A 141,593-nucleotide genomic window follows, 5' to 3' on the forward strand; every position below is an offset into this window, starting at 1 on the left:
GTGAGCAGGAGACATGGTCAAGAGAGCAGTGGGTGCAAAACCAGGTAAGCACTCAGTAACAACAGATAATCCAGTTGGGAGCAGGCCAAAGGTAAGTCCGGGCCAGGCAGAGGTTTGGGGAGCCAACAGGTAAGTGTTCACAGGATGCACGCACAGTGACGACTGTAGCGTCACAGTGAGAGTCTCTGAGCCACAGACAGATAAGATAAGAAAACAGGGAAACTCAAACAGCAGCGTCGTCGCAGATGAACTCTAAACAGCCAAAGGGGAGCAGCAGACAGAAACCAGCAACACTGAGGCAGAACTCGTGGTCAGAGGCAGGCTGAGTCGACAACGGGGAATCAGTCCAAAAAAGCGTGCTGGAAAGTCTTGCATGAGAAGATGATTTATCTGGCAGCAAGTCAGTGGGCATGATGAGTTTAAACCTGTGAATCTAAACAATTGGATTTACAAAACACAATTTCACTCTTACAATATCATTTCAAAACACTGTTAGTGAGGAATATATTTCCTGTGCTTGGCCACAGCTCAGAATTATGGATGTTTTTTCAAGTTAGCTCTGCAGACATTTGATCAGCACTTCTCTGAAGTTGTGGCTGTAGGATAAACTGAGCCAAATGCCAGGGCTTCAGAATGATGCCAAGAGTATCAGTGTCATGAGTTCTTATTGTTTAATTTTGTATTTAATATATTGTGTTCTTGTCTTGATTTAGTCTTGTTTAGTTATGTAATTCATTTGTGTTTCATTGTCTAGAGATTTTCTGTTTGAGTTCTGCTTTCACAGTCCTGAGTTTGGTTTTTAGTGTTTCCTGTTTTATTTTGTAGTTCTTGCCCTATGTATTTTTTGTCTTGTTTTACTTCCTGCCTTTGTGTGTTTTCCCGCCTGTTTGATTATGTGCCCTGCCCTTATTGTTTTCACCTGCTCCCTTGATGGTCTCACCTGTGTCCGATTAGTTTCACCTCCCCAGTGTATTTAGTCTTTGTCTTCCCTTGTCCCTGTGCTAGTTCGTTGTCATCGACCGTGCGTGAGTCTTTGTCGTCCATCCTGTGTCGTCCTTCTCTGGAGTTTTGTCGTTGGTCCATGTCCATGCATCTTGTCAGTACTCTCAGTCTTCCCTGGATTTTTTCACCTTCTGTATTATTTGGATGACTTATTGCCTGTTTTGTTTGGACCTTTTTACCATTGGATTTTGTTTGCCTGCCCCCTTTGGATTCCTCATAAGAGTAAGCCTTTTGTTTCGCCTTGTGCCTTTTTGTTTAAAATAAATTCTTATTTCAGTCTGCATCTGGGTCCTCAACCTTTTGTTTAAATTTGAAACCGTGACAATCAGTGATGAAACTCAAGATGAGACCAGGCTCTACTTGCTCATCAAGTGTGATCACTTCAGCTTCTCAACAGTCTATTGACTCTTTCTCTTCGGTTCCTTGTAGTAGAATGCCTCATTTCACAGTGCTGCAGTAACAGGTGATTGTGTCACTTGTGCAAAGACAGGCCTGGATCAGGGCTGATTCTGGTCTATTTTTATGGATAACCTTTAAGTCATTCTTTCCTGTATTCCTGTATTTTCTTCACCTCAGCCTGAAATTGTTCACCGTGCCTGCAGTGCTGCATTTTTTGTGTGTGTGTATATGTGTGTGTGTATATATATATATATATATATTATTGTTACGCCCCACCCTAAGGCGGCCCTATGGGACTAACAAATATCCACAATTGACCCAACAAACTCACAGGAAACACCTTAAAAAAGTCAAAACAAAGGGATTTATTAAAGACAACAATAACAACCGAATCATTAACTAAAGTCAACTAAAAAGCAACTAGAACACAGAATCCCAGTCTGACAGCAGCCCCCACTCCAGAAGCCTCTCTTGGTGTCAGTGCTGGTGTCTTAAATAGGCTACTGATTCAAGGCCAGGTGCACCTCATTTGCAATGAGGGTCACCTGCAGAGTTGAGAACAGAAGGGGAGAAGGGACAAACAGAACAGGGAACACATACAGCCGTAACAGTATACATATATATTTTTTTACAGTGGTGGACATGACCCAGTTTTATTGGGTGTACAATCCAGTGGGTCTCAGGAGGTTTTACTGGACACGGTTGTCCTCATCTTCACAATAGTAATTTGCATGCTGCTGGTCCTGAGTCAGGCAGGTTCAGCTCAGTTTACTAGAAAACCTCACCGGCTCCGGCGGTCAGGTCAGTAAGTGACAAATCAACGTACAACAACTGATCCAAACTTTACAGAAACTTTGTGTGGAGTTCTGGACACTCTGAGATGAAATTAAAATAAACATCATGGTCTGATTCTGGCTAAGGACTCAGATTGTAACAGGGTACTACCGTTTGCTTCTGTCAATATGCACTTTGTTTTACATTTGTCACCTGTGGACCTCCATGAGAAGGGTGCCTTTTTTTCGTCAGGTAATAATGCTTCCATAGAATAAACTGATTTAGATGTTGCTTACAGACCCAGCTACTCTCACTATTGACCATTTGTGTAATGTTTTCCACATTTATTTAGAAAGTCATCTCGCACAACCTAAGGAGGATTTCAGTGGAGAGGTTGACATGGACTGTTTTTGTGAGGCACTGTCAATGGAGAGGATTGGCCGAGGATTTGTCACAAGTAATGCAAATTGTGTGACAAACAGATTACCACATGAACATAGATATAAAGCAGGTCAATCAATATCTTACTTGATTTGAACTCTGAGATGTATTTACGTATTGTGTGTTTCTATATTTCCAAAGGTCACCAAAGCAATCTGTTTGCTGTTGCACCATCTTTTCACTTTTTGGCCCGGTGGATGGCAAAAACACACGCAGGTCAAACCACGTCCTGAACACGGAATTTGAAAAAGACCTGCTTCAGGTAAGCAAAATGTCACATAGGTGAATGTGACTATAACTTCTAAAGGTGGTACTATTGGACTATCTTAAATGGGATTTGATAATGGCTCTTTTAGAGGTTGTCCTTAACCAGTTTAATTTGTGTCTGTTTTTCCATCTCAGGTGGTTGGGCTGGGATTATGTGCCCGTGCAGCATTGTATATAGTATAAGTGTAACATTCGACCAGAAAGCCCACAGGACTTCACCGACCTTCTTGGAAACACATGCCAATTATTGTAATTTACAACTTTGCACATGGACTAGCGACACACATGAATCTCAGAGATCCAGAAAGGTTGCCCTTCAAACCCTTCGAAAGACGTTTAAGGGACCCAACTGAAGAAAACATAACACTAGCCAAAGATGCGGAGCTAACGGTGTCAATATCTTGGCTAAACTCAGAGAAACTGGTCCCAGACTGTGGTGGCCATCCAATAATAATTATGCAGAGCATTATGCTCTATATGACAGATTCCATGAGGATAACACAAAGGATGCCCAAGATGGCCTGCCGAAGCTTGTCCTGGTCCCGCAACTTGCCAGAAGAGACAACAGTCAAGTCCAGTAGCAGAAGAGCTGTTTGCAAGAATGAAAAAAAAAACAATTACTTCTTAAACATGTCTTTACCATCAACCCATCTGTTCCTCATGAGAAATATAATCCACAACCACAATGTTCATAAAAACAATGTCTGGGCAACGTTACCAGGGCTTTTGGAATAGAGGTAGCACTGAATAGCTATGGCCAGGCAGCGTTGGGTAACTTTTAAAAAAAGTTTTACCATGCAATTCTGCTAAAAACACAGCACATTATTTTTCATTTTATTTTATTGTTGATAAATGTGTTTATATTTTTAGGGACTCCTAACTCCTATCTTCAGAGACATCTACCACTGTTGAACCTGGTCCAAGGGACACTGATGTTCCCACTGGTGAGTATCAGTAATGTCTTTTACGGGGTGATTTACCTTTTTTAAACATGCAGCCGACTGCGGCCCTCAGCGTGACCCTGACGTATCTTTTGGCTACGTTCTGATAGCCTCCACTTACATGTTGTGGTTACATTCCTATTGTCTTAGGTCTCAGTGGTTGTCACGTCTATTTTTAAAAAAAATTTAAACTTTTTTGCACTTTTTTTGGATTGGTGATCTTTTCTCTGCTTTTGAATTGAAATGTTTCATCTGTTCATGTCTGTTTCCTTAAAGTCAACCCCACTAAGAAGATCTCTTCATCTGTAAAATATATTTAACAGAAACATGTGGCAGCCACTGTAGAGTTATGCACACCCATACCAAAGACATGTCACTTAATTAATGCTAAAATATCCTTTTATTAATGTTTGTATTTTTCTCTACAGAAATATTGCTCAGCAAATTGATCCCGGACTGAGAAGACTGGGAATGATATTGTGATAAATCATAAATGCATAGTTAACTTTACCAAAGAAATATAACAATTGCCCGTGCTTTGCACTTCATAGAGCAGTCATCATGTGATGAAATAGACATATATATATGTCATATATCTACTCTATCTACTAAGGTCTTAGTTTTTTGGGTAAGTGTATGCAGGCTTTTGTCAACATTGTAAATAAATGTGTTGTGACGGTTTTTGTATGCAACTCTTATTTTTTTAAATTATTTATTCTATAATGTGGTGCCAGCCAGGAAGTATCCAGGCAAAAGTAAATGTCGCACACTCAACTACACAAAGGACAGCGGTACTGATGCAACCTACAATATTAAAAATAAATAAAGTTTATTCCATAACACAAGACATTCAGTCCGCTCTGAAACATTGAATATGCTTCACAATTCTTTAATCCTTATTTTCCGCCTGCACTAATCCTGCTCACTTAACCAAAACAGTTTCAGTTCATAACAAAAACAGCTGCTGTATAAACAGTTCATTCACAAAAAACAGCGGACGTAATAACAGTCAATCAGAGCGGCCTTAATTCAGTTCATAAAAAAAAAACAACGGAGGTACCGACAGTCAATCAGAGCGGCCACTACTCAGTTAATTAAAAAAAAACACAGCGGATGCATCAACAGTCAGAGCGAGCAACCGTCAGTTCGTACACTCACCACCACACACAGTCAGTCAAGTCAGCCAGGCGGCGATCGCGGAGCTCTCCGGCCAGCGGCGGTGTTCACAGGAGTCCACCAAAGCTTGTGTCACTTTTCCCGAGGGGCTAAACTACCTCGACTTTCAGCTGTCTACCCGCACCTGCGGAGCTACTTCGCCGGCTAACTCTGCTGCTGCTGACTCTGGAAGGCGCTGTACATTTACGTTGTACCTGCCAGCGGCTGCAAGACCATAATAAGACAAGGGGAGGGCGAGCAAAATGAATGTGGGCGTTTCTCCTGCACTTCGGATCGTTACACCGTGTTTTCCATCTCCTCTGTTGCAGTACACCCTTTCCCATTGTTACAAGGGTGGGTTTTGAATTTCAGGAGGTTAGTGTAATTAAAAACATTTTAACAAAGAAGAAATTGTCTACTTCAAAAGTTGCTTATGTTGCAATATACTATTTAGCTTGAAGAGAATGGATTCATTATAGCCTAAAGATTCTCCCTGTAACATTTTTTTCAGATGGACATGCCTTTGATTCACAAGTGCTGGTGTCTTCTTCTAATGGAGCGCTGCAAAATAGAAGGGTATGACAACTGTCATGATTCAATGTTCACAAAAAGGTGAGGACCCTGATGCAGACTTGCATATATATATATATATATAATTTTTAATAAAACAAAAGTCCAACTGAACATCCAAGAAAAACAGGAGAAAACACAAGGAGCCGGGTAATCCAAAATAATACACAGGCAAACACCAGGATCAAAACAGAAGATGTACCTTGGGTTTAACAGACAAAGACAATGAACCAGCACAGAGACAAGGGAGCACAGAGACTAAATAAACTTAGGAGGTGAGGCTAATCAGACACAGGTGAGACAATCAAGGGCAGGTGAAAACAATCAGGGCAAGGCACACAATCAAACAAGCGGGAAACACACAAAGGCAGGAAGTGGACCAACACGGTATGTCATCACTGAGGATGTTCCAGTCCACATGCAGGCTGTCACTGACTGCACTGAGAAGGAAAAGAGAGGTGGACTTCATTGTACAGTCACAGGGAGCTCATAAGCATTTGGTGGTACTTTGCCAATGTATACATTTTGTCATCACTACAGACTACGTTGAAAATGATTCACACAACTCCTTTGTTAGGAATATCATCAACAGATGTACCATCAGGCGTACTATTTAACTGTGCAGCTCATGTGTATTTTCTTCTTTAATGTATGTATGGATTTAGTCTGTCAGTTGTTCATTCGCTGCTGCCACACAACACACTCAAAAATCCAATTACCAAAATATAAATGCCTTGATTTGCCTGTAGAGTGTACACAACGGGAAGCCATCAAAGTGGTTACATCAGAAGCCCTCTTCCCAGGTGCCTGTCTACCTCGACAGCGAGGAACAACAGGACGCCCTTTTTGCCTATCTCAAAGCAGAACTGCGTAGAACACCAACACATCTGAGCCTCACAGATGAAGTGCAGTTCATACTTGGTGTTCCCTTTCCAGAGGTATGAGGCTTTCTTGTGTGTGCTCCTGGTACTGCACTTTCTCTAGCAATGCCATAGCTACCATGGTGCTACTTGTGTAGGAACCTGAGAATAGTAGCTCTATGTTTTGTGTTAGTATAAGGGAATATTTGAGTACATTTTTTTAATGGACCTCCTTCTTTTTGTAGGATGGAATGTCTGTGCTGCAAAATGTGTCCTTGCAGGAGGCTGAGCAGGTCTTCCTCTCTGATCCGGTTTGCCAACAAAGGTAAGAGGACATTTTTTGCAATGTCATACAATGTTAATAAGCTATCTACCAATATAAGTTCAATTAAGAAGTAGTTATCCCAGCATTGATCATATTGTCTGTTTACTGTTTTAGTGAAGAGGAGGAATTATGCAGAGGCATTGATAGGCAACTAAGGTAGGAAGGGAAATAAAGAAAAAGGTAGTTATAGTGCCGTTACCTACTTCACAACTTGAATTTTGGATATTAATGGTTTCGGAAAAGTCAGACATCAATGACATGTTCTTTCTGTTCCTTCCTTTCGGTCTCTGCGTCTTTGTCTCTCTGCCTGTTTGTTGGGCCGACAGAGAAGAATGTTCATTGACCACCTGTCATGTTCAGTCTTTACAGTAGTTTGGTAGTAGTAGCCAATATAGTTTAACGTTTATTTTTTCTGTTCAGCATAATCAGCATCTTGATATGCCATACCTGTGAGGTGGATGGATTCTCTAGGCAAAGTAGAAGTGCTCACTAACACAGATTTAGACTAATTTGTGAACAATATTTGAGAGAAATAGGCCTTTTGTGTACGTAGAAAAAGTCTTTGATCTTTGAGTTCAGCTCATGAAAAATGGGAGCAAAAACAAAAGTTTTGCGTTTGTACTTTTGTAGAGTGCAGTTTGCCATATCATGCTAACGTTGTCATTCTAACATGCTAAACAAAGATCTCGTCAGGCGGAGCCTGAAAAGATACCTGTAAACCCAGAACAGATAAATTATTAAGTCTTTATCTATATATCTATTCACACCACAGGCTTTGTTGAGCCATGTTATCTGTGTCCTCTGAACCTGATGATCCCTCTGTTAACTATTCACAGTGGCCCCTGGACTTTCCAGGTCTCTTTAAATGGTTTCCCCGTCTCTGCTCCTTGCCCAGTCACGCCTTTCTTGCCTTTTTCCATTGGCTCAAACTGCCAAACTTTGGCTCTTTTTATTCTCCTTTGTAGGGGACCTTGTAGAGGTGCGCAATGTTAATTTGAAAGTTCCATAGGTTTTTATAATATATACTGTACCTCTACTGAGATGTATTGACTTAGTCCAAATGCCACTACTCTCCTGTGGAAGGTTTGTAAAAAACATTACTATCATGGCGCTCCTTCTTGTGAATAAAAACACTTTTAACTTCCAAATTATATTTGAGTAGATTCATAGGTACTGTAATTGGGAAAAGATAAATTGCACAGGAAATGGCACATTAACATGTAATAAGACTGAAGTAACTAATCTCTAATTGGGTTGCCCTTTTAGAAAGGGGAATGTGTCTGTGATCCTGTGGAACAAGACTGATTGTCTGAGAGGGTTAGAAGCTTTTCAGGGCTCTAGGGCACTTGACCCAGAACATTTTTAATAGCTGATAATGATAAAGGTACGGTGGCCGACAAGGGCAATCGTGCTGAAATGGCCCAAACAATTTCCATAAGAAGAAACAGGCTGAAAGTCGATAACTATGCAAATTCCTTCATTTCGGCTCTTTGCAGCATGTTTTCTCATCTGCAGCACGTTTCTGTCGTTTCAATTATTTTGGACTTTTATATGTGTTTCTGAATTTGCATCTTTTCTGAATTTGCAGCCTGTTTCTTCTAAGGAAACCGTTTGGGCCGTTGCAGCGCAATTGCCCTTGTTGGCCACTGTACAAAAGTATAAATGTTGCTTAATGTAGATGATGAGAAAGTTATTATGCTTACCTTTGACCGCTGTCTGTGTACTCGCATAACCCAGCCAGAGGAACAGCTCAACACTGACCAAGAGAAAAATACAACAGCTAGACCAATGAATCACACAGCAACATTATAGAGAAGTGTCACGGTTTTGATTTAAACAAAAAAGGTGAGGACCCAGATGCAGACTGAAATAATGGATTTAATAAACAAAAGGCAAAAATGCAAAAACAAAATCTAAAATCCAACAAAAGACAAAAAGGAAAATCAAAAGGCAGAGCAAAAAACTTACAACAAAACCAGGAACAGGTAATCCAAGAGACACGAGGGGTCAGGGGAAGCACAAAGAATATCCAGGGACATAGACTAACTCCAGAGAAGGACGACACAGGATAGACGACATAGACTCACGTACGATGGATCACAATGAACAGGCAACGAGACAAGGGAGCACAAAGACTAAATAAACTTAGGAGGTGAGGCTAATCAGACACAGGTGAGACAATCAAGGGAGCAGGTGAAAACAATAAGGGCAGGGCACATAATCCAACAGGCGGGAAAACACACAAAGGCAGGAAGTAAAACAAGACAAAACATACATAGGGCAAGAACTACAAAATAAAACAGGAAACACTAAAAACCAAACTCAGGGCTGTGATAGTAGAACTCATGCAGAAAATCTCAAGACAATAAAACACAAATGAATTACATAACTAAACAAGACTAAATCAAGACAAGAACACAATATATTAAATACAAAATTGAACAATGAAAACTCATGACAGGGAGACAAAGTGACATGGTTAAACAAGAAATAATAACTGAACACCAAAATACAAGAAAACCGGAACTAAACTAGAAACTCATGACAGAGAAGAGTCACTTTCAGTTTTAATTAGTCCAGCAGCCAATTTTAAAACAGAGATAGAAAAGGATGGACTTAACTAATACTGACATATGACTGAAGGAGTGAAGAGTTCAGACTTCGGGCTTTCACTTCACAGTTCATCTTTTGTTAATTCACTTTCATGATTTTCCCTGGGATGCTAAATGTCAAAAAGTTTGGAGAGTTTAGCGACTCATTCCTGGGATACCGCCCGCTACAGCTGCCCACACCAGTATTACCACGCTGTATACCTCCATTCAGTAGTTGACTGCCTTCCTCCAAGGTACCACCCAGCTCATCCTGCTGCTGTTGCTGCAGACAAAGCCCCTCCTCTTGGCCCAGTCGTGAGCATGGGGCATTGCCTCTGAGGCCTCCAAGGATATGTGCTAACTGCGGTACTTATATGCATAAGAAATGCAGTTAATGAGAAAAACCAGGATGGCCAGGCAGAATACTCCCAGCAGCACATGCATACGAATCTCTAGGTCGGTGAAGCCTCGTCTTGATGGTAAGAAGTCCTCATCAGTGCTGCGGCTACGAGGCAGCTCCGCCTGGTCTGGATATTCAGAGAATTCGCTTGGGACTCTTGCCCCAATGTCCACTGATTGACGGCCCCCATTAGGTCTCACTGAGACATGACCCCTAATGGTAGTGGCTCCACGGTTGATTATTCCAGTCTCCATATCAGAGATCGATCCACCATAATATGGAGGATCAGGACGTGTTCGCCGGTCTCCTGGCTGTCTGTATTGGTCCTCTGTTTGACCAAATCTTACCTGTATGTTTGCCATTCCAGTGGCTAAGATACTTTGTCGTTTTCCTTTCTGGCAAACCTCTGATTGGCTCATTTCAACACGCACAAGCAAGCCCTGACCTTCGCCTTTGGCAACAACAATGGGCCACTTCCACGCTGCACTGCCACCACCTTTTCATCCAAAGAGGTGGCTGACAGGGTAAAATGGGCCGGGCTGTAGTTGTCAAGTGGAGTCATAGATCCATCACTGAACTGGAGCCAAGCACTGATGAGGGACTCCTGAGAAAATACACATGCAAACAGCAATTGGTATCAGTACCAAAAATAATGCTGCTAATAATTCCGAAGAAGTAATTTCTAACTAATGCATGAGGAAGTCTTATTTAGAGTAGAAAGGCTCATAGAAACAATTATATATAAAATCATACTATTGCTCTGAAAGCCAAATATTCTTTACTCTCCAAGGGACGAGATAGTAGCCCTTTTCCATTTGATGTTATAATTACAGGAATAGCAGGACTATTCAGTGGCTGGATATGCAAATCAGAGACATAGCTTCACTATATCAAAAGGGAATTAATTTTAAAAGAAAAATTACTCCATAGACTCCATGGTAACAATGATACCGATGACCTACTTCTAAGCAAATTACAATGTACAGTAAGGGTCAGACACTTTCTCAATTAGTTTTTAAATGAGTTGTTATTAATACTGTGCTCAAGTCGTGAGCAAAACATAAAGTCAGTATTAAATTAGCTATTGACATGCATATATGCTGGCATTGTTAAAGGAAAGTCAACTTGCATTCAGAACTACAAAACAAATATTAAAACAAAAAACATTTCTTTCACAAAGATTATTTTTAAGTACACTGTGTCACGTCAGATATTAGCCCCTGGACTTAATGACAAAATATTTAGGACCACATATGAGACTTATCTTGTCTTGTGATCTTTAAAATGTATGATTAGGGGTTAAGTATATATGTAGGCAGTTGAACGACTGGTTAGGGGAATAACACAGTTGGGGTTTGATAAATACTTCAAGGCTAGAAAATCATCTTGACTTTTGGTTAAAATTTAGAAGTTTGGGAACATTCGTCTACATGGTTATGTAGCAAGGACTGGGTAAGAGGAAATCTCTACCTCAGGATGAGTTAGGTGTTTGACCACAATCCCTTCCCACAGAATGTTGATTATTAGTGTTATTTGTAATGCATGTGAACTTTGCCACAAGGTGAGATAGCATGCTGGACTTGGTATACACAAACATCCAGAAGGCATACAAAACATAGAGAAATTAATGGAGGATGCCACTGTGGTAAAGTTTATTTCAACACATGCCAACCACAAGCCATGGGCTGATGTCTGCGCTCTTCTGAGAGCATGAGATGCCGCCAAGGGCTCAGCCTTCTCGGCGCAGCCTTCTCCAGACCATCAGAGAAGCAAAATGCGCAGAAAGCACAGAGGATTCAAAACTGCTTCTATGATACTAGAGACATGAGACGCATGTGGCAGGGCATCCAGGCCCTAACAGCCTATAAAGTCACATCACAGGCCAATGACAGTGACACCCACCTCCCTGACATGCTTACTGACTTCTGTGCATGGTTTTAAGCTTAGCCTCAACATCTCCCTCTGTAATTGGATCTGAGACCTCCTGACAAAGAGACTACAGTCAGTGCAGAACAACATCAGGCACCATCACACTGAGCATGGGCAACCCCCAAGGCTGCATGATCAGCTCACTACTGTTCACTAGGGCTGGGTATCAATAAGGATTTCTCAATTCCATTCGATTTTTGGTAGGGGTATTTCAGTTACAATACCAATGCACCTCTAACCTGGTGCATTATTAATTTTTTTAATGTCAAAGAATTGACCCCAAAGAAGCGACATCGTGTACTTTTTATTTAACATGACAAACACACAGCAGTCAACACAATATTAACAATGTTATCAATTAGACAGCTTATGAACTTTTTCCCCCAGTTTCAGATCTTTAGTCTGTACATCTGGCTCATGGCTCTGATTAAACGAACTGGGCTTCAGCTTGCGCGAGATTTGGCCACGAGATCTCATAGCGTGAAGAACAAAACCACACGAGACTAAGATATATGGGGAAAGGCATATTGTATAACAACATGCAACACACAACACACTCGCAGCCAAAGCCGATGCCAACAGAGAGTAACATATACATCAGTGCAACACTAACTTACATATTCATGGACGCACACACGATAAAAAAAGAGTCTGTCGGCAATCACTGATGTCTCCGTAGTAGGTGCAGTAAACAAGTCCGGGCATGTCTCCCTCCCTGCCGTGTTTCGGGGGATGTGCTGAGTCGTGCTGCATTCTGGAGCGCTCAGAAATGTGAGCAATCAGACACGTTCCTACACATATTTTTAAAGATCGATCTCGGGATTTATTAATTGATATTGGGTCATTAAAATGAGAATTGATTAGAATCTGACTGTTCTGCCAAGTCTGATTCCAACCTCACGATTGTTCACTGATGACACAATGGTAGTTGGCCTCATCGGTAACAATGATGAAACATTGTACAGAGAGAAAGTGGAGCGATGGGTGAGATGGTGCATTCACAACAACTTGTCTCTTCATGTGGAGAAAACAAAAGAGATGGATGTGAACTTAAGGAGGATGGCAGCCGACCACCCTCAACTGCTCATCAGTGGCTCCACAGTAGAGATGGTCAGGAGCACCAAGTTTCTTGACATGCACCTCTCTGATGACCTCACCTGGTTTCTAATTACCACCTTTGAAGTCAAGAAGGCCCAACATCACCACTTCCTGCAGAGGCTAAAGATAACCAGCCTTCCAACATCCACCCTCACCACCTTCTGAAGAGGCACTGTGGAGAGTATCCTGGCCAGCTGCATCACTGTGTGGTCACATTTTGAGCAGTTATGGAATATAAACATTATGACTATAAATTCAGTACGCATTCACAGATCAAACTTCTTTCAAATAATATTCCAGAGTGGGAGAGACCACTGAATCTGATTCGTATTAAGAACTCTGCATCGAGAAATATAAATAACTTCATGCAAAGATCAAATCTACACCCTACTATTACATTCTCCACCCCCAGAGTTGCTAGAGGCAGAAGCATGTAAATACTTGTGATACTCTTATTAGATGAGAATCCCTCCCATCCGCTCCAATTAGGGCTCCAGTCTCTCCTCCAGCCGCCCCCACATGGTTGCATTTACCAACCATAATGAACTGTCAGCACCTATCACTGCCTTATTTGCACGGCCCCTTTACCCTATTTTCTTCTTTCATTTGTTTTTGCTTCCCACACAGTGAAACTGATGTCAGAAGTGTACAAATTGAAAATATGACTTCATCCTGAGATGAGATCTAATTAAACTTTTCTGGGATGATTGAGGCAGGTCTTTGAGCTCTCAAGTTTACATAATCCTTTCCAAAATGTCAATATCTGTTCATTTTTTATCCTCTAGGTTTTGACATTCTGACAACACAGCTCATGAAGGATGTGCTCATTGGCAACCAACTCTCATCTCAGATTTTGGAGCCCCAAACCACCAGTAGCAGAGTATTGTTGAAATTGGTCTTCTTTTACAAACTGCAAAGGCACCAAACTATTTATCATTAAAATAAAGGAAAGGTATCATTGTTGTTTATTGTCTATAATTTAACTACATAACTGAAAATCTTTGTTTGCTTGGAAAATAGAATGATAGTTATTGTTTGAAATACAGTTAGTCACACTGCCTTTAGAGCCATTCACCATTCATAGCACAACATCTGCACAGATAAGTAAGATGTAAATGTACCAGATGATAACTGTGAAGTTCTATGACTTATTACAAATGGCACATATATTAACTTTTCCCCCTCTTCATTAAAATCAAACTTATCACTAAACCAATCACACTTTTCAGTCACTTCTTTTTTTCCCTTCAGTACTTAAAAATATCCCGACCAGCAGTGAAGCAGCGCTCGATTTCACACACACAATATCACTGCGGTGTGCACACAGCTATTGAATGGATAAATGAAGAGAGGGAGATCATGAATCCAGCCGACTGCTTCAACAAGGTGTTGTTCCGTGTTGTACAATCTTGTAAATGCCCGATTGGCATTTCCTTCTCAGAACCTGGTTGTAGGATTAGATAAATAAGACAGAGTGTGTGTGAGTGTGTGTTTATCTGTGTGTAAGTGGCAGAGTAGGCTGAGCATGATGGGCTATCTGTCTTTGCTCTGTAGGGATCGCTTGTTTCCCATCACATTCTTTGTCTTTCCCCTTGTTTTACTGTCTGAGCACGCGAGCTACTTATTTAGGCTACATTGTTGTTTTCTTTGTGGCCACATGGGGGCAGCACAACTCTACAAGAGCCTAAAAACACATTCACATTTATTTTTAGCTTATGAATTTCCTTTTTCATGCATGTAGCAGACACATGGCAAAATGGGCTGCACAAAGAAAATCTAAATTAATGAATTCAATATTCAGGCATGTTTGTTTCCACCAGCTCCTGTGTTTTATCTCCTGGATGCTCCTCTACATTATCAGCTTGTTTATTGTCTGTCTGCTGTCTGGTGCTGGACAGATAGTGAACATGGGGGTGTATCAATACATTTGTCACCTGTCCACCTGCCAGTCACTACCCAGCAGGAAGTTCTGCTGGCCCAGCCCGTCCTCCTCCGCGGCTCCTCTAACTTCTCCAGTATCCACCACAAAGTGTGTGAGGACGCGCAGGGTGGTGCTCTGATACTGGGCCTCTCCTCAGCTGCATCTTCTTGTCAACAGTGACCCGCTCATACCTGCAGGAATGTAAAAGATGAGCAGTGGGAGTAAAGCATGGATCACTTACTCGGAAGTGAGAGAAGTTTAGAGGTAGATATTGTAAGATAGGCTTGGGCGGTATCCATCTTTTCATACCTTAATACCTTCTTGCCATAAAACCGGGGTATACGGTATATGACGGTATTTGAAAAAAAATAGCTGCATGGAGGGGGAAGTCACAGTCACACATGTATGACATGGTTGTGCAATTACTTATGAATTATAAGACTTGCAGATCTCATGGAAGCACACACACACTATCTTTTCTTTTTTATCCTAGAGTATCCCAATACGCCTTTGTAGTCATTTTCTTTTCCATCAATAAAAGGACACTTGCAACTTCTGTGTTTCAAATAACTTTATTGCAGAATTTTGCTCAAATGGAAATGTTTGAATTTTGGACATTTTTGAACACTGAATGGAGAACGAATAGAACAAAACAAATGGAAAGGACACACTGTTACATGCACACAGTTCAGTTAAAGGTGTGCTTAAATAGAAGTAGTGAATTGCTTAACTAGGTATATGCTGGCAAATTAATAAGAAAAAGCAATGGCACATTCTAATCTAGGATTTTGCCAAGAAGCTATGAATTGACTATGAATTGCGATGCTGCGTCCGTACACATCTCACATTTTTGGCTGCCCTTTCTGTACTTTGTTGATTCAGCAACATAATGAGCTATGGTTGGTTGACATAGGCTTGTGGGTTTGGTGGCTTCGGCTGAATCGCGTCATGACGATGACTTCCCTTTTGCAGCTGCTAATTGATGGTCACGTCCAATCCCCATGCACTTTGAGGTGCGCATGGGGATTGCACGTGTCACCCTCTTTAGCAACAATTTTCCGGAGGCACATAGTACACACTGCTTCCTCAGTGTTTGCTTGGCTCACCATTGTCATCATGTCTGAATCCAAAAAACTGTTTTTTTTACTAGTTAATCCTCCCTTTGGGTCGCCATCTTGCTCGTCTTGCCGTTTCCCGTTCTTCCAGCGGCAGCCTGGCCTCTGCTGGTGCACGCTGTGCATTACCATACATCACCTCTACATAAAATCTGCATCAGTTTCAAAAATGAGCATCTGGATTTTTGACGATATTTCTAAATACCGCGGTAATATCGTAATAGTGCCCTAGCCTGTAGAAAGATACTTTGAAGGTTATAACAAGTATAAATCTATTTTTTCTTCCATTACAATCTTATATAATTCATTCTTTTCTTTATTACCATGAATGCCCACAAAGTCCAAACCCTCTGATGTATTTACTGCAGTCAAAGCCTCTACTGTCTGTTGTGCTGCAGGTTTCCCCGACCTCCTGAAAGTCACAGACTCACAGTGTTTTCTAAATCCATTAAAAACAGCTTGCAGAGACAAACTGCTGCCTTGCTTTCTTTCTCATTTTCTTTAAAGGGCAACTGATATTTTGCTGTATGTCTGCCATTTATCTGGCCCGCGGCACATACTCTGCAGATACAGCCATCTCAGGAGATATGTTTTGTAGCAAATGAATATTTGCAAACCCACTAGTTTTGTGACACATTTGTTCTATTTGTTCTCTCCTATTTAAGTTCATATGGCCCTTTATCACTTTAAAGACCCACATTAGACTGGAGTTGGTAGAAAAGGAAGGAGGGAGAAAACAACCTTTTATTATTGAATATTGGAAAAATCCTGCAAAGAATTAAACCAAGTACTTTTTCTTTGCGTATGTTTAAGTTCCAATTCTTTTTAAAAATACTTTAAATGCTTGTAGACACAAACTGCTTCCTCTGCCACTATAATACATCATATCTATCAACAACATGTTGTGTTGTTGGCCTCCAGGCTGAGCTGTGGGAGCTGCAGTGATGGTAAATGTGGCCTTGGGACACGGAGTCGCTCCTTGGAGTCGACCGTGCTGATGATGGAGAGAAACATTGATACGGCTATTAGGCGTATACGTCACTCTGATCCATCCGCCCTTCACCTTCCATCACTCTCTATTACTGGTTATGGGTCTCTCCTGTTTTCCTGTGCGTTGTCATGGTGACATCTCTGGCTGACTCTCACTCTATATTTCTCACATAAACTTTTAACTGACTTTCCTGTAATCTATTTTTTAACTTCCTCTGCTTTTCTCTCTCTCACCTTTATTCCCTTTCACTTTCCAGCTCTGCCTGTGTCCCTCTCTAACAGTCAGGAGGCCGGGGGGAGAGACGGTGACAGTTTCCATTAGGTTTAATGAGGCATGGCCGGTCAGGCAGAAAAACGGGCTGACAGGTTAACATGCTGTGGCCCAATGGCACCATCCCCTCCCCTTCCCTTCTTCCACATCAGTGAAGGGACGGCAGTCTGAACCAAGGTGACGTTTGTGGCTGGTACCAGAAACATGAGGTCAGGTCATGTTTGGAGCAGTGAGTGACAGGTCAGCCACGGTGTCGGAGTGTAATGAGGTGGCCTTCACGCTTATGTGAATGAGAGTAGTCGAAGTTGGAGCACATTATTGACAAACCTATACCAAGTTTTTTTCTTACAATTATGCACATAAACCTCACATACTGTGTATTCTTTATGCAGAGATGCACTTGAAAGATATGACGGATTACTTTTTGTTTCACGCCGTCTTGTACGACTCATGCGTTCATTGTGCTCTGTGTAACTTCTGAGCCTCAGAGACTTTTGTCTACGCTCTGTACTGCTTAAAATTACCATTTCTTATTCAGCATAAGAACCTTTTGGGAGAACAGTCAAATGAATTATGAGTATCTCATTGTACCTGCTCTGCAGCTGCACATGCTTTTTATGTTTGAATCAACACTACAAAGAACATTTATTGTAGCCTCCTTTTGTTTTACCAAGTGAACACTGATCAGGAAAGTCATGCAGGGATTGTTAAATAACCCTCAGGTTAATGACTGAAATCTGGCCGAGCTCGGGGTCGGCTACGTCGATAAGTAAGGGCAGGCGAGGCAGCTGGGCTCTTAGAAAACTGTAGGTGAAGTTGAGCATCACTCAGCTCTTTCCTCTCGTCTCCTTCCCATTGACGTACACGTAGTCACATCGCTCCGACACCTGGAGAGAGAGAGAGACAAAAAATGACAGAGGCAGCAGGATGAGAGGCGAGACAAAGTGATACAGGAAGGAAAAACTCGGTCAATATGAGACTAAGAGGGTGGTCAGACTTGGCATTGCTTCAGTAGAACTCAAAGTGTCATGTGGGTTCATGATCATTTGTGTGTAAGTTGTGTGACTTTGGTCCAACTCAGCAGATGGAGCAGAGAACAGACACAAAAGAAACTGGCTCAAACTGAATGCAGAGTGGCTGGATGAAGTACAGCTCCAATCAGTTACAGAGGTTTCTCACATGCATCTCCAGATTAAACTAAATAAAGTGTCTTTAAATTGAAAGCATCATAATCATCTCATCAAATATTTTCTTCCCTTTGAGGACCAAAGAACAATCTGTCATTAAGTTTTGTTTGCAATCACATTTAAATCCATTTAAATCTCAAACACCATCATAAACTTGATTGTCACAAGTAGTCATTTGAGCACACGTCCTCAGTACTGACAGCTGCTTCTTTAAAACAAAGCAGCCACAAGAAGACTGTCATCTGTCTCCACGTCTTTGCATAGAACTTGGCAGCTTTCCTCCCAAATGATGTCAGACCAGCTCCTCTCTCTGAGGAACTAAACTGACAGCTCGGCGTGTCACTCCTCTCCTCCTCCTCCTCCCTTTTTACTTCCTGTTTCTCCCCCTCTCCTCACTCATTCACCTCCAGTCTAATGCATTATTGGCCTTTTTCACAGCGGACAGTTTTACATCCAACAGGAGGAGAAGCACAGGTGTTATAGTCGCATTAATGATGGCTTTGTTCCCTGTAGCTGCTTCAGTGTCATGGTCCTGGTCGTGTGCATGCTGACTGCCTATCATGGCGTTCTCAGACACCTGAATAGAACAGAACCATTGTTAGAGTCATTAACAAACACTGATCGATGGGTGATGGTGGCCTGATGGCGGCCCACTTTGATCCTTTGGGTGCTCGGTATGATAGATTAGCTTGGTCAAGAATATTTCTGTTTAATAAATACATGTTGTGCCACTGAAGAAGACCACCAGTCTTACTGCATCAACCTGTAATGCAATCAGTTAGGGCTGATAATAACTCCCAATTATTTCCATTTGTATCTGATTTTTTTATTTCTGTATTCGACCATAAAGACGTGATCTCTTTACAGACAGGGCCAGTGTCCAAACATTATTTTGTTGATTGTTGGGTCTGTAAAATATTTTTCTGACCATAAAGGGTTGTTGGCTAAGCACAAGATATACAAAATGTAGTTTTGAAGTAACCATGGTAACCAAACAGTGAGGGAAGATGGAGGTCCCTCCACATCTAAAAGGGTTTTATTTTGAGTTTCCTTTGGAAAATAGGGCGGAAGGAGGAGGGGTACCGCTTACTGTTCCCAAACCAGAGGGGGAGGTCAGCGTCACAATGAGTGGTACTGCTTCAGTGGATAATTAAACCCTTTGAGAGATCTGCCTCTTCTCTTTGCTCTGATATGCATGTTCATAACACGAAAACACACAACAGCTGCTCAACACACACACCCTCACACTCACACACACACACACACACACACACACACACACACACACACACACACACACACTTTTATAATTCTCCCACACATACTGACAATTAACCACAAATTGTTTATTTTAATCACTTCTCTCACTTCATTTTTTCCATGCTTCTTTCACAATATAAAATGAGGACATGTTGAAGGGCGGATATTTAATCTAATGTTGCCACGGTGACAATCTCAATCCCTACCTACCATCCTTACCTGGATTATACTTCAGGTTAAAGATTTTTTGGGTTAACCACAAATTGTGTGTAAAGTTTCCCAAAGCATTCAATAAGGTTTCAGCTTAATGACCACAGCTTTCAGAGAGCCAATGAAAATCACCTCACAGAAAGTTGGAGCTCGTTTAGGATTGGAAATCAATCACAGTGAAACACTTGTCCCCTTTATGGTTTGTCAAAGTGACTTTATTGGCAGGTAGTAATGAAGGTGACCAAATCCATCCTTTACATAACAAACTGTATATGTAAAGCAATAACTTTATTTGAACATTATCTGGAGGCAGCTGAAAGAAGCTGAGAAAGTTACAGTTGCTTTGGCATCATTTACACTTTAAGTAGCACAGAGGACAACTTCAGGGGAACATACTTTTTTCAATCAGCATGTTCAATGACGACAGCATCTCCTCGGATGAGCGCTCATTTCTGCCATTTTTCTTTCTTTTTCTTTTTTCATTTTTGAGGTATCGATTTGTGACCTGAGGAGAGTTTTCATTTCCTGGCGAACCATTTAACAAAAAATGAGTCATGCTCCATCTTGCTGCAGGAAATTTAGCACCTGCTTTCAAGAGTAATGATCGCAAACCACCTCTACACCGCATCTACCATTTGTTCATTGTCTTCATCCGCCCACGCAGCACTAAAAAGCTGACCATGAAGCAGACTACAATAAAGACCAGTTGTAAAAAGCTGAAATAAAAAGCAGATGCCTTAGAGACATCCTACTAACCTTGAGAAGCTGTTCATCTGTTGACTTGCACTCCACCGACTCAGTTACATCAGAGACTGCTCCGTCTGTTCCAACAGTCACGACCTTTACTGGCACAGTGACTGTTCGCCCAGTGAGGACGGCGTGTTGAGGATCTCTGTGTCCTGAAGAGAAAACAGAAAGAAACCATCAATATAAGCTCCAATAACACAATGACTGTTAAACAAACACATAGAAAATGAGCAATTCACACATGTTTGAGGTTGATAACCACAATGACCCAAACTCTAGTGAACTTGGGAAATCCATCAATACACTAAACTGCCTTGCATTCTTCTTGTCTTGGTCCACAACCAGCAGGACAGGAAAGGTGCCAGTATGTTTGACATCACAACTCTTCTCGGATCAACTCAGGTATTGCATGTAAGGGTTAACAGACTCAGCAACCAAGGTTATAGAATGGGACCCGATCCAGACCCAAATGACCCAAATAAATCCTGGAACACGACCGATACAATCATGAGGAGGATCTTGGGTCCGAGGAACCGGGTTGCCCGTGAAGACCTCTACCCACCTTCTCTACCGATGGAGGTGACAAAATACATTTATGATGTAAGTGTTGGTATGACCCATCCATTGACACTGACTGCTAACCTAAACTTATAGAGAACATTCTTGTACCACTTGACTCTCTCCTTCTGGTGTTAAACCATAAACTACAGTCACACTGTAGCCCGGGGGTCTCAAACTCAAGGCCAGCGGAACAATTATATCAGGCCTGCGAGATAATATCATATGTCTATCATGACTGGCCCGCCGGCATACAGCACGCACACTGCTGATACTACAAATCCCAGAATGCACTGCAACAGCGTGCGCACCAATCAAGACCTGTGAGCACCGGCTGTGTGAGTTGACGTGTTTCTGTGCGACGTAACGAAGCATCTCACTCAGCTAAACCTCGAGCTTCGGCGACGGGACCGTGTCATCACAGACATGTATGATGCAGTGAGAGTTTAACGAGCCGAGCTGTGACTCAGATGCAGCGAGGAAACTTGGGTCACTTTTCATGTTGGCAGACAAACCAGCTCTCCACCGCTGTGTTCCCAACTGCGTTTTGCTGATAAACTGAGCGGACCTGCAGAGTTCACACGACTATTTGTCGACTTTGGAGCTCAGAAATTTAAATTTGAACGGCTCAGTAATCTGTTTGTAGTTGACGTGGAAAGCACCTGTAAACATGATGCCCCAAGCTCCGCCTACAAGCTGCTCGAATGCTCTGCATGTTTGGAAGCACATACCTGTGTAAGCGACTGATGCACACCTTCACTCCATCCTTAGAGCATCCACAGCTCAGAACCTGACCACAAACATGAAGAAAAGATGCCAAGCGTCTGGCTGGGGCAAGTGGGCATGAGACCTTACAAACGAATGAATGATGCTGATGTGTCTTTTATTTTAAATTTGATCTAATTTCTTCTTTTTAATACCTTTGTTTTTTCTGAACTTTATAGGACATCTTGGTTAATTTAAATCTGTTCTAAAAATGTTGACCCCGCTCGGCCCTCGTCTTCTCTGACTGAGTTTGAGACCCCTGCTGGAGCCATTTTCCTGTGACATCACGCTCAGGGTGGGGAGCTCAGCTGGTGGAGTTCCCCTTTAATGAAGGTTTACGTAGGCCTTCTCAAGTAACAAAAAAATGCTTTGACAATAATACTTTATGTTCATGAGTTATCACAAGACACACTTGAGAACTGACGACCAGAGGAGCAGGAAGAAGATAATGAGATCAATTAAGACAACGTCTGTACAAGCAACTCTCCGAGAGCTCAAGGATTACCAGAGGATCTGCTGTATCAGTGGATCCTGCTCATCACAGCTTAGTTCAATAAAAGACGACTTTGAAAGGCAAAGGAAAACTGTCTCCTGACAGTTCATCAACACTGGTGCCTCCCTGTTTGCTTTGTTTCTTCACCCTCGTGTGTGAAAGAAATACATCAAAAGTACATCAAGAATTCAGAGTCGACGTACAAGAGGTCTCCTCTGCCTCGTCTCTTTCTCTCACACTCCATGTTTTTCTGTAATAGCTCTACTTGACATCTGTTGGAGGTTATTTTATACTATAGGTCAATAGTCTACATGAAGATGCTCTCTGAGAATGAAGATGTTTCTCTTCATCCCTCTGCACTGAAGGAAATCAAACACTAGTGACTCAACAGCAGCAGAGGGTCAGACTAGTCTAGACCCTCTTGTGGCAGTAAAGTCTCTTGTGGCAGATAAGCACCTTTACAAAGCGCTGTGTTCAGTGCTTCCACATGAGATTGTAAGTGTCTGTTTTCAGTAATGAGCATTAACACTGTAATAAAAGGATGAAAAGAGAGGTCTTAATGAGCGTCACCATGTATGAAGGAGACTGTTTGTGCCATAAAGAATAGAATATTACGTGAGCTCAGATATAATACACTCCATCACAAGCAAACCGCGTCTTTACTGGAATTTAGTGAGATTTAGCGAGACGCTGGAGTGACGCATGAGGCACAAAAGGCAGGATCCTTTTCCATGAAGTCCTCCTACCTCTCACCTAGCAGCACCTTGCTGCCTAATACCCTCCTGGGGTTGTGAAGGGCTGAAATGCATGTCCTATTCATGAGGCAATTTGTACACAACCAGATAAAGACTCACACACACACAAACACGCTGCAGAGACTCACACAGGAGCACAAACACACCTTCGCTGCCCGGCTCAGAAAAAGAGGCATGTCTCTCTGGTCACACAGCAGCTTATCTTCACAACCTCTCATTGCAGTGCAGAGTCCAGAGCAAGAGAAGAGAAGAGAGACGGCAAGAGAAGGAGGAATCGATAAAAGGCCATTATGCTTCTGTGCAGCCTGGGTGCAAGGGTGGAGTGTGTGCGGGCTGGTATGGCTGTGGACGAATGGTGTGTATGGTACAGCAGACGACCTATAGAAGCACTATTTATAAAATAGTAACTGTATTTGGATGTTTCAAAGATCAAGGACAGACACAGTAACCACACAAACCTGTCACTGTGCTTCAGCTGGTGTTTTATCTCTTGGTGCTTCTCTTTGGTCTTTAACAAGGTAAACACGACAATCCAAACTCCCCTTTTACATCTACAGGCAACTTTAAGTCGCCAGTGACTCTGACCTGCTTTACTCTGGACTGTTGGAAGAAGCTGAGGATGCTTTGACACCTAAACTGTTTGGTTTGGTTTCAGTGAACTGCCTGTTTAGTGCCGTTCATTTGGGCTGTTGTTGAGATGGACCGAGACCGTCTGAAGAGGCGGCTCTCTCTCTGCTGTGGTATGGATTGTTGTGCTCTGAGAGCTAAGCTGATAAACCACTGCAACTGTACACACAATAGAAAATGTGTACTGTGTAACTGTCCCATTTCTATGTATGATTCCACATTTAAAGGGTGACGCTCTGGGTGAGCCTTAAATGATGTTATAATGTACAAGAAAGGCCTCTTGCTACACTCTGTACCAGAGAAGGTGTACTGAGCTCAAGAGGTGAGAAAGACTAATGACTAATGACACATACAGAACCTATTCAAAGGAGGAGGGGAAGGAGACATGTGACATATGTTCAGCTTACATCAGAGCCCTCAACACTGCTGAACACTGACCTGTAATTTATAATTCATTGAGTGTACAGCTGCATCTGACCCGCAGAGAACCACAGCTCAACTCTTCACTAACCGGCTCAGACTGACAGCAAGCTCACAGTCCTGTGCTGTGCTGGCCTAGAGCTCCTGTGAGTGTGATTGATATGACACTGCAGCACACTGCAGCTTTTCACTTTATATCAATTATCAATAAAAAGCCTATTTTCTCAGTCTGGCAGTCTCCCCCTGCTACTGACAATCAGCAACATCTCACAGCCGATAGCAGGAGATAAAGTCAGAGCTAAGGCAGGGGGATCAACTCCAATATCTACTTTTTACCCCCATTGTTTTTAGAAATATTGATACAACAGGAGAGAAAAGCTACGATCGTGGATGTAATCTCTTTATGGTTATAGCTTGGGGAAAAAGGCACAGGAACTAAGTTGTTCTGCGCTGTGATGACGAAGCCAGAGAGAAGCTGGAGCAAAGTGCTGATACGTGAAATGACGAGGGAGGTGATGGAACATGCAGAACGTTTGGGAATTTAGATTCTGCTCAGTGAGCTTATGAACAAAACCCTTTACCTTATGTGGGACCCATGGTAATGTTAAACATATAAATGGACACTTGGCACCCCCCAACCTCAAACGTTTTGTTATTTTGTATTTAATTTGTTTAGTCAGAATGTGATTTATATTCATGTACAAAAGCATCAGTGATACTTTAGCAGGTTTATTTATGATTAAAATGAGTATGGCTCACACAGGCACTTGTGGGCAGCTCAGGGGTCTTAAGAATGCACAGGTGCACATTCAGGGTCATTCAGTAGACCGAGATGTCCGGTCACATGCAGCCACGATGAGCTGATGTGCTCGTGTTTCTGTATTTACAGCTCCTGAGATTGGAGTTAAGTCATTGTAAAAACTCATGCACGCCTGGAAGTCCCTTTTGTGTCCAAGTGTGCAACACTTATTAACAGGATCATTTCTTATCATGTCGTCTCTTTTGCACATACTAGATGCTTTACACTCAGTATTTACCAGTTGAATCTCGTGAGGATGAAACAAGCTGAATAATCAGCTCCTGTGTCTCCACTGATTTAACACAGTTTGCAAAGCAGCTATAATGTCAGTATTAGCTAATAAAGAGTTGGGGGCACTCTGCCATGACCAGTAGTAAGAAATACCATTATTGATTAATACATCAGGACCAGCAGTGATTTATACTTTACTCATTAATCACATATTGATTCATTACATAACCTGTTGGTCTGATGATCTGTTGGATTTTCTTTTTGTAGACTGTGATCTCTGAAACATTTTAGTGAGATTAAATATTAAGCCTCGGTTGTTTTTCCCTCCTCATACTTTCTCACTCTTTAACAGGAGGCGAGTAAATGCCAAAGTCAGCAGTGGTGAATGTGCTGCCCCTGATAAAGCCTGCTGTACTCTGAGGTCCTCCTCCTGTTCCTGGAGCCTATTTGATTAGAACAAGCAGCAGAGCCGCTCTGAGCTGGACCCCGGCCCTCACTGCTCGAATAAAAAACTCACAGAGTGGAGGAGGGTGAGGGGAGGAAAGCCAGCAAGAAATACACAAACAAACAACAACAATTTACAGAATGGACAGGCTTAGCGTCAAAGTAAAGCCTGACTGACATTTGTAGAAGAATCCCCAGCTGTGAGACAGCAGAGAGAGAGAAAGTGTGTAAAAGTGTGTCATGTTTATGTGTCTACAGTATAAAGGACATGCAGACAGTATGTGTGTTATTCATTCATACATGTTTCTCTTTCTTTACAAGTCTCTGAAAATCTATTAGAGGGATGAACACCATTCCCTTGTTTGGTATTTTGATGGTAATGCTGGAGAGCACTGATTAACACATCAGTCCCAATTCTCCGTCTCTGTAGGCCTGTTGCAGTTAGATCTTGTGACTGGCGAGGCCCTAGCATATGATTCACATCCTTTTCAAAGATCAAAACCTTCAGTGACCCCTTATGCCAAATGGATGAGGGTATTGTTATCCTGCAGATCCCCTCACTGTCGGGGTGAATCACTGTGTGTCACGCATGGACCTGCCCATTTGTAGATAATACGGTGAAGCATGACTCATTGACCATGTGTCTTTTTTCCACCTCTCTGAAACAGGTGGTTATAGTCTTTGCAACACTGAAACATCACAGGAGAAAGATAACACAGTAACTCAGAGGCCTGTATTTACACAGAGGCCTTCATCAAGCAGTAAGGGGCATTATGGCAGCATGCATATGGCTAATGCTTCCATGAGGACACTTAGCATGCCGGTGGATAGCCTCACTGCACAGCCTATCAGTGCTCTGCCAGGCCGTTTTCCAAATACAGTTCCTGACAGTGTGACAGTGTGACTGATGGCAGCCTGCTTGGATACAGCTAGCTGGACCTGATGCAGTGATAGCACTGCGTGTAAATTATAGATATGGGGAGCGCTCTCTTTCTGACATATCTGTTTCTGGTGCCTGCAGAGGACAAACGTCTCACTAATTCTGCTGTCCTTGTTGCCTCAGTCTGTCACTATCTGTCAGACGTGATTATTGGATTCAGAATGAGAAGAGCTGCATTTGACCAAACTTTAATTATTCCAGACAAAGGCGCTGAACTGTGACAAGAAAACACAAGCTAACGTTGAGCTTTCTGCTAATGGCTCTGATTATAATGTTACAGGGCTGTGAGAAGAAAGCAAATGTTACTGAGTTTGAAATGGAGAGACTTTCAGATGCGGTGAATAAAATGCTAATGATAGCATTTGGGATGTACTGTAAAGAGCTGTGGGGGCCACACTGGCTGTCTCTTCTAATGAGCGAACAGAGAGGCAGCGCGCGGCAAGAGAGCGACGAGAAATTCATGTGAGGACGACGAAAGCAGCGCGCTCTCAGTTGACGTGTCCTCTGCATGTTTCTCTTTCAAGCTCGCTAATGAAACACGTTCACTGCCTCTCTTCTCGTCTACGTGTTCGAGTCCTGGTAGCAGCTCTCTCTCTGATTCTCCCTTTAGAATCTGAATAAGCATTTTTATAGAAGGCAACAACAAGCGTTACACATGTGTTTGTCTTTGTGTCAATAATATCACACTATTGTAGAAGGCCTCTCTCACAGTAAGAGGAGAAGAGAACAGCAGGAGCAGTGTCTCTGTAAGTACAGACAACTTTCTCTGAGCTCCTCGTTTAGATGTTTGAGAGTTCAGGCTGTTACAGTCTGTCTGACTCACTTCTGTTGGAAGATAATGAAACATTAAGTATTCCTGAAACAAGGGAAATCGCTTTGAGAATAAGTGTTATTATCTCGTCCCAACGCCAGAACGCTGCTCTCAATATCCAGAAAATTAAAGTTTAAACTGAATGTTGAATTATTTATTAAAACAAATGTTATCTGCAGCGTGTTCAGCATTAAACTAGCATTCTGAAATATCCAGCCCAGACACAAAAGACTCAACACTGTGAGACATTGAACTATTATACATGTTGCTCTGTTTTATTCACCTTGAAAAGGAGCTGTTATGAAAAGGTGGTTTGTCCATTGCTGCAGGTTTAGATCTTTCTTGCTTGTATGCAGTGATTGTCGTCACGAGGAGCCCGTCTGTCTGAATGTTTGAGGTTCTGAATTAACTCTTTGGTAACAACTTATTTCAGCCTGGTCTCACTCACAACTTATCAAAAATGGCAGCTTGATTGAGTCAGAATATGAAGCTTTATGGAGCCTTCTTGCTGTCCTCTGGCCTCCTGTTTGAGTTGCTGTGGAGTCAGGTAATGTCAAACAAACATGACACTCGTCCCAAAGACTGAGGTTACATTCCAGGGTGAAATGACAAGTAATAGTTGTGTTCATTGGGAAGTCGTACTTTAATAAGTTTTGTAGCGTACTGTAGTTAAAGAAGGTCCTCATATTAGTACTTATATAAATGTATGTTTGATCTTTTGACCTCAGTCATTTCGGTGCCTAAACGTAACCAAACTGCAATGACTGATTAAATGATTCACAACTGAATTTTTGTTCCACGTCTGAAAACTTGCTTGCTTTGTTTTGAGAGTCTGACGGGGAGGTTGGTTTGTTATCGTTGCAAACATGACCACACAGACCTGCACATTCATAACGGACACTTCAGAACATGTTGAAGTGTAAGGTCACTGACCAAGCTACAAGTTGGGAGTGACGTTCTGCTTAATTGTTTGGTTATAACTCGACCGGCCAAACCTCATTTACTTTCTTTTGCTTTTAAAATGTATTGTTTTTATTCTTAACCTTTCACTACTTTTGCGATCAACAATAACTCAAAGACAGCAGCGAGTCGTGTATTTCCTGTTTGGCAGGCAGATACTGAGTGTGTGCTTCTCTGTAGGAGTGTCGGCCAGCAGCGATCACAGAGAGACGAGAGAAACAGAGGTTACTAACATCGTGCACACAGACAAACACTGGTGAGTGGCAGCAATGATCAATGTCTACCTGCAAGTTCTGCTGCAAAGGTGAAGATCAAAGTCAACAACTGACAGACTTTAATCAAAGTATTTGTTCACTCTGACTTTACTGCCTTTAAAGCAGGTTTCCTATTTAGGGGTACAGTGCACTCGATTAGTGACAAAACTATTGAGTATAAATGCTGAGCAACCAAAAAGCTGCAGTTACACATCCACAAACCCCAAAGATAAAGTTTCTTTACTTTGAATAATCTCTCTCTTGTGATTAGTAAGGCATGCTCGACTGAGCTTTTAGTATTCAGCCTCATTTATATCATTTAGTTAATGTTCTTCAGCATCAGAAAAGTGACCTGGTTGCTTCTTCTCTTTGTGATTATGAGTTAGTCAGTAAATGTCTCTGCAAGTTCACAGCTGTTTAACTGAGTGATGGGAAACATCATTGTCATGTGTACTGGAGCTCTGTTTGCAGCTGAGCTGTGTTGCTGTTTATTGTTCCTTCTGTTTATTATAATTATACATATTAACTGGTAACATTTAGCATAATGTGGACTCTCTATAAAGTCCTTAAATGTTTGTATCCAAGACACATGAAGGCCCCAAATGTCAAGAAAACATTAAATGTTTTAATGACTCAAATCAATAAGTGATGTTTTGTTGTTGTTGTTGTTGTTGTTGTTGTTGTTTTGTCTGATCTTATTAAGTTTGGCACTTTGAGCTTCATCTCAGCATGCAAGGTACAAACGTTTTTAATTATCATTTAAAGAAAAAGATACAAGTGAGCCTTTGCTGTAAGGTGATGTTATCCTGTCTTAAGATACATTTTAAAGACTCCATTAATATAGTTTTATTCTTATTTTATTAACACTTTATAAATAGTCAAAATGTCCAGATAACTCTACTGGCCAGAAACCATAAACCAGCAGCTAACTGCTGCCTCATCGAGTCGCCTAATAAAAGTTTGTGAAGCGCTTGAAGGCATTTGATTTCCATGTGGCCGATATCAGTGAGACAAATGAAAACTGTTCTTATCTCTCTGCAGCAAACAGACTGGCTTTGCTTTTATTTTGGAAGAACAATTTACATTGTCATTATCATAATACAATTAGCAACATGAAGCCTCTTGCCAATGTATCCATGTTTGGACTGTCTAAATCCAAACTCAATTAACTCCAGTCAGCAAGCTTTGAGCGTATTAACAGATTACTGACTATTAAAAGGGCAAACTGGGTGTTAAAAATACTTGGGCCTGACTTTTTATTGGACGAATGGCTAATGGTCATATTTGTCACATATATGATTTCCTAATGCTTAAATGTATTTGTTACAATCAGACAAAACGTGCTGTTGGATGGGATTCCTGTTGAACCATGCAGAGGTCAAAGACTTACAACAAAGGACAATCCGAGCTGAGCCGAGTGCTGATTAACAAATAACTCATAATGTAGAAGCTGTTCTGTCTGCACGCCCAAGTTTAAGTCATCGTGTTTGTTTGCCATCCTTGACTAAATCTCAAAGTATTTGTGCTCAAACAGGTGGAAGGAGCCATGGGCTATCCATCAGTACAGCACCTGCATTAGTGCTGGTGCTACACCAACCTGCCTGTCAATCTTACAGAGACTCACTCCCCACACAGGGGGAGCAATCCATCGTGTTCCTGCAGAGAATCATGTCCTCAGACTTGGAGCTGCTGACTCTCATCCCAACCCCCCTGATGGAGGCCAACACCCTGTGGAAACATATTTGACTTTGTGCCGAAGACAAGGACACAGCTCTTACTTTGGTCATCTCGGGACTGGATGGCTTGAAGCAATGACCCCGGCACCCCATATTCCTGCGGTACCCCCCACATGACCCCCTGGAGGACACAATGATAGTCCTTCTTCTAGTGCAAATAAACCCATGTAGACTGGATTGTTTGTTCCTCCTGTATCTGAGGTTGGAGCAACCTGTCCAGCACCCGGGAATAAACTTTCCCCGGGAGGCTGAGTAGTGTGATAGCCCGATAGTTAGCGAGCACTGCAGAACCACCACCCTGGTCTGCCATTACACAGGCACCACCCAAGACCTCCACACAACATTGAAAAGGTGCATCAGCCAAGACAGCCCAATAGTATCTGGAACCCACCTCTGCCAAGGATAGAGGCAAGGCTTCCTCAGGATCTTCAAACGCCTGAATCTTCCAACTTGTCATCGGAGTGCGTGTTGGTTGGAATTAAAAGTTTCTCAAAGTGTTCTTTCTAGTGCTCAACAACATCGCAGGTCTGGGTCATCAGTCTCTCCAATCCTGTTGAATACAGCCTGAGCCAAGCCCTGCTTTCCCTCCCTGAATCGTCTCATGGATTGCCAGAACTTCCTTGAGGCCAACGGAGAGTCCTTCTCTATAGCCCACAAACTCCTCCCACACAGCCGCAGACCTCCTAGCCACTGGCTGCTTCCGGAGAGCCCTGGGCTAACAAAGCCTGTAAGGCCTCCCTCTTTAGGCTGACGGCTCACTTCTCTGCTGGTGTCCAGGCTTTTCTTTTACTTGTTGAGCTCTTTCTGTTAAAATCTGACGTTTAATCGTTCCTCTTTTAGCGTTCTGTTGTTATGTTAGAAGTTTGAGGACAGTGACTCTTGTGTCTCAGAGGCTGTTTGTCTCCACATCATATGATGCAATGATGATAGACCTTTTCATACATAGTTCCTCAGCTTTTGGTGAGAGTAACTTCACATTCAATGAGTCTGTAGTCTATGAATGTTAGCCATCAGAAGACATTGGTACGTCTCATGGTGATGTTTTTGTGCTTTGTGCGTTCAGTCGTTTTCAGGAAGTGAAAAACATGCTCAATCAAATTAAGGACAGCTGCCAAAGTTTGACCGTCAGTAGAACAACATAATCACATTGCTTCTGCTGGATAGGACATTATGTCAGACCTCCACAATGACTGATTTCAACACCTCTACACGCACAAATCTGAACACACTCAAACCCCCACCTCCTCACCATGGCTAACGGCACGATGCCACCCAGGTCCTGCGGTGCCAGATGGATGAGGGTGGGCACCTCAGTGGTCAGGGTGCAGGTGAGCTGATACTCCACCTGCCACGTCACCTCCCGTCCCCCCTGATTCATCATCAGCCCGTTCACCTCTAGGTCCACCTGCAGCACTCGCTGGTATCCTGCTGCCTCCATCCTGCAAGGAGAGAGAGGGAGACGTGAGTCAGGAGAGGATTTAGATGCAAAAGGAGGCAGAGAAGAGGAAAGGGGAGGAAAGGAAGGACAAGGCAATGGGAAGGCATAAGAGAGAGGATAAGGAAGCGGTGTAGTCAAAAGGGGTGAGAAAGCAACAGGAAAATAACAGAGGGAAAAGAAGAGGAGGGGAAACGCTAAATCAGAAAATGGAATAATGTGAACATGAGCAGAAAGAACAAAGACAGACTGGATTAAAGACGTAGAGAGAATAGAAGAGAAACTGGTCTTTATTATATATAAACAGGAGTGTTTGGTGTTGTGAAAAAAGGACTGAAAACAGCAGCTGAGAATGAATTGTACGTTTCAGTCAGCTGAAGAGAAAAACAAATATTTATTAGCAGAGGATGTCTCTGCTGTATTACATGCAGATGTTTAATCACCACATCCCACATCTCACAGTCTGATATGAAACTAACCGCGGGCCGCGGCACCATTGAAATTCATTCTCACATCCACACAGAACCACCATGTTGGCAAAAAAAGCAATTTGTTTTTCCTGTTGCAATATGGAGCTTCTCTTGCAGAGACTGCCGGGCCTTGCAAATGATTTCCTCCCAGCTGATGGAGATGCAAACAAAGCAGGAAAAACAATGAATGCTAAATAAAATCTTCCAAATTATTTGATTTGCTGCAGCGCTGTGGTTTGAGCGAGCTGCTGCCTCTCCCTCAGGTGTTCTTTGTCACAGTCAGAACTGGATGCAACACCTTTTCCAGCCACCGCACACAGACGCACACGCTGTCCTGAAAGTACAATTCACACTCAGGGAATTAGAAGTGGCTCACATGTTGTGCAACATCTTTAGGTGACAGCAAATACACAAGTTTAACTCAAAGAGGAACTAGATGTAGCCTTTGTGTTCGAATTCAGTTTAAAGTTCTTTCTACTCTTTTATTTGCGTCCTCAGCAGGATGTTTGTTTTTTGGTCGTCAAAAAATTAAAAGAAGGCTGGAGAGAGCCCAAAGTGAGCATGAGGAGGGGGTGTTGGGGCTACGAGCCAAGGATTCCCTTCAACATATTTTGGTCAAGCTTGTATTTAAAACTGGCCCTTTATGTGTTCTCACTTCAGAGGCGAGCCTCACTTCAAAGCTCAGATTTAAGGATCCTCTCTGGTAGAAAAGTAGAAGAGAGAACAGTTTTAGAAGCTGAAAATCAGTGGATAAAAAAACAGCTTGAATAGTAATTCTGGCTCAGGAGGAAAAAGCTTTTCTGTTTCAGTGAGTAATGTTCTGAATTATACTTCATATGTTTCCAAATCCCAGTGAGAAGCTTTGGGTCGGAGTGATCACAGGTGAATATTGGTGTGAATCTGGCCGAGCAGTAGAAGCTGTTTACACAGGTATCACACAGGTGTACTGAGGTGTGATGCTGCATCACTTGATGTGGATGTAAAAATCCCTCGTTTCAGCTCCATTCATCAGTTTCACACAGTTGCTACAGAGCCGTAGTGTGGCATCATCCCCTCCTGACAGCATGCTGTGCGCAGGTTTAGTGACTGCACTGATGATGTGCTTTAAGCTTCTGGTGAACAATTACAGCCACATCAATGATCTGCAGCAGACACTTCAGCTGTGCTTTACAATGAAGCTGCAAACAGTCAGAGTTTTAGTGCTGAACACGACAATACAACTCTGCTTCACTCCTTTATTCAGTCTGTGTTTTTCTCTTCTGTCTTTATTTGTCTTTTTCATGTCTGCCCGCCCACCGGCCGTGTTCTGTTGCTCCAATAAGGGGCAGTTCTCCCTCTCTCACCCTCTCACCCCATCACCCAGTGTGTGTTTGAGATGATGAATGTCTTCAGCCCAACGGTCGGAGAGGTCAGCCTACTTCCTGCATGTCTCATTAGATTCATCACTGCACCGTGTGCCCTTTTCTCAGCCCCGTTTACATACACTTTAATACACTCACCGGCGACTGTCACAGCTCCTGCCCTGACTTGTTGAGAGGTGAGAGGAAGAGACGGACGCAGAGACAGAGACAAAACACAGAGCGGAAACAGGGTTAAAAGGCTGAAAGCAAAATGTCCTCTGGGATCTTAGAAGCCTCTAAAGTTAAAAGTGACAAAGCTCCTGTATCATAGTTTGAGGTGGAACATCGCTCATGTCATTTTGAGGAGGCTTCTGAGGTATCTCCATTTGTCAGTCGTATTGTTGTGTGTGAAAGCACAAACAGAACAAGGTGAAAGAATCCACTCAGAGGAAAACACACGCACTCTTTCAATCCTATAAGATACATTTCAAACACAGACATTGTCGTAACAAAGCAGCTCTGAGCGGAAAGAAGCGGCACAACAGCAAAAAAATGAAATTCCTTTTGTTGGAAAACAGGGAAATAAAAGTGTCGCTAAGGAGCACAAAAGCTCTGTCAAACACGCGGCCATGTTTTCTTCTTTCACTCGTAACACCTCGGTGGATATCTGGCTCTGAGAGAGGTACAGGAAGAAAAGTCTGCCGTCTCTTTTGGAGACCCGAGGGGTTTCCTTTCATGCACAGCAGTGATTTGGATAGCACCGACAACAATGATGCATCAAAGACCTGAATCTGTTTCTACACAGTGAAGTGACAGCGAGTCCAACAATAGAGGGAGAGGGAGGGAGACAGTTTGTGTTTGCGAGCACTCAGATTAACACCTCAAACAGCTCCATGCAGGTGAGAGTGGAGATATTTGTCTTTGTTATGGAGCAAGAAGACGATGGGATTTACTCCTTGGACGAGAAGTCCAACTTGTTTTGTCAGTCGGTGTTAAAACAAGCTGAAAATGAACCAGCAGTGATTCAACAAGGAAGCTGTGACAGAAACTCCTGCTGGCCATCTGGCTTCACAGAAACGTCTCCTGCTCTGACCTCTGACCTCTCCTGTGGAAACTTATTTGCCAAATATGAGACAAAAGTGTTCAATCAACTCTTACTCAGTCGTTATTACAGGGTCCAAACATGGAGAAGGAACCAGCAGTCCTGCATGCTGTCAGTCAGTTTATTTAGTATCAGGGAGTTTCAGGTTATCTGGAGGAACGTTTGGTCCAATATAGCCGCCATGTTGACTGACCCCGCAGTGTTTCCTGAAGAGGACAAACAAACGTTTACAGTCGCTGTTAAAAAGTTTTATTCCAAACTTCTTTCATAAAGAGCAACATGAAGAGAAACTAACAGACATGTGAGTGTGAGGTGAAAGAGTTTTAAAGGAGTCACTAGAAGGAACGATTATTGACGACCGCCTGAGGGTCGCAGTGACGTGTTGGAGACTCTGGTCTCCCCGGAAACCTCAGGGTGACGACAGAAGTCACTGCTGCAGGAGAGAAATGTTGTTTCTATTGTTTCTGTAGATAAAACATCAACATCAAATCTATAAAGCTGATTTATGATCGTATTTGTTTCGTCTATAAACAGCCTGAGGTCTGTTTTGTACAACTAAAGACTGTAAGGCTCAGATAGCATTAAAGCTCCTTCTTGCTCTCTGAGCTCTGTATGTGCTGTTGTGGGTTATTTGCTTCTGTTTGAATAATTTGTAGTCCACTTCCTGTCCAGCTGTGCGGCTCACGTCTCTCCAAACAGAAACATGTTTGATGCTAATCGGTTTGAGGAACAGGAGGGAAACTGGATAACATCTGTAATGAATGAAACCTGGTGTCAACAGGAGCTCAAAGTGCTGCTTCCTACAGTGTAGTTATAGAGGTCAGTGCACACTAATGGTGAGGATGACCTCTCACTACTGTAGGTCAGCAGAAACTAACCACAGTGTGTGTGATGAGGCCATTTAGCCTGCTGTAGTGAGGGAGCATTGGAATATTAGGATTTACAAATAAGGACCTGATGCAGGAGAAACTGTGTGTGTGTGTGTGTGTGTGTGTGTGTGTGTGTGTGTGTGTGTGTGTATCCATCTCCTCTCCCTGATGGCGCTGATGAGATCCTGTTGAAACAAGGAGAACTCGCCCCGACTCTGTTCCTCGTCACGCTGAGCAGCAGACCTGGAATCAGCTGAGATAGTTTGGAGACGGTTGTTACAGGCCAGCGGGGCCACTGGAGGCCCTGTGGGGCTCTGAGGGTTGATGAGCAGGAAACAGCGACAGAGGAAGACACAGAGGTTGTAAAACGGTAACAGAATTAAACAAAAGGTGTAAAAATAGCTCAAAGTATGTGTGAGTTATTGTAATTTATTAATCATGAAACAACTTAAACGGCTAAATTCTTCCCTGAAGACGTCTCAGTGAGCCACGTCACAGTTGTTAGTGATAAACGCACAGCGCTCATAAAACACTTTGCACTACAGTCCTAACCTTGTGCTGTCTGGGGGGCGGCTGGTTTTCCTTCCAGTGCCGCCTGCTTCATCTGTGTGGAATGGATGTGTTTATGGAGCGATAAACTTTGACGTGTGACAGACAGATAATGAAAGAGATCATAAAATGAAACCGTGTCAAGAAGCAGATGAAACGTAAAACAACCAGTTTATGTCTGCGGGAGATTTCCCCCAGGATCTATCAAAGCCACCACGACAGCCCTGTCCCTGTCAGTACACATTACTGTGTGGTAACAGGAGGCCTGCGCAGTGCAGACGGGGTTCAATGGGGGGTCTCTGCCCCCAAATAGCCTTTTTTTGGTCGGTATCTTCTACAGTATTTCCTGAAATAACCCCTCCCTCGTTGTTTTCTTTCTCAGAGCCATATTTATCTTAAATTCCTCTTAGACAGTGAAATGAGAGGATTCAGGCTTCCTGCATGAAACAGATGTGGCTCCCTGCATCAGCCAATCAAAAGGCAGTGTCACCACTCTGCAGCATCATCACAACAAAAGCCAATCAGAGCCTTAAAAGCAGCTCACAAAACACCAACAGCAAAAACAAACAGTCAACATGTTAACGTGCAGAAAAAGACTCTGCAGGAGCTCATCTTTGGAGCTGAATCTGAGTGAGATCAGGAGCAGGAAGAAGATGTTGTTTCACCCATTTGATCAACATCAGTTTAAATGTTATGTATTAAATTAGTTTTGCATGTCGTTGTATAAAAAGGTCTCAGAAACATAAATCAGGGAATGTTTCATGTTTCATGTGTCTCATAAAAAGCTCAGTCGAGTGCAAAATCCTGAGCCAGTCAACACTGATGCATTTCACTTACAATCCTGTCTCCTTTATAATGTGGACACATAAATCAGCCACATGTTATTCATCATTAATATCATGAGTTTATACTGAATGCATGTAAAGTGTTATAATGAATGTGTCTGCAGGAGTTTCACTACAAACACACGTCTTTGTTTTGCTTTCGATACATTAGCATTAGCCGTGCTTGCAGCGTGGCTCTGATAGTATCGTCATTTTGTCTGCAGTCGATGAGTCTGTTTAGTCCTGACTGAAATACCTCAAGAGCGATATGATCGATGGCAATAAATGATTAATAATTTGGATGAAACGGAAACACAATCATGGTGCCCAGAGGTTGAATCCTAAGTGTGTCGACGCCCTGATCAGGTCTGTTATCACGTATTCTGTGAAACATCTTTAATTCGACTCGACTGATTTGTGCCAAATGAGACGGAGACGTTCATGCTCCCCTCAGGATGAACCCTGATGACTTTATTGATCTCATCATTTTTACCTTCTAACCTCTGAAACCTGTAGAAACCCTTTGAAGTGTTTTTACTTCTGAGTCAGCTTCAAGTACGGGATTACATCGTTTGTCGAGGCGACAGAAGTCACAGTCAGATGTGATCTGAGGCGTGTTCCTCCAGTCTCTCTGGATATACAGAATCATTTCTCAGATGAGTAAATTCCTTAAAGATGAAGGTGTTGAGAGACGACCAAACATCTGCCCTACAGCCACCCCATGCCGCCACCACCACCTTTTAACTCCTGCTTGTTAAACTGCTGTTAATGAGCGGCTTTTAGTTGTGAGCTGTGTTTAAGCTCACAAAGCAACACGATCAGTGATTGTATGAAGGCCGTCTTCATCCCTGTATTGATTTGTGTGAGCTGTCGGAGAGTAAAATTCTCCAGAGGGCTCTGCTGCTCGTCCTCTTATCCTGGACAATAAGATCAACTCAGTGTGACTAATCTCCCCTTGGAGTGTAAACTCTCCACCAGAAATCACTCTTCTTCCTTTCCTTGTTACTCACACATGTTCACAATGATAACGAGGGATTAGATGAGGTTGTCCGTTTCATCATTCGCCTCTCTGTTGCTGCCTGCTGCTGTTGAACTTCATGATTCAGGCTTTGTGTTGTGCGGCCTGAGAGGTTTCTATTTGATCCAACATGCTGGGTTTTCTTTTATGTTTCTATCTCTTCATATTTCTTTTTCCTCTGGGCTCACTGCTCCTCCCCCATCATTCATGTCTCCATCTTTTTTCTTGGTTTGGGTCCATCTATCTCCAAATGTGCCACATCGTTGTGGGAACAGAGGACATTTTCCATGTAATCGCCCCGTCCCTCCTCATTTCACTTGTCTTCCTCTTCTGCTCTCAAAGGGACGTCAATGAATCTGTTCTTTTGTAAAGTCTCACAGAGAAGGCCACACAGAACGCCGCCCAGGAAGTCCATATAAGGTCGAACTCTGAAACAGCTTTCTGAATCTCTCTAAATCAGACACTAAAGTGTTTGCTTTTATTGAGGGTCTTGCCATTCTGCATTAATTCTACATTAGCACTGCAGAATTATTCAACATGTTCCTCAGGGGCTGTGATGGAGAAACACTGATTGAGACTGATGAAGGAGCCAAATATACAAACACACAGGCTGACGTGTGGCAACAACCATGACTGAGTGTGAGAGCCAGTGAGATGCAGATCCTCGGGCCGCGGGCAGCAAAGTGTGATCCTGTTAAAGCTGAAGTGAAATCTTGGCAGCAGTTTTGACAATGATTCCTTTAAACTGCATGTTTGTGGATCTGTTCAGATTTACAGAGAGATCTCTCACCAGGGGACGCAGTCCATGTGTGATTGTCTCAGCTCTACCACAGCTCTGATCCCAGGACAGGCCTTCTAGAAAACATGTCACATGTTACCTTCAGTGTAACTCTGTCTCACCGATATCTGAGGAGAGATTCAAGCTTCTGTCAAATTATATTTATCTTTCCTGGTTGCTGCAAAGTTATTGCACAGAATTATTGCTCAGAAAATCTACCCTGAATAAATTCAAGGTTAAAACCATCAATGACACATTTGTTCTTTGTTGCATTACTGTGAAATGTTACAAACAGGATCCTCTGACTGCACGTTAAAAAAATGATGTACAAGGAGATAAAACTGTGAAAAGTGCTGAATAGATAAATGAAAGAGCAGTAAGCGAGTTTGTGACACCACGTTGTATTTATGTCTGACAAGAGCTCTTTGTTTCTGAGAATCCAGCCAAGTATTTAGAAATGTCTGAAAGGAAAGTGTGATTCACTGTGTTCACATTAAAGTGTCTGTGGTGCCACTGCTGTGCTTCTCTGTGCCTGATACACTTTGAGCTTTTCCTTTTCTTTCTGTCCGCCGTCTTTTTGCCACCAGAGATCTAACCAGGTGTAAAAGTGGCCGAGGCGGTGTCGCTGTCATTGTGTTGTGGGTCAGTGTGACACTTTTAGATGTCACACTATCTTATTCTTTCTTCAGTTTCTGGCAGAGTAAACCGATATGACAGCAGCACTAATTCCCCTCAGTGGAAGATTTTGCAGTTTTTTGCTTCTTTTTGTTTCATTAAAATGTTGAAATAAGCCTCACAAGTTTCTCTAAGTGTCACTAAGTAGTGAGCAGACTTTGGTTTGGACGGCTGTACCTTTAAAATACTGCAGAGTCTTGGTTATATTTTGGGCTTTGATACGCATCTATGCAACGCACGCTTTTATATGCAGGCGCGACAACATCATGTCACCTTGAAGTAATCCAGTTTTCTTACTCATGATTTCAGGCAACAAATCTCCCTCTCTCACACACACACACACACACACACACACAATCAGGAAATAAACCTGCATGCATGTGCACGCCCTGACACACACCTAAACAAACACACACACTGCTCCCTGGTTCAGTTTATTAGATTGGTGTATGTTGACAGGGTTAATAAGAATGTGACCCCACCATGACCCCTCGCTGGCCTGAACCCTTACTTCTCTTACTTCTGCTCCCTCGCCTCATTAATCTGTCAAGTAAACAGAACACTCTTCCTCCTCCTCCTCACCCGCTGGATGTGATGAGAGGGAGAGAAGCACACACGCTCTTATTTTGAAATCACTTAGCACCTGCAGCACCTGAAGTATAAAGTTCACCTCACAGAGAGCTCTGAAGTGTTCACAGTGGCCGAGGATTCAGAGGATGATGTATTAGAAGATGAAGTGGATCAGAGGGTCTGAGCTCAGGGTCCTAAGGCCAGTAGGCTGCCTTATCAACACCAGCAGGCTCCATGGCCAATCTCCAACCAGTCTGTGGGCAACTCGCCACCAGCGCTGGCTTTGGTAGCTGATAGAAGTCTGATTAAGGAAATACAGAGCTTTGGTAGGAGGAGAGGAGAGTTCGCTTAATTTTACTTGGAATTATTAATATGACAAATTCCTGAATTGTATATTACATTAAAAAAGAAAAGCTCTTCACAAAGAAAAATAAATACTTAATCAAAAACAAGAATGACTTTGGCCTGCTGAGAAATGCAGTCCCTGAACACAACAGAGTGACGTGAAGAAGTGAACCTCCTGTTAGTTCACAGCTGATTTCATGTGTCAGCGTCTTCAGCTGCATTACCTGGATTCACCACAGAGCCCAGGCCGGATTCACAGTCCCAGAGGGATCAATCATCTTCAGACGCAGATTCACTAGTTCACTGATAAAATGCAGGTCAAGGATGTGTTACAATCCACAGTAAATATCTAATTCATTACTCAAGTTGTTGAGGAAGAAGGCAAGATGGAGGAGAACACAGAGCGCATCTCTGAGTAGGAGGATGTGCTATAAATCAATCCCCTGAGATTAAATTAATCACAGCTCATTAGTGGCATCACGTCCATTTTCATTTCCATTAATGACGACCGGATCGAGGGAATAAATAAGACTGTTTTATTTTGCTGGATTACTCTGTTAGACTCAGGAGGCTGTGTCCTCTATGGAGCATTTATGATTGCACAAAGCATGAGAACGCCCAGCAACACGTAGGACTCATGCCACTCATGCAAATTAAATTACATACGATCAATATCGCTGATTCATCAAACGATCACTGCCTGTGACAGACGGCTGTGGGAATATATTTTAATGTAAGAGAGGCAGCGAGAAGAGAGCATCTCACAAATGCATTAGTGACCCGGAGCTGTAAACAAAGGAGAAGATGTCTGGATGATTACTTCAAAGGATTTAACGCAAATATTTTTTAGACCAAATTTTTCACAAACACACAAACGAGACGTATCCCTCAATTACTCTGCTTTCTTTAAAATATTTTCTCACACACACACACACACACACACACACACAGTATTAATCTCTCTGTTTTGTGCTAGAGTGCCCGTTTTAAACCAGTTTTAATTAAAGAGATTACAACACAGAACAAATCAAACTGCCAGGTTCTGCAGGCCTCAAACTAATGCGAGTCTGTTCTTTCATTTCCCACTTAATCAAACACACATAAAAAGGTGCATATGTGCACACACACACACACACACACTCAGCAGGCAGGTGATTAACATCCCTGCATCGCGCTGATGCATGGAGAGTTCCTCCATTGGAATCAGATTGAACTGAAGGGACCTTTGATTTAACTCTGGTTGTAAATGCAGTCCCGCTAGTCGTGCGTGGTCTGCCCATTGATTGTATGTGTTCATTCGCCGTTTGAGTTAAGCTTGGTGCAATCAGAGAGAACAGCACGAGACCCTCTGACCTCTCCCTCCGTACTGAAGAGGACTGAATATCGAACTCCTTTCTCATTCAGTCTTCACTCACCATTGTTCTGTCAATGAATCCGGCTCCTAACGACTCCACAGCACGAAGTAAAGCTGCCTAACAGACACATATTCACCAACCCAAACAATGTACATGTGCATGGACTCACAGTTCATGGGGTGTAGTCACATGTCAGCACTGAATGAACAAACCATTCTGTATTCAGCCTCATGTATGCATGTCTGCCTGGATTTAACATGATGATTATATTCCATATGTTCGAATGTAATATGAGAATGTGTTCATATCTGCTGCAGGGCGACACTCATGCTCATAATAACTAATCATATGTGAATGAAAAATTATTTTCTAATGACAGGATTTCCATAAGGGAAGCCACATGTCGCACATTTCATGTGACGGGTGGAGAGAGAGACAGAAGCTGTCATGGAGACGGGTGGAGAGAGAGACAGAAGCTGTCATGGAGATGGGTGGAGAAGTGATGAGAGCAGGAGGAGATTGCTCCTCATACGAGGCCTCAGGCTGTTATTACCGTATCATGAGAACAATCAATCACATGGGGTTAAAATGTACACGCTGTTTCACGGCCACTTTAACATGCAGGATGAGATCATGAATAAGGCACAGACTGGGGTTTTCACACTGCTGGGACCTCAGGTTACCTGCACCTGATTGAACATAATATGTAATACACACCGATCAGCCATAACATTATGACCACGTGCCCAACACTTTGTAAGTCCCGCTTTTAACAGCCCTGACCCGTCGAGGCATGGACTCCACTGGACCTCTGAAGGTGTGGTATCTGGCACCAAGACGTTAGCAGCAGGTCCTTTAAGTCCTTTAATAGTGGGGTCTCCATGGATCGCACTAATTTGTCCAGCACATCCCACAGATGCTTGATTGGATTAAGATCTGGGAACTTTGGAGGCCAAGTCAACACCTTGAAGTCGTTGTCGTGTTCCTCAAACAATTTCCGAACCATTTCTGCAGAGTGGCAGTGTATTATCCTGCTGAAAGAAGCCACTGGCATTACGGATTACCATTTCCATGAAGGGGTTTACTTGGTCTACAACAATTGTTTCGGTAGGTGCAGGGTCCAAAATTAGCACCCGCCACTCGCCAAATGCGGGTAAAAATCTAATTTGGCGACTAAAATAAATGACGTCGGGCGCCAGGGACGGGTGCTCCCATTACTACAAAACATACTTTAAGTTGTTGACTAAGTTTTGTTTTGCAACGACTCTGCACGATGCTGGCGTGAGTCCGTGAATAATTGACCCTCGCTGACCACCATCGGCGCACTCACGCTTCTGTTATTTAGCTTGCGCAGGGCTTTAGTGCGTCAACAATCTGATAAGTACGAGTTTACACTTTCACTCGTCGCACCTGAAATGTAGCAGGTGTAACAGAGCAGCTGTTACAAACGTGAACTAGTTCTTGGTGGACTTTGAGCGTCCTTTGTTTACTGCTATGCGTCCTTTGGACAGTCACACAGTCACACAGGTGTCGGCTCTACAGGGGCTGCTACACGCTACAACGCTACATTAGCAGCCTACACCAGCTAATGGGGACTTGTTAGCTACAGCAGCTAATAATTCAGTTTCATGGTGTGGAGACGTATTTCCAATTCACTTCAATATTTCACAGCCATGTCGGTTGTCTGTGGCTGTACTTTGGCACAGTGATGTTGTGAGCTAAATGCTAGTGTCAACATGCTCACAAACATGCCTATATTTACAGTGTTAATATGTTTAAGGCAGTATTAAGTGTCATCGTGCTAGTTTAGCCTGTTAGCATGCTAACAGTTTCTCATTAGAACAAGATTAACATTAACCTTAAACAGGCTAAGGTACAAAGTGTACAACAGGAGTTCTGCAACAGGCGGTGTAAAGACCCAAATCGAGCATACGTAACCTCAGGAAACATTTGTAATGTCTTTTACTGTATTTACAAAGTTCAGTTCAAAAACTTGTCTAAATGGTGTTAGAGTCTCTGTAACAGTCGGGAGGCTTTGGCCCGAACCCTGCCAGCAGGGGACATGGTTGAGGGAGCAACAGGTTCAGAACCAGGTAAGTGGTCTGTAAGAACAGACAATCCAATTAGGGCGAAGCAGAAGGCAGGTCAGAACAAGGCGAAGGGTTGGTAAGCCAGCAGGAAGGGATATACACTCCGTAGCAAATGTGAGGTGAACTCACACGGTAGAGCTGACACTGGAAAAAGCCAAACAGCTCAGGGAAGAGGCAGACAGAAGCCAAGGACGCAGAGGCAAAACTTGTGGTCGGGGACAGAAGGCCGAGGCGTTTTCCGGGATAGCAGCGAGGTTTGGTGGTCAGAGGCAAGCAGGGTCGGCAACGGGTAATCTGTCCAAGGAAGAGTGCTGGAAAGTCTTACAAGAGTGTTAAAGAACAATCTGGCAAGTGTGAGATCAGGAGAGGATATATATTGGCTTGATTACTGATAAGAAGCAGCTATATGCCCAGGTAAACTGAGTGAGTTGATTTAACCACTTGATGCCATGAATTTACGTCCAAAATTTCTTGGCAGTCCCTTCAACAGTTCTGGAGATATTTCACTCTGAAACCAAAACTGACAACCTTCAGTATTTGAGGATTAATTCACTGAGAAACATGAAGGACTGCAAAACATTCCATGGCAATCCATCCATCCACAATGTTGAATTGTTGCTGAACTAACAAGCTACCTCTACATCTCAGCAGGACATATGGTGTGCTGGAGGGAAATCTTGCATGACGATACAACAGTGTTCAGCAGAGGGAATCTTATCTCATCAGAATCTTTATGGACTATTTACATGTGAAGTGTGTCTCTCTTCTCTCCCTGACACACTGCAGAGTTTGCTCATCATTTCAGTCTAACACAAGCTCGGGGTTTCCATTCCCCTCATTGATGCTTGCTTCCTCTGTGTCTCAGAAAGAGCCTCAGAGGCTCATGTCAGCTCCCTCAGCAGATGGCTGGGGCAAACTCACAATGACAAGCCTCCATTTCACTGATGCTTAAAACATGATTTCACCGACTGTTGGAAAACTGTTTAATCTTTAACCTATTTTCACACCGGAGCAGTGAGCACACGTTCCTCATCAAAGGATCAGCTCTCAGACTCTTCATGAAACTTTCTTTCTCTTTGTTTGAATCCCTAAAATACATTTCACTGCAGCTGCAATAAGTGCAAACATGATGAAACACACACTATAAAGCAAACACTGCTGGCTTAAATATAGCTGCATTCATCCTGGTGTCTTGTTGTGTTGTCACTCAGACGTAACACTACAGTGTTGTTTACAGAACTTGTGTTTCCAGGCTTGCATCATTGTGTAGGTGTTGTGAGGCTGTCTTGTCAGTCTTTTCGAGTGAGCCTGTCTCCCACTCTCTCACAGCAGGAGTCCTCTCAGCAGCAGCAGACACACTGAACGTGGTGACATGTTTCATGATCCTGTAGACGTTGAAGGGGAGAGAGATGCTGGAGGGTTTCATTTGTTTACCTGTTTGTTTGTGTGTGTGCGTGTTTCTGTCAGACACCTCGTGGCTGTGTGTACACACACAGACGAGACTCAGCTAATATTTACACTCTCTAAGAACCTAGTTTTCTATTTGTAGCTGCTCTCTTGTGTTAAGAGGCTGAATGAAACTCGATGGTTTGAGGTTCTGAGTTGAGTTTATTGTTCATAAAAGATGTATTTCATGAAAGCTTATTGCCCAAAACGTGCTCCTTCATTTCAATAAACTTGATTTTATAAATCTGCATTAAAAAGTGTATTTTATGTATGTGAGGCAAAAAAAGTGTCACTAAAGTCGATAAGAAATTTTCAGTCCAGTAAGGATCAGGTGTGACTCACTGTTGGATATTGTTACCTCATACAGTGTTTACTGTCTGCAGACAGATGCCCTCAGAGCTAACATGCTGACCTCAGCCTTCTGTCACACAGATCAGCATCTTACAGAAGAAAAAAGAGCTGCATCGGTTTCTAAAGTGCTTTTTTGAGCCACCTAAGCCTGATGCTCAAAGAGTCCAAAACATGTTGAAAACTTATGATGAGAGTAATTTTACATTCTGGCTTCAGTTTATCGACAAAGACAGTAAAAGTTAAGCTAGCAGACAAACTCACAGCCTGCTATTGAAACTCAAACAGCTAAAGATGTGACCCATGCAGGCTGCCGTACATACTGTTCAGCATGTGTCCAAATATTGAGTGTGCTTTCTGAGCTTTGCATAAAGAAGCTGCTGCTGTGAGTACAGCCTTAGGAAAGGGAGAAACTATGTCTACACAATAAGTACACACATACACAAACACACACTATTTTAAACTGAAAGGTGGATATTAGCTTTAAACGCTACCAAGACCAATCGGCTACTTTATCTCAAATAAAATTAGTTATGATAAGTTTGCTCGTGTTGGTCGTATCAAGGTGTTTATGGACTTCAGACGTCTGCCTGCTGCAGTTTCTGTGTTATTTTCCTCTTTAGAATGAACCAAGGACAGATATTCATGGAGATTAAAAGAGGACACCACAGACTGTGGCAGCGTGTACTTCTACTTCGAGACTGCAGTCAAATGAACTATATTATCACTTCCCATGCTCTCTCTAAAGTATATTTCTGAAGCGTCTCACACAACATAGACACACCTGGTACACATGAGTGTTTCTGAGCTCCTCTAAGTGCTCACTTTGTCTGTGCACATTTCCATCCAAGGTTACATCTATCTAAGTCTTCATGCCCGCAGTCTGGCTGAGCCAGCTGGATGCTTGACCAATCAGAGAGCTCCAAGAGATGATGACTTTGCACCTCAGCTCTCATAAATGAAGCAGCTTCTGCAGCTGCAAGGCCGAATTTCTTTTCTCAAAGTGATTCAAAAACTGATTTCAGGGGACAATTTAAGAGTCGGAGGTCTCACTCTGCTTTATATTTCTGAACTGGAACAAAGATAAAGTCCATCAAGCTGTGAATTTGTCCAATCAGGTGTTGTGAGAAGAGTTCACACAAGGCTTCATGAGGACAAAACTGCTGCTGATGAAACTGCAAAGAAAACATTGTCGTGTATTTTTTATGCACTTTTGACGAATTCAACAACTTAAAAAGACCTTGACTGCTGCTTTCTATGTTCCTGTTTAATATCATCAAAGACCTTCTCTAAATTAAAGTAATTTGGTGATGGCTAGATTTTGACTTCTAATGAAGCTTTTTATTCTCTGAAGTGCTGCAGTTCTTCCGTTTGGTATGTGAGCTACAGAAACCTAAAAGCACAGGGTCACTGCAGGTGTTTCATCATCATCTCAATACTTCAAGGTCATCTTTTGTGGAGCGCAGAATTACAGGACGTGATACCCAACCAACATGTGTGACCTTGATTTTGGTAGTCGCTGTATAAATCAATGTGCCTCCTCCTCAGCAGGCTGTGAAAGAGACGCATGTAAATAATGGACGACTTGTCATTCATCACTGTCGTCACCTTGACACCCAGCAGGAAATAACAGCCCAGCCAGCGTGTCACTTCCTGTGTGCAGATACTTTGTCTTTGCTTTAAACTGTTTAGCTGTTGAGCTGAATGTCCAATACTGTATAATGACAGGCACACACACACACACACACACACACACACACACACACACACACACACACACACACACACACACACACACACACACACACACACACACACACACACACACACACACACACACACACACACACGGACTATAACAGATATAGTAAAATATCATGAATGGAAACAGCTTCATTTCATCCTTTCAGGAGCAAACATCTGTTAGCACACAAACATACATAAGAAAGTTGCACATGTTGTTTCATGCTCTGTATTTAAATGAGTCATTATGCAACATTCGGGGCAAATTTGGCCGCAGCACTAATTCAAATTAATTAATTAATTAATTAATAATTAAAGCACCTAATTCACAAACACCAGCGCTAACAGCACCGCGCAGTTAGCGTGAAAATATTAGCGCCTGCAGAGAGCTGGTGGTAACTGCAGCGCAGTGTTATAGGGGCTGTCACGCTCCGAGTTTACACTGATCATGACGACAATTCTACCTTTTGTGTGACCAAAAAATGTATTTGTCTGTAAAAACAATGTCAATAAAATGTTGTCATTATTAATATTATCAGGAGACCAATCAGTCTGGGGCTGTGCGAGGCTCAACCCCGGCGCACGGGCACAGACGCTGGCAGACGTTCTGCAGCTGTTACACATGACGGGGATTATTTTATAGACGAGCTGCTGTTGTGCGCTCGTTTAAAACAATGAAGCTGCGTTACAGACAGTTAAACTAGTAAACACCTGTCGAGTCTGGACTTTACAACAAACTGTTCAAAGAGCTGCCCCCTCCGCTCCCTGCTCATCATCGATCTGTGCGTAGAGATGAGATCCGTCGGTGAGCGCTCAACTGATTCCTGAGAGCGCAGCAGAGAGAGGAGGTGCAGACAGCTCCTCTCCACAATCAGACACAAAACAACAGCAAACTATGTTCATTGATAGATATTTGTAAATATGATTTGTGCCAAAAATATTGTCTGTCATTTTTAAAGGACGGTCAAATCATTTCCTTTAACACTCTGTAGCAAACTTCCTCCAGCAGATGTTGCATTTTTAGGACTATTTTCCAATGTGCATTTGGTGTCCTGCTGAGTATAGTGTATGTGTGGGATTGACAACGTAAACTAATGTCCATCCTCATTGTAGTGAATGAACATGTCAGCCAGTGAAACAGTGACTGAATGGAGTGTTTATTAGTGTATGTGGGACAACAATGGCCGTCCAGTACAGAGTGCTGTATCAGGATTTGTCAAAGGGAAACACTGGTTAGAAGGATCTATCTATTGTTGACAATGTGAAAAATAAAGAACTTTTACAAACTCATCCTTTAAGTGCAAGCCAGAGCCATCACTGTGTTCCCTGAAGAATGTCAGAGCCAAGGAGGAGGATTATTCAGATGCTGAGTCAGGTCCTCGTTCATTCTCACTCTCTGCAATCGCTCTCTACTGACAGCTGTCAAAGAAATGAACAAGTACGCTGCTACTTTCTGTTGTTCAGCAGGTTGTTTACTTCATATTTCATTCACACACTGATTATAGAAGGAGGGAGTCAGACGCACCTTTGACTGAAAGTGTTCTCCTTCCTCCGACAGTGGAGGGTGACGACCCTGTGACCTTCACTTCTCACATCCTGGCTCACCGTCCACACAACAGGGTTACTGGCTCTGGCTCCCAGGAGCGCCACGCCGTCCTTCAGCTTCACCCTGGAACACAAAAACATTAAAACCAGATGACAGTGGAGCTGTCACCAGCTCACAACATCAGAAAACACACATGGTCTCTTTTACACTCTTTTTCTTTTTGAAACACAAACATGTCAGAAGAAAGACGTGAAGTGAGGCGTCGCTTTAAGGGTCTCTCAGAGGTCACACACAAACTCTTCAAACACTCATCGTCTCTCTCAGACACACAAAGGAAAATAGCTCCTGAATTAAAGATTATATTGTAATGGGTTATTGATGAAGCTCTTATGTACAGAGGTGTGGTTTAGGTAGGTAGGAGGCAGGGTCAGAACTGACGTCCCATGTGGTGGCTTTGACTCATTAACTGATTTCAGTCGCATCTGGATGGAGCAAGTTTTGCCGTGATTGCTGGACGGAGAGCAAAAAAGACGCAGAAGGCAAATCTCTGGAAACAAAGGCGGAGAAAGCGGACTGTGACACACACCCACCCCCACACACGGTTATATTACACACCTTTTAAAACTGAACTACAAAAAAGAAGAGGCTGGCCAACTGGACAGACAGAACCCGACGGGTGTTCAGAGGAGTCGCCCGGGCCGGGTGAGCAGGTCACGGGGAATACGAACGGGGGCCTGGTGGTGAGTCAAATGCAAATAACCCCCAGACAGGAACGTTTCCATTCACCCAGGGAAGTGTAGGTCACATGTCCCAGTCTAATGCAACACGCAGGGAGAGGCACTCGGTTACGGGCTTGCTAACCTTAGCTAACTATAAGAACCAACGAGTCTGGTTTAGTGTAGCCGCGTAACAACATGCTTTACTAATATAAAAGCACTAAAATGTGGCGGGTGGTCCCGGTCTGGAGAAAAGCTGACTTCCACTTCTCATTCTCATTAGTTTTGGACCTTCTTCATTTTGAACAGTAAATATTTTAGTCAACTGAAATGCTTTTAAATAAATAAATAATCAGGAGTCAGGGATAACAGGCTCAAGTTAACCTCTGTGAAAGTGTTTAACCACCGTGGGAGTTCATGTTGAATAAGCGAGTCACACCTTAATGTCCAAACATCAGGACTCTCTCTGGAGCAAGCTCCACTGCCAACAATTGTTGTCATTTCCCCACACCTGTGGTTTTAAAAGGTCTCCAATCTCTGCAGCCTCCATGCCCCCTCTGCTCCACCCTTTCTTCTCTCCTATCACTCCCATTACTGGTGGTCACAGTCTGTCGGAGGCTATACAGGCGCAGGAGAACCATGACCTCCTCTTCATCTTCCAGTAAACTGACACTGTTGCTCTCCTCCTCCTCTGTCACATGAAATTACCATAAAGTACATGAGCAGCTTTCAGCCCAGTTCTTTTCTCACATGACAAATTGCTCTGGTTCAAACCACTGGCACAGATGCAGCAGAATATTTCATGTTGGGAAAAAGAAGACGAGGATGGCAAGAACAGGCAGATCTGAAGTAAAACACCAGCAGCACAAAAAAGGTGGAGAAAGAAACATTGCTGTTCAGTGAAAGACCAACGCTGGGTAATTGGAGGCTGTTCTTGTTCTGGAGCTGTGAGAGACGTGTAAAGGATGAAGGAAAGAAAGTGAGCGTTAACAGGAGGATAATGACATGACAAACCATGCAGCAGTCCTTAGAAGAGCTCAGTCATGACATCGTCTTTGATCTGATCCGGCCTGCTGAGGCAGAAATAACTGGACTGGTGTTGGTGCTCCTGACGGGCAGAGATAAAGGCAGCCGGTGTGGAAGACACAGACAATAACAAGGAGAGCTCAAATCAGCATCTGCCCTCTTGTTTCCCCAGTCGTCACCTCAGCCACGGTGCAGTAATCACCTCAGACTCACAGGCAGACTCAGCTCTGACAGTGGACTGTGTTAGCAATGATTATCAATTAACACGGACTGAACTCTGACAGTGTGCGTGCTGTATTGATCTGATATTAAATATAGCTGCATTGCTTTGTTTCTATATCAATAAATGTATCACTAGTTGGATGATAGAATCACAGCCGTCTCATCCTTTCCTATTCTGTTTCCTCCTCCTGCATCATTCTCACTCTCTCTCTCACTCAGCCATAATCTGACAGAAAGTCCTGAGCATGTGCTCCAGCCATCGAGCAAGGGGGCGAAATAAATGAATGGCATGTTTCAAATGAGATTTGAGCTAATATGATTTCTGGTAAGGGGGGGGCGTCGGAGGGGGGTGGGTGCAATAAAGGAAAGCAATCTGACGGGAGGCCACTTTCACATGCATCAGCACATGAAGCCGCCTCATTAACTCAGTGAAAACCTGCATCAGTGGGACGAGAGTTTACAGATGAGATGAGGCTGGCAGAAGCTTAGACATGATTTCTACAGGATGAACACTGTCACAATAACATGTCAACACACCTGCACTCTGGTCCACCTGTCACATGTTGATAACGTGCATTTTAATTGATGCCCTTTAAACAATTGGAAAATCATGAATACAAGCAACGAGAAAAAAGGAAAGACTATATAAATAAGTCAAAGTCACATCAAAAGTAAAAGTATGAAGTTGTGTTCCAAAACTTTACAGTAAGTGGTGAACAAAGATGTTGGACACAGTCAAGTCAGAGCACTCCTTAGAGCCACATTAGGAGTTAAAGAGTCAGACGATTACAAAGGCTAGATGAGGAGTGAAAAATGCAACAAGTTTATGCGTTTTGATGTTAAAAGTAACATTTGGTCATTTATTAACAGTAAGAGTATTGTATGACTGCAGCACAGATTTGCAATCCTCAGGACATTTATCCTTTTAAGCAGCTGCTGACAATCTCATCAGACCTTACATCTGATGCTCAACATGGGTAAAACGTGACTGAAGCAAATGGTTTGGCTTCATGATGCATTTACTGGTCAATGTGAATTCCTGCCGTTGTTTTAAAATATCAAAAACACTTAATTTAGTTTTCTTTCTTCTTTTAACCTTAAAAACGTTTTTATATGATACTAAAAATTAATGACTCAAAAATGACCCATCAATGTTTTTGTCACAAGTTCCATATTTGTCAGTTTTACTGTAATTTTCACCTCAGCACATGTGCAGAGTTTTTATTCTGTCATTCATATATAGTATAGTATACATAAATTCAAACTGACACTGTGTTCGAATAAAGAGCTAGCACCAAGAGGGAAGGAGAGGAGTATCAGAAGTGTTTTAGAATGGATCGGTTTAACAAGTTATTGACCTTTTTTGTTGAAGGCCACGCCCACTGCCACTCTCCTTTCTGCCAATAAGACCAATAACCATTCTTCCTCATAACCTAGTCTGAACCTTACAGCAGTACAACACTCCACTTAGCAGCACCTTTTGGCATGAACACAAACACCTTCACACAGACACTTGTCCAACATGCCACATATTAGCCTACTAGGAGAACACAGTGGATGCCAAAGGCTGGTGACATGTATGTGACTGAGCAACACAAGAGAGCGGCCTGTAGAACTGCTGGTTGACACTAAATATCATTAATGAGAGAACTTGAACAGAAAACAGAAATGCCTCCAGCTGCTTGCAGTCGAGCAGCAGTGTGCAGAACATTTTCTGATCATGTGTTTTCTCTATTAGAAGAGCTGTGAACAGAGCCTTCATCACATCTTCTTTTACGTTGTGCCACCATAGAGGGCAGTTCATTATTATGTTTAATGCACCATAGGGCGTCCAAGAGGGCACTTCTGCAGCTTTGTTTTGGACATGCAGTCACCTGGGGGAGAAGGGGTTAGCCCCTTGTTTTAAGTTGTGTAAACAACACATTAATATTATAATAATAAAAAGAGAATAAATGTTTGAAATGCAAGTTTTGAATATGTTGTGCATTAGAGGGTTAACATGATAATGTGAGTGACAACGTGCTGTCATTCTAACACACGTCTCTCACTTGATGCCTAAATGACTTTCCTGGTTCTCTCGACAATAAATGAAAGATGAGCTGGAGGCGTTAAAGTGGGTTTGCATGAGTGAGGATGTGTTTGTCTGGAGGAGGTGTAAAGGTCTTTGTAGAGCGCTCAGGGATGGAAGGATAGCTCGGTGATGAAGGTGTTTGAGCACAAAGAGAGAGTGGTGGTTTACAGAGAGCAGCAGGGAGATCACAAAAGACAGGTGTTGTATCAGAGTGGATGAAAAAGGACAGAGGACGGGAGAGAACATTCAGGAGAGGAGGAGAGTTGAAGAGAGGCTACAAGAAGAACTTTTTTCAAACCACAAGAGAGAGAAATATGTGTCAGCGTCATCTTCAAGAGGCCATTTGTACGGTCATTTCTGACACTTACTAAAAATGAACAGAAACAGGAGCACAATGGTTCCCTGTATTTCCACCCCGGTGATAACAGATCATTAGTCACTCAGTAACTTCACACACACACACCTTGGTCTGTGTCTATATCTGATATAGCGTTAACACATGGGCAGAGCTGCTGGAGAGAAATGAAAGTGAGAACAATTGCTCTGATATCAGCTCAGGAACAAAGAAACCACCTTTAGTTCTGACATCACAGGAACGCTCCGGAAAAGGTGGAGCCAGATGGAGAGAAGCTGTAACACAGAGGAGACACAGCACGTTCATACACAGCCTGCAACCAGGTTCTGAAGCATCATTAACTAACACCACTGAAACATTTAAAGCCACTGAAAGACCCCAGAGAGGACAAATTGCTCCAGTGATTGTTAGATGAATCAAGAACACACAATAACTCATGGTTGAACAGATTTTCCCCAATTAATTTTATGAAGGTAGTTTAGCATAATTCAATTACTGACAGCAGGAGAAACTGGACAAATCACATTGAGCTAGTTTAGTCGGCCGGCGTCCCTTAATTCTCAAACGCCTGCAGCTAAATCCAGTTATTGAATGAACACTGGAGCTGTTCAGCACAGAATCCTCCCTCCCTCTGTATCTCTCTTACTCACACACAAAATAATCTCCATCACCTCGGGCTAAAATTAAATTAGCTAGTAGCCAATGACAGGTGACCCAGGCTGGGAGCTGGTTCAATGAATTAGTGAGGTGAAACATGGAGCTGCTCTGACTCAGTTAGCGGAGGAATAGTTGTCTGTGGAGTGTTTTTAGGGCTGAGCGCACACAGGCAGATGCAGAGATAAAGAGAGCTAATTCAATTACTGACTTTGATGCTGTTCTTCCCATTATCAGACCTGGTTAAAAGTGCTGGTGCGTGGCGACGCTGCAAACCCAGGACAAGATGAACACAAGCAGATGAAAAGCAGCGAGTCAGATAAAGGTCTTCTCCAGCCGTGCATCCTCCTGCGTTTCTCACTGTCTCACTCTTTTGTCTCACTCTCATGTCTCTTTTCCCGTCTCCCTCTGTCTGTATCAGTTTCCTCTGAGAGTTTCTGCCTCCCTCACTGGATCTACACTCAGCTGCACTACAGATTTGTGTCACTTGTGTATGAACTGGATCAAGGATCCTGCATGCTTACTTTGTAACTCACTTTATTTAATTGGGACAGATTTTGGTTTGTAAACCTTTAAAGGGTCATTTGCAGGAATTCATGATCTTTCTCACTTGACAGTTTTTGGCACAACACACCTGTGATTAAGAACTTTGTTGGATGTTTTGGCCGTGCTAGCAGCGAGGCTCAGCGGTCAGTCGCTCCACAGTGAAGAACAACAGTTGTTTGGTCTGCCATTTAATTTAGTGCAGAATGTAAATGTCCAGCCAGGATGAAACCCACTGTTCCTCTCACAACATGAGCAGGCTGACATCTGTAGTTTACTCTCAGGAGCTTTGATGACAGTTGGATCGCCATGCGTGGACAAACTGTCTTTATGAAGCAATGATTCATTTTCTATTTGAACAATCGGTTCAGTTTTCTTCAGTTTCTCAGTCCTTTTTTGTAAAACTCCACTTTCTTCCTGTCTGTCTTTTTTGCTTCAACACAAATCAATGAACAAATCAATGAACTTTTCACCCTCAGACCAAGTTAAAAATACAGCCGATGGAAGCACCACTGACATCTCCAGTTCAAAGTGCGATCCAGCTCAATAACCTTGCAACAAACACCACCTTGTCTCCAAGCTGCAGAAAGTTTGTGGCACTCAACTTGTTCAAAAAGGAATCAAAGTAGAAAAACATTTGACTCAGATAGAAAAAGATTGAAGAATTGTTTGGAGAGAAGGATATATCCAAGCGGACTATCATCACCTAACCTTCATCCACAACCTCTCATTTCCTCTGGAGCTGCTGGGAAAGTGCTGCCTTGTGTGAGGCTCACCTGCTCCTTCACTTTGCCCTCCTCATGTCACCGTTCTTCACAGATCAATATCTGTGTGATCTAAACGAGCTGGTGAACGCTGGAGCTTTGAGGGTGTTGGCGCTTTGAAAGGTTAAAAGCTCCTCATCTATCTCGGGACAAAGATGATCGAAGGGAGAACTTAGTCATTTCAACCTTGAGTGGATTTTATTGAGTGCTACTTAATTTAGGAGCTGCTGACTGTCACCAAATACTGGACACGTATACAATCACATGGATTTACAAGGAACTGTACTGTCCAAGAAAAGCACAGGAGAGGAGGTGATGCCTTCAGCTGAATTCTCTCTTCATTCATATCTGGATGCCTGAAAAACACAGACTGTCTGTCGCTCACATTTAAAGGGGAAAGCAGTCAGATGACAGATGGAGCTTGGACCTGAGGTCTGGGAACAAACTCCTGCCTTTAAGAAAAGAAGAAGGAATAACTGTCAGAGGACTTCAAATGAGACGAGGTTCAAAATGTGAGCCGGCTGTCGCCTCATGACATGAACGAATCCATGACAGATCAAGAGCAATCATACGGGCAGGAGCTCTGAGGAATGAGTTTCAGTGGAATCAGAGAAGCCCCTGAGCCTGTCAGAGGACAGGAACTTTCATCTGAACACCAGGGCAGGTTTTATGAATCTTAAACACATCTTAGTGGAGAGAAAATTATTATTTGGTGTTTTAAACAGAGGCGTCTGTAAAATATAGAAGTCACAATGACTGAGGATTCTCCAAACTCATCATGTTTGTGCATCAGCTGATCAATACAATAAAGAGGTTGGCTCGAAATATAACTGAGGAAAGGAAAGGAACAACATTCAGTGGTTTTACGGCAGAATGCAACCCTAACTCAAGCGATCACAGAGGAGAGAGATGTAATTAAAGCATTTACTGCTTTAAAATGGGAAGCAGAGAAAGAGAACGAGAAGGGAAAATAATGTGCAGCTCATAAAAAGTGACATTTATCAAAGCCTACAGCTCAAACCTGTCAATCACTGTTTTTTCTTCAGTCTGCCCCGAGCTCTCATCATCTCTCTATGTTGCATTATATTTCAGCTTATTTCACAAAAGTAAAAAACAGTGAAGGAAAAAGACAACAGAGAATACATGATACTCTGAATACAGAAACAGGCTGCATGTGGGTGGGTACTGACTGAAATGACAAAGAGGTCCTTGTGTGTGCAGCAACTGTGTACTTGAATGTGGGCCAACGGGATGATGACACTGAGGGGTGTGACAGCGCAACGGCTACGGCCAAAAGCAAGTCACCTCCAGTAAATAACAGCCCGACTCTCCTCACCACTCAAAATGTAAAATATTTCAAATCTGGTGTCCGACATGTCGGATATTTGGAACCTCATTTGTGTCACGGGATTTGTGGAGTTAGCGCGGGATTTCAGATTAGCACAAATATGAAATATATGTCATGTTGGTTTTCCTTCTTTATTTCCATTATTGTACACCAAGCAGTGAACTAAAATCTTCCATTCTTCATTTGCTTTAATGCTGGATTTCAGGAATTTACGACTCCTGCTGCAGTAGATTAGCTGAGGAAATGAGGTCATGTTGTGGCAGACAGAAGCTTGATCCCTATGGCTGCCATTTGAATGGAAGTCTATCTGCATGCGTCGGGCCTAACCCCTATTTAACTGGATACTGATTCCAGTTAAACCTATATAAGGTTGCATCCTTTGGATGAAAATTAGACTGTACATTGGATTTGTTGGGCCGGACAGATGATCTAGGACTGATCCAATAGTTGGATGCATGCAGAAGGGACAAGTAGTATAATCTCAGGATGTAGTGGGATAGATTAGGGCAAGTTGGTAAACCTGACGTAGGAACGGTTACACAGATTAACACAGATGCTGTCAGTTGGTGCAGTGACACGGCACATGCACGGGATCTATCCTGGTGAAGGCCGCATGTCAAAGCGTTTTGGTCTGACCATGAAGTTGCATATTTGTAGTGTTCAAGAATTGTGACCTCTTCAGACTGTTTACCTTTCCCATGCACATTGGAAGCAGGTTAAGTTGTGCAGGTCACAGGGCTGATACATAGAGACAGAAACTCACTCGCACTCACACCTGTGGAAAATGAAGGATTACCAATTAATTAAAGTTGTGTGTCTCTGGACTGTGAAAAGAAGCTGGAGAACTCAGAGTGTACTCGGCGGGTACCAGGAGAGAACAAATGCTAAATGCTAAGCTTCAACACGCTGCAGCCCGACAGGTGACAGGTTAAAAAAAGAAGCTTGTTGCTGTGAGGTGACGGGACTAACCACTGCACCACAATGCCACCTAGTTAAGTCAGTTTCATTTATCTCGACAAAAGTTTGCCTCAACGGCTTCACAATCTGTAGTCAGTGAAACATCCCGACAGTTGAACTGATACATTTTTGCCAATGGTGTTTCACCAACATGTCATCATCCCAGGCCGTCAAATCCCGACGGTTTATAACAACTTCAACCAAAGGTAGGGTCTGTTCTCTGTCATACCGACGAACATGGTCGGGTCTACTTTCTTCCTGTCTAACACATGTAATGTCAAACGGTCTGTTTGGTTGGGTTGGACACAGAAACTACAGCGTGGAGGTTACAAGGTTACAATGGTTAAACGTCATGTTTAAGCAATAATGCAGCGTTTACTTTTGGTTTCACACGTGACTCAAACCCTGTTCTCCTGGGCAAAGACGTCCTGTGTTGTTTGGCCCATCCAAAACCACCGACCACCCCCAACAGGCGGACATCGTCAGCCTTTCTCCTACATCACGATCAGAATATGGCCATGGATGGGTTAACTCAACAGTTGAAGGTCCAGTGATAAAGGGGACCTTGTGCATCGATGTGAAACGCCAATGACCTCGACAAAGTGTTGGAATTTGACAACTTGGCATTGAAGGAGGAACAAACAATCATAATAGCCATATGTATGCAAATAACATCAATCTAAAGTCATTACTGAAACAATGAATCTTTGGCTCCACTAAAACATTTTAATCATGAGCGTTACAAATGGCTGACTCGTCACTCTGCCCTCTAATTAGACCATAAACTGCATGAAAACACTGCTGTGGGAGGTTTTACAGGATGTGACACACTGGGGACAAACACAAGAGCCAGCTAGGACTGATGAAGAGCTTTATTAACGGCACTGGGAGCCAGGGCTGCTGAGCAGGGACTAAATGTCTGCGCTCTCCTGACTTCATCTGTAAATGATGTATTGATTTACTGACGGGGGGAATCGAGCCTGCAGGTGTGTGGTCATGTGACACAGGTGATCAGATGTTACAGTTTGTCATTCAGCCGTCTTGATGTTTGGGACCACAGAAGTAATATCTCTGATGTGATTGATTAAATGCTTCCTGCTGGTGAGAGTGAGCCGAGTGAACCTTGGCTACAGCGGTCTTCAGTCTCGGTCTGAATGTCATGTGTTGTTGTGTTACAGGACAGTAAATGCTGGAGTGGCGATGTGACAGGAAATGACAGCCACCATGTTAACCAGACAATACAGACAATGTCCGTCTGAAAACTGTCACAGTGGTGTCACAACATGTTCTCAAAGTGTGAGAGAATCGGCTCCAACTGGAAAAATCCATTTTTGTTTCATTCGCAGTCTCAAGATTTTGTGCACCAACAATCTGAGCGATTCTCCAGAGTCAGAATAAAGCCTGTGTGAAACGTCTGCACAGCCTCCTCTGCTCTCTGCCATGTGCAGGTTATTAGAAAACTCACAGCTGACATGTCAGGTAAATCAGTTACACACCTGGCATGTCAACCAGCACATTAGCTCCATGTGCAGATTCAGTATGTGCACCAGTGGGCACGACTGAAAAGTCACCATCATCAGGCTCCACTACACGCAGCAGACAGGGGAAAGACCCAAGTCACGACACTGTCATCTGGCAGGGTTTGAAATGTGTGTGCGTGCAAGTCTGCGAGTCTGAGAGAGAAAATTAGGAACTTGAGGGATGAGATGGAGACCCAGAGAAAAGTAGTGGTAATCACAGAGCTGACAGAGGGATGATTTAGAGACTGAATAACTGACTTTGATGAAGATCTGGATGAAAACATCTCCATTTAAACTCTGCTGACTGCTGCGTTTAAAACAGACACAAACACATTAAAGAGGGAGTTTGTTTTTGACTAAAACACGACCAATGTCCTCACAAGTACAAGAGATCTGACACTCAATATATATAAAGAATAAACAAAGCCACTTTATAACTGCATTACAGTAAATCATGTGTTTCCCCCTCAGGAGCAGTCACACTGCACGCTACATATTTGTGTCAACACAGGTTTGTCATGTAGCTCGGAGCAAAAGTGTTGGAGTCAGAGCGATGCTGGATCTCTAAATGTAACACAGTGTGGAGGTTCTGATATGAACATTCAGAGCATGAAAGGAGGCGTTCAGCTGTAACTCTTTGTTCTTATTTGGCGCCTCCTGCAGCTCCTGAACGACATTGCAGAACGTAATAACGTATCAGGTCTTTGAAGAAACTGAAAAGAAGAAAAATCTGCAAACTGACAGTAAAAATATTATTTAATAAAATGTTCCGTGTTTAACAACCTTGCAAGACAAACTCATCCTTACTGAATGGTTTCATCATGCTCTGCTCATGCTGTGCGTTTTAGAGACGCTGCAGTGGCTGATTTTGCACTCGCAGGAAAGTGCTCAACTTATATCACCATAGAAGGGTAACATTAATGTGAAATGTGGAACTTACATGCACACAGAGCAAACTTCAGGTCGCCTCATACACACAATAAAACACACACACACACACACACACACACACACACACACACACACACACACACACCATCAGTCTATATGTGAAGGAAACATGGTTTCTTTCTCTCCTCATCAAACACAGTCTCTGTGCAGGATTTAATTTCAGTGCCAGAAAACAAACATTTGCTCATCGTGTGACTTTCACACGTTGCTTGTTGCTGTTCTGTCAGTGCTCATGAGAACAACAAGTCATTCTGCATTTATAGGATTTTGTGCCAAGTTGCACTTCCTCTTTGTTTCCCCTGATCAGGGTCAGACACAACCATCTTTCAAAGAGGATTTTGTTTTTTCACAGAGATTTTTGCAGCGCTAGAAGCGACTTTAATTCCTGTCAGTGTTTCAGTAAATCACTGAGCCACTTTGATGTGCAAATAAATCAGTTGTCTCAGGTTGCAGGTCAGGCCTGTGTTTCCTGCTCTCCTGCAATGCCTCAAGAAGAGATCCATGCTGCTGCATTAGACATGAAGACAGCAGAAAAGCCCACTCAGATAATCATGAGTGGCCTTTTCACACTGCCGGTGGGTCTTTACTCTCATAAGCGGTAAATAGACTGCAGCTTATATCGTGCTTTTAACCTCGTGCAGACAAAGCCTGATCAGCCAGCACCATGTCCTGAGCTCTGCTTCCACTTCACAGGGCCACCAACACGTCCACTGGATGTTTACACTGATCCCTTCACAGACAAATCCTTTGGGCTACTGTGTCTGTTTGTGTGTTTATGTTTGTGTGTGTGTGTGTGTGTGTGTGTGTGTGCCTCCCTTGGGCCACAACACAGCTCGTCTGCACTGAGCCTCATGGAGTGACACACTGAGTGTGTTCCTCAGGTCCTCAGTCAAACACTGGGTGCCAGGGGACGAGCCATGAAAGAGTGAACAAGGACAAGTGGTCCTTCGGGCCTGAACCACCTTTATGAGCCGAAACTGTGAAGCAGAGGATAAAATATAATATATGTAACAATGTTTCCACATACTGGGCTGTTTCCTATAATGTTGAATATGTATTACAGCTGGCCTGTAGACTGCTGAAGAAACTCTTCCACATCTGGACTTTGATAATCCTTTGAAACACAGCGTTCACCATGTTCTAGAAAAAGGGCTGAATTTTATTTTCAAAGCAAATTAATATTTACATCAAACATTTTGGAGACATTCAAACAAACTCTGCTGCACTGACCTTGTAGGTTCTGTTACTGTCATTAGAGTTGGTGGGAACCAAACAGACGATCTGCTGTGGGTTTCATTTAAATCAGACTCTGGTGCAATTTATTTCAAATATAAACTAGACGGACGACTGAATGTGTTCTGTTTGAGCCTCTGAGCCTGATTAATGCTTCATGCAAGGGTTTAACATGAGTCCCACCATACATGGGTCAGATCTAATCCATTGATGGCACTACATACGTGTGTTGTACATGATCAGACAAATAGTCCTTTAACTTTATTTATCCCAATATTTACATTATTTCATCACCTTTGTTCCACCTGGCATGGCGACCTGCACAAGCACTAAAAGAGGAGTTACATCGAGGTAACATATGAGGCTATGTTTCATGTTCAGACTGAAAAGCAGACCGACTGCAGTGAAATCACTCTGTAGTTAATTCATATGTACACAGAACATCCATTCATTATCTGTACCGCTTTTTCTATTAAGGGTTGCAGAGGGGGGGCTGAAGCCGAGCACAGCTGCTAAAAGGCGACAGCCACACTGGACTGATCACCAGTCAAAGCAACATACGAGACCACTATTCCTTGTCCTTGGTCCATGTAGCACTGATGATGCTGTGTTACAAAACTGCACAATAAACAAGTTACAGGGCTGTAAACACAGAATGGACCACAACTAAAAGCAACAATGTATTAATATTCCTGTCTCAGACCAGTTGAAAAAAAAAGAAGATAAAGAGCAAGCTAATAAAAATGTGTTAATAGTACAGACCTGTCGTAGGACTCTAGTGAAAGTGGAACTGCAATAACACCCTGAGGTTTTTCTGTTCCAGGATTTTATTTAGCAGGAAAATCACAAATCCTAAAGCTGGATTCTCACTTCCTTCAAGAAGAGAATTAAATAGAAAATATAGCTGACTATAATTTTTAATGAACTACTTCTTAATGAGATCACAAAGAAGGACATGCTCGAGTAATCAGTGATCATTTGAGGTCACCTTTAAGTCCCATCCAGAAAGCAGCACTCAACATGTTAGACTTTCTTACACTCTTTGTTAGACAGGCTCTTTACTTTGTTGAGTGGTACTCAGTGGCTCTTAGCAAAGCGCTGCACGGTCAATACACTGCAGCCAAAACCTTCACAACATTCACATTATTGTTAAAAACAAAGTAACCCATCAAAGAAGAAGAACAAGCAGCACTTTGAAGCCTCCGGCTGCTGCTCAGACAGTGAGACAGCATTTAGTGCTGCTTTCTGCTTCCTGTTTCTCTGTCAGGCCTCGACACCAAGCAGCAGGACGTGTCTGGGACAGGGCTGTGATTATCTTCTCACATTACATGGCACGTTAATTAGCTCGAGAGTCGTGTACACAGATCAAGATACATCAAACACAAATATATACTTTTTTTGACAAGTGTGCCCTGTGATCTTTTTTGCTTGTTAATTTAAAGCAGAGAACAGATCTTACAATCACTGAAACCTGCATGACATCTCATAGATAACCTTTCCTACCCCAGAGTCATCATAATACTCTGACTTTCTAATTCATGCTGCAGTGAGTGAGGAAGATGAAACAGTGAAATACTGAGGTTAACATCAGGTGAGCCTCGGCTGTGCCCTGAAAACTCAACTGATTTATAAAGTAAAATTAGCTCAAGGCTCAAAGTATTGTCTCACTGTCTGCCTGCTGTCTTTGGCTGTGATTATATATTTGTAGGTTCCTTGGTAGTCCCTGTTAGGCTCATAAATATGACACATGATTGAAATAGTCTTAATAACAAACATCACATAGACTGAAAAGCAAATAGAGATACACTGATCAGCCATAAGATTATGACCACTGACGGGTCAAGTGAACAACATTGATTATCTCGTTACTATGGCTCCTGTCAGCAGGTGGGATGTGTTAGGCAGCGAGTGAACATTGTGTCCTTGAAGTTGATGTTTTGGAATCAGGAAAAAAGGGCAAGTTTAAGGACGTGAGCAACTTTGACAAGAGCTAAATTGTGATGGCTGGACGACTGGGTCAGAGCGTCTCCAAACCTGCAGCTCTTGTGTGCGTGGTGAGCGAAGGCTGGCCCATGTGGTCCGTCCAACAGAAGAGCTACTGTAGCTTAAACTGCTGAAATAGTTAATGGTGGTCCTGATAGAAAGGTGTCAGAACACACAGAGCATAACAGTTTGTTGTTTTTGGGGTTGCATAGCTGCAGACCAGTCAGGCTGTCCACGCTGACCCCTGTCCAACGCCAAAAGTGCCGTCAATGGGCACATGAGCATCAGAATGGTCCACAGAGTAATAGAAGAAGGTGGCCTGTCTGATGAATCACGTTTTCTTTTAGCAGATATCAATCTAATCGAGCATGGATGTGCTGGACAAACAAGTCTGATCCATGGAGGACCCACCTCGCAACTTACAGGACTGAAAGGACCTGCTGCCAACGACTTGGTCTAGTGGAGTCCGTGCCTCGATGGGTCAGCTGTTTTGGTGACAAAAGTTGGTCCTACACAATATTAGACAGATCATTATGTGTGGCTCAGTCTTGGGTGACAGTGTAATAAAAATCTTACTCGCAACAACTAACTGATAAAAGATCTGCAGCATCTACTGTTTGTGCCGGTTTGTGTGTCAGGAAAGTGAGACAAAGAGAATGAGAGTGAGTCCTCGGGGGCAAAAACAGCTCGTCTGTGCTGAGAGAAGCTGAGTGACAGAGCCAGAGCTCCTCCAGTGTCCTCTAATGTGGGCCAGAGAACGTCAGACTCGAGCGTGAACAGGGTGAAATGGTCACTCGGGACTTCAAAAGCTTTGGCAAACTTAGTAAAAACAACAAATGAGCAGATATAAAATGTGCTTCTGCATGGTGGACTGATTTAAACTTTAAGTGCCTGACACAGATGACAGTGCAGACTGAATGAACACAGTGTAAAACACAGAGGGAGTGTCACTGAAGAGTCGAGGCTCAATGTTCGGTTAGAATACTTGAAAATGAGGAGAAATTAAAATCTTGTCATTAACAGTCAAATAATTCTTCTTCTAGGAAAACTCTGACATCATGGACATAAAGCAGATATCCATGTTGCTCTACAGACGGTATCGTTAGGATTCCTTTGACACATCGACACTGATGCTGCTAAATGATACTGATAAACCCCCTGTCTCAGGCTGACAGCTGAGAGGCTCCAAATATGACCTGGATGTGTTTTGATGTAACTTTCTCTCAGTAAATATTAATGTTGAGTGTTTATTTATAGATTTGTACACACTCACTAAAATGACTAACCACTAGGTGCTGGTCACTGACTGATCAGCTACACAACAGTCCCTCTTTTATTCCTCTCACTCCACCCAGCAGGGCTGCTAATGATCAAGAAAGAATCACACAGATCACACGCATCAGACACAAACTCACAAACAGAAAGCAGCCACATCTGTGGACATGAGGACACACAAACACTTGCATCTTTCTCTCAACCAGCACACACACAGTGACACACACACACGAGCCCCTGTGCAGATCAAGGCTTATCCACCCGCAGTGGTGGTCACCCCGCAGGATGATGAAGGCTTGGATCCAAAGTAGCAGCTTATATCTGCAGATCAATGGCTGACCTCCCACCAGCTACAGCCCGACTGACCAGCACTACGACACAGCTTAAAACACAGCCAAAGGCTCTGCTCCGAGCTGCAGGCGGAGTATTATATCAGTGTAATGATTCTCCCCAGAAGCACAGACTCTGTCAGACTGTCACTTTGTGTTTTCTCTCTCGCTCTCTCTAGTTCTTTGTCACTTCTTCTATTGTTGTTGTTGTCACTGCCTCGAACTCTGTATTTCTGCCTCTGCCTATGAAGGAGAGGCGACCTGTACAAAGAACAAAAGCATAAAAGAGCGATATTTCTGCAGGAACACAAGGTGGATCCTGTCTGTAATGTAACTGTTGTTTCCAAAGCTGAGAAAGTGCTTTGAAATGTATGAAACCAAGAAAGAATACTGCTGCTGTTGGAGACTGTGTGTGTTTCCATCAGGAATCAAGATGTCTGAAAGTTTATTTCTCTTGGTTCACTAAACATAAAGTGCAGAAACGGTCAGACAGGTTTCAATAAAGCTGAAGTGAAACACGCACAGGTGCATGTTTGTTCATTTGAAAAGGCAGTAAAACATATTTAGTTCTGTCAGCTGAGATCTGTGAGTTCTGTTTCCTCCTGTCTGTGTGTTTATCTGTCAGCTGGACTCCAAACAACAAGGTTAGGGCTTGTTTGTGTGTCGAGTGTGAGAGCTGTGTGAGCGTGTTCAGGTTCATTATTTCAGTCGTCCATCAAATGTTCTTCATCTAAGAGAACAGACGAACTTTGGTTTGAATCAATACAGGAGTCTCCACCGTCCGTGTAGCGGCTCACGTTTCAGTTTGATGAAGCTCCGACTTCAAGCGTCTTCTCACACTTGTAGTCTGTTCTCCTCTGACTTACATGCTGATTACATTGATTTGTTTTATCTGGCTGCCAAAACGTTCTCAGTTCAGGACTGCAGCTGCTTCTGCTGTGCTGCTGACATGAAACAGTCTCAGTGGTGTTCTCATGATGGCAGGGATCTGCAGGCTCCTGTGTGTCTGCTCAGGATTAATATTGATTGTTATATTGTGGAGATTTTTAGACGACCTCGAGGTGGGATGGTGCATAAGGCATCAGTTCAGCAGCCTCTCTCTTCATGTCCATCGTGCATTAAAGCTGAGTTTACTGTCCGTCAGTTTGCAGTGAAGAATTGACCATGTTTGCTGATGACACCTTTGTGAGGCAGGTTTATACTTTATTACTTTATATTTGTTATTAGTGTGAATCAAGTGAAAACTGTTAGTGTTGCTTCTTCTTGAGAAATAACATCTTTGTTACTTTTTAACATTTTTTAAGACTTGACTCGATGTGTCATATATTTTTCCAATCAATCCATCAATCAGTGTTTGTTATAATGTTGCCAAATCAAAAGAGAAATTGTCTCCTGAGCCTTTAGACACAGAGCCGTCTCGACTGTACGTTTATTTACAGAATGAAAAACTCCACCATGAGCAGGTACTTCGTCAGCAGCAAGAGAAACTGCTGTTTGCTTCTCTTCTCTCAGTCTCTGTCTGCTTGATTATTTCCTGTTTGACTGTGTTTCAGTATCTGCCCATCTCTCTGACCCCTCTGAGGGTGAAACAACATCTCATAGAGCTGGGATGAGTTTGTGCGTTTTGTGTCTGACTCAGTTTCTAGAACAGTCTCCGATGTGCGACGACCACAGCACGTCATCGTTTCTCTCTCTTTATTCCTTCGCCTCAAGTCCACATTAAAATATGCATGACTTTGTGTTACAGCTGTCAAGTCTGTGGGCTCAAACTAATCAGAGTAAATCCTCATGAGAAACATGGAGGATAAACAAGTGATTAGAAGGCCAAGCTTATGATTGTCTGTGTGAGAGAGAGACACACCAACCCACAGTTAGCCAGCAGAGCTTATTCTGCCAGGACAGCTTCACTACCTAATCCCACCCTGTTTGTCAGCCCCTCCAGCCCCACATAGATCATGTTCAGCCCAGACTGCAGGAGCTGGAGGTAACAGCGCTGCAGAAGCTGGAGTGGACGTGTTGCCTGAAGATGTTAACAGCAGCGAGAGAAGTAAAGGAACTTGCAGCAGCTGGTGCTCCAGTAGATTTATGATCAGATGTCATTTCTGTTTTAATGTTCAGTGCAGTCCTTAATGTAGAGAGCCGTGTCCCACTGAGGCCTGAAAGACAGTGATTGTTACCTCCAAATGTAAGAACATGAACAGGTATCAACCTGAATCATGTGGGAGGTGTAGAAACGCTTCCCTGCCTACCACTCAAACTCGAGCAGATATGGAGCAGCACTCTCTTGGGAAAACCCAACTCCAGCTTCATTTCAGAATAAAAACCCTGCAAGTTTTTCACAAGTTCAAAGCACCCAGAGAGAGAAAGCGAAGCGGACTCTGACCCTGTCGAGCAATGCATTGTGGGCCTACAATGTCCAATACATTCATCAATTTAGACATAAATTCAAGAGGAGGAAAGTGATGGAAAATCATTAGGGTAGAAAATACAAGGATTCAAATGACTTGCTGCGGGCAGCTTGTGATTGCTTTGTGATGGCAGGGCCCAACAGAGAGCTGATCTAACTAGTGACAGTCTCCCCAGGCTGCAAATCACTAATTACTTATTAATGAGGAGATGAGGAAAGTCTGGGCTTTCAAAGTAAACACTGGTGAGCAAATGGAGAGACAGAGATGGTGAAGAAGGGCAGAAGAGAGTGAGGAGCCTTTGAACGTCACATCGGGACAGAATTGAGTTTTAATTTGAGGTGACGTCATTAAATACAAAAACAAAAGAGGTTTTTGCTCAGAGAGCAGGAATGTGTCCAGCGCAGTCTGACAGTGTTAGTGCGACAGAAAAGGAGAGAGGATGTACGGAGAGAGGGAAAGGTCAAACAACACAAGGCCAAGAGAGAGAACACAAGACAGGAAGGCAGATAAAACACAAGAAGAAGAACAGATAAGTACAGAAATGGAAATGGAAAAGAGACAGACCTATCTGTGGTGACCTTTACAAAGAAGTGAAGCACAGAGGAGTGCAGTCAGGATCAGGCTAATACACCGAGGAGAACATCTTTATCCAACCTTTTCTCCTGCTGATATTTCAGCAAACAATGACCGATAACAAACAGCCGAGACACACGACCTGTAAACCTGAACTGTGTCAAAGGTCAGAATCAGCTGACTCAAACATCTGACCTCAGCTAAATCCACTTCTCTGGTCATAACCAACACTGAAGCTGCCTCCTTCACCTGCTAAACCTCTGACTAACAAAAACAACTCCTGCAGCCTGCATGAATCTCACACTTCTACCTTCACACTCTCACATATTAGAAGCTCATTTGCATTCATCAGCAGCAGCATCCCCGGGGGGAATCAGTGAAAATACGTAGGATTGTTTAGTCAAAATTATAATACAGCTGGGGCAGTTTATCTTTGAAAAGCCCGTTAATTTGTTCAGGAGGAAACGTGTTTTCATTTGCATGTTGAATAAGGAGAAGCTGGAGAACCATTGTCCAACCTGTTCCACCTCTCTCTTCATGGCTAATGAGGCAGCGAGCAGCCAATGACTGATTCCACCGGGAGCCTTTAGCATGACAAACACACCATGACGTTACAGTCAGCACAGAGCACGTCCACACATGTAGGTGTGTGTGTCAGCACATCTGTGTGCAGGTGTCTGAGTGTAAATGTGTATATTCATGGATTTGTGCGCACAAATGAGTATTTTTCCAGCTGCCTGCAATTACATTCAATATAATTACATTAGATTAGTTTAGATTACATCAAATCAGCCAATTACACAATAAAGCAGAGAGAAATGGCTCTAAAACAGCTCTTCTGTTAAGAGAGATGATTTTGTTGTGCATCCAAAGTAACAAAGCTGGTTAGTAAGGCTGCACAATACGGGGAGAAAATCAGATTTGCACTAGAAAATGCAATTTCTGAAGAAAGTGTGGTGTGAATGCTGCATGCTGAAAAAGCTGGTGCTTTGCTGCCAAAGCTGCTTCTAATAAGTAATGTATGAAAGATGTGGAATATATGGTAGAAAAACTGCTAATGCTGTGCTTTAAAGTTGAATGAATATAAGTCATGTATAAAAGATTTGAAGATCTAAAAGTTGAATAAAATCAGTAATGGAAGAAAGATGTGGTTTAAATGTTTATTAATGTAAGTGTGATGTCTTGCTGTGTGTTGAATGATAGATGTTGAATATCTGTTGAACAGCTGAGGCTAAATAAACTGCATTGTCATGTTTAATGTGTGAAGAAGACGGAGGATGAAATGATGAAGAGGATGGTGGAGGTGATGAAGAGGACGTTGAGTTGAAATGTCAGACGAGCCTTGAAAGATGCTTGAGAAAGTGTAAAATGTCTGTTCTCTGTGTGTGTTTGTGTCAACTGACCTCTAACTGAACTCAACTGTTGCCATGGTGATGGTAAATTAGTAACAGCTGTTTGACTCCTTGATTGGACAGTTGATTTCATTGAGATTTCAGGTGAATACACCATCTCAAACTTCTGTCAGTATGCCAAGTCCGTAAATGCTATCAGCAAACGGATCAAACCAGAGCATCATAAGACTCTGATGACGCAGTCGGGTAAATCTCATGTCTCTACTGCCAGAAATGTGGCCAGGGCAGCGAAATACAAAAGTGCTCACATTCAGTGTCCTCCTGAAATTTCTGACAAGTTTTAACATTGGAGTCGATGGGGCAGTTGGTCACATTTCTGTTCAAATAGGCATCTTCTGAAAAAAGTGTACATTCTTCTGCTTTGATAGCCCATCTAACACAAGCAGCACAAGAATACCTACGCTTTGATGTTTTAATTATGTCTGTGGAGTGAAAATTGTGGGCTCAGTTGCAATTTTTCAAGAAGGTGTCCGAGATATTTTCACCAGCCTCTCCATTCTGACGATGACATCACTCACTCTGAGTCAGAACATCCAACGCAATACACACTCATGTTAAACACCCTGAAGGCTGAAAAACTTGATGAACTTTGAGAGGTCACTGTGAATACTGTATGACTGATGTGAAAAAGTTGAGTTAACCTGAAAGAGCCCAAAGTGTTGGGAATAAGGGGAACGGAGTTCCTAAGTGAATGTATGAATGAGTCATGAAGTCTTGACATTTTGAACATCCCGCACATTCAATTCAATAAGGAAAAACTTTTTGGAAAACCTGGAATATTTTGGAAAGCATGGATGGTCTGTATGACTTTAATACATTGAAAAATGTGGAAGGAGTTACTTTGTACTTGCTTGCAGCATTCACACCAATTATTTTGCATACACAGATTTGGGGGGTTGCAAGGGATGGCCATGGCCACTGTGAGCTTCATCCTGGCCACCCCAGTCTTAATTGTGCGCTGTCCAGGTATATTTACGGCCGCTCAAGTATATTTGGCGACTAATTCTATCATGTTTCTTATTTAATCCGTCGAGGATCGTCATCCAGGGCTGATTAATTACTGAACATTCTCTCCTCACGCTCCGCCTCTCCCGTATCTGTCACGGGCAGCGTCTCCACACATGCTCATCAGAGAAACACACACACATACAGTGAGAGACGACTTCTAGTATATCATCCTGTAAATGCATTGACTAAGGTGTGACGCTCCCTTTTAAATATGGACCTTATTATGCAAATATGTTACAGTCCACAAAGTACCCTCCTGCATGAAATTAAAGTCTGCATTTATTGTAAAAAGGACTCAATGGAAGATAATTAAAAGTACTGCAGCACTGACTGAAGCAATAACATGTAGCACGTTTGACTGTTATAGACACTATGACAAGGCTAAACTTCACAAATAGAGTCGAAATAATAGGAAGCAAAGATTTAAATTCAGGGGACACAGACGACAAACTGAGGAATGTTACTCTACAGCCTCCATGTTTTAGAAAATACATTCATGTTTGCATTACTGTTCTATTTTTCTTACCACTATGATGCACTGATTGCATCTGAAAGTAGCACATGGAGGATTAAAAGCTGTTCAGACAGTTGTGTTGTTTCTTCACAAGTTGCAGCAGACTGTTGTGGAGGAGAAAGGAGACACGGGCACGATGGGCAGGAAAAATAATGGGGAGAAGAGAACATAAATAAGTCACGATGCCTCAGTCGCTGGTAGAAACACAGCAGACTGACTTGTAAAGTAAGTTCTCCTTAAACTCACGAACACCAGAGCAAAGGCAAACACTGTGCGACAGAATGCAAACACACACAGCCGGAGAGCAGCGCCGAGCTTTAGGATCCAACACAACAAGTCAAAACACCAGTCATGAACAAGGATCCACACCACGCCTCCTCCTCCTCCAGGGATCAGAACTTAAATTAAAACATCATCATGAGGATTACAAATGCTTAAAGGGTAAAAGGTGAACGTTTTTTATTACCAGGAAATCAAACAGTTGAGAGAGCAAGAAATTAAAAAGCACCCTGTAAGATAAAAGCAAAGCACAACAAAGCTGATGTAGCGTTCAGATGTTCAGTTACAGATGTTGGTAAGCTGGCACTCGAGTTCTGTAAAGCAGCCTGTGATTTTCAAACTCTTTGAGGTTTAATCTTTTGGTTGCTAATGAGCTATTTTGAATTTGAGCTCCACGCTATCCCAACAGAAAAACATAAAGATGATGAACGCGTGCAGCACTGGTGCAAAAAGACACTAAAGGAGAAATACTTCCTATTTACACACACGCTGACATGTGTGATAAACACACACACACACACACACACACACACACACACACATTGCGAGCGCTAATACTTCATGGGAGTTCATCATCACTGGAGTGAGAGAAAAAGCAATGAGGCTGTTTGGCACATTTCCTGCTCAGCCAGGGTTGACAAATTGCCAAAGCGCTCTGTCACAGCTCCACTTTAAGGCCGCTAACTGTTTCCTCTGCCGGGATTTAGATCTCAGCATTAAAGTAGCTGAAATGCATATTCCTTACACCTTCATCTGCATCACGCAGCACGGAGCAATTACAGTCACTTTGAATGGTAATTTGCATGAGACAGAGCTCAATGAATCAACGACTACTTGTTGTTGTTGTGTGCAATCACATCACATGAAATATTACTGAGACGGGCAGTTTTGAAGGTGAGAACATGAAAACAATCTTCATCAACAGCACAGAGGTGTAATGAAGGTGTTAGCAGTCAAAATAATCCTCCTGACTGTCAAACATGCTGTTTGGAAGGTGTTCAGCTCCACAGAGACTCACATTTCTCTCCAAAATGACTTGAAAGGTTACAATAAACACAAACAAACATTCTCTGAAAAAGACTGTATCTATTTCAAACCATCTACAGCAGCCAGCAAATCCTTTCATAGAAGTGTGCTGTCGGGCTGTAGTGAGCAGAATAGCCAACAGCATTATAAATGAACTCTTTTCAAACATTGATTTTCAGCTCTTCACTTATAACTTGTTCTTCCACTTGCAGAAAACTTTGAAACAAAATGTTCTCAAGTTCATCCAGAGCTGAGATCGGGTGTTTGGCACACTTTGTCTTTGTCAATGAAACGATGTTATTTCATAAAACTTTCTTATCTCTAAAACCAGAGATGAATCCTTGACTTTGCCAATCACAGATTATTTTGAACCAGCTGTTTCCAAACAACAACAGTTTGGTGCAGTTAATACAGGACTGGACTATAACTGTGTAGCCTGCAAACTATGATAAAGTAGTGTTTGGAAATAAAGATGCATCGTACTACATTAGTTAAACCCTACGTGATTAATTACAAGATATGATTCAGACAATGACGATTCCTTTAGACAATTCCCTCTGTCATTTGCCTCAGCACCACCTGAGTCATAAGTGACAGACTGGTGTCCTGTAATGTTGTGCATTGGGAGGTTTGTGGTTTGGGTGTCGGAGTTTTATCGCCCAATGCTGCTTTCAATAAAAGTTCAGAAATGCCTTCTTTACAAGTATTCATGTGTCCAATGATTTCTGCCTGTGTTAGTATGTTAAAAAGAAGATGAGAGGAAAAGGGAAGTAAACTGTGTTCTCCCAGGAGGAGGCCGACTCACCTGAGCGTAAAAATCTGCACTGAAGAAAGCGTTGACAGAGCCAGAAAAGCAGAGAGTGTTTCTCTCTGCCGGATGGGTTTGGATGGTGCCATCACCACAAAGTTATCGTCCAGCTTCAGCTCTGACAGCGGCTGAAACAGCCTGACGCTCCCGATGCGCTGCATAGGTGTGTGCCCTGCATCGGCCTCTGCTGGTCTGGGCGGACGGGGCTGCCCTTTCTGGAATCCTCTGAGCTGCAGTCACCGCTGTCCGTGCTTTGAACCATGTAGTAGACCCTCGGGGACCCTCTGCCTGCCCGGCCTTACTGTGGGCGGACTGAACCAGCTGGCCAGGGGCTCCAGCTCGGCTACACATATGCCCAGCTCACCTTTTAGACTGCATGTCCCACGCACTTCCTGAGTCTCGTGAAAGGCGAACATCCTGACGCAGGGCAGCTTGTGGATGGCACTGTAATCATCCCAGTCCCTCCCTGCAATATAGAACACCTGAACCTTTGGCCAGCTGGGGTGGATCCTCTCACTGATGATGTAGGTGTGGACCTTCCAGTTGAACGTAAAAAGAGGTGATGTTGGTGCTGATGTTGTCGCTGATGATGAAGAGAAGGACGGTGTGTTGAACGGCCCTGGCAGCGTCTGCGGCAGCTCCAGAGGGACAGGCTGCTGGACAGAGAGAGGCCCGTAGCTGGCGTTGACAAAGGGCATCTGCTGGGCCTGGTGGATGAAGAAGGACTCCGAGCGAGCCTGCGGGCTGGAGTTCCTCATCAAGTCCTGATTGGCCTCCTGTAAGAAGATAGATCGGCGTTGGGCCGAACCTCTGCAGGCCCTCCAGGATCACCTTGCTGTCCACCACCGAAACACAGAGACAAAATGACAAAGAAGAGGTTATCTACCTGCTAATCTTTGCTTCAACAACTAAGGTAAAAACACCTGAAAGAATTCAGGACACTTCTGGTCATGCTTCATGGTACTTGTATTTCTGTGAGGAAGATTTACAGTCTAATCCCATCAACAAAACCTGAGCCAGGTGTGAAATCAAAGAGCACAATGAGAAAAACAGGAGGAAATAACTTACAACCTAAACAGCACCAACTCACATTTTCCATCTGCATGCATTGCCTCTAACCTGAGGCGATCGTATCTACAGTCAGTTTCTTGTGGTGAATGTTAAATGGTTTACTACGTCACCCAGGCCACACATGACTTGTTGGATATGATACACTCGACCTGCACGTGTGCCACATCCAGTGAACCACCTCTGGCAATCAGGAAGAATTAAATAGAACTTTATATTTCTCAGGGAAATTCTAAACTTAAAAGCTACTTTTTTTTGGGTGTCTTTTAAGCAGATTAATGGCAATTTATGCACACTGGAAATATAATCTTGCCTGTATGTCGAGATAGGACTCAGTTGTGACTCCAAAAACGAGTAAAACTTTTGACTCAAATAGCAGCAGGTAACCCTGTCGGAGTACCTTATTGCCATGAGCTGTGGGTCAGTTGTCGCTCAATCGGAAGGTCGGGGGTTCGATCCCTGACTGCTACAGGTCACATGTCGAAGCGTCCTTGGAAAGACAATGAACCACAAATTGCTCCTGCAGGCATAGCCATCAGTGTCCTTCAACTTACGCCGTCTCTGACTCACAACTCATCTTTCAACACCACACCTGTGCTTAGGTATAAGAACTCAGACTGTATCAACTCAACTGTATCATACTAGTGTGGAAAAAACATATATTACATGATACGCAGCCTTTGTTGTCTCCCAACTTATTTTTCTGTCCTACTGATTTTGCACATCAGGTCATCTGACCAGAAAGCTCATCCAACCTCAGCAGACTCTGCAGGGCTCTAAAACTCGCTTCCTCTCCATCCTGCAAATCGTCCCCACCCTCTGTTTTTCTTCCCCATCATGCTCCAGAGAGTCGGCCTGATGGAGTCGCCCATGAGAGGACATTGATTTTCTCTGCTGCAGCCTCCATGCTGTTGGAGACGTGGCGTGGCAGTGATTTGTGACAGTTCGTGGCAGCAGAGCAATGACCTGCTCACCAGATGGACAGAAGCAGCTTCAGGCAGAGAGCTTCAGAAATGACCATCGCAGCTCTGGCACAGAGGAAGAGGAGGAAATGAGGATGTAGTGAAGGTTTACCCACCTCGTGAAAACCTTATTTTACCTCAATGGTTATGATAGACATATAAAATCTGTACTGTACCTTTAACAATATACTGTAAAGACATTAGGGTTCTGCACTCTGATGAAACACTGTATATATATATATGCATTTAATAACCTCTCATATTGGTAGAGTAGTTTAAAGAGATATCATGCATAAGTCTATTTGCAGTAATGGAGGAGATGATGGACAGCTCCTGGTGCTGAAATGATGTTTTCATTACCTGCCTTTCATTTATACGTCTTTGAGAGGAGTCTTTTATCAGAAGGTGCTGCTCTGACTGTAACACAGACTAATGATGGAGCCAATAAATCAATCAGAGCATTGATATCCAATCCTTCTTCATCTGCTGTTACTTTACATCAATGTTCAAATGATGGCCTTTGTCTCTAACGCAGCTGTGAAAACTGTTTGTTCCCCAAATAAAACACAACCATGAAGCTGAGCCAAATTACAGACTCTATTGCATATAATCATATGTATTAAACTCAAATGAAACAAAGCCATAATAATACAAATAAATGCATCATAAATATTAATACGTTACACTTTTCTATCTTCATGTTTCACACTTTCTTCAAACTCCTCAGACTCCAGAGTTAAACTGCATTTTTATCCACCACTGCCTCCCTGATGGGGAGGAAGACTAAAGGCCTCCACTGAGACAGTTCACAGTGAGCGACTGCTGGAGCACAGTTTTGACCGTGAGAAGGATGTTTACTTTGAAACGTGACAAAACAGAGAGCGATGTCATGTGAGGAGCAGGTGCTGAGCTGCTGCTGGATCGTGCTTTCAGTACAGTGAGAGGATTTTCCTGTCTCTCTGTTTCTCTGGGGGACGTGACACACTGTCCTAGTTTCCATTTACCATGACACAGATTAAACTAAATACCTCATAACAGCCAGAGAAATGTTGCAATTTGTAACTTCAGATTTAGATGAAGTCCCTTCCTATGACACCAAAAGGTCATTATAAATAAAAAGGCAAAGCTGGTGTGATTTGTGGCCCTGAGCTGCCCTTGGAGTTCATGTCTGCAGCTACTGTACGTGTAAATCATGTCTGCAGGACTGTTTCTGCAAATGAAGGAGGGAATGATTTACATTGCATTCAGGGCTTACTGTCTTGATGTTTTATTCATGTACAGTGAGCCAAGAGGCCCACAAGAGCATGGGTCTTTCAAATTAAAATGCATTCAGAGTGTTTACCATGAAATTAATATCCTACATACTACTTCTAAAATTACATCTCAAAATGATATTAAAGCATCAAACTGTTTTCTTAGAATCACCTGATCTCATCTCTGCTGATCAGAGCTGAACTTCACCCAAGAAATATAATCCCTTCATCTCTCCTCCCTCCTCCTCTTCTCATCCTGTCTCAATCCTCCACCATGTGTGCATCCTGCTACAAACTCCCTGATCAAACATATTAAGTTGGCCTGACTTCACTTATTAATCAAACAGATTTCCTGATATGAAATCTATAGAGAGAGAAGAGATGGAGGTGAGAGGTGAGAAGACGACATCGAGAGAGAAAGGAGAGCGGAAGAAAGAGATGATGATAGAAAAGGTCAAAGGTGAGATGTGTATGGCCCTAACTCTTCATTGTATGGTTTGGTTTAAAATTAGACTTGTTTTTCTTGTACTGTCACAAACACAGCAGAACATTGTGACTGCCTGCTTTACAAGAGTTCACAGCTTCTTCAACCTGCTGCTGTCTCTTCTCTCTCTGGAAAAACAAGCACATGTGGTCACTGACGAGGTCTGCATGTGAAATCTAAATGTGGTCCATCTTTCTGTCCATCCATTATTTACCACATACAGTTCTATTGTGGTCCATGACAGCCTCAGAGGCAAAGTCTGGTTCGGTTGTTCATGTTTCTTATTGTCAAGAAATCCTAAGAAAAGACACAAACCATGAATGCATCCTGCTGCAAGCAAATCGAGCTCATTCTCCTGAGCCACAGAGCTCCGCTTCAAAAACACAGCGTGAAACACCTTTGTTACCTCGTTACAATGAAGGCACATCCTGTTTGTGTCTTCTACTGCTGACATTTATAAGCTGTTTCCAGAAGTGCACGAGGTAAAACATTTGGACCTGATCTTTCTGCAGCGTTTTCTTTTGTTAAACATTTGCTCTGTGTGGGAGCTTTGCTCTGCAGAGGAGCTGCTTAGGGGACCTTGAAGTCACCATCAATGGACCTGATGTCGGTCAGGATGAGAGGGAACTGTTCTTATTTCCAGCCACAGAACAATGGAGAGAAAAGGGTGTTTTGGCCTCTTGGAGGGCTGGATATAAATGTCAGCTGCTGCTCAGACGGAGGAAACGCCATTGGCAAAGTCAGGAAGCTTAAAAACCTTATCAAATATGGTTTGATATTATTTTGTGCTGAGAAGGAGGGAGGCTGAAAGACAATTAAAACACTCTGGTTTAAACAAATGTAATCAAACATTATACTAACAGTATTTTAAGGCTAAAAATTGTTGATGTACATGAACCAAGATAGTTTCAAAAGCCTCCTTAAACTCACTTCAGGCTACTAGATATAAAAGCGTCTTCAGTGGGCAGTAACACAATCGCCTGGTTAGTGAAACGTCCTGTCTGATGTCTCCACACAAACAAAACACACAGGAAGTGTAATCACTCTAAGTGGCCATCACATGCCCCCTGACACTGCAGGAGAAGCAGAGCAGAGAGGCCGCTCCCAGCTGGAGATTCATCAGATCACATCAAAGCAAAGCACACCTCATCTTTCATCAGCAGGCAACACATTTATGCAGCGATCGATAGGTGGAATCACATTTTACCCTTTCACAGAAATGAGGGAAAATGAAGTATCGTGACCCGACCAAGATGGATGGAGCACGGCTGTATGCCTCACAGATATCAGCAATAAGTCTGAGCAAAGTGTTTGTGAGAAACTTGTTTTCGTCTCAGACAAAAAGCTCATGGCCTCTTTAGTTTAGGTCACATCTGTCGATAAATTCACAGAGACTGAACACAAGTCATTGTTCTCCTCCTGAGCACCAGCCTCTCCTCTCAGCGTCCAAGCACACACACAGAATCAATACAGATATATTATGAGCACATGCAGTGTTCCTTTGGGACTGCTGGTCTGCACGAGGAGAGTCTTCACACAGACAGCCATAATCTCCTGTATGAAGCCGCAGGCAGCAAACGTGCATCACTCAATGAAAGTGATTCAAAACAACGACTTCATTATTCATGTGCACATTAAAAATAGATGTGTTCACATGTTCTCAGATTATGGGAGCAGACACAAAGATCAATCGGCCTTTGTGATGAATCTGTTGTTGTGTGAAACATGTTACAGACAGAACAAATGAAACAGTCCAACCATACCACTGAAGAAGGGACAGAAAGAGAGCTGAAATATCCTCATGTTCTCTGCTGACATGGAGACACAGAGGGTAATTACACATTACATGGTCCAAACAACGTCTAAATGAGTTGTTTGTAAACTGTCACGTCTTAAAGAGCCAATATGTTTCAGCTGCCTCGATTAGGTCCAAAAGGTAACTGCTGCCAGAATGACATTTAAAATCCATCCTCCGTCTCTGCTCGCCTGGAAATTATCTATTTCAGAGTTAAAGGAAACTTAAAGAAACAATAACAGGCAAAAAAAGATAAACCTCCTGTTTGGGCTTTGGTTATGAGCGACTCGGGAAAACTTCCAGCAGCTTCCGAACATTTCTTCGTCTGCATTAAGAACATTTTCCTGCTCATTCTGCTCGCCGTCACGTCTCCCTGGTGGGGCTCATGAGCAACAGCACTGAACAGTGATTGGCTGGAAAACAAGCGCAAAGCTTTCTGCCTTGAAGACACATTTAGGACGTGAATGGGCTTTTTATGACACTTCAGCTCGGCCTCTTGGCCAGGTTGTGAGCTGTTGAAGGAGGAGGTGAACGGCGGAGCAGGGAGCCACTGAGGAGCCGGCGGTTGTTTAGATGAGATGAACTTGTAGATGAGAGCTCTTGAAGGAACGAGGCCGAATGTGCTGAGCCGAGCAGAGCAGCAGTTAGCCTTCCTACGAGGGGACCACAGAGGTAATCCAAGGCTTCAGCTTTAACTGTGTGGACTCTGACGATGTCATTTAAGACCTCAGATTGCCCAGTGAGCTTATGAATGTGAGCGGCTCTCAGTGAAGTAAGCACACTTTGAAAGTGAGTCAAATAAAAGGAGGGACAGTGACAGATGATGTGCTGCTGTGCTGAGACAGAAGGAGACCTGCATCATAAATAACAATGACTCTCTGCACATGCTCATCATATCCAAGTGAATCCATTTCAGCTGTACTCTATATTACACACTGGGGATGTGTGTGTGTGTGTGTGTGTGTGTGTGTGCGTGCGCACAGCAGCAGGGTGAGTCATGAGAGGTTACAGTGTAAGAAAGTCACTGGAGCCTGGACATCAGAAACTGCAGCTGCTCCTGAGAGTCGAATAATGCAGACCAAGATATTCATGATGATCACAAGCAGGAAGTGTAATCGCTTACTGCTGAGACAAATGTTCAGAGTAATAATGAGATGGTTTAAAAAAGAATCTCACATAATCCTTTTATTGAACAGCTTTCTGTTACAAATGACGTCAGTGAATTAAAACCAGTCTGAAGAGCTTCAGATGATGAAAAGTGCATCCAGGATATCACGTACAAACAGATGATGGTTACCTGTGATAATGCAGCGTGAGGTGTTTAATGTCTTCATGTACTGATGTGAAATGTTCATGTGAAAATCCACAGCTGATCAATCCTGATGAAACAGTCCTCGAGTCTTTAGTTTGTTGAGTATAAATGAGAATACAATTCTGTCAGAGCGATTAAATAAGGGACAGAAAAAGATTAAAAGATGATTGTTGATGAAATCAGTGTTCAGAAGCATTTTGTCACTTGAAGATGTTCTGAAGTGAAAACTAAGAATAAAAGACGCTTAAATTTGAGAGTTAAAGATAAAAGCAGGACGCTCGACAGTTCTCTTCTAATTACAAGAATTAAAACACAAGTTTATTTTTTCCTCTACAAAAGTGTTTTTTATTCTCTCGTCCTCAGATCACACAAACAGAAGGAAAGCTCTGCTGAGTGTTCTATTATAACAGGCTGTGAAACCGTATATTAAAGGGCTGTAGAGGTAAAGTGAATGCATCTTGAGGTACAGACAGTGTGCGACATACCCAGTGGCAATCGGGGGGTCCCCCCTACCTCATGCTGCAGCGATGTGCTGAAGTCTTACACAGACTCAATACGCGTTACACAAGATTTCATGGACACAAGCCGTGGCGATCAGCCAGGATATCCACGCGCTGCACATCATCCAGCTTTTTACAAGTGAATCCAAAGTTAGCAAGTAATGAACTCTGTTCTCACCGTTCTCTCATTTTTTCCCGACTTTATGCGCACATATTTCCCATCGAGTGTAAATATTAAGTGGAAGCACAAACAGATCCACAGCTTTCACTTTGTACAGGAGTGGAAGGGTTGTGTGCTCCAGTATAAAGAGAGCTCTACGTGTGGCAGCATCAGGTGTTCAGGTTTATGTGGTTAGAAGTAGAAAACGGTGATTAGACCACACAATGCAGACAACAACACAAACAAGAGTCCTGGAGAGAAGAGATCAGGATCGTACATGTTCTTATAATGAAGGTGTTTCTATGTGAGGGTGGATTTGTGTCATAATGTGCATGTTTGTGCTGCAGAGGGATGTAAGCATGCACCTCACTGCTCAGCCTATAGATGCTCAGAGTTCAGCCTGTAAAGCCCTGACTGTAATATCTGTACGTGCAGCCTGAATGTTTCACAGTGCTGAGGAATGAGTGCAGTGAGACGCCTCTGGCACAGATACAGTGGACTGTGCTGATCGTTGGCACTGGAGGAAAGCGGTGCCTCTGACAGCAGTGAGGTGCTGAACAGCATGGAAGAGAGGAGCCCGGTCTCTGTGGCCCTGAGGAAGTCCACTGCACGCTCCAGCAGAAGCAGAGAGAGAGAACACAGTCATTTCACTGCTGCTCAGAAACTATGAAATGAGATGAACTCGGAGGTCTCTCCCTGCAGCAAGCAACGCTCACGGCAAACGTTATCATATCCTCCCCCGAAAGAGCCTCAGAGACCTCAGAGTGTTTGAGTGAGCTCAGTGGTTCGGGGGATGGGCGGGGAATGGAAATAAAGAAGCAGAGAGAAAGGCTGTCTGTCATTCTCACTCAATGCTCACACCTGGTTTTATTTGTCAGCCTCGTCCTGCTCTCAACACATTTTGTGACGAAGACAATCTGTGATGGTTTAGTCAGATAATCACCTCACGACCGCCTCGGGTTTGTGCCAAGGAAAAGCTTTTCACAGAGTTTTTTTATAGCGGTCATAAAACAAGATGCAGCTCATCATGAAACGTCACTTTTTATCACTCAGTGATGAAATATGTGATACAGAGGCCCAAAGTTACACAAGCTAAAGGTAAGCAGAGTAAATCAAGAGTCAATGTAAGTTTGAGATGGTCAATCTGCTCTTTCATCTTCTACTCGATGGTACGACTAAGAGATAGTTATCTTGTTTCTCTCCTCGTCCCCATTTCACTCGAGCACGAGGACGACTCCATGAGCCCTCAGTAATAACAGGGCGGAGAAATCACAGGAGAGAAACAGGCTGGGAGTCTTCAGGTAGAGAAACGCTCTCAGGTTGACTTGAAATGTTTCTGAACATGGATCAAAAGTGGACTGGTGCAGTGAGGCTGACTAAAGTAAGCTGTAGAAACAGAAGAAGGACGCACAAATGTGGAGACAGCTGGAGAGAAGACGAGTCACTACTTCTCCATCGATCAGAAACCTCAAAGACAACAGATGTGAAAATCTGGAGGAAAATCTTGACACGTTTCAGGTTTAATCAACACATTTGATGACCCGTTAGCTGTTAGCTAACATTAACATTCAGCAACTTAGCCTAATAGATAATCTTACCGTCAGCTATGAAGTGGCTATAAGCTAATATTAGAGTTTGGTTTTCTTACAGGTTACAATAAGAAAGATTTAAATTCCAAGGTAACAAATTGTCTTCGTAGCTAACATAAACGTAGGTAGCAGGTGGTTAAATGCTGTTATTAGCTTTCGGCTAACGGTAGCTAACGGGTTATCAAATATGTTGTTTTGCCTGAACTCAGAAAATGACTGAAGTACTTTAAATCTCTTTCTAACAGCTGAAACATTCAGACTCTAACTCCCACATAAACTCCATGTGCGACTCCTCTCGGAGTGAAAAAGCCTTTAAACTCACTTCTTCAGAGACGCCTGAGGCACACTGGCTGGTGAAAGTCTTAAATAAGTCTCATCACGACGTGTTACATCAGCAGGATCAACTTTAACATCGCTCACTCAGGTTGATTCAGTGACGGCTGTCTGATAAAAGTGAGCGAGCAACAGTTCACTATTGTGTGTTGTGTGTTCAACTGTGTCACTGCTTTGAAACGTATCATCAATGAGCTTTTATTGCAGCTATAGATGCTACATAGAGCACTATGAAGCGAGGTCACATGATCAGTAACAGTCGCAGGATATTAAAGCTCTAAACTACAGCAGATCTTATACTGAACAACCACTGCAGCTTTAAGAGACACACAGAACACATATAGTTTAAGAGCCGTCTATAAGGTGCCAACAGCATAAATAAAACTTGATCAGGTTGTTTCTTGTGAGTTTTCTCAGTGAAAGGAGTTTACAGGTATTGACTGGAGTGTTTTCCTCTAATGGAGGTGACATTGTTTTAAGGAGGTCGTTTAAATCTAAAGCTTAGATGACCAAAGTAAGACGGGGTAAAAGTAGCAGTGCAAATATCCCAGGCCTATTATAGTAAAATAAGCAGTAATGGTAGCGCTCTGCCCGGGTTTATAACGAAGCTATTAATATGGCAATTTAACTGAGCAAATGTTTTATTAATGTCGTATCACCGCACACATTCCCTCCTGTGAGGCGATCTTCTCGTATTAAAGGAGCTGCGACAATGTTTACTAAAGTGAAATGTAGTTTAAGGTCATCACTGAGGTTTCCTTCTCTACAGTCGACTGGGATCAAAGCACAGAGTCAACATTGGGACCACAATGCTTTGACACACTATGACATCAACAGCAGTTAGATCACACTGTCAAAGGTCAGGACAGCCATTTTTAAAGTACTTCAGAATAAGCAGCACAAACAGCTCGTGGACTCCAAAGCCCCCGGCTCCATTCAAAAGAGGACAACTTCTTTTGGCCACACGAAGAGCTGACCACAGGCAGAGCTTTGGCAGTCAGTCGGTCACTGACTGTATAACATTAATAGATGTAAGCACCGTGACATCAGCCTCTGGCTTTTCAGTCTTTTAGTGTCACATATATTTTCCATTATAGTTTCAACGGTTCATTTTGCTCACGACTTTGTATCTAGGTGGATTTAAAGTACAAAATGTTTCGAAGTGTGACTGCTCAGTTATCAGTTATATAAGTAAGTTATAATCATGGCTGTAACCTTTATGTGCTGGTTGATCTGAGTTATTGCTTTGCAGACTTACAGCTGTAGTACTGACACACAGACTTGTTGCTGCCAGTCAACAATCAAAGTGACATAACTTTCTTTCACATCTCTGTTGAGCTTTGCAGCTGAACATTCTCTTCATTCTTTATGAGCTTTCAGTTTCCACATCCTCGGCCTCCACCGCTATATAGCATGTATACGCTTTCATACAGTAACATGTAGTTACAATGACATATGTAACAGTCTGGCACTTCATTGATCTGCGTCCTTGGAACTCAGACAAAAGCATGAACAGAAAACCTTTAGTGTTCCCTTCTGACTTGTTCTCATGCTGCTGGTCATCCAGATGCCATCAAGCTCACAGTCTGGGATCACTTGTCCTCTTTAGCTCTCAATATTAACATTAACCTGTTTGTCAGAGGTTAGAGAGGTGAGCTCTCTTGTGAAGAACAGCGCTGCTTTGAACATTAGCAGAAATGGATCAGTAAGAAGAGCATCAGACTGTAATGGCCTGTGTGTCTCTGTTGAGTGCACTTATATTTCCTCTCTTGATTTTCTCTATTAGCATGTGCATGGGCCCATTTGTGCTCACATGCATTGGTATTCATATCACATGTGTGAGCGTCCAGAAAGCAGAGCAGGCTGTTAGAGAAAAGCACTCTGTTGATGAGAGCAGATCAATATCTCAGCCTGCTGTTAACGTCTCCGACCAAACTGGGAACTTAAAATGATTCTTCAATCAAAGTTAATGACCTCTTTTAAATACACGCACAGGAGAACCTTTTTATGTAACCAGACACAGTGTGTATCTTTGTTTTAACAGAGCCTGTGTGAATACAATGACACAAACAGGCTCTGTTAAAACAAAGACCCTCCCTGACTTTGATCACGGCTCCCAGGACGAAATATAAACCAGTGCAGATGGCCGGCCAAGCAAGACAGGACATCCACTGAGGACAAAAAACAAGCCAAGTGTGATTTTATTCATCAGTCACTGCAGCTGATTTACCACAAACGTCTTTACTTCAGACTCACGTTCAGTGGCTAGTTGTCTTTTAACACCCAGCTGGGACGTTCACGAGCATCACATTGGGCATCGTGCCTCGCAGCTCTTGGCAGCTTGGCGTCGCTCCCCCTGGACACTCGCAAGCTCTTGTTTTTATTTTCTCACTTCAGCAGCGAGAGCCATCAAAGACAAAAGCACAGTTGCTCTTTGTCACACAGAGACAACAGTCATTAAATTTTAACAACTAGGAGGACTGATCCAGCAGGAGACAGAAAGTAGTCCCTGAGCAACACTCACATGATGTGACACAGATTCAGACTGATAACATGCAGAGGCCTGTTAATGGACTGATTGGGCTCGTTAATGTGTCCCTTAATGAGATATGATAAAACACAATGCATATTTAATTGACCAGAACATCAAATATTTATCTACATGGATATTAAATCATTCAACATGTTACAGTGCTGCTTAAAGACGCCGTCAGTCTCCAGGAATTAGTGTAGATTTGTAATTTGAATGTATCACACAAAGAGAAAAGCCGACAGTGTTGATCGCTGTTTATTGAGTCAGGATGCAACTAACAAGTATTCATACACTCTAGTTTCACATGTTCAAAAAACACATGTGATTGTGTGAAACATGTGTGCACATGTGGGACATTTACTTTGCACACAGGAAACAGATATTGTGAGGTATTTTAGAGAACCTGCAGCAGCTTCAAACTGTGCACACCTTCAGCAGCACCCATCTATGACATCATATCACAGTCTGTCAGCGAATACACAACTCTGGCCTCAAAGCTCCACGAGGACGCTTCATAGCCGACAGACGATCTGTGCCGGGGACGTCTACTCCGTCAAGTCAGCCCACGTCTGCATCTCATCACAGAGACTTTGCAGTGTCACCGTCTACAGAACGGCCTGACACCCTGTCAGTCACACACACAAAGCACATAGAGTAAAGTAGTGACTGTGTGGAAACACATGTGTACATTCAGGGGACAAAGTCACACTTACACAAACCTGCTCTGAAGCAGAACACCACAGGCATTATCATGAAACCACTTTGTGTACATACGACCACAAAGAGAGGCAGACAAAGGCCAACACGATCCATACATACACAAACACTGAAGACAGTTTGTGTCTCTAAACAGACACACAGACTTTGTACATGAAGCTGAGAGGAAGTGTTCAGCGGCTGTCACAGCTACTGTCACGGTCAGCCGCCTCTCCCGCTGCGTTACGCACACTACACCCGATCTACAACAGTCAATATTTACAGCCTGCCAGAGGAGATGCTCCCCGCCGCCAGCAGCAACCATTTCACTGCACCTGCTGCCGGATAATTAGACACATTTGTCTTTCATTTAGCCGAGCTTGAAGTGTGGGAAAGGCATCAGAGGGAAGCTGGAGGCATCCTTCATTTTCACTTTCAGTCAGGGTTTGAGCCAAAAACAGCAGAAAGCTTTTTTTCTGTCTTCATATCTGTAGCTGTGGAGAAAAGTTGGTGGGCTGTCAGTCTGCTGCTTCTGTTTGTTCGTCTGATTAAACGCCTCTTTCAACGTAACAATTTCACGTCTATATGATCCTTTAAACTATGTGCTGCTTTGTTTGTTTGTTTTCTGCCAATCAGACAGCAGAGCTTGTGAAAGATCTTTTGCATTCTACTTTAAACTCCTGGATATCAGATTCCTCAAATGTATCAACATTACAATTCAGTGCTTATTTCACCTCCACTTAGAGTCACTGAGGGCTCTATTGAAACGCTCTAAAGCGCATGGCATGAGGTCGTTTAGGGCTGATGACCTTTTGTAATTAAGGTGCTAAGGTTGGATTAAGCCTTTTGATCATACATGTGTGTTTTGGGTGAAACATGTATCAAACCAATCAGAGTGTCGTCTCTCATTCCCTTTAAAAGCAATCTGCAGGCAGGCGCGTTGCTATTGATGCTGCCGATTTTATCCATTATTCTCTAATAGACCAGACTCGAGCCGGCCTGTAACGTCTCTCCTTCCACTGTGCCCCTGAACACGCAGAACACACACAGGCCACTGTGTGAAATACGGTGATGCACTGATTGAAGTTATATCCACTGAAGCGATCGAACTGCAGAAGAATGACGAGTGTCCTTCCAAACTAAAAGACACGCTGTGAACATTTACACACGAGGAGCAGCAGCGTGACTTCATTCATTATTTAAACCTCCAGACACTCTGACAGGATGAGACGGGATCTAATGTTAACTATTGTTACGTGTGCTGAACTTCACAGAAAGGTTGGCTGTTCATGTTATGAGCTGGAATCCACAGCTGTATTCTCTGCTGTGTGTTTAACAGACACTGGACAGTCTGGTAATGATTCTGGCTGTTGGTGGCACTGGTAGTTATGTTTAAGGCAGATGAAACAATTTACTTTTGGGTGCATATGAGCGTGAGTGGGTGCATTTCCGTGAGCATTAGAGAGAGCGTGCATCACGGTGAGTGGCTCATGCAGGAATCTCCCTGAGGTGAAGAGGCAGAGGGAGAAGGGAGCGCTGAGCATGTCCTCATCCTCTGATCGGCCTCATGCCGAAAGCAGTATGATGATGTCAGGAGGAAACAAAAGCTCTCCATCTCCCAGCCCGCCGTCCTAAAAACAACTCTATTTGACTGTATCAGTAAGTGCGCTGATGTTTCCTCAGGAGGAGGAGCGCTGCTCGGGTCTCTGTGTGTAACAAGCAGAGGAACGTGACGTCAACTCGCCTATGTGTGCAGATCTTACTCGATGTCGACGTCAGCTTGAGAAAGACTCCTCTGTGATATCTGATCTGAACTCCTGACCTGCTTGTGTTTCACGCCTCATTACACATTATATTAATTAAATATTCATTGAATGTGTCTGCTTGAGTGAGCCTAGTAGCCTCTCTCTCCCCTCTCCTGTTCCTGCGTGTGAACTCTGATTATCTGTTGTCGATGCCGCTCTCAGATTTCATCGCGCTGATTGTTGCACCGCTTCACATGACGTGAACCAGACGTGACCTGTTAGAGCGCAATGCCACACTCTGCAATCCCGAGCCTGTTCACAGCACAGGATGATCTGCCCGGGATGTCGGGATGGTCGAGTCAGGTGTAGAGCGACTGATACAATGGTCTGTGTGACCTCTGACCACAGACAGAAGGTTTCTGCTGTGTGATAATCATGCTGAGACTGTAAAGGCTGCAGGCTTATTCTCCATTTGTACCCTCTCTTCTCTCTTAATTATCTCTAGTAGTTAAACTCTACACCCCTAAAGCCCAAATGTTTTTACATTCACATTACAGATTCTTCTAACTGAGGTGAAAGCTGTGGCTGCTCTCTGTATTTAGATGCTGCAGGGAGAAGCTTCCCTTTAGCACTAATCTGCTTTAACAGAACGACCTCTGAGTTGATCTTATGGGCAAAAAAAAACCTCATTTGAATTAAATTCATCACTTTTCATGTCATATATTTTCATAATGGAGGCATTAGCACAGTGTTCCTAATTTCTGCAAGCAATTAACTTTTAAATTATAATGTTCAAACATCGTCGGGCCGTGGGATCAGATGGAAACATGGTTTCATCTCATTGCTCCTTATAGAGGAAACGATCTGCAGTGTCTCAGAGTGATCACTCAGTGAAGACGTGAAGGTGAGAAAGAATCATATTTCAACTAAATCTAAAGAGAAAACGTTTTATTTAAATGTGTTTCTTTCTCTGATATTGTTTTATTCTAATCGCTGTCTGGCTGTAAAAGCTGCAGACGTTCGCAGCAGGAGATTTGTGCGTGCAAAGAATTGTGAGCTCACTAATGAAAGTGCACAAATGTCACACACTCCTGTAGCTGTAAAATCACACTGATGGGGATGATGTTCATGGACATTTGTTGCTACTGGAAGAAAACAAAGAGAAAACAGAGTGTAGCTGTAAAGTGGAAAAATCGAATGATGCCTGTGTGTTGTTTTGCTGTGTGCACACTGGAGGAGAGAGAGCGCTGGTGAGAGAAATCAGCACTCTGACAAACCTGGATGGATTCTGCAGGTCATTAAGATCAAAGGATTCAACAGTGGAGAGATGGAGGCAGCGAGTCAGCGTGCGCGTGGAGGCCGTTCTGATTATCAGCCAGCCAGCGCGTTCCTCGACACGTTGATGCAGACAATCTTTTGCATTTTCAATTACACACTCCAACAGCGCTCTAACTACCAACACCAAGCTCATCTGCATGATGGAAATATAATCACAGTGTGCCAACAACACTGTTCTGTTTTGGTTCTTCCTACAGTCCTGTTCACCCCCTCCTGTTTCTCTCGCTGAGATCATCTCCTGTGAGACGTCCACAAGCAAAAACATCAAGAAGAAAGTTTGACTGTAATAATGAAGCTTTATGGTCGAGTACAGAACATGTAGAGGATCTGTAACTAACTCAATCTGCTGAGCTGATTATTCAAATATAGTTAATGAATGTATAATAGATAGAGCTGGTTTAATTACAGAGATCAAAAGTCTTGTTACTAAAGTGGTTTCCTTTTCACAATCTGGACATTTAGTTTTGTGTTTGAGGAACTTCATAAAGTTGAAGTTGTTTTAGTTTAAAGTTTTGCTTCTTTCCAGTTAAATAAGTCTTCAAAATCAAAGCAGTGAGAGACAAAAGCATGAAGTTAGTAAAATACATGAGAAACAGTGAAGACCTGTTTTTTATAGGCACAACCCGAAGCTTAGGGCCCTGAGTCAGAAACACTTTGTGGACAATTACATCGACTCAAAATGCACATATGACAGCTGAAGGGAGAGAAAGTATAAGTGTGTGTGTGTGTGTGTGTGTGTGTGTGTGTGTGTGTGTGTCCCTCGTTGTCTCTCCCACACACAGAGTAAGAGAGAGAAGCTCTTGACATGTAACTACTACGCATGCTGCTCGTCTCCTCCTCTGCTGAGTCAGCAGATTTATTAATAGACCCAACAGAGGCAGAGCAGACGGCTGTTCTGACTCTGCTTTATGTTTCACAGGTGAATGAGCTCCTGGGTGATATTCTGTCTGTTAGCAGCGTGCTGCTCTGCTCCCTGCAACACACACTTCCTGTACAGGTGAAGTTTTCTCACCTCATTCATCATTTATACATCCTCTCAATTATAAGCAGCTGGGAACATTCCCTCTGTAATCAGTTACACACTGCATGCACACTGTACACTACATACACACTGCAGGGACACTGTACACTGCACACGCACTGTACACTGCACGCAAATCCCCTCATTAACACAAGAACATCGTCCATGTTGTGACTGGATGCCCTCTGCTGGTCCAGACTGACCTGACTCAGCAACAACAGAGTGTCACTGTAACTTCAGCTGCTTACTGTACAGAGGTAACAGAGGAGAACAGGAACAGAGAGGGCTGAATACAAACTAGCTGCAGTGCAGGATGTGGAGCGGCTCCTCCTGCTTTACAAGTTAAAGCCTGTGAGACTGAGACAACGTCAGGGCTCACTGAGGAACAGTGGATTGAATGCGGCTGGCTGTCGAGCTACTTTCTGGCTCTCTGTTAGTGCCACATGATGCTGGCAGGTTTTAATTGGGTGTTTATCCATCTCTTATAAGATCCAACCACACCTCTGCCCTACTTTGCTTGTTAGCTTCCAGCATGTTAGCACGAGGAGGAAACCCTGCATATGTATGACCGTCTGACAGATGTGTTTCAGGACCAAAAAGGCTGAACTGTTAAAAAAGGAAGAAAATAAAACAAGTTTCTTCCTTGTGTGATGAGAATCATGTTTAACTTGGTTTTACTGGTTTCACTTTCTGCAGCTCCCCAAAGATAAGCGTCCTCTTCAGTGTGTTTCACTCACTGTTTAAAATGCTAATCAGAAGCTAACTGTGGCTGAGATCTAACGGCCTCATTTGTCTGCATTAATTACACTAATGTCACAGAATGAATGCGTCGATGTTTCACTGATGTGAAATGACTCAATGCAGCAGTTTCAAAGTTTTCTGTTTAAAGTTTTAATTGATGCTCGCTGACGTCGACGGACACACACGAGCAGTTTCTTCTCTTTAGACATCAGGCCGACTTGTTTCAGTATTTTTGTTCTGAACTTTAAATTAAGTTTGGAAGTTAGTTTCTGCTCGTCAAGTATTTAACAAAGAAATCGAGACAATTAATTAGTGCAGAAAATGTCCTTTTTGTCTGTGTGTGAGTGTTTGTGTATAAATGCTGGTGAGGCGCCAGAATGATTGAACAACTCTATAAGACTGAGAATATCTTCATGTTCATGATTGTATTTGTATCCTGATGTTAGTGAGTTTGTACACACATGCTGCACACGCTCAGAAAGCAATCATGTGTGCAAACATCCACACTCACAGTAATCATGACTTGTTTTCAGCGAGCTTTCCCCATCATGGACTTATTTTCCATTCAGCAGCGAGCAGAACCTGCCGGGGGCGTTTTAATGTTCCCCCTCCTCAACATTCCCCAACATTCTTCTTCATTACAATCCTGCAGCAGCACAAACACGACCTGCACCAATAACATGTTAACTTCATCACAGCCCAGGATACACTTCCTGCAGTCCTCGTGCTGAGGCAGGGATTCAGCACAATGAGACGTCCTGTAGCTGCTTTAAATGATCACACAGAAGAAATCAAGAGAAGCCGCTCATCAGACGCTCGTGCACCCGACACAGCTGCATCAAAGCAACACGTCTATTTATTTCCTGCTCTGCCTTATTCAGTCCTTGCATGCAGTTTATCACACACACATTATAATTAGTCTACAAAGACTCGCTGAATATTCAGAGGTCCAGATCTTCTGTCTCAGCCACAGAAGCGTCACAACCAGTGCTCTTGCCCCCCTCTCAGCGGCCGCTTGTCAGTGTCACGCTGCCAGCAGACTGTGTGCCCTTCACTTTGTCCCAGCTCACAGTTATGGGAAAGAGCACTGGGATTATGTACAGAATGCTGTGCACAGTGCAGGAGCTCATACTTCACAGCACAAACCTGATTCCCATTGAGCAGCCTGTAACACCTGCAGAGCCAGATCAGCCCTCAATCCTCCCTTTCATTCTAACACTATTATTCTCTGTGTAATATCACATCAAGGGAAAATCATTATGAAAGAAAAGCTGCGAGCAAATGGAAACACTGTGACAATATATGATGTTAATGTTCCCACACATACCTTATCCCACATGTTCAGCATGCTGTATGCACTGCAGGGTGAGCAGCGGCTCAGTCATCTCTAAATGTTCAGCAGTAAAACTTAATCGGCTAACGCAACGCTAACATCATAATCAGCTAGCTGATCATTCCTCTGACAGCTGGAGAGATAAATGTTCCTTTTTCTATCCAATCACAGTCGGGGGTGGTGTGATGGTGCAGAGGTAATTTGACAGCAGGAGAAACGGGGGTTTATGATTGATGGCTACCTCTCTGATGTTTCTTCCCTCACGATTAGATCCACTGCTTTCTTCAAACAAGCTCGCCTCAGACACTCAGTCATCCTGTGGATTCATCCAAAGATTTCTCATAATGTTGAAATTTCACAATAAGAGATGAATTAATTGTTTATTCATCAATAAAAGAATCACAGCCTGACAGCAGAGAGGATGAGTGAAGTGTCCCATCCCCGACTGACTGACTGACACAACATGGTCCTAAACACTGACAGCACCGACCACAGGCCTTTGATCTGCTTTCTGCCCCACTTAATTAACCAACTAGCCTCATTATAAAACCATGAGAGTGTTTAATAAAGCAAAGTGAGGCATGAATTTGAAGCAGCATGGGGCCATTTCCCAGCTTTGATGAGCGGACACGGCTTTGTGAGCGGGCAGCGCTGCGGCGATGGGAAGCTGGACAGGAAATGTCAGATCATCAGAATCCTGTGATCGCAGAGCTCCTGTTGAGAGGGTTCAGGGGGGACGGAGCACAAACACATCTCTGAATGTAAATGTGATGAGCGCACCATCATTTAATCACATCTACAGATGAAAGAACCTCTGGTCTGTACAACATGGGGATGGGAGTGGGAGTAATGAGCTTCACAGGTTTATCCCGGCTTATGAGCAGATCTGACGTAACAATGGTGAGATTCATATTTGCAGTTCGTGGACGAGTTGAGAAGAGCAGACATGTTTTAAAGATAAAGAGAAGAGCTGGAGTGAAGCACGGTGTTTGATGGCACAGCTTCAAGGTAACAGGCTGCAGGTTCCCTCAGTATGATGAAGGTAAACAGTGTCCAAGTCTTTCTCTCAGTATAGATTTAACCTTTGAAGGATGTTTGCTTCCTAACTTTACTTTAGGCTCCTGAAACGCTCTTCACCAGGGAGCACACACTTTCTCACCAGGATTTGTAGGATACATTTTCTAAGAGTTCTTTAACTATTAGGCAGGTCACTGATTTAAAGTTAAGTGGCGGGAAAAGTATAAAGTGGTGCTTTGAGCTGAATGCTGATGTCATCATTCATCAAAGTCATTACGATACATCATCTGGGAACCATCACGATCTTGTGCATATTTTGTAGACATTCTGTAGACAAACGTGGTGACTGTCCAGCCGACAGACAGATATTAGCAAACAGTTTGTGAAGTCATTTGTCACTGATAATGTGATCATTTGTTATATTTCAGGTTTCACTGCTTTTCTGTTTTTATTTCAGGTAAATCTAATGGGTTTAGGATTTGGTCTGTTGTCATTGCAGCACTACTTGATTTGCTTTAAGAATTCCCGCCACTGTTCAAAGCCTCTCCAATGTTTTCTGTGCAGATGTCCTCGATATCTGTCTCCTCTAAGAGTCTGTTGTGGTTGAAACAAAGATAATTAGCTGTAGAAGAAAACAGTAAAGGTGGCTGCACACTGCCCAGACAAACGCCAACCAACAGTTGGTGTTGGTTGGAGTTGGTTGGATGGAGTTGTTCGAGTTTGATATGTCCAGTCGGGTTTGGTGGAGTCGTGGAAAGTCAGACCAATGTGCGCCTTTCCCCAACAAACATTCTGAGAGTGCGTTCCCTTCACGACTGGCCTATACTCGCGTGTGGACCATCAGTACGCACGACCTTCGTAGACCGTTGACCCGAGCAAGAAACCGCAGCTTGTCTAAAGAATGTGAGCTCGTCAAATGTTTGTATTCTCTTCTATAAAACATGAGGAAGCTCCACAGAGATTACAAAGAGATGAAGATACAGTATATTTCCCTCCTTTTTTACATGGATCATTTAAAGCTAATTCGGCAGCAGTCTTTGAATCCATCACGTGAACCCACATGGAGACCAAACCAGGAGGAGGAGGAGTAAAGAAAAACAAAGGGCTGATAGAAATCACACCTCAGGCTGTGAGTGCTGAGACAGGACTGCACCACGTCAGTCCGGCCGTCTACCTCATCAGTTACCTGAAATAAGTGGCATGTTTCCTCCCATGACTACTGAGACATGTGAGGGGCCTGTGTCGTCACTGTACCTGCTTTGGAAACATCTGGGTTCCCCTCTTTATGGACCTTTTAAGAACTGATTTATCCTCTGTTACTGAGGCTCTGGGCCCAGATCTGGCTCTGGGCATGCTCAGAGCAGCACAGTATACTGGCCATGTGGGAAATGGAGACAGGATGGCTAAATAAGAGACATCATCAAATCACTGTTACTGCCTTGAATAGGGTGCAGGGACGTGCTCAGCATAGATTAAAGCAGTTAAAATACACATTACGGCCTTTAAGTGATCAGATATTTAGGCTCATCTGACCAACCAGTGCACCAAAGCCTTCAAATCTCCTGTTAAATGTTGGAACAGCAAGCACACGGTATGAAAGCCTAACAAACTGAGACAGACGTCGTGTTCTCTTTACATGTAACTCTGTAGTCTTTTGATCAAGGCACAAACTGCTGGTTGAATCAGTGCAGCCAGGCTGAGGAGGCAGTGGGTCGTCCATTCCTCTTCTATTTAAATTGATTCTGGTGAGACTGTATGTTCATTGGTCGGGTAACCCGTGGTAATTAAATACTAAAGAGAGGCAAAGGCCACAGAGGCGGCGGGAGTAAAACTAATGAGAGCATGGAGACAGAGCGCTGGATGTTGAAGTGGATAAAAGATCTCATCGTGGATTACACAAATAAAGCACGACACACAGGTCAGCAGATTCTGCCAGAAGAGGCCAAGTGAACTGCTCTGTATGGAGATAAAATGTGGGAAACAATTAACAGCACATCTGAGACAGATCATAACAGTGAAGGGCAAAGAGTATGAAACACGAGGTCACTGGTGTCACAGGCAGGCTGCTGCTGCTGATGAAACCTCGGTATGTTATTTAAACCAAGAGATTTAATGAATTTCTGTGTTGCACTTTTACACATGTGATATTATCTTTACATTTGACTATATTATATCATATAATAGGATTCAGTGGGCCCAATCATTAAAATACAGAACAAACACCAGGAGCAGCAGTGGTTAAATATTATTGCATTTAAAAAACAGAACTCATTAATTGCTTCATGGGAATGAAAGGAATGCTGAGACACTTTGTAAATACACTTCTATGCAATCCTGCCCAGAGCTGGATAAAGATATTGGAAACACACATCTTTACCCTATATATGGCGCTAAAGACAGCAGTCCGATAGCTTAGCTTAGCATAAAGCAACAAGGGGAAAGTGCTGGCCTGTCTCTGTCTGAGATAAAGATATCTGCCTAACAGCCCCTCTAAAACTTGCCATCTAGCACTTTCGGGATGTACGGTGGCCGTGGGAGCTCAACATAATGCAACTTCAGAAAACACATGCAAGCTGACAAAACACAAGCAAGTGGAGAAAGGATCTTCAACAAAACACCTGCAAATACACAGAACACAAAGAAATTGAATGACAGAAATGAAAACATTTAGTTTTGACACTAAAAAGTGATGAACACAGTGTCCACGCTTGTTGTCACCCTGCATGGTTTATGAGTCTTGGAGTACTTAAATTTAAGTGGAGTTGGTAAGCTGAGTTATACGTTTTTGGATGGAGCAACAAGCATCTCCCTGATGTGTACAGTTTTGTTCACCCTTTTTTGTCCGATGGAAACTATTTTTCTTCCATTGCAGGCTCAGCTACTTGGATCATTTCTTTATTTGGTTGCATTTTCTGCTCATGCAGAGCAACTTCACTGTGAGTACAAGTCAACTTTACAGATTAGAAATAGTCTGATTTATAACTCCTGATATAACTACAGCATGTCATTGTAAAACTCTGTTAAATAACATGAACAAGAACTATTTAATGATCTTCAGGGGTGCTGGGCAAGGTTTGTCATAGTTTTTACTCATGATGCTCAGCTAAGCTAACTGGCTCCTGGCTTTAGCTTTGTATTTAGCACACAAACATGAGTTTTACTTTGTGCTATTGTAGGCTAAAAGACTTATTGGAAAGGAATGCTTATTTGTTTGATTTTTAAGTTAACAAGCATCTCCTGATTTAAAACAATTTTGAGGAAAAAGTTCAGTGTTAAATTATTATTATTATTCTGTTAAATTTTCATGATGTTTCTTTTTTCTGCCCTGCTCTGTGAGGATGAATCTGGAGCATGTGAGAAAAAAAGGGAAGGAAAAGGGAAGGAGGAAGACAGGAAGACAGGAAGACAGGAAGACACACACACACACACACACAGAGACACTGGACAGTTGATGCTCAAAAACAACTGTCTCTCATTTCAGGACGACATCTGTTCCATGGCTGCACAGATTACAATTTACTGACCTAACAGGGCTCACCGACCGGCCGTCAGCACATTTAATGTTAACTAGAAATGGACCAGTGACTGTTTATTGAGGCTGCTCACAATGTGCAGCTCAGGTCTGGCCTGAAGCCCAAACATCGATCAATAACTGTGTCTCATTCTCCCGGTCAATGCATCAGCCAGCCAAGGAAACAATACAAACATACAAGCAGTGAAATCAGTCCACAATACCTGAGCCTACAGTCTGTTCCTACAGAGAGTTATATGCTGCTAAAATGTCTTAAAGCAACTGAACTGTGCATAGTTAGCTCATTAACATAAAGAACACAAACTGTCAGTGCTTTAGGCATTACTGCCACTTCTGATGATATTAAACTAAAGCATCAGAACGTTAAAGTGTGGAGGCTTTTCTTATCTGTTTGTCACTGTGGTTCAAGTGTTCTGAGCTTCACTTGGCTCACTGCATCAAAGTATTACCTCCTATACAGATACAGGGTTTGAAGATAGAAGTCTTATTTTGTATTGGCTGCTGCTCTCAGCGATGTTTCCCTCTCCTGAGGCAGTGTTGCTGAAAATTGGTGAGGGAATTGAGTCTTGGTTTGGAAACCACGTTCCTAAACGTGTGGACGAGTGTCCCCTCAGGTTTCAACTCCAAAGTGTCAATAAAGTTTGAATTCAAATTCAACTTTGTGTGTGTGGTGGTTTATTTTTCTGTTGGTGTGCTAGGCTGAACTTTCAAAGTCAGACAGATGGAGACAGACTGAGAAAAGTTACATGGAGACCTACAGAAACAGAAGGAGACTCTTTGGCAGCGCCCCCCATCGACACCATTTCCACCGTCATCAGTCGTGTTCAGACAAAAAGCACTCAGGCGATATCTCTCTGCTCTAACCTGAGAAGATAACAGCAACTACAGAAAACTCTGCCATCAACTCTATCATCAACTCTACCTCTGTGCCTGCAGCTTTCACACACAGAACTGTCACTGCGAATAGATACAACTCTCTTCAGAAAAACAAGAAAAGAAAAAGTGATTCTCTGAAAACTTGATGCAGTGTGAGGACACCTCATCAGAGGGTTGAAGCCCGAGTGAGAACACGCTCTGCACCTCCACCGTCTTGTGGGAGCAAAGCTGGTGATGTGAGAGAAATATCTAGTCTCTCTCTGTCAATCTTTCATACAGGAAGTGACAAACATGCTGTTAACATCCTCTCTCTGCTCTGATTCGCTGGGTGTGAGCTGAGCGCTCCGTTAGTTATGCTAATTGTCTCCAGACCTCCCGCAGAGTGTGACTCGCTCCCAGTTGGATGGCTGTGAAGTCGTTTGCCCGAGCAGATGAGTGTGTGTGTGTGTGTGTGTGTGTTTACAGTGCACAGCTACAATGTGTTACAGAAGCTTTAGCGATGCTGCACACGTGCGTTTGTGTGTGATTATGTGTGTCGGGGTGTATCAGCACAGATCTTCATGGAGCAGCCACGGTTAGACGAACTGTATTCTCAATGCTCCGAACATTCAGAGTGAAGAAGGAAAGCAGCCATGTTTCATCTTAATGCTGTCATATATTGATTATTCTCCTTTTCATCCCGTATGTCTCTGATCCTGTTAGTGAAGCGAAACCTGTGGGGACACAAAGACACTTTTTGCCTCTTTTCCCAGGAGATTAAATCCCATGGATTCCTGGGAAAGTAGACGACCGTGAACGACGACTGAAGTAACAGTTAAAGGAGTAAAATCCCCTCATCTGTCGTGCTGTCTGAAACCTACACCTTCCTCAATCCTCACTCTACGCAGGCCTCAGTTTTAGTCTAAACTGACCATCTGTTTGGTTTCTCCAGTTATCCTCAATAATTGACATTAGATCAGAAAACCCAACTGAGCACACAGGACACAATTATTCCTATAGTTCAGATTTCCTGCACGGAGACAAAAGCTGCATCGTCCTCGTACAGTACAGTCACTATGCAACAACAAAGTCAGTTCCTGTCAATCACTTAGCTTGCCCTGCTAAAGACATTAGCTAAAGCCATTAGCTTGAGCCATTAGCTTACTAAGGAAAATGCACCTCTGATTGATTGCAGTATGTAGCGTCTGCTTGGCGCCATATTGCAGAGGTCAGAGGTCAAGCTCAGCTTGTAAACTCATGCATCACCAGTATTTACATCAGTATTTGCAACAACAATATTGGACAGGTCCAGATCTGACACATTTTTTCTCTTAATGAAATCTTTCACATTTCTCATCCAGACAACTTCACAGCCTTCAACTTCACACTTCCTCTGGTCCTCAGCAACACAGCCGCTACATGTGAAACTGATCGGCTGAATGGTGTCAGAGAAATCTACTAACAGGCTCAGAGAGACGGAGATTTCTCCCTTTTGACTTTAGATGAAGAAGTCTTGGAGGTAGTGGGAGTATTACTACTTACATGTGAACTTTAACGCTCAGAGCATCTCTCCTAAAAACATAAGTTGGGCCAGTTGGATGGAAAGAGTGGATCATTATGGGCCCAAAAATTGCCTCAAATTCACTGAATCATTTAAACGTTTGGATTAAAAAGGCATTTAGTGCAAAACCCTGTGTAGAGCTGCTTCTCTGGGTCATCCAGATATCACACACTCCATGTGTCAGCATTTCATTACTTTCCTGGTTATAACTGACTGAAGGTCTTTCCTTACATAAAGATTTAAGGATGATGCAATAACATGTCAGTGAACATCAGACGCTGGGTCTCTCTCCCACCAGCTGCAATATTGTAGCTCCACAGCTTTTTACAAAGGACAATAGTTTACTACAAGTCTTATTTAACCAGCAGGTGAAAGCTGTCTTCATGCTGACAGTGCTGTCAGAAAGATCTCTGAGCTACAAATAAACAGTTACTTTTTTGGTTCAATATTAAACTTTCTGTCCTGCAGGGCGCCGTCTATAGTCACTTTATGAAGCATACTTGTTCCTGAACTTTGTCATTTACTCGTCGCTGTTCCTTACATGAACTTTCACGTCATGACTTGTCTCTGTGTTATGAACCGGATAACGTGACATACTGTACAGCTCCCTGGTGCAGCTTCCCTTCTGCTGCTCTCTGGAGGCTCGTGAGAGAATCAGTATGATGCAGGGTTAGCCCGGCTTCATCCCACCGTCTTAATACAGCATTTTATTCACTGTTTATTCAGTTATTTCACTGGGTTTAGAAAATCACTATTAAAAGTGTTTTTCTGCGGGGCTATTGCTTCAAAGACTAAATGCTGTTTTCTTTTCAGTGTGATAAACTTTGACTTTGCCTCTGGAAAGTCAAACACTTTGTTCTGCCATGTTTAAACACTGACTACATTTTAGCTTCCTGCTTGAGCCCTCCAGTAACAGATACGCTGCTGCTTGTTTTATGGTAATGAACATCACAGCTCACACAAATTACTTTGAGACCATTTAAGGAGAAAACTAGAGTGAAATAAAGTCAGCTTATTCTAAAGGCTTCTTCTTGAAGCAGAATCACTACCCAGCAGCACACAGCCCTGCCAGCTCCTCCCTGCCTTAATCCAAGAGACACTCAGAGCCAACAGGTGATATCCCATGAGCCTTTGTTCTCCAGGAGGCAGACTCTCCTAACATTAGCATGAGATCATCTGTTGTAAGTCTCATGTTTTTCCTCAGTTTAGTCAGCAGACTGTTAAACACTTACAGCAACAACTGAGGTCCAACAGTCCACAGAATCACTTGAGTCCTGTGAAATCATCAGCAGTCTCTTAAAGGTGCAGATGTCTGCCACAGCAGCTCTGGTAATCTGTTCTTCTCAATCACACGTCTCAAGATCTGACCTTTGGCCTCTGGGATCTCATCTGGAACTGGCTAAAAGGGCTAATTTTGTATTTATTAACATTATATTATCAACTTTCCTCTATTCAGAACAGTCGTGTATAATTGACCCCTTCTGGACCGTTGACCTCACAGGGAAACAAACCTGTGGCCAAATGACCACCGACCAGAAAAAACAGTACACAGCATTTGCTCAGAACTTTAAACACTGAAATCTTTCTGATCTTTTCTCCATATTTCTGTGAACTCTCTATTTCTAACTGTTCCCAAGTTTGTTCCTGATCTCCATGGGGCATTAACAATGAGGGCAGACCGGAAAGCCCCTGGTTGCAGGATTGACCTACAACCAATTAGGGCATTCAAAAATGTGATGTCACCGTATGCTGCTAGGCTACATAGCTAGTTTCAACATCCAATTATGTAGCCTCCACTTAAACAATATACACAAACTCAGCACAACACTTAGGCCTCCCACTTGAACGTTATATGAACTATTGTCAAGTCCATAGTGAGTCAGAAAGTTCTACATCAGCGGCAGCCATCTTTGTTGTTTAGCCAGCGCCCCTCAGTCTCTGTTTCTTCTCTGAATATTATTACATTAAATAACAAAATGTAATGGCAAAATTCACTTTTAATGAAGCGTTAACTTTAAGCTAGGTGAAAAAAGTTCATTTCATCTTATCACACATGAAACAGATTCTCCTTCAGATCACCTGAATGCCTCTGGCTACTGTCAGTTTGGTTCAGGTTCTGTGTGTGTGTGTGTGTGTGTGTGTGTGTGTGTGTGTGTGTGTGTGTGTGTGTGTGTGTGTGTGTGTGTGTGTGTGTGTGTGTGTGTGTGTGTGCGTGTGCGAGAGAGAGAGAGAGAGAGAGAGAGAGACATTATTAAATTAAGCCTCGATGCACTTTGTTTTTGTATCTTTCCAACTTTCCATCCCGATCCTTTCTGGCCGGCCCACACACGAACAAAAGAGCAGCGAACTCCGAGCGGGAATCCTCCCACTCTAGTTGAGCACAGAGCCCTTTATAGCAGGCCTTCTACTTTACTGAACAAGTGATGATAACTACACAGTATATGGGGTCATTATTGGTATATAGAGAGATATAAGTATTTTATGTTTCACCAAAAGTTCAATATGACTTTATTCATTCAACAATAAATAACAGTCATGCCTAAGAGACCGATAATAGTAAGAATAAAGTTAAAATGGATAAATAATTGATTTTGAGTTGTTACATTTAAACTGAACTTTAAGAATCTTTTTGGTTTGTAAAATATGAAATGAGTTATAACGTCATTAAAAACTGACTCTGCAGTTTTTCAGCCCTGAAACTTTTTCTGAGTGACTAAGAGACGACACTCCTCCAGTCTGTGCTGTTTTAAAAACTGCCTCTGTCACATCTTACAGCACACAGCCTGTCAGGACTCTGTCCAACTGTCCTGATGGCCAGTCTGTGAGGGTGTGTGTGTGTCCAATACAGTGTGTGCCACAGTGTGTGCCTCAGTGTGTGCCTCAGTGTGTGCCTCAGTGTGTGTGTGTGTGTGTGTGTGTGTGTGTGTGTGTGTGTGTGTGTGTGTGTGTGTGTGTGTGTGTGTGTGTGTGTGTGTGCATGCGTGCGTACGTGCGTGCATGCGTGTGTGTCTCATATAGACATCTGGAGCCTCTCTGGCTAGCAGCGGGATCGCCGGGTTACAAAGCCACTCCACCATTTTGATTTGACTTTTAACACAAATTCAAAACATTTCGATGTCTTCCATCTCTTTTCCGAACGGTAATTGCTGAAGTTAACTTTAATAATTTCAGTAGACAAAGAAAGATGGGCCGTCAGGTGATTAGACACGTTACTTATAACAAGTTTAAAACATTTATCAAAGATGTATCTATCAACTATAAACTGTGTTGCATGCACAACTCTGGTTAGTGATCAGCTAAATTAAGGAAGTAGCTCTGCTAAATCTGAGCAATGTAAATATGAAGCTACAGACACGAGAGTTTAGAGAAGCTTAAAGCCTGGAAACTGGAGGAAAGTTGGCCTGGCTCTGTGACACAGCTGAAGGGTTATCTCCAGTTTTTCCAACATACCAGAGCTCAGCAGAAGCTCATATGTTCTGCAGACACATGTACAAATCATCACGCTCACATGCAGGTGTCCACATGATCATAAATGATTAATACACAAAGTCACTGAACATGCACGTTTGTGCAGGTGCAGAACTGCTCAAACACACTCTCTAAGCGATTGTCACTCTTCATTCATGTTACTATTTCAAGTCATTAAACTATTACAGCAGTTACAGCTGATTATAAGTCTCATAAATTATTATATGTCCTCTTGTCTGAAAGGGAATATTTAGCATTTTATTAAATGTTCCACTCTATAAAAGACTGATGCACGGTGCCTGTTATCATGCGGCCACTGACTCTCAGTCCCATAATCCTTCTCTCTCTGTATGAACAGAAGTGCTCGCTGGCATTAGCTGAGGTCTCTGTGTGGTCTTACCTGTGCACAGGAGAAGCCCGGTCAGTCCCACGCGCTGGACTGACTCTATGGCTCGTGTTTCTTGTGGAGTACTCCCTCACTAGAAGGCGCACTAACTTTTCCCGTCATTTATCATCCGCGACACCACCTGACATCACAGACATAAATGCACCGTCAGTGCATGCAAATATCACCGCCCCTCAAAAACACAGTTAGGCTATAGGAGAGATTTAAGTCTTAAAAGAAGGCAAACAGGGGAAGGAGAAATCCACATTTGTCATTTTTTTACTCCCAAAATGGTGACTTCTATAAACTGCGTACTGAATCAACTTTAACTTGCCTCTTGTTGCTAAGCTGATTCCCCGCTGTACATGTGATTTATCTGCTAATTAATGGGGATAAAACAGGTGTGTGAATTTAAACGGACTTCTTTCTGCGGAGTGATATTAGTGATTCAGTGTCTGATCAGAGCGGCGTCCCTAGCAACCACCAGTTCTTCCTAACAACGCTCTGTAGACTACTAGAGAAATAGCGGACCCTAGACTGCTGTCATTGAAAAATCAGTCGATTATTCAACACAGCCGTGTAACAAAATCACACAGTACAAAAAGATACATAACAGTCATGCATTATAAACGTCTGAAATTGACGAGGTGTTGGTTTGTTTCTTAGTTTCTTACCATTTCTCTTCTCGCACATGATTCGGCGCTGCGGTCTCATCCAGCATGTGACAATAAAAAAATATCCTTTTCTCCTTATCACACTGAAATACATTCACCGACGATAAGAGCAAAAACAGTCCTAAAAAATCTAAATTTTCCAAAGAGATGTCATGTCACGCGCAGCTATTTTGTCCTCTCGTTCTTCTTAATCACAGACAGGTGGGTTCACAGCGGTCCAAACCACGTGGATCCAAGACAGTGCATGCAAAATGTTACAAACAGTCCTGCAACTTTTAAAGCGACGATCAGCGCGCACAGATCCGAGCCGGTGGTGAAGGATCCTGGGCTGTCCTCGCGCTGCACCCCGTGGCTGTGGACCGGAGAGAGGTGGTGCACAATATGAGGGGGAACAGCACGCGCACTCCGGGGTGGACTGGCAAATGAACGCAACTACTGTAGCGTCTGATTCCCGGTTTATATCAAATAAGAACTGCGCTCTCTTTTTAGCCCCAAAACATGTAGGGGAAAGAGCGCAGGCGGCAAATTATAGAGGGGCTCCACCAGGGGCGTGTTCAGACTTTTTTTGACTGGGGTGGCCCAACTGGGGCACCAATTTATGCAGGGGTGGCAGAAAGTATGTAAGCACACAGACACACATACATGCCGGGATTACCTTTCTCTATGAAACATGTCTACTTTAAGTAGCCTACTCAGACAGAGGTATCATAGTTACTGTTACATTCCTGTATGTAGGTTTTCTCATCTAAAAACAAAAAAACAGACTGGCAACAAAAATGTTCCCGGTAACACTTTACAATAATGCATAACACATTTTGTTACCAGATATCAAGTGAGTTAGTAAACCATTAGTTAACGGGCAGTTTGTCAGTAACTCATCACATTTTGTAGAGTAGCTAATGATTACTTAATCAGTACATGACCGTTAGATATTATGTTAATGAACTCATTGTTCATGGTGTCTGTGAATCTTTATGATGTTCTTTACTTACTGCAGAGTTTTTGTTTATTTCTGAATAATGTGCTAAACAGCACGGAACCAAATACAAGTCATTACTCCTTTTTATTACCCACCACATAGTTTCTAGTTCTGTGTTTCCTCAAGCAAAGTGTGCATCATACTGGGTAGTTACTGAATCATTAGGCTACTTCATGATTACCTGTTCTTTACTTACCAAGTTTGAATGTTAAAGTTAAACTTTAAGAGTAGTGGCTAAATGATGACAACCCCCAAAACACCAGTACATTACAAGTTGCATACTGACATAATTTTAAGCTTAAAGTAGGCCTACAATTAAACAACACTCAGCCTATTTATATGTATTTAATACACAAAAAAATCTGATATAAACAATTTTCTTTGGCAGTTTCTTTTTTAACGTTGAACCTCTGATGAATATAAAAAATAATTATCACTTCACAAGGGTGAATGTCAGTGTTTAGAAACATTATACCTTAGCCTAACTGCACACTAATTGCATGCCAACGCTACAAGCTAGCATACCTGGACGAGCAGCCTCTTGGGTCTTTGTAACATAAGTCTTAATTTTTGTCACCACACTGATTTGTTGCAATACAGTCGTACTTACATAGCACCCAATACATTTCTATTTCACAACGCCCATAAACATGATGGTTTAAATTTTGGTCCAGTCACAGAGGAGAGGAGAGGAGAGGAGAGGAGAGGAGAGGAGAGGAGAAGTGTAACCTGTTGTGCCATGAGTCGGTCATGAGAACACTTTAAGGCTACAGGCCACCTGTGACTGCCCTCACTGCCCTAAATGACTGACATGAGGAGATGCTGCATGAATATAAGTTTTCTTCTGCATGACTGCAGGCTGAACACGGTGCTGAACATAACAGAGCAGTCGCTCCTTAAGAGGCATCAAGGGTCAGAGATGATAATCAATGTATAACACTACAGTATATGTCGGCTTTATACTCTTTATCATGGGACAAAACAATACAGAAACCTCAGATATGAAGCAATTACAAAGTAGGTCACAGACAGGTTTATTTTAGACTCAAAGTTTAACCAACATGAGGAAAAAAGCATGAAAGCTCAAGAAGAGCAGCACAAGGCAGCATTACAAATAAAAGGACTCCTCACAGTGGTGCACTTCCATAAACTTGAGGAATTCACAAGAGACAGAATATATCAGTAAGGGTTAAAGGTGATGCAGCAGAGGCTGAGATATCCTGACTTTTATCTCTAGCATGGATCAAGCTCCAAAAACCTCTAAAGAACAATGGAGTATAAAGCTGATGGATGTTTTGCCTCCTCTGCACCTTGCTGGGTGAAAAGCCCGAGCTGAGAGTGTGCACGCTCACTAATTCTCAACAGACAAGAGCACAAGCCAAAATGTGAAACACAAACCAGTGACGTGTTGAAAGGCAGCCAGAGGAGCCGTCCTGCAGCTGAGGCTTCTCCACAACAACAGCGCTAAACACCGATTACAGGCCATCAGCAGAGAAGTGGAGGGACCCTGTGGGTTTGGAGGAGAGGAGCTCCCTCCTTCATCGTCTCCTCCACTTCCTGCCTCCTGCTCCACCAGCACCACACAGGTACATGAGATATTTCCTGCGTGCGTTTCATGAAACCCAGTGTGTGTCCCACAACATGTAATTACTCAAACATTTAAGTCTGAATAATGCTAAATAAATGCTTTGAACAGCTATAAGCGACAGATGGTGGTTACGAATAATCATGTTAAAACAGTAGAAATAAAAACAGAACCAAAAGCTGAAAAAGGTCCTTCAATGGTTTCTTACATCAGCCCTTCATCAGCATTTCACTTCTGCTTCTGCCCACTTTAATTTGTTTAAAAAACGTTTCTTTGCAATTACTTTCATTTTGTTTCACAGTCACAGAAATATTCTGCAGACGCCGTGTTTCTGACCTTTACGGTCGTCTCTAGCTCCTCGTGATGCTGCTGATGTAAGACAGAGTTTATTGCAGTCAGTATAAGTTCTGCTGAGGAGGACGTTAGCTGTGTGCCCAAAATACAAAGTGTTCAATCTCTGTCTTTGGAGCATATTTAGCAAACTTCTCTTTTGTGTTTCTTACTGATTTATTTTTCTTTCACTGAACAGAAATAAAGAAGAAAAGATTTAGTTTGAAAATATCCAAAATTCGTCTTTCTGCAAATCTTTGTCAAACTCAGTCATGGCAGTTTTAGAGGAGGGGAAAGACTCGATGTGACGCTGCACAGACACATCCTGTCTGTGAGCTCTTAATTAGTGTCTACCTCCTGGTGAGCACAGCCTCATGGGATGTTTACTTGTTGTCCCTGAGCGTCTCCTGATGTGTTCTGGGACAGGTTGTTACTGCTGCAGTCTGCCTGCTAAATAGTGAATAGTTTAAATAATCCCTCACCTTCCCTTTACCTTAAAAACAGAAGGGGCAAAGGGGACTGAATTATCACCCAACTCAGCCTTTCCACTTGTTTTCATATTACAGACCAACATTGTCCTGTTTTGGTTCACCTTCACTGCTCTCAGTGTTCCTGCTGTTTTTAAGTGGACAAATTAGCAACTAGCTGGTAAACAAAGTGTTGAGCAGATGAAGAGGCAGATATTTTCCTCAGGATGTGGTGAGTGGCTTTAGTAAGAAGTGAGCTGACCTGAGTTTGTCTGTAACCCACCTCTCATCTCTGTGTGAGGCTAGCAGCTTTCAGGCAACACTAGCCACTACTAGCATACCATAACTTTTTCTCTCATTAACTCATTTTGACCATTTGTTGTTACCGTCTGCTGCAAGTACAACAACGTTATGAAGAGTTCAATGCTACATAGCTGTAGTTCTCTTTAAAGTGCCTGGTTTCTCCTGGAGCTGCGTCCAGAGCTCTGATTTCCTGCTGCTGAGCTTTTAACATACAGTAGAACCAAAACAGAAGAAACTCACCTAAAAGGGGGTCCCCAGCTGACAGCCAAAGAGGACCTGAGGCTCAAACAAAAGCTTTTATACTTCCTGGTTAAACCATATTGCTACTAGCAAGGGTAAAGCTCAGCAGACTGTTAAAGCTATTAAAAACACAGGAACATCAATCTTTCACATTTACTCATTAAAACTTTAAATGAAAACTATACAACATAAACTTCAAGCTACAGTTAGTTTCACTTCAGCTGGTTGGAAACTAAATAAAGAAAGAAACCACTGCATCCTCCCCCATCCCAAAACCCCACTTGGTACAGTCCACATTGCCAACACCTGTTGCAGCAAGGGGCATTCAGGTGCACATGTTCATGAGAGCACCTTTCTCAACCAGGAAGTGGTTTGTTTGGTTATTTTGTGGAGCTTGCGGAATAATCCTGGTGAGTGTAACTCTTCAGTCTGATGCCATAAAAACTTTACAAACTTCTGCATCTGGTTCAACAACTAAAAAGTCTGAAGAGTTTTTACAACAAATTATTTTGTAGTTTAACTGTTTTCTAGAAGTGCAGAAGATATTGAACTTGAAGACAAAAGGACAGTGCAAAGAAATGAGCCAGTATGCCTCTCACACACACACACACACACACACACACACATTCATTAAGGTTCATCACCGGCTGCTGACCTGACCTGGGATTTAAATAGAGCATTGTTTTGTGCCCTTCTCACAGCAGGAGCAACACAAACACAACAACATCATAATGTGCTGATGAATGAGAGCAGACAGGCAGACGCTCAGTGACAGCAGAGATATGATGTGAATAAAAGATCAGATGCTGCTGTGAAACAACTCTTCCCTCACAATGTGATGCACTTTTTAGATATTCCTCGACGCACATGAAGGACCAAAGGTCAGAGACGAGAGTGGACACAGAATTTATGAGACACATGGAGAGTTTGAGAGAACCACTAGTGACGTGAACATGATGTCAACACAGAGATTTATCTCAATGTTTTCTATTAGTACAGTGTAAATAGATGGCATGTGCTTTAATCATACCCTTGACTTATAGTAGTATACTCATTAAGACGTCAGTGTTGGCTGACTCATGTTGTTACAGGTGGTGATAAGAAGTGTGGTTTCATGCAGCTCCAAGACTTCTGGAGGAACATAAACTTGTGTCTGTCAGAAACATCAGAGAATAAAAGTTATGTCATGACCCTTTACATATAGAGCAGGTCTAGTACTCTTTATGAAGTTATTAACAGATCAGATTGTCCTTTAATGGGACACACTGAGGATGACAAAGAACACGTTGGTGATACAATATTTAAAATAAAATTGACAAATCGAGGCCTCAGCACTAAAACAGACTCTGATAGCAAAATACAAGCAAGTACATCTTGTGTGTTTTTTATTTTTTCCAACATAAAAAGGGTAAAAATATTAAATGTAGTCACAAACATTTGTATTATATACAGTCATCAGCACAAAAACAGGCAGATACTCACCAGTGCTTCTCCGTTCTCCATCACGTCTTGCAGCAGCAGCTGCGTTCGCCGGCTGATGTCAGGGTGGAGTAATTAACATTTATCAGTCTCCATGTGAGACCTTTCCTCCACGAGGGGAGAATGATGTGTAACCTGCCGTGGTCTTTACTCGCCCACTGCACTGCTCCCTCAGCCATTAACCAACAACAGGCAGTCAGGGAAAGAGCTCGGATCAAGGCCGGCTGTCATCAGCTGCCATTATACGCTGGAGAGCAGCTAATACTGAGCGACTGGACTATTTGATGGGGCAGCTCCACATGCAAAGTTCATGACCAGCAATACAGACATTAGGTCTAATGTGTCAGACATCAGTAATGATGTATTGTGGGGAAAAATTCCCTGAGCCATTCCTGCTAAAAAGTAAATACCTTACTTTACACTCACACGTCTATCAGTGCAGTTAATGTGCAGGAAACATTTTATGCTCTGTGAGGTAACAAAGGTTTAACTTGGATAAAATCTCAGGATTATAATGAACTTTATCATGTCGTGATAATTACATGTCCAGCTGTGTTTTGTTTTTAACGATACAGTCTGTAAGAAGAATTGGTGAAATTTAAAGTTGCTTTACACACTTTTACAAAAAGTCTTTATTTTCAGTCATTTGAACTCCCGGAAACATCAACTTGAGCGACTCTCCAAGAAAGAAAAACCATACTCACAGTACACATCCTGGCATACAAAGATTACATTCAACAATACAAGGACACCCTCAACACTGCACGCTCCATTTACTCTGGTCTCATCCACTCCGGTTCCGCTAATCCCAAGGTCCTTTTCGCCATCACAAACAAACTGTTGGCCCCCTCCTCTTCATCCTCCACATGCTTCCCCTTGGTCACATCATCCGCCTTCACGGCCTCCATTTCCGCTGTTATGCCGACGACACCCAGCTCTACATCTGCACCAAATCCATCACAGCTGCCACTCACTCCACCATCACAAACTGCCTCACAGACATAAAAAACTGGATGCATCATCAGCCCCAAATCACTCATCTCATCTTCCCCCGACTTTGCTCTCTGCACTGTCCTTGCTGTCATCTTTGATTAGTCCCTCTCATTTGAACGTCACGTCAACCAAATCTCAAAAACTGCCTTTTTCCATCTCAAAAACATTGCCCGTCTTTGTCCCTTCCCCGAAACACTCATTCACTCCTTCATCACCTCACGACTGGACTACTGCAACAGCATCCTTGATGGTACGTCCTCCAAAATCCTCAACAAACTACAATACATCCAAAACTCAGCCGCCCGTCTGCTCACCCACTCTCGCACCAGAGATCATATCACCCCTGACCTTCAAAACCTCCACTGGCTCCCCATTCAACAAATAATTCAAAATCCTTCTCTTCACCTGTAAGGCCCTCCACAATCTTTCGCCGTAACTGCCGATAGCAGTAATCAGAGTTTTATGTGGTCGAATGCTTTTTGAACTGTAGAGGCAGGAATCAGATTTCTGTTGTTGGTTAACGAGCATCAGAAGGTCAGCTCAACACTGGTTTTGCTGCATTGATGACTACAACAGAAATAGTGGAGGCGAGCTGCTGGTTCAGACAGAATGAATCATCCAACACAATATTTAGATGCTGTTCTCACTATATGAACTTCTGCATGTCTGAAGTGAAAACAGTTCAAACTGCAGCTTTTAGATGGAAGGTCCTTTCTGTGATATTCTGTTCAGCCTGTCGTTGTGTTTTTATTAGCTTTGAGTTCACTTCCTGTTTTATTTTGTAATCCTGGAGCTTGTGTTTAATGTTTACTGTTACTTCCTGTAATTCAGTTTCCCACCTGTTTCCCCTCCACACCTGTGTCTCATTCATAAGTAGTCTGACCTGTAAAAATACCCCTGTGTTTACACAGGGTGCTGCGGTGGTTAGCACCGTCGCCTCACAGCTAGAAGGATCCTAGTTCGCATGTTCTCTCCTTGCATGCGAGGGTTCCCTCCAGTTTCTCCGGCTTCCTCCCACAGTCCAAAGACAAGCTTGTTGTTTCCACCTAACCTTTGCCAGATGTCATTGTCGCCCTTGTGTGTTCATGCTCTCCAGCCTCGTCTTCCTCGTGGATTTTTCTGCCCTTGCTGACTGCCTCTCTGTGTCTGACCTACGAATGTTTCAGTAAAGAACTTTTGATTACTGGATTTAGTGTAATGGACTTTCCTCTGCATCTGAGTCCCAGTTTGTTCTGAATTGTTACACTTGTTATTGAAGGAGTTTTTTTTTTTTTAAATCGTGTTTTAACAATTGGTTCCCTCCTTTTGATTAATTGTCATACATTCTCAAAGCTGCAGCTTCGCTCTCGTCCTGACGGAGCTCAATTGTGTCACTTTGGCAACAGATGATTTTACTGTTAATACCAGGGGTTAAATCAGTTCATGCACATACTGGCACACTTTCACCACAAGACGGTCTGGACCGTTACACACGACGTGGAAGAGTGTCTGTATGAGGAGCTGTTCTTGCTAACTCACTCCAAGGATTCCTCCGCTTTGTTATAAACTAGGGGTGTCAAAGATACGGCTGAGGAGTTTGTGACCGAGGAGCAGTGCTCAAACGCTTCTTTCAATTACGCATGGAGTGTGTCCAACTCATGGCACAGAAAGCAAAGGCAGCGGGAGAGTTGGATAAGCCAGACAGAGTTACAGGTCTTTGCACGAGGTAGTAAATTGTGCGCTTGTTTTATTTATTTTTATATTCCATGGCCACTCCGGGGCTCCGTAGAGGTGCACAAAGCTTGGTCTGAAGAAAGGAAAGACAAACTGCATTAATGAAACAGACTAGCAAGGGGATAATTTTTAGGCTCAAAGTACCATCACCCTCTGAATGTTTAATCTTCCAGCTATTAAATTATGTCTCTAGACTGAGTCCATACACCTTGAGACAGAGACGAACAGTCGGTTAAATGAAAAAGAGCCTGATGAATCATGAGGTCATAAAAAGAATCTTAACATTATAACATCAACAGGAGGAGATGATCATCTGTGTTTGATTTGTGTACAAGAAGTCCAACACATTGACAATGTTGCTGCAGCTACAAGTGTTGGACAGCGACCTGGAAGGTCTGCTAATGATGTTTCTGCAACCTGACAGTAACATGGAAGAGCTCGTCCCTGCACAGGAAGGAAGACTGTTTTCTCATCACACAGTGAGAATGAGGAAAAAGAGTCTGACGTATCTGTTAATAGATCAACAAGAGACCTGGAGAGAGGCTTTTCTCAGAGCCAGGAGATTTCCTGTTTCAGCCCTGTGACATGGAGAATGTGTTCGTCCAGGTGGTGAAAGGCCCTTGACTGTCTCTGTAATCCCGCCCTCTGCGGCACCGCCAAACACCAGCTCCACACTGCAGTCCCTGGCTAAGTGGGACAGACAGCAACAGATTGCCTTGCAGCTCATTAAGCTCCAGTGCTAAAGGCCTCTGTGATCCACTCAGAGCTGTTTAACAGCAACACACTCTGCCTGTAACCTCCAGAGCAGATCAGGGATGCTCCTCCAAAGACTGAATCTGTTCCTGTTTCAATAACTTCTCAGCTCCATTAGTGATGGGTAAACATTATCTCTGATATTACAGGGAGTACTTTGACTCCTGAGACAGCCATGATTTCATGCGTGCACAGAGCGCTGAAGAGATTAATTTGTGGGACAGTAAGAACTTATTAGGATTATACTTTTTATATTATATTTCTGTTTCAGGTCTTCCAATGTTACGAGAGACGTACCAGACAACTTTGAGACTGAGATGAGAGAAGAACAGGACACAAAGGGGAGTTCAAAAAGGCTTGGTCTTCACTGGAGAGAAAAACAAGTCAGACACACAGAGTCAGTCTGAAACACAACAAGTGAAAATCCAAATCAGAAAACCAGGCAGATTAATAACACTATGAATAAGCTGGGAAGCGATGTACTCACTGGGAAGAACAAAGTCAATCTGGCTAATGAGGAGGGAAAACAAAGGAGGACATGAACCTGGTGGCTAACGACAGAATCAGGGGCAGGTGTGTAATGAGCACAGGTGTTAGTAATCAAGCGACCAGGAGACACCAGGGCAGGAACTGAAATGACAGGAGATGTCAGACTTCAAAATAAAACAGGAAATGAAATATGCAAGATTAACTGACCCTGAATGGACGTCATATGACTGCTATATTTTGTCTTTGGCCTGGTTTAGTATACTAAAGGAATCGTCACCTAAAAACAAGCTGAGCACCTTGAAACAAGCTGAACGTTAGCAGCAAATCAGCTTGCGGCAGCTCGGCTCCTGGCCTGTCCTGCTGCTTGTGTCCTACAAAGAGTGTGTGAGAAACACTGAGGTTTAATATGAAACTAATTTTACTGGTTTAAATTATCTGACCCTTTTTTGTTTAAGTACATCCTTAAAATGTGTCATTAGACATCAATCAAATTCAATCAATCAAATTTTATTTGTATAGCGCCAAATCATAACCAGGGTTATCTCGAGACACTTTACAGAAAGAGCAGGTCTAGACCGACTCTTTGTTAAGTTATTTAAAGAGAGGCCCAACATCAATCCACCATGAGTAGCACTTAGCAATTCGGCACATTGGCAAGGAAAAACTTCCTTTTAACAGGCAGAAACCTCGAGCAGAACCAGACTCATGTTGAACAGCCATCTGCCTCGACTGGATGGGCCGAAAATGGGATAGATGGGATCATCAAACACTGATTGCTGACATTTTACTAGCTTCTAAAATGTCCATTGAAAGATATATGTTACTATCCAAACCATGACGCTCTTATAAAGGTGTTCCTTTGTCGAGTAGATCTACAAACATGTCCACTCATGAACACTTACCTGCTTTGTTGTGTTTGTAGTGGGCTTGTCCTCGTGTGGACGTTCTGCTTTTCTTTACTTTAAGCAGAGCGAGAGGCCCTCATAAACAAATAAACTGCTGAAGACAACAAGAGAACAGGTGAGTTAAGTGTTTATGTTGCTGCTGCATGTGAGCCGACAGCAGATTTACACTTATTATCCATGTTGTCTCAGCGTGTCTCCAACCATCTGGTTGTTTGTGCAGTCGGATCACAATCTGTGTCTTGGATGGACTTAATGCTTTCTTTATTTATGATGTGGTCACATGATTCCAGTCCAGTCACTGAGATGCTAATGGTCTCTAAAATAACGTCTCCTCTCATCACAGATGCTTTGGAACGTGTGAACCACCAGGTCTGAAAATGTGTCACCGTTCAGTTTGCAGCTGCCACAACAGGGCAGTCACATTTAACTTTGAGATACAAAATGTGTCTCGAGTAACAAATTCCCTTAAAGGGAGGTGTGATTGGGTAAAATAGTGTTGCCATGTTTCTGTCAGTCTGTGTAGACAGGCTGATTTGAGGCCCGCTGTCCAGCACACTAATCATGACATCAAACAGCATCAGATGTCCAGCGGTGGAAGAAACGGCCTGCCAGAGTGTTTACCCTCCAGTCCCTATATATGTCATGGTGACATATGAAAGTGCTTAAACTCAAGGAGGCGACGGGGCTGTTGAAGAGGAGGCTGGAGAGGTGTTCAAGAGCAGGAGCAGCATGTTTGTAATGAGAAGAGAACAGGGCGCACTGCAGCAGCATAAAGACAAAGAGCTCTATTGCACATAAAGTCTGAATGTTTTACAGAGGGTCATAAAGACCCGTATCGCAGTAATAGATTTAAAGTGTCTCTCATCTCTACAGATACCAATGTAAATCACTTTGTTGCAGTCATGCTTGATCTGCAGAAAATACACATTGGCTGCTGCTTTTGGAGGCTGGTTTTGTCACAGTTTAGAACAAGAGGAAACATCATCAAGAGGCTCTGCAGTAGTGTTTGAAGTGTCAGAGACAAAGACTCAGATATTACATGTAAGCTCATTTATTATCAGGTTAATGAAGTAGCAAATGATGGAACCGTTTCTCTCCTTTCATATATTTATTATTTAGGCTCATTATTCAAAGCTTTTGTTATTAAATTTCACCTGATACTCAGCTTCCTGTCTTCAACAGAGACAGTCAGTGTGCAGCGTCCATGTACTGAGGAGCCACCGTCAGCTCATTAGCTAACAAGTTACTATGCAACCCCTCACCATGTCACACGGAGATAACAGCAGCCGACCCAGCCTGTTGTTTAGTCAGCACAGTGGTGACACAATCACATGTGGATGTATTTATGATTCATTTGGCTCTGGAGGACTCGGGGCAATTAAGAGTCTCATTCATTACGAGGAGCATCCTGCTGAAGAGTGAATAGAGGATCTTTGGGAGGAAGATGAAACAGGTTTCCTGCTTCAGACTGACACAAACACAAGAGCAAGATCTAATCAGACAGTTTATTCAGCATCCCGAGCAATTATCTTCACTGGAAACAATTTTCACTGCCTCTTGTCTGTCGTTTCAGCTTGTGCACCAACTTATGTGTTTACTCGTATGTTTAATTTGTTTTACTCTAAATGGCCAATTTACATTTTTAAAGAAATATTCTGGTTTAGTGGCAGATAGTGCTGGATGGATTGCCATGAAATCATGTACCTACACAACATTGATGGTCCCGACACTGAAGTTCTATAAGATCATGTTGAGAAGCCTGGTTTCCTGAGAGAGAAACTCTGTCTCAGTCTTTCTGATCTGGCTGTTAATCTAAAGAGACGCTTAGTGAAGCCCCTTTCCCACTGGTCAAAAAAAAAGGTAACAGCCGGCTTTTTTGCTTAGTGGGAAAGGTTACAATCGGCCTTCAGACCCGGGTCAAATGAGTCTGCAGTAGACCCGGGTAATTATCACCTCGGCTCCGATCGGCATTGATGGGAACACAAAACCCGCTTCAACACACTAATCTCCGCCCCCTTTCTGGCGTGATGCTATGCTCCGTCGGTAACTTCTGCAACTCCTCGTCATGTCAGCTACAAATTCCGCCTGTTAGGGTTACTACTGGCAAACACATAAGTCCTGTTTAGACTAGAGTGAAGCAGTGATAGTGCATTTGCGTGATATAACACTGAAAACATTTGGGATACTGTCATCCCACAGGGTGTGATGACTGAGCAAAACAACTGAGCAGACTGCAGCTGTAAAAAAAAAGATAATTAATACCCACACTGTCAGACAGCTAACACTGTTCATTGGACGCTTGACCTTTCTTACCTGCAGTAGAAAACTTTGCATCATTTACATTTGTAAACAACAAAATGACACCCATGAAATTCACCCAAACTCAGATGTGACTCAACATTTTCCATGCATAAGGTTTCCTCTCCTCTAAATATCCTGCAGATGAAAGGTCACCAAATACATGAAACCTATTCAAGTGGAGAAAAGGTGAAGAATGTGTCACCCTGCATCATCATCAGCCCCCGACCTAATAAGTCCTGTACAGCAGAAATAAGTCTGTAAGGTTATTGTAAGCAAAGTTTATTCAGTTTAGAGAATTTGCAGTGAAAAGAGGAGGCCCCTCGGCCACTTGATGATCATATAAGACGTGTTGCAGAGGACTCCAGTGCAGCTCTGCTTCATAAAACACAGTGAAGGCATTATTATAGGTTATATTATATTACCAGTGCCCATGTTACGGGCATAGAGTATGTCAACTGGAGACATTGCCAACGCCTTCAGCTGAGAATCCTATAACTTCATGCAGGATCTTTGGACTTTTCTGAACATGAGGAAAAAGATATTTTAAAAACATTCAAACTTGCACCACAATAGAAGAGTTCAGTACAGAAGGGCAGCATCTGCAGAAAGGCATCATAACAGGGTGAAAACTTCCCTTCCAGCAATAATGAGGGCATCATAGTGGGTTTAAGGCAGGAGAGGGGCTTCAGTGAGGGTTGAACCTTTCACCCAGCGGGGTATATGATGTAATTATATTAAATGCAGAACTTTGTTCAAAAGGTTTCTGAATAAGCTGGATGAACACAGGATGGGAAATGGACCACAGCCCAAGCTTTTCCCAAACGGCAAGTCAAGTATACTGAAGAGAATCTTTGTTTTACTGCTTTTGTTAACAGAAATCTGTCAAACAGAAGCTCTACAAAGAGGAGGATGTGATTCCAACTGTCTTAAAGAAACTTAAATAACAAGGAGAGGCTTCAGGAGGTCAGGCAGGAGACAGTTGGAGGTGCAAAAGGATAATTGGGGGCATGGAGGAGTCAAAGCCACCTGGCAACTTAAAGGGAAATCACATTCTGCTGACTGACTGATCTGGAATTGCAGCGACAGGGCGGGGAACCAAAGTGGTCAGATGTAAAAAGAAGACAAAAAAAAGAATGAAATCTGGTTTGGGTAGAAAATGATTTGCTGTCACATCTCCACATTGTCTCCGTTCATACAAACTTTCATAAAGCTAAAACAGGACAAAAACAAAAGTGACCATGAAGCAGAGACAGTTTAAAGAGCTAACTGTCATATCTGCAGTCCAGCGTGTAACAAGGCGACATGCAGCTGCTGTGATTGATCGCTGCAGTCAGAACTGTTGGAGGGGTCAGCAGAGAGAGGAAACAGTGATCTAACCCATCCATGGTGGTGATTTCTCTTTCCTCCTGCCCTGCAGAAAACATCTCACAGTGATCACATCAAAGTGGTCCTCGTGTGTTTGGTGTTGAGCCAGAAGAATGATGGAGCTGACTCTGATATACTGGTCCAGCCTTCACATTACATCTATCTGAACTTATTCAAAGGAACTTGAAATTAAAAGGCGACACAGAGCTATGAATTAATTACAAATGAGTTGATCACAATATAAAGTCTAAATCTGCAGCAATGAAAACCTTTTTTTAGTTCACGTTTGCGACTTCATTATTCAGCTGTCGTGACCGTCGGCAGAACATCGTGTTAGTCTGAACTCTGAAGAGACAAAGAAATCTCACTGCTCTGTGACAGAGAGGAGAGGCCTTCACTTTCATACAAGAGAAAACGAATATAAATTATTTTGTGTCTTCAAAAGAAACTCCTTTCAGATCAGCTGTCAGAGACTCTTATCAAACCTCACTCTGAGATCATGTTCCTTTAAAACAAACGATTCACGACTGAAGTTATCGTGAGAAGAAATCCTGTTAGGATAAATATTTTTCTTTCAGCTCGTTTTGTCGTCTCAGTTTCACTTCTCGTCTCAGAGTCTCTGGTCTCAGTGGGAGCAGCTTGTGTTTGGAGATTTCAAAGAGAATCACCTGCTGTCACACCTGAGGACATGAAACGTTCCTTCAGTCATCATAATATCTTCATCTGAATAGCTGCTTATTTGATTTGACTGACTCAGTGGGCGAAATGAAGTCTCTGATCACACCTGATGGTATAACATGCTATCCTGGCTGAGATGCTAGCTAGCATCATACCTTCAAACCTGACGATGGCTGAATCTCTAACAACGGTGCAGTCAGAAGTGCTCTATAGCAGTGGTACCCAACCTTTTTTCCTTGGAGCCCCTCCTGCTTGTATCTAAGAAGGGCTGAGCCCCCCCAGCCCGCACGCACGTACACCAAAACAATAAAGGGATTCAATCCAAATCTTTATTGGCAACAATGAACACCAATCAGCCTGTAGGTCGCAGAGGTGTGGCCCACACAGTAGCTACTATATTTGAATGAGGACCAAAAATATATATTATTTAATAGTTGAACAGACTTTTGATTATCAAGTAAATGCTTTTTTAATGATTTTATTTAACGCGCAAATCTAATCTTAACAATCTCAGTGCAGACAAAGCCTCGCCCCTAAGGGGGGCCCGGACCCCAGGTTGGGAACCACTGCTCTGTAGGGCACTCTGGAAAAGCACCTAGATGTATGTGATCTTATAGTTTTACTTTTGGGCCCCCTGAATCTGCGTGCGATGTGATTAATGTCTTTTATTATCGCTGGCAAAGTCCACAACTCGTGTTCCTTTAGTACGCCATGCTTAGCAGAAACAGTGACAACAATATCAGCAGAGACAGAAGAAGAACGATGTAAATAATGTGGATCTTTGTCATTAAGTGAATAATGAAATAATACAAATGATGAATAAAATAATAACCAACGAGCACAACACTGACGCCTGTCAAAATAACGGCCCAATAACTATTTAACAGTTAGCAAAATTATACTGAACAACTGTGTTAGAAAAAAGGGCGCACAGGATGCACTTTAACAAGGTCTGAACGTTTTTGTCCTGTTTGTTTCTCACAGTTTTGGAAGCCCTTTATCCTCATGAGTGAGTGACGATCATTGGCATGAACATTTACAAACACGGATTAACAAAAAGTGTCCCAGCCTTGGCCCATATTTATTTTGTAATTCAATGTTTGAGGAAGCTGAAAGAGTTTGATACACAGATGATTCATCCATTACTGGATCCAGAGTTTATTCAGTTGAGTTCATGAGACAGAAACAAACAGGGCAAAGATCAGATCTGAAGCTTTGCTTGAAACAGAAAAACTTCCAAAGACAGAAATGGAAATATATTGAAGCCTTTCTGTCCTCACAATCGTCACACAGTACGAGCTGACTGTACTCCAACTACAAACACACTCTTTCATCTCCAACATGTCCCTGCCTGAGATCCATGACTTCTGTCAAATACACCCAGCCCACCTCTGAACTATAACCAGGACCCCTCCTGATTTACACCGAAGCACAGAACAACACCCCCTGCTCTGCGTCCTCTCTCTCTGTCCCACACTGAGCCCCTCCCTGACTCGCTCCTGACAGCCTTCATGTCTAATCTTGGCTGGAGCCACAGAATCCATCGTCGGATCATTGATACCACTAATAATAAGCGCCACACTGTCGCCTCCGTCTCATCATCCCAACTGGCGCAGCCGGGGGCAGCGCTCTGCAGATTACCTCCACAGATTAGGACTCCATTAGAGAAGCTGTTTACCCACCTTTCCTCCCCTCAGGCTCCCTTCACTCTGTTTGCCCACCTAAAGACCCCGTGGAGGACACTCGAACCTTTTCCAAAGTATATATGTAGAGGACTCTGACAACAGGAGTTCTGTTTCAGGTTACCGCTGCAGTGAGGATCGTCTTCAAGTTCCAGCTTTTGGTTAGAAATGACGTCCAGCTTTTCTCTCTGGGAGTGCCATTCATCATTTTGCCAGCACACACCTCCACAGCATCACGCACGCGCTCAGTTAAAGGTTAGCTTGGAACAAGGCCGTTCTTCTCCCTTTCTCACTGATAAATATGCAGAGCAACACTCGGCTTAGCAGGAATGTAGTAGAATAATAAACACACAGTTTATATTCAGAGTAAATGTGAACATTTTGTTCAGATATTATTGGCTGAACTCTCTGGTTCACCCCTCCAGCCTGCCTCGATGGCAAGTCGACAGGAGGAGGTCCCCGTAAATCAGCGTCCCTGGCACCCCTGCCCATTACAGCACTCACTTAAAGCAATCATTAGAGAGAGAAGAACCATTGCATCCCTGCCCTCCTCTGCCATTACCACTTCCATATTAATCTCTCGCTTCTGTGCAGAAGGAGCAAAGAAGAGCAAAGGTCCTCAGTTACCCCCAAAACAGCAGCACAGGGTTCTTTTGGCCCTTTTGATTGGAGCAGCAGAGTTGGAAGCTCCATTGCTCTGATGTATAAAACAATGTGTAATATGTTACTGTGAAACTTTGATATAAGTGAACATAGTGTGTTTAACTTTTGGGAATGCTGTCGGCTCCTGCTGGCTGCTTTAATTAAGCCCAATGAGCCTCTTAAATGTAACATTCATCCAATAGGGAATGATTTGTGGAAGAATGACTTCTATTAAACAACAGGAAAAAATTTATTGAAGCAGAAACAAATGATCTTTAATGATAATGTAACTACTTTGTCTTTTAAATTTCCCAAAAGTTGTTTTAATTGTCGATGCTTTTCAGCCCTCACGAGCAGAGAGAAATGACTGGAGTGGATCTCGTCTCTGGCCGTCCATTATCAGACCAGCTTCTCTCCAGGTAATTTCAGTAGCGAGCGAGCGCTCCCGATAGACGGAATGGAAAGAGAAAAATGTCAGATTTCTACAGCCACTCTTTTAAATTCATGAGTCCGCTGCCTTATCAGACCGCTGGAGTCCTGACCTGTTTAACTTTCTGCAGGCGTCCATTGTGTGTGTGGGTGTTCTTCCCCCTGAACACTTCTGTTTTTCCCTTCGCTAACACTGAGCAGGCCGAGGTTCCCGAGCTTCCCCCGAGGGACTGATAACACCTCACACATATCGAGTCGAGGGGATGTGGTGGGAGAAGGCTTTCACAATTCAGAAGCCGGTTCCCTAAATTCGATTAGCATTTCCTGCCGCTCCATTTTCTCAGCCTGCACCAAGAGCGAGCAGTGGGAATAAGCAGTCTGCTTCATGTGCGAGTAAAAAAGGTGAAAATACTTAACATCTATTTAAACTGCTGGAGGAACCAGTAAGGTGGTGTTATTCACACCGGATAACACAAGAAGTACCACTTTATTAAAGTTTGGCTCGAGTCCTTTCAGTTTCATTTCTATTAGCAATAAAACATTGTAGTCACCTGGTTAAACGCTGATAACTTGGAGCTGCAGCAGGGCCTTAAAAAACAGAGCTGATACACGAGACGTCAGACCATCATGGAGTTTTTTAAACTATCATGTAAATCAAATTTATGAAGATAGTTTGAAAGTGCAATAAGAGATTAATACCAACATTTTGACATGTTTCTTTCCCCATCAGACTTTAAATCTCAAACATGCACGTGTGTCCTTAAACTCTCTGACAGTTTCCAATCAGCCAAATGACACAAAGCAAGTTTAAGTGAATGAATCTGCCTGTGAAGATAATATCCCTGTCTCTGACTGGGTTCGTTGCTCTGTGATTGAGTCTCATCAAATAAAAGCAGAGCGGTTAAAACATAATTAAGAAGAGGATTAGATTGCAGACGAGCTTTTAGTGAAACCCATAAGTCATGAAATTGATCAGAGACGATGAAAAATGACGGCAACTGTCAGGGAGTAGAGGGAGTATATCACAGGTCGGGCTGATCACTCGCTGTCATGAGCACTTCTGCAGTGAAAAGTTGTCTGAGTAGAAGTTTTGTGATAACTTTTGATCTGTCAGTAAGTGGATCTTAGTGGTGATATGAATCAGTAGCAAAGTAGGGAGGCGGTATTAACAACACAATATATTCTTCACACAGACAGACTCCCACAGGAGCATCATGCCAGCGAGGCAGTCCTGATATCTCCGCCTTTACAGAAAGCTGCTTGCGTGGAATATGGCCAGAGTTAGGTATTACCTGAATACAGCTTTCCATCAATCATAGCGAGCAGACTAATGTATAAAACCAGGGAGGCACAGCTGACAATACAGCAGCCATCTGTCTTGTCCTTCATTATGGTCTTTCTCCATTTGCATTGATTGGCAACAGAGAATGAATGTGCCAGTGAGAGGTAAAACGAGGTAAGACTTTGGGGGAAAAAAGGTGAATAAGAAACAAGAGGCTGTGAGAGAGAGAGATGTGGGAAGAGGTAAAAACAAGATTAGGAGGTTAGAAAAGGCAGAGCTAACAGTAAAAGAGGAGCAGGTCAGGATGAGGAAACACAAGAGACACAGTCAGAGAATCGAACACACACACAGCCAGATAATGATCCAGGTTAAACTCAGGTTTGGCCCTCGTCCAGCTGCTCCTGGTCACAGGGAGGTCGAGCCGGCCACATCCATCAGCAGAGAAACGCAGGATAGACTCTTAAACGTCCCGGTTCCTCCCCTCCCAGCCACTACAGAGTGATGACGGCCTCGTCTGAGATAAAGGCCGATCCATTGCTCTGATTTGTGGCCGATGGGGCGATTTCAATACCTGTGTTTGGCCTGATAGATGAGGGCCCTGTTTGATGAAGGGCCAGTTTGCCTCGAGGCCAACAGGGATGAAATTGCAGTCATTGCTATTATTTTGTCCTCAACTCAATCGACACAAAACAAGGCGGCAGGAAAAAAGAAACACATAATGCAGAGTAAAAACAGATCCTGTTTTAATAAGTGATTGACACAAAATAAAACCAGCTTTGAGTCAAGACAAGGCTGCTCGACGGTGCACATGGAATATTAACTATCCCAATCAATAGGCCCAATTCAGGTGCTTTGAAATGAGAGACAGAAGAAGAAACACTCCAGCTTCCTTTCAATCCTTCCTCTCGACTGAGGCTCACACTGAGTAACTGTTTATAACACGTGAGAGAAATGTCAAAGTCAGACTGCCAACAGAAATCTGTTTGATGCAGAGTCCAGTCTAACTGTCGGCTGCAGGACGACTAGTCTGCTGAAGTTCCTGGTTTGAGCTCCTGGTTTCCAAATGACAAACTCTAAAAACTGGCTGAAACCTCCGGAGCAATGTGAAGTCCAGAGGCTGCACATGTGTCTCTTTAATGTCAAAGACTAAAGCCTCCAGGAGCACCGTCTTCTTCACTGTTTGGTCCCTGAACGCCTCAGTAGTAATTAGGACCATATGTGCTTTGACTGTCAGAATACACTTGTTACTCACCTACCAATCTACCTACAGCACATTAAAATATGAAGATCATCATATCTTAGAGTATTTGATAGTTTGCTCTTGAAGCTGGCTGACAAAGTTTTGACATGTGAGTCAGAGAAACACTTGATGTAGGTGACTGAGTTCATGATGAATCTCTGCTGCAGAAAAACATGAAGTTCTTATTTGGCAGAGTTGAAGTGAAGCTCGAGTGTGAGTTCAGTCAGGAAGACTTTATGGTTACCTGTCCGATTGCACTGCAACACCCTCACTGTTAGCCTATCATATTCTTGCTGGCTTTAAATATGGCTTTTCTCTGCTTCCCGTTCATTTATGCTGTCGTTAAGCACGACCCTCCACCTCCCCATCACCGCACAGTCTTCATCATCAGCCTCATCATCTCATGAAGATGACATCATCAGTCAACACCTCCACCTCCAGTGTCTGGATATATCTTACAGTCGCTCAGGGCCGACACCCTTCGATCACCATGTCTCCCCGTAGAGTCCAAACACCAAAGACTTCTGCTCATGATTCATTAACACATCATCACTGTAAAATAAATGTTCTCCTCACTTCCTCTACTTGTCTCTCCTGACTGAAATGCTGTTTAACTCTGGAGTCTGACGAGTTTAGAGAAAGTGTGCGACATGGAAACAAAACAAAAAGAAACTGCCTGCATGATAGTACTCCTCTCAAAGACGTGTAAATGAAGTGTAGGTAATGAAAACATCATTTCAGCACCAGGAGCTGTCCATCGTGTCCTATTACTGCAAATAGACTTGTGCATGATATCCCTTTAAACTCCTCTCTCCTTATGAGAGGTATTGATTATTAAATGATGCCTAACTTCCATCAGTTTCATCATCTGCTCCATTTGATCTAAAATGCTTGAAGCAGGAAGAAACAGTTGAAGAGAAAACCGTTTACAATCAATGTTACCTGTTCATCGAGGATCAGGAGCTTCTCTCCTAAAAAGCACACGTGATACCACATAATCACACTTCTCCCCAAAGCTGATGAATGTTCAGAGTTTGCTGCTCTTTCAGGGGGATATTAAACTAATGTTACACACTCAGCCTCTCTTTGTGTGCATGAATGATCTCTGTTATGTTGCATCATCCAGGCCGAGCTTGTTATCATCCTGTAATCCTGTTAATCAGTTCTCCTCTCCTCTGTGTCATGTCGTGTTGTGTTTAAGTGTAAATAGGAACACAGATGATGAACATTGAACCCATGAAGCCGCTCGACCACCAGCTGAGAGGACAATGAGGACAGCTATACCTGGTCGTGAGCCTGAGGGGGGGTCTGTCTGTTACTAACTACACAGTGTTCAGTGATGAGGCGCCCTGTTTTTATGAGCACAGAGAAGCAGCTTGTATTTACAGCAGTGACTCCAAAGACTCTCCACTGAATGTCAATAAAAACACATTAGAGCCGTTTTACATACAAGTACATTCATTTGTTTTCTAGATGTAGAATCAAACCCACATGAAGTCTGTAACACATCTTAAATTAAAGGTCATCAGATATAAACTTTATTTGTTAGATAGGCTGAGCAGTGTTTTATACCACATTAGCTACCAACATGTTTGGCCTTAAAATGAAGCTAAATCTGCTCGTGATGCTTCATCGCATGTAAAAGCTTTATAGTGGACATGAACTGAGAGCAGTGAGACAATAGAATGACTTTGATTGTAACTAAAAATTGTTAATTTTAAGTGTTTAACACCTGATTTTGACCTTTTTGTCAGGAATGACTTGAAGGAAAATTGACATTTTTATCCAACAAAGGTTGTTTTTTATTTCTCATCAGTGGGTTAGACCAACATAAAGCAGGTTGGGATGAAGAATAATACAAATACACCAATGGTCTTGCAACTAAAAGATGCTTCATTCTGAAGGTTTCTGTGAATGCTGGGATACCACTGTACACGTTTTATATAGCTCTGTTTAATATGGAGAGGCAGGTTAATATCTGAACCCTTGAGTGTGATGTGTGGGCCATACAATCACTACATGAGATTTATTTACCAGCCATTTATTCATCATTGTGACCGGCTCACTGATTTCCGGGCAGAACAGGGCGACTCCAGTGATGTTTGTGAGGGATGAGTGTGTTTAAATCAAAGCAGGATGTAATCAGCCATGCAGGGTGTCGAGCTGTCCCTGGGGGATTTAATCCTCCATTATTTAAAGCAGGAAGCATCAATGTGAGAATAAAACACAGACTGGAGAGTTACACAGAGCTGGCAAGCACTCGATCTCTGAACCCATCTGGGAGTGACGGCCAACTTTTCTGTCATTTCATGCTTCATTAAATCCCCTGGAGGAGCGCCCGTTCATCTGTCTGTGGTGAGTCTCAGTTTCACTGTAAACAGTGAGTTACACTGAAGCTGCACTCTGGATTACTTCAGCGGTATGAACCCGAAAAAGAAACAGATTTTCTTGTGATTTTCTTGCCATTAAAGCGTCTCAAGTTTGCTGATATAACATCATGATACAGGTCCGTCCTCCAGAGGAGAAGAAAATAACTTTTTAAATGCTTGTTTGTTGGATGGAGGTCTGTTCGATCATTTCTGATGCATTCCAGGACGTCAGGGAAATCTAAACTCTCATTGGCTTTTGTGACACAGCGTCAAGCGAATTTGTCAAATCTGTAATTAAATGCAACAAACACAGAAAAGTACAACAACAACATTAAAACATGATGATTTAAAAAATGAGAACTACAATCAACACATATTTAAGTTGTCCAATAATCAAGTTGACTTTATTTATTCTTTATCACAAAGCTGAGGTGTCATGGCAGATCATGTCACATTGTAGTCTGCTGCTTTGTCTGAGCTGAGCTCGTGTTTTAATATTAACTGAAGTCATAAGTTAGTTTATCTTTTCAGATTATTTTCTCTGTTTATTTTGTGTGTGTGTGTGTAGAAGTTGTCTGCAGGTGGAGGTGCATGTGTTGTCTTGTGACTCTGTGTTGGTGAGGTGAGATGTAATACTGGAGAGGCTCTGGCAGCTCCATTATCTGGGTGGTGTCAGCCTGTCTCCTGTTCATGCTTCCTTTCTTTGGGCCCACTCTCCCATTCAAACATTTATTTGCAGGCCTGACAAACCCTGTCAAGCCCCTTCTGCCTCTCTGTCAGTGAGCTGGGCTTACTGTACTGCTAACGCTGCAGGTTCAGGGCTGCCTGCACTATCTGTGAACCTCTTTCTGAAAGCATTGTGAAACATTTTAGAAACATTTTCTTTTTCTGTATTTTTTCTGTCATTTCACACTTTGAAATAACATGATCAAATATCAGAGACAGAAAAAGTTGAGTTTATAATTCCTGTTAATGATCAGTTTGTGTTTTGATACATGCTAGCTGTGGTTTGAGTGCAGATATTGCTTGCTCTCTGTATTTGATTTAGTCAGTATTGAGGGCAAAGTGTAAATAGATTACAGATTTAATTAACCCTGTGGTGGGAAGTTCAGATCACAGCCATTTAGCCTTTCCAGTGGAGCCTCACAAACCTGCAGACAGCCGAGGAATTCAGAAGGACGACAGATGAAACACTTTCTGCAGCACGTGGCAGCTCAATTAAAAGTGTTAAATGTGGAAATAACTCTGGGTGCCATTTGGCCAACCACCCTGGGAGGAAGTAGCAGCAGCAGACAAATGTCATTTTAGTTATGCAGCAAACGAGAGCACGATGAAGTGATCTGGAGGCTGAAACAAGCTGCTGCAGAGCTTAAATATGAGTCAGGACCACATTCAGATTCAACCTGGTAACATTCAGCACCTTTCACTTGAATTAAGTATTATTGATGGCCACTACAGGTCTGATATTAACAACAGGAAAGAGTCCCTTTTCCTTACAGGCAATTCCTGTTCCAGAAGTTGTTCTTGAGAAGTTATATTAAGACTGCTGTGTTTGAGGGTATGTTCATTTAAAGGAGAAACTTGCCCCTGAAAAAGCCTCTGTCAGTCAAAGCTGGTGTTCTCTGTAATCGATAGAAGCAATAATATTTGAAATTGGTGCCACAGCTGTGGAGAAAGTTTTACAAACAGCTTGTGGTTTTGCCCATTCTACATTCCTACAACACCCAGCGTGCATTGCGCCCCTCCCTCTGAAAGGAACGGCCCAGCAAGAGACGCTGGAGTGAAATACAACCGTTTCACTGCAGGCAACGGCTCAGAGCGGTACAGAATCTGAAATACAACAAGAATATACCGGTGGATCGTCTAAAAAATCTTCAGGTCTGCAGTCTACATTTCAAACCTGGCGATTTTGAACAAGACATGACATCGGAGGCAGGCGTCCTAGATTGAGGAAGTGTAGTTTAGCGAGCTCCCCGGCCTCCGCCAGACGACGTGTTTTAGGTCGTCTGGTGAAGGATAGCGTCCTCCAAAGGCACAGAGTCAAATTGCGTTTTTTTTTCTACCATAATGGCATTAGCTCTCCATAATAGCATGATAGGACTGATGTTGAAAATCAGCGAACTGGCCCTTTAAGGTGGCTTTAAAGTTTCAGCTTGTACTAGAAATTCCCGATAAAAATATTGTTTAGAAAAGTATTTAGTATTTAGTATCTGAACACCAGACTTGAAAACTATTTCTTTATGGACCCGCTGTGTGAACAGTTAACTTTGTCATGGCTCTTTGAGTTCATGTCAGCTCAGCTGGAAGGACAGTGTTGTAAAGAATATCATTGTAGGCTGTTCAAGTCAAGTACACAAAAGTAGACAGTGATGTCCTTGTTGTTTCAGACTTTTAAACAGCCTTTTACAGTTTATTGTTGTGAATTCCCAAACATACGATTCAAAGTAGAGTTACTGACAGTAAAAGTGACTCTTTGAAACGGACATTGACACTCACACAACAGTTCATGGGGGACGGGAGAGCAGTGGGTCCAAAACCAGGTAAGCACTCAGTAACAGATAATCCAGAAGGGAGCAGGTGAAAGGTAAGTCCGGCCAGGCAGAGGTTTAGGGAGCCAGCAGGTAAGTGTTCACAGGACGCACACACAGTGACGAGTGTGGCAACAAAATGAGAGTCTCTGAGGTAAAAAAAAAACAGGGAAACTCACACAGCAGCGTCATCGCAGATGAACTCTAAACAGCCAAAGGGGAGCAGCAGACAGAAACCAGCAACACTGAGGCAGAACTCGTGGTCAGGGACAGAAGGCTGAGGTGATTTCTGGGATTACAACAAGGCAGGCAGGTCAGAGGCAGGCTGGGTCGACAACGGGGAAAGTCTTGCACGAGAAGATGATGAATCTGTCGGTGAGTGAGTGAGCAGGAGAGTCTTTACTGGCTTGATTGCAGGTGGAAAGCAGCTGTGTGCACAGGTGAGCTGATGAGGTGGGCGTGGCCAGCAGGCAGAGAGCAGCAGAGGTGGGGTGAGTGGAAAATTACAGAGAATCCTGGATCAGAACTGTGACAGAAGAGTGAATTCTTTTTTTGTCATTAGTTTATGTGCAGGGATTAGTTTTTCACAAGTTAGCTCTGCAGACATTTGATCAGCACTTCTCTAAAGTTGTGGCTGTAGGATAAACTGAGCCAAATGCCAGGGCTTCAGAAAGATGCCAAGAGTATCTGTGATGAAACTCAAGATGAGACAGAGCTCTACTTGCTCATCAAGTGTGATCACTTCAGCTTCTCAACAGTCTATTGACTCTTTCTCTACGATTCCTTGTAGCAGAATGCCTCATTTCACAGTGCTGCAGTAACAGGTGATTGTGTCTCTTGTGCAAAGACAGGCCAGCTGGGGTTTGGAACCCGGCCAAGAAAGTGTAAATCTCATTTAGACACAAATGCACACGAGGCAATGTCACATTTGATGAAGCATCGTAGAGATGTCCAGAGCTGGATCTGGTCTATTTTTATGGATAACATCTAAGTCATTCTTTCCTGTATTCTGCTGTACTTTCTTCACCTCAGCCTGAAATTGTTTGCAGCGCCTGCAGTGCTGCACTTTTAGATTGAACTTTTAGTTGTCAGGTGTATTATGATGACTGTTGACAAAATGAGGGTCGTGTGGGAGAGCTACGTAACAATCTATCTAGCAAACAAATGCTAGGAGTTTATTTAAAAAAAAATAGATGACAAAGCTAGATCTGTGTTGTGTTCAAGGGCAATTAATTGTGTCTGTTTTATGAATTCGCTTTAGAAACAGTGTAAAACAGCTGTATGCGATTTACCCATAAAAAACGCATTGAACAGAAGGTCCAGTGCGTTCCCCCACATCTCCATCACTGGTTCTATGCTAAATTAAATGTGACCAGAAGCAAACAGAGCTCCTGACCTGCAGCATGCATGTAAATAATTAACATGCTCACATTAACAACAGCACTTGTATCTACTAAAATGTGCTCTTAAGCAAGCAATAGCTGTTTCTCTGTTGTCTGTATTCCTGAACGTTCCAGGTCTGTCAGTGTGGCATTGTGCTGCAGAACAAAGAAGCAGTGAGCAAGCCTCATTATCACTTCAGGGACCCAGAATACACATTCCCCAGGACGCTGGAAAACACAGACCCAAAAACAAAGATACCATCAGAGAAAAAATAAGCGAGAAATAAATTCAGGAGGAGAGAAGAAGTGGTGCTTCATGTTTAGAAGGAGGGTGTATTAACAGCTGCAGCACCATCTATACTTGGAACTCAGTAAGGCCATAACCGCAGGGATTTCCAGTGATCAACTGCACGTAGCTAAAAATGCCATGATTCGTTTCCCTTAATGAACACGTCTGTTTTTCAGAGCTGCATCAAGTCTCTTATCGTGACATTCTCTAAGGCCTGATCCATCTCGCTGAATTGTTTACATTTGTAGAAAGAGCCGGGTCAAAGTCAGCTTTGAAAAATGAAAAGGTTTTCATTTGCTGTCTTCTTCATCCGCCCCAAGAGCAGTGTTTCAATGTCAGCAGAATAAAGAAAACAATACCACATTCAAACCTGTTATAATTGCACCAGTCTAGCCATAAATCACATTGGCACGCACGCACACATACACACACACACACACACACACACACACACAGGATCATTCTTTCAGTTTATCTACACCCACCTGATGACGAACAATCGTGCAGTATGCTAACAGGAATACAAACTGACCAGTGTTAGCACATATGAACAATAGTAACTCGAAGGTCTTGCAAAGCCCACTGCGTACACCTCGTACCTTTAACACTGGATCCAGAGTGTGACTTAAATCAATGAACAGAACAACAATGCTTCATTATGATGTGCAATATGTGTGTGCAAACACCTGAATACAGGTGATGTTCAAAGAACGCATACAGACAGCACAAAATAGATCGGTCTGTCAGTCTGAAAAAGTGGGTAATATGTGAACATGTGTTTTGATTGTGTTTATAAAGCACACATGTAGCTGCTGTAGATGCACAGCCCCATTCCACCCCCTTTCTGCCATCATGGCTCATGGTCATTCACTTCCACAGCAAATATGTAGCTAATCAATGTGTATTCTTACGTCATTTGTGAAACATGTGTTTGTCTTTTTTTCTTTTGTTAATGAGATGTTTTGGGGGTTTGGATTGTTGGTTAGACAGAACAAGCTACCTAAAGACATCACTTTAGCCTTTGACAAAGTGTGGGCATTTTCAGCCCTGCTTGTGACATGGTTCTAGGGTTGGCCATGTCTGTTGGTCAGTTGGTTGGTAGGTCCACCATGAGACTGAAATATCACAACACATATTAAATAGTTTGCCATATTATGCTAACGTTATCATGCTAACATGCTAAACAAAGATCTCTTCAGGTGGAGCCTGAAAAGATGCCTGTAAACCCAGAACAAATAAATCATTAAGTCTGTAAAAACATTACTATCACAGCGCTCCTTCTTTTTACTTTCCTGGTAACCTGGGGACATCTCCGATGCACAGGTTATCTGGTGCAAATCATATCTGAGTAGATTCATAGGTACTGTAATTGGGATAAATTGCACAGGAAATGGCACATTAACATGTAATAAGACTGAAGTAACTAATCTCTAATTGGGTTGGCCTTTTAGAAAGGGGAATGTGTCTGTGATCCTGTGGAACAAGACTAATTGTCTGAGAGGGTTAGAAGCTTTTCAGGGCTCTAGGGCACTTGACCCAGAACATTTTTAATAGCTGATAATGATAAAGGTACAGAGGCCGACAAGGGCAATCGTGCTGAAACGGCCCGAACAATTTCCATAAATAGAAACAGGCTGAAAAGACTGACACGCAAACAACTGAGTGAAGTGACGGTCCCAAAAATGTATGCAGATGTCAGACACAGCGTCACAGCTTCACTGAAGTCAGCAGAAAGAGTTGCCATAACGTGTGACAGCTGGACATCAAGAGCGACAGATTCATACTTGACAATAACGTCTCACCACGTCAATGATGACTGGAGCCTTTGTGTCTCAACCGCTGGCGACATTGTGACCAGTCACTACCCAGCAGGAAGTTCTGCTGGCCCAGCCCGTCCTCCTCCACGGCTCCTCTAACTTCTCCAGTATCCACCACAAAGTGTGTGAGGACGCGCAGGGTGGTGCTCTGATACTGGGCCACACAGCTGTTCTCGGTCCTCTCCTCAGCTGGATCGTCTTCATCCTCGTCATCAGTGACCCGCTCATACCTGCAGGAAAAGATGGGATGAGATATTGATAGATACTTTGAAGGTTATAACAAGTATAAATCTATTTTTTCTTCCATTACAATCTTATATAATTCATTATTTTCTTTATTACCATGAATGCCCACAAAGTCCAAACCCTCTGATGTATTTACTGCAGTCAAAGCCTCTACTGTCTGTTGTGCTGCAGGTTTCCCCGACCTCCTGAAAGTCACAGACTCACAGTGTTTTCTAAATCCATTAAAAACAGCTTGCAGAGACAAACTGCTGCCTTGCTTTCTTTCTCATTTTCTTTAAAGGGCAGCTGATATTTTGCTGTATGTCTGCCATTTATCTGGCCCGCGGCACATACTCTGCAGATACAGCCATCTCAGGAGATATGTTTTGTAGCAAATTAATATTTGCAAACCCACTAGTTTTGTGACACATTTGTTCTATTTGTTCCCTCCTATTTAAGTTCATATGGCCCTTTATCACTTTAAAGACCCACATTAGACTGGAGTTGGTAGAAAAGGTAGAAGGGAGAAAACGACCTTTTATTATGGAATATTGGAAAAATCCTGCAAAGAATTATAGAAGAGGGCAAACAGGTGCATCAGAGGAGCTAATAAGAAATGCAGACACTGGTAAAACAGCATGGTACAATAGTGTCAAAGCCATACATTTGTGTGGTACCTACATGTTTGATACAAGTTTACTGTACTTTATAACAAAGGCAATAAAGCTTTAAAATATACATTTAAACCACTAAGCTGCTACTTTATTGAATTTAAACCTTTTTCTTTGCCTATGTTAAGGTTCCAATTCTTTTAAAAATACTTTCAATGCTTGTAGACACAAACTGCTCCCTCTGCCACTATAATACATCATATCTATCAACAACATGTTGTGTTGTTGGCCTCCAGGCTGAGCTGTGGGAGCTGCAGTGATGGTAAATGTGGCCTTGGGACACGGAGTCGCTCCTTGGAGTCGACTGTGCTGATGATGGAGAGAAACATTGATACGGCTATTAGGCGTATACATCACTCTGATCCATCCGCTCTTCACCTTCCATCACTCTCTATTACTGGTTGTGGGTCTCTCCTGTTTTCCTGTGCGTTGTCATGGTGACATCTTTGGCTGACTCTCACTCTATATTTCTCACATAAACTTTTAACTTGACTTTCCTGTAATCTATTTTTCAACTTCCTCTGCTTTTCTCTCTCTCACCTTTATTCCCTTTCACTTTCCAGCTCTGCCTGTGTCCCTCTCTAACAGTCAGGAGGCCAGGGGGAGAGACAGTGACAGTTTCCATTAGGTTTAATGAGGCATGGCCGGTCAGGCAGAAAAACGGGCTGACAGGTTAACATGCTGTGGCCCAATGGCACCATCCCCTTCCCTTCCCTTCTTCCACATCAGTGAAGGGACGGCAGTCTGAACCAAGGTGACGTTTGTGGCTGGTACCAGAAACATGAGGTCAGGTCATGTTTGGAGCAGTGAGTGACAGGTCAGCCGCGGTGTCGGAGTGTAATGAAGTGGCCTTCACGCTTATGTGAATGAGTGTAGTCGATGTTGGAGCACATTATCGACAAACCTATTCTAAGTTAATGTTCTATTTTCTTTAAATGGAGCTTTTTTTCTTACAATTATGCACATAAACCTCACATACTGTGTATTCTTTATGCAGAGATGCACTTGAGAGATATGACTGATGATTTTTTGTTTCACGCCGTCTTGTACGACTCATGCGTTCATTGTGCTCTGTGTAACTTCTGAGCCTCAGAGACTTTTGTCTACGCTCTGTACTGCTTAAAATTACCATTTCTTATTCAGCATAAGAACCTTTTGGGAGAACAGTCAAATGAATTATGAGTATCTCATTGTACCTGCTCTGCAGCTGCACATGCTTTTTATGCTTATATGTCTGAATCAACACTACAAAGCCCATTTATTGTAGCCTCCTTTTGTTTTACCAAGTGAACACTGATCAGGAAAGTCATGCAGGGATTGTTAAATAACCCTCAGGTTAATGACTGAACTCTGGCTGAGCTCGGGGTCGGCTACGTCGATAAGTAAGGGCAGGCGAGGCAGCTGGGCGCTTGGAAAACTGTAAGTGAAGTTGAGCATCACTCGGCTCTTTCCTCTCGTCTCCTTCCCATTGACGTACACGTCGTCACATCGCTACGATACCTGGAGAGAGAGAGAGAGAGAAAAAATGACAGAGGCAGCAGGATGAGAGGCGAGACAAAGTGACACAGGAAGGAAAAACTAAGAGGGTGGTCAGAGTTGGCATTGCTTCAGTAGAACTCAAAGTGTCATGTGGGTTCATGATCATTTGTGTGGAAGATGTGTGACTTTGGTCCAACTCAGCAGATGGAGCAGAGAACAGACACAAAAGAAACTGGCTCAAACCGAATGAAGAGTGGCTGGATGAAGTACAGCTCCAATCAGTTACAGAGGTTTCTCACATGCATCTCCAGATTAAACTAAATAAAGTGTCTTTAAATTGAAAGCATCATAATCATCTCATCAAATATTTTCTTCCCTTTGAGGACCAAAGAACAATCTGTCATTAAGTTTTGTTTGCAATCACATTTAAATCCATTTAAATCTCAAACACCATCATAAACTTGATTGTCACAAGTAGTCATTTGAGCACACGTCCTCAGTACTGTCAGCTGCTTCTTTAAAACAAAGCAGCCACAAGAAGACTGTCATCTGTCTCCACGTCTTTGCATAGAACTTGGCAGCTTTCCTCCCAAATGATGTCAGACCAGCTCCTCTCTCTGAGGAACTAAACTGACAGCTTGGCGTGTGTCACTCCTCTCCTCCTCCTCCTCCCTTTTTACTTCCTGTTTCTCCCCCTCTCCTCACTCGTTCACCTCCAGTCTAATGCATTATAGGCCTTTTTCACAGCGGACAGTTCTACATCCAACAGGAGGAGAAGCACAGGTGTTATAGTTGCATTAATGATGGCTTTATTCCATGTAGCTGCTTCAGTGTCATGGTCCTGGTTGTGTGCATGCTGACTGCCTATCACGGCGTTCTCAGACCCCTGAATAGAACAGAACCGTTGTTAGAGTCATTAAGAAACACTGATCGATGGATGATGGTGGCCTGATGGCGGCCCACTTTGATCCTTTGGGTGCTCGGTATGATAGATTAGCTTTGTCAAGAATATTTCTATTTAATAAATACATGTTGTGCCACTGAAGAAGACCACCAGTCTTACTGCATCAACCTGTAATGCAATCAGTTAGGGCTGATAATAACTCCCAATTATTTCCATTTGTATCTGATTTTTTAATTTCTGTATTCGACCACAGAGACGTGATCTCTTTACAGACACAAAGTGTCCAAACATTATTTTATTGATTGTTGGGTCTGTAAAATATTTTTCTGACCATAAAGGGTTGTTGGTTAAGCACAAGATATATAAAATGTAGTTGTGAAGTAACCATGGTAACCAAACAGTGAGGGAAGATGGAGGTCCCTCCACATCTAAAAGGGTTTTATTTTGAGTTTCCTTTGAAAATAGGGCGGAGGGAGGAGGGGTACCGCTTACTGTTCCCAAACCAGAGGGGGAGGTCAGCGTCACAATGTGTGGTACTGCTTCAGTGGATAATTAAACCCTTTGAGAGATCTGCCTCTTCTCTGCGCTCTGATATGCATGTTCATAACACGAAAACACACACACACACACACACACATACACACATACACACACACACACACACACACACGACCACAGCTTTCAGAGAGCCAATGAAAATCACCTCACAGAAAGTTGGAACTCGTTTAGGATTGGAAATCAACCACAGTGAAACACTTGTCACCTTTATGGTTTGTCAAAGTGACATTATTGGCAAGTAGTAATGAAGGTGACCAAATCCATCCTTTACATAACAAACTGTTTATGTACAGCAATAACTTTATTTAAACATTATCTGGAGGCAGGTGAAAGAAGCTGAGAAAGTTACAGTTGCTTTGGCATCATTTACACTTTAAGTAGCACAGAGGACAACTTCAGGGGAAAATACTTTTTTCAATCAGCATGTTCAATGACGACAGCATCTCCTCGGATGAGTGTTCATTTCTGCCATTTTTCTTTCTTTTTCTTTTTCATTTTTGAGGTATCGATTTGTGACCTGAGGAGAGTTTTCATTTCCTGGCGAACCATTTAACAAAAAATGAGTCATGCTCCATCTTGCTGCAGGAAAGTTAGCACCTGCTTTCAAGAGTAATGATCGCAAACCACCTCTACACTGCATCTACCATTTGTTCATTGTCTTCATCCGCCCACGCAGCACTAAAAAGCTGACCATGAAGCAGACTACAATAAAGACCAGTTGTAAAAAGCTGAAATAAAAAGCAGATGCCTTAGAGACATCCTACTAACCTTGAGAAGCTGTTCATCTGTTGACTTGCACTCCACCGACTCAGTTACATCAGAGACTGCTCCGTCTGTTCCAACAGTCACGGCCTTTACTGGCACGGCGACTGTTCGCCCAGTGAGGACGGCCGTGTTGAGGATCTGCAAGAGAAAACAGAAAGAAACCAACAATATAAGCTCCAATAACACAACGACTGTTAAACAAATAGAAAATGAGCAATTCAGAAATGTTTGAGGTTGATAACCACAATGACCCAAACTCTAGTGAACTTGGGAAATTCTTCAATACCCTAAACTGCCTTGCATTCTTCTTGTCTTGGTCCACAACCAGCAGGACAGGAGAGGTGCCAGTATGTTTGACATCACAACTCTTCTCGGATCAACTCAGGTATTGCATGTAATGGTTAACAGACTCAGGAACCAAGGTTATAGAATGGGACCCGATCCAGACCCAATGACCCAAATAAATCCTGGAACACGACCGATACAATCATGAGGAGGATCTTGGGTCCTAGGGACCGGGTTGCCCCTCAGGACCTCTACCCACCTTCTCTACCGATGGAGGTGACAAAATACAGAATACATGTATGAGGTAAGTGGCATGTTAGTGTTGGTATGACCCATCCATTGACTGCTAACCTAAACTTATAGAGATCATTCTTGTACCACATGACTCTCTCCTTCTGGTGTTAAACCATAAACTATAGTCTCACTGTAGCCCGGGGGTCTCAAACTCAAGGCCAGTAGTAAAATTATATCAGGCCTGCGAGATAATAATCATATGTCTATCAAAACTGGCCCGCCGGCATACAGCACACACACCGCTGATACTACAAATCCCAGAATGCACTGCAACAGTATGCGCACCAATCAACTGTGTGAGTTGACGTGTTTCTGTGAGACGTAACGGAGCATCTCACTCCGCTAAACCTCGAGCTTCGGCGACGGGACCATGTCATCACAAACATGTATGATGCAGTGAGAGTTTAACAAGCTGTGACTCAGATGCAGCGAGGAAACTTGGGTCACTTTTCATGTTGGCAGAGAAACCAGCTCTCCACCGCTGTGTTCCCAACTGTATTTTGCTGATAAACTGAGCGGACCTGCAGAGTTCACACGACTATTTGTCGACTTTGGAGCTCAGACATTTTAATTTGAACAGCTCAGTAATGTGTTTGTAGTTGACGTGGAAAGAGCACCTGTAAACATGATGCCCCGAGCTCCGCCTACAAGCTGCTCGAATGCTCTGCATGTTTGGAAGCACATACCTGTGTAAGCGACTGATGCACACCTTCACTCCATCCTGAGAGCGTCCACAGCTCAGAACCTGACCACAAACATGAAGAAAAGATGCCAAGCGTCTGGCTGGGGCAAGTGGGCATGAGACCTTACAAACGGATGAATGAAGCTGATGTGTCTTTTATTTTAAATTTGATCTAATTTCTTCTTTTTCATACCTTTGATTTTTTCTATATCTTTCGATATCTTGGTTTATTTAAGTCTGTTCTAAAAATGTTGACCCCGCTCGGCCCTCGTCTTCTCTGACTGAGACTGAGACCCCTGCTGGAGCCATTTTCCTCTGACATCACACTCAGGGTGGGGAGCTCAGCTGGTGGAGTTCCCCTTTAATGAATGGTTTACGTAGGCCTTCTCAAGTAACAAAAAAATACTTTGACAATAATACTTTATGTTCATGAGTTATCACAAGACACACTTGAGAACTGACGGCCAGAGGAGCAGGAAGAAGATAATGAGATCAATTAAGACAACGTCTGGTAATCCTTGAGCTCTCAGAGAGTTGTTGTACAGAGGATCTGCTGTATCAGTGGATCCTGCTCATCACAGCTTAGTTCAATAAAAGACGACTTTGAAAGGCAAAGGAAAACTGTCTCCTGACAGCTCTTTGTTCATCAACACTGGTGCCTCCCTGTTTGCTTTGTTTCTTCACCCTCGTGTGTGAAAGAAATACATCAAAAGTACATCAAGAATTCAGAGTCGACGTACAAGAGGTCTCCTCTGCCTCGTCTCTTTCTCTCACACTCCATGTTTTTCTGTAATAGCTCTACTTGACTTCTGTTGGAGGTTATTTTATACTATAGGTCAATAGTGTACATGAAGATGCTCTCTGAGAAAGATGTTTCTCTTCATCCCTCTGCACTGAAGGAAATTAAACACCAGTGACTCAACAGCAGCAGAGGGTCAGACTAGTCTAGACCCTCTTGTGGCAGATAAGCACCTTTACAAAGCGCTGTGTTCAGTGCTTCCACATGAGATGGTAAGTGTCTGTTTTCAGTAATGAGCATTAACACTGTAATAAAAGGATGAAAAGAGAGGTCTTAATGAGCGTCACCATGTATGAAGGAGACTGTTTGTGCCATAAAGAATAGAATATTACGTGAGCTCAGATATAATACACTCGATCACAAGCGTCATTACTGGAATTTAGTGAGATTAAGCGAGACGCTGGAGTGACGCATGAGGCACAAAAGGCAGGATCCTTTTCCATGAAGTCCTCCTACCTCTCACCTAGCAGCACCTTGCTGCCTAATACCCTCCTGGGGCTGTGAAGGGCTGAAATGCATGTCCTATTCATGAGGCAATTTGTACACAACCAGATAAAGACTCACACACACACAAACACGCTGCAGAGACTCACACAGGAGCATAAACACACCTTTGCTGCCCTGCTCAGAAAAAGAGGCATGTCTCTCTGGTCACACAGCAGCTTATCTTCACAACCTCTCATTGCAGTGCAGAGTCCAGAGCAAGAGAAGAGAAGAGAGACGGCAAGAGAAGGAGGAATCGATAAAAGGCCATTATGCTTCTGTGCAGCCTGGGTGCAAGGGTGGAGTGTGTGTGGGCTGGTATGGTTGTGGACGAATGGTGTGTAAGGTACAGCAGACGACCTATAGAAGCACTATTTATAGAATAGTAACTGTATTTGGATGTTTCAAAGATCAAGGACAGACACAGTAACCACACAAACCTGTCACTGTGCTTCAGCTGGTGTTTTATCTCTTGGTGCTCCTCTTTGGTCTTTAACAAGGTAAACACGACAATCCAAACTCCCCTTTTACATCTACAGGCAACTTTAAGTCGCCAGTGACTCTGACCTGCTTTACTCTGGACTGTTGGAAGAAGCTGAGGATGCTTTGACACCTAAACTGTTTGGTTTGGTTTCAGTGAACTGCCTGTTTAGTGCCGTTCATCTGGGCTGTTGTTGAGATGGACCGAGACCGTCTGAAGAGGCGGCTCTCTCTCTGCTATGGTACGGATTGTTGTGCTCTGAGAGCTAAGCTGATAAACCACTGCAACTGTACACACAATAGAAAATGTGTACTGTGTAACTGTCCCATTTCTATGTATGATTCCACATTTAAAGGGTGACGCTCTGGGTGAGCCTCAAATGATGTTATAATGTACAAGAAAGGCCTCTTGCTACACTCTGTACCAGAGAAGGTGTACTGAGCTCAAGAGGTGAGAAAGACTAATGACTAATGACACATACAGAACCTATTCAAAGGAGGAGGGGAAGGAGACATGTGACATATGTTCAGCTTACATCAGAGCCCTCAACACTGCTGAACACTGACCTGTAATTTATAATTCATTGAGTGTACAGCTGCATCTGACCCGCAGAGAACCACAGCTCAACTCTTCACTAACCGGCTCAGACTGACAGCAAGCTCACAGATCCTGTGCTGTGCTGGCCTAGAGCTCCTGTGAGTGTGATTGATATGACACTGCAGCACACTGCAGCTTTTCACTTTATATCAATTATCAATAAAAAGCCTATTTTCTCAGTCTGGCAGTCTCCCCCTGCTACTGACAATCAGCAACATCTCACAGCCGATAGCAGGAGATAAAGTCAGAGCTAAGGCAGGGGGATCAACTCCAATATCTACTTTTTACCCCCATTGTTTTTAGAAATATTGATACAGCAGGAGAGAAAAGCTACGTTCGTGGATGTAATCTCTTTATGGTTATAGCTTGGGGAAAAAGGCGCAGGAACTAAGTTGTTCTGCGCTGTGATGACGAAGCCAGAGAGAAGCTGGAGCAAAGTGCTGATACGTGAAATGACGAGGGAGGTGATGGAACGGGCAGAACGTTTCAGATTCTGCTCGGTGAGCTTATGAACAAAACCCTTTACCTTATGTGGGACCCATGGTAATGTTAAACATATAAATGGACACTTGGCACCCCCCAACCTCAAACGTTTTGTTATTTTGTATTTCATTTGTTTAGTCAGAATGTGACTTATATTCATGTACAAAAGCATCAGTGATACTTTAGCAGGTTTATTTATGATTAAAATGAGTATGGCTCACACAGGCACTTGTGGGCAGCTCAGGGGTCTTTAGAATGCACAGGTGCACATTCAGGGTCATTCAGTAGACCGAGATGTCCGGTCACATGCAGCCACGATGAGCTGATGTGCTTGTGTTTCTGTATTTACAGCTCCTGAGATTGGAGTAAAGTCATTGTAAAAACTCATGCAGGCCTGGAAGTCCCTTTTGTGTCCAAGTGTGCAACACTTATTAACAGGATCATTTATTATCATGTCGTCTCTTTCGCACATACTGGATGCTTTACACTCAGTATTTACCAGTTGAATCTCGTGAGGATGAAACAAGCTGAATAATCAGCTCCTGTGTCTCCACTGATTTAACACAGTTTGCAAAGCAGCTATAATGTCAGTATTAGCTAATAAAGAGTTGGGGGCACTCTGCCATGACCAGGAGTAAGAAATACCATTATTGATTAATAAATCAGGACCAGCAGTGATTTATACTCTACTCATTAATTACATATTGATTTATTACATAACCTGTTGGTCTGATGATCTGTTGGATTTTCTTTTTGTAGACTGTGATCTCTGAAACATTTTAGTGAGATTAAATATTAAGCCTCTGTTGTTTTTCCCTCCTCATACTTTCTCACTCTTTAACAGGAGGCGAGTAAATGCCAAAGTCAGCAGTGGTGAATGTGCTGCCCCTGATAAAGCCTGCTGTACTCTGAGGTCCTCCTCCTGTTCCTGGAGCCTATTTGATTAGAATAAGCAGCAGAGCCGCTCTGAGCTGGACCCCGGCCCTCACTGCTCGAATAAAAAACTCACAGAGTGGAGGAAAGTGAGGGGAGGAAAGCCAGCAAGAAATACACAAACAAACAAACAACAACAATTTACAGAATGGACAGGCTTAGCGTCAAAGTAAAGCCTGACTGACATTTGTAGAAGAATCCCCAGCTGTGAGACAGCAGAGATAGACCTTATCCACTGTTACACACTTTAGTTGTCTACAGAGGACTTGTATACAGTGTGTGTGTTATTCATCCAGCAGGGTTTATTTTTCTGAACAACAAGTCTCTCTGTTAGAGGGATGAACACCATTGTTCATAAACATATTCCCTCGTTTGGTATTTTGATGGTGATGGTGGAGAGCGCTGACTAACACATCAGTCAAAAATCTTGTGTAGGTCTATGATTTCATTCTGCTCACTCACATAAGTGGCAATGCACTGTGGAACTGCTGTGGATGCAGCGGTGGAGACGGCGTGAACATGAGCTCTTAATTACTCTCTCTGACTGTTACTTTATGCTCCCCGTTTGCTATTGTTGCCATGGCTGCAGTTGTTGTGCTTCCTTCTTCAGTCAGCTTGCTTCCCCATTGGCTATT

General features: G+C 42.9%; 1 pseudogene; it reads right to left on the reverse strand.

Moving 5' to 3' along the window:
* Window positions 1-9,425: 9,425 nt before the first annotated feature.
* LOC138602370 (transmembrane protein 132C-like) lies at window positions 9,426-109,370 on the reverse strand (annotated as a pseudogene).
* Window positions 109,371-141,593: the final 32,223 nt, after the last annotated feature.

This window comes from Semicossyphus pulcher, unplaced genomic scaffold (assembly GCF_022749685.1).
Source record: "Semicossyphus pulcher isolate SPU_LCO1_2020_fin unplaced genomic scaffold, fSemPul1.0.p SCAF_22, whole genome shotgun sequence".
In the NCBI taxonomy this organism is placed as follows: domain Eukaryota; kingdom Metazoa; phylum Chordata; class Actinopteri; order Labriformes; family Labridae; genus Semicossyphus; species Semicossyphus pulcher.